This window comes from Platichthys flesus, chromosome 3 (assembly GCF_949316205.1).
Source record: "Platichthys flesus chromosome 3, fPlaFle2.1, whole genome shotgun sequence".
Lineage (NCBI taxonomy): Eukaryota > Metazoa > Chordata > Actinopteri > Pleuronectiformes > Pleuronectidae > Platichthys > Platichthys flesus.
The window spans coordinates 20744695-20866089 of NC_084947.1; the positions used below are offsets into that span (position 1 = coordinate 20744695).

At 41.2% G+C, this 121395-nt stretch overlaps 1 protein-coding gene across 1 annotated transcript; it reads right to left on the reverse strand.

Moving 5' to 3' along the window:
- Positions 1–24069: 24069 nt before the first annotated feature.
- galnt9 (polypeptide N-acetylgalactosaminyltransferase 9) lies at positions 24070–115622 on the reverse strand. The gene is made up of 11 exons (XM_062380115.1): positions 114617–115622; positions 101368–101548; positions 88271–88437; positions 77638–77812; positions 65380–65577; positions 56412–56529; positions 38782–38967; positions 34686–34823; positions 32988–33083; positions 25256–25423; positions 24070–25050 (listed from the first exon to the last, which is right to left on the reverse strand). The coding sequence occupies exons 1-11, from the start codon at positions 114855–114857 to the stop codon at positions 24904–24906; spliced, it is 1815 nt and encodes a 604-aa protein (XP_062236099.1). The 5' UTR covers positions 114858–115622; the 3' UTR covers positions 24070–24903.
- Positions 115623–121395: the final 5773 nt, after the last annotated feature.

The window sequence follows — 121395 nt, forward strand, 5'->3', positions numbered from 1 at the left end:
TGGTATAAATCTTCTTTCTCCTAAAATGCCAAAAATGTTCCTATAAATAAATGCTGTAAATTAAAAAGAAAACTATTTTACAACAGAGGCCCTGGAGACATTTCATCCGTATCATTTGTCATTCAGTGCCACTTTGAAACCATTTCTCACTTCTAACTTTTTATGGAATACCTCATATCAATCTATCATCAAAATTCATAAACGAAACCAAATTGAACAGCGAGAGCAACTCAGTTTTTCCTCGTCGAGGACAAAGAAGCTCTTATTTTCGTTATGAGCTGAGCCTCCTCAGCCGTGGCGTATCATTCTCTGAGTGACACCTTCATCATAAATTACACACAGGCAGCGTGATGGCACCCATCTTTAGCCTGGGGTAAGCAGTGGGTGGTTTCAGGGAGTCTTATGTTGCCTGGCTGCACAGGGAGCCATATTGATTACCACTCATGTTTCTTTTGAATTGGTCTCCATCACCCAATGGCCATTTTCTCCATTATATTTCATTTGGGAAGACCGATGACAGAGATGGCCGGCTGCATGTATGGAGCCAATCTGAGCCACTGTGGAGATTCCATCAGGAGATTTGGCATTGTCTCCGTCGCACCGGGATTGGCTAATGGAGGGAAGCACATCACTGTCAATGCCTGCAAACACCAACCCCCCCCTCCAGCCTCCCCACATCCTCCCTCCGTGCACCCCCTGGGGGGATCCACAGACAGCATTTACTTTGGCTGATTAAAACTGCTGCCAAATAACACCTTGGGATCAGGTGAGACGCCGTCGGTGACAGGTGACGTATGGCTTTGTCTCTATAGATTGATATAGAAGCACACATGTACAGTATAATTGCATTGAAAGAGGGATTTCTCATTTGACGTCGCCGTCTCTGCGAGTCATAAATAAGAAGCCTGGTATTGATGCTTTCCTCCTCATTTGTTATTCAATGCATCAAGTCTTTCCGGAGGCAGGTCTGAAATAATAAAACATTTTCAACGTCAATCAAAGTCCAAAATATAATGAATATATTTCCATATTTATGTTCTTTTGCTTTGACGGGAAATTATATCAGAAGCTATTTTTTACCCCCACCCCCTCAATGAAATCCATTCCTCACTGTGGCAATGACGACACGCAACATATTTAACCTCAAATGCATCGAACTTGATTATTCCTCGATAAGCCAGAGTCTCTGGATGGAGGCTCGGTGTGGAGCCGTTCTCACTCGCCCGGTGTCAGACAGATTTATTTTTTCTGGAGCTGGGTTAGCGCTCCGCTCGGCCCAAACCCCCTGGCGCCCTCACCAATCTATCAAGTTCATCAGTGTTTCATGTAGCCTGGGGGACACTGGCTGGCAGCCCGAATGAGCTGGTGCTTCCTCCTCCTCTCCCTGTGCAACATGTCTGAGCCACAGAGGCCTGCTGATGTATGCTGGCTGTGTGGATTTCTCTCCTCAGGTAGATCACGCATTGTTTTTTCAAACAAAGTTAACCACTAAACTACCCACCTTAGAGCCTTTTTAAAAAGAAAAAATCTAAAATGGAATACAAAAAGTAAAGAGCTGACATCCTCACTTCGTTCTGTGGTGACGACGTGTCTCATGGTTCCTGCCTCCCTGATGCAATTTCAGCCAGTTGAATATAATAGCCGTTTCTCATTTCGCTCAGCATGTTTCCTGCTGCTTCTCATCCTCCAAGGATTGTTAATGTTGCTCATAACCTGTTAACATAAAATGGAGCACAGCATATTTTTACCTTATTATCATTGAGATCATCAGAGTTAAGATGTGTGGTGCAATAACAGTAGCCCACAAAGATAGACAGCTTTAAAGCAATACTGTTTATACTGTATTAGTGCCGTATTGTACCCTTCCAGTTTCTGTGCTGTAAACCTCCAGGTGCTGCACGATCACTAAGCCCTGTTTCCACTGGTAAAAAAAACACTAACCTCTGGCATTTGACTGCAGTGGGAATGAATGGGATCTGCTTTCATTCCCCGGTCAATCGACTCTGCAGTAGATCTGTTTTTAATGGATTTGATTGGCAAAAATCGAAAAGTGACGCCCAGGTAAACCTGATAATTTTTTCTTCTTCTTGTTCCTTATTTTGGCTGATGCAGCACTTTTCCCCGGCACACATTATATTATACTAAAGGTGCGTATATCTGTGATCGATTGTTTACATCTTTTGTGTACATTTTGGAACAATGTGCAACATCAATGTTGTGCAACTAGCAACACTGGCATACCAATGATCAGATGCAAAGGCTACAACTTCTATGGAACAGGCTTCATTGCAGGAGCCACCATACCCCATTACCACATGACTAAGTTATGGTTACGGCCTCCCCTGGCTATGGTCATAAACACTCTGCCGATATGACACTATCTAATCCCTGGCTATGCAACTAGTATGGGAGCCCTCTAATGGTCCTCTACTGTAATAACATACCAAGAGTTGCCTCATGTCACCTTACTGGCAATGGTGAAGTAATCTAATTTTGTAAAAGATGAATTAGTTGCACTTTATCTGCAAGCTGTGGTTGCTGGTAGCTTCTGTTGCAACATTTTCGGACCAAATAGTAATATGGGATTTTTGTTGTTAGTCTCAGTGCCCTTTCTTTTGAACAGTGACTTATTTTCAAACGTTCACGATCTTTGGCCAGCTCCCCTGCCCTAATGAAATAAATTCACCCAGCAATTATGCTCTCAAAAGGTCTCTCAGCTATCAAAAAGGTCACCACGTGCTTGTAATCACGTATCTTGTCTAAAATCAGCGAGAAGTGGATTAGGACTCCTGATCCCCCCCCCCCCCCCCCCCCCGGCTTGTTGCTTAGTGACAGGGATTGTGGTGGAGTATACAGTCCATGGGAGGAGTTATTGTAGGAAAGTGTAACACTCCCACTGCAAGGCCAAACACTTAATTTATTGTATCGGTCCCCTCGGAGGGCATTTAAGAAACATTTTGGTTGACGATTAAATTGTTCTGCTTTGTGCCGTAGATGTGACAGCCACGGTAGCCACAGTAAAGATACATTTATATTAGCTCAATCCCACAAGTGAAACTATCTATGAATTGAATGTAGCTCACTAGACAAATACATGAATGAACAATAGGCTAGCTGAATAATTCCACACACAAACAGACACCATTTTGGAAGCAGCACTGGAATTTCAAGGCGATCCAACTACTTCACCACTCTGCCGGCTGGAGCACATCCTCAAGCCAAAACCACCAAGGACTTTTTTTTAACAGCAGAAGTGCTGAGATGCTTAAGCAGAATGTACTTTGTAAAAGAAAGTTTCACCATTAAACCAACTCAAAAAGATGTACCATATTAGTTAGATTCTGGGATACAAAAAGACATAATTGTTTTTTCATATTTATTTAATGATTCGCCTTTGTCTCAAACACACAATTCATTACATCATTAAAAATAATAAAACTCCATAAGTTAGGAAGTAAATTGTTCTCGCCATTTTTCCTAATATCCATTCTTCCTTTGAGTTAAACAAGTATTAATCTCATATAAATACTGCAGCTACAGAAACAAAAGATGTTTGTGGTACCTTGATATCTGAGAGAAAGACTGTCTGAGGAGTGCTGGCCAGCAGAATACAAACCTAAAAGAGTTCTCAAGGGAAAATATAGGAGTAAGAAGTCAGTAACTCTAAATATAGTTTATTTAGCAATGCTAAGGCCAGCGGACTCAAGGACTGTGGAATAAAGCCCAATGTGGTTTTAGCTGAAGAGCACATAAATTAATACATATTTTAAGACAAGCACCAGGCAATAAATCTTGTGCAGCCATGCACCTAAGTTTAAGATTTTTTGGACCACCTGATCATCGATGATGAGTCTTCACTCTCCTTTTAGCTCTGTTTTGTTCTCCACCAGCTGGAAAAGAAATCCAAGCAGTAAAGCCTGAGGACAAAGGTCAGACTCCAAAGGTAACATCGACAGGATCAACGCCTTCCTGAATGGATGCCTGAGGAAAACATGAATGAAGAACTTTACAAAAAGGCTTTAAGAGAGCCAAAGTGTGGCATGGAAAGGTCAGATGTCAGAGCTTACAATGGCCTGCGCATGTCCAAAGAATGGACAAGAACCACATGCCAAGGATTGACACCACCTGGAAAACGCAAACAAGGCAGGCCCAAAACAACATGGTGGAGAAATGTGAGTGCTGAGCTGAAAGAGATGGGTCTGACATATAGGGAGAGGTCCAACACACAGCCCGGGACAGACCCAGATAGAAGCAGATCGTCTATACCCCTCAAGAGACGAGGAGGACTAACCAACTGCTTCTCAAAATCATGATGAAAGTACAGAATCTGTGTCTGCGGCTGCTGAAGGCTTCACTATGTTCACCTGCCACTTTCAATGTATTCTGTCTCCTGTTTGGTGCTGTGCAGTGAGCAGTGGGATTGTTGCTGCTTTTTTACTGAAATAGTTGCCTGGAAATATCTGATTGCGCTCCGTATGTCAGAAAAGCACTGTTGTGTATCTGACGTACCACATTCATGCTCATGTCACCAGAGTCAGAAGATGATCTGGGTTTAATGAATCTGAAAGATGGGACGGTAGCAGGAAATGGCACAAGCTTTCCTCTCATCTGGAGGTTCTTCTCCAAGCAGCAGCAGCAGCAGCAGCAGCAGCATGTTTCGCTTTCTCCCTCTAAGCAATGAGTGTTCACTCCATCATACAACATCTTCTTTTAAGAACCAACTAGTTTACAGTCACAACACCAGGCAGAAATGCATGCAACACCCATAAAGCTATGTCATGGCCATCATCGGTTATTGTTCTATTTACACACATGAGCATGGGAGGTAAAGCTACAGTGTGATAGTGAGGGAAGCTGGCTGGATGCTGAACATGTTTTCTAACCTTGTAATTATATGTTACTGTGCAAAGCAAAAATCACAAGTGTTACATTTGATAATGAATTTCTGGACGCTCTAACAGTTAGGAATGAAAGAATCAAGGATCCCGAGCTCTGTTTTGAACAAACGACTCCAGATTTGACCTCCTCTGTCCACTGTATGCAAACATGCAGCTGAATATATGTCCTGCTGTAACAACACCTCCTCTCTGACATCCCTCATCTCTATTAATTAACTTCATATCTCACATGGATCTGGGAGCAGTTATACCCATCAGTTATTCCAAAGCTGGTAGGAGAAGCTGAATGTTGATCATCAATGTTCCACAACGTTTATCTCCAAAATGTGAATTAAGTGTTTTTGCCAACAACCCACTTTAATGATTATCTGTTTCCACTAATGCATTGGACATATGCAGGCTGTTACTGACTGAGCTAATCAGCTTTGTATCCATGTTTCATCCACGCCACTATTTTAAACTGCTGGACATCTTAAACAAATCAAATAAATATTCATTGGGACTCGATGGATGAATAGGCTTAATTCCACATTGCAGATGAAAAATTAATTGGTTATTTAAAAATGTCACAATTCACATTTATTTTATTATTTCAAAACCAATAACTTGCCTTGCTTTCGGTAGATCGTGTATCTGCAGGACTTGATTTATCACCTTCAGTTTAACGTTTTGCAGTTTTTCACCTCCACAAAGAAAAGCCGAGGAGCGAATTCAGTTTGTGCTAATTAAACAGTAAGTGGAGTCTGCTATTCTCTGGCTCTGAAGAGGATTCTCTCATGCCAACTGTATTCGACCTGTGAAACCAAGAAGAAGGACAAAGTGCACTGTGAGCATCAAAGACTGCTCCTTTTGCAATGCTGGCTCAACCCCCTGTTTTTTTTTTCTTCCTCCATTCAAGATCCCACACTTGAAGGCAGCCCTAGTTCCAGCTTGGAAACTGTCCCATACTGTAGAATTTATTGTTCAGTTGCATGTAACACATATTTCTGCCTCTGGAGCTGTAGAGACTGGATTTGTGATGGCAAGACAATAACTGTGTCTGTGGTCCGGCTCGACAACCTCTACTATAAATTTCATGTTTTTTTTATAGCTTTTACTATTCTGAACATCAGTTTTATTAGTAGTAATGAATAAGGATTAGTAGTATCTCTGTGAAATGTGGATTTTTTTACATTATTTTCTCCATATGTTATGTGCACAGCCATGATGAAATATTTTTTTATGCGAGTTAAATGTTTTTTTTAATTATTAGTGAATTACTACAGTCCTGTAAAAGCACCTATTCATAAGTTAGGAGTGCCATATGGAAGGCTGTTGTTTTCACATCTGGACAGAACAAATGGACGGCAACAAAACCTTTCAGACACCTGGATTACAATATGACAGGCCAACGCTGTGGCAGTCACTCCTGACGAGAACACTGTGGCACAATTATTCTGCAGTAAAAGCTGAAGAAAAGCTTAACTTCACTTCGGAAATGCAGCCGCAGTATTATTCTGTCACTTGGATGTTTGAGTTTCGCTGCTCAGAATGATGTATGTGCAGAGAATGACGGCAAACCTCTCTTTCCATATTCATCTGCTGAACAGTGAAACGTCTCTGTCCTCACCTATATGTGACATCACAATGATTGGGATCAATTCGATTGTAATTCAATATACAAAAGATGAAACATTGAGGCCTCAACTGCACACACTGAAAATGAACATTTCAGTCTATAGGACACAACCAGCAGTTAAACTTCTGAAAAAAAAACACATTACATATTAATAGCCTCATTTCACAATGAGGGAGAAGGGATCCATTTTACAGTTTTTAACAGAACAATTTTTGGAAATTTCAACAAAGGGCAGAATACAAATCAAAGACTATGTGAAAGTTCAAGTGGTTATTTATTTAGATTATAATAATATTGCAGAGTGATGAAGGGTGGTGAAGGTGTCTAATCGAAAGACGCCAGCTGATCTAATTGGTGGAACCAAAGTAAAGCTGGAGAAATCAATAGTTGCTGAGACACATCATCTGGGAACCATGAATGCTTGTACCAAATCTGTTTAATAGATATTGTGAAACTTAACTTGATGACTGAAACCGACCTTCTGGGACAAGGTTTCATCCTCAGGGGAAAACCTACTTAACAGATATTGAGATATTTGATTCAGTCAGGACCCAAGAGGGGACAGATTGATGAGGATATTACTGAAGCCATCTTTACTATGGCCAAAAATGTAACCATTAACTTTGACAAACATAAATTCTAGTTCAAATTTGGCAGAAAATAATTTGAAAGTTTAAAGTTTATTTATTGTTAAGGAACACCCTCTTAAACGGCACATCAGTATCCAAGGAGGAATTATCATTTGAATTAAACCTTATTATTTTTCTGTGTAGTAACATTTTAAACAGCCAAATAATGTTTATAACAATAATAATGTTTATATAGCATCAATAAAACCTTGATTTCATGCTGAAAGGATGTGCTTTATGGGAATTGTTGTACCAAGGTAACACTGACAACTAGAACAGAAAAAGTGAATGAAACCCAAAAGTAGATCTTAATTTCCAATGAAACAACTGCAGAAAGAGAATACCAGAGAGCCTGAGAGCCTTGGCCTTGTCTTCAACGATTAGAATGAATCGAGGCCACACGGGAAGTGCAGGGAAATGCTCTTGTTCCTCCCTGACAGCGCATGCAGCCCTGCACGTTGTGTCTGTTGGCTTGTAGGTCTGGGGAATGTTTCCCCCTGTTGGAAGGGGAAAATGCTCAGTTCACATCTGAGAGCAGTGGCTGATGCTCGGTCCCTTGGGCACCGCAGCACCGTTGCTGTCAAACCCTGGGGCCTGAGCTCCCTCTCTTGGAACCTCACGGATCAAACATTTAGCACAGGGCTGTCAAAACCCCTCTCATCATAGGGGGGAAGAGCAGAGTGAGAGGCAGCCCCACAGTTTACCAGCTGGATTCAGGGACAAAAAGGCACTTTGCTCTGATCGGTTCGCTCAGCATTTTCATGTGTCTTCCTTGCATGTTTATGAATGTGTCCTACTTACTGACCATGCACGAACAGCACTGAGCGAGGGAGGCTTGTTACAAAACAACACATTTAATGTTACGACATGCTCACAGCGGTGGGGAGAGTGTTACTTGTACATAATGTCTTGAAATCAAAGAGCAAAAACATGAAGCTGTGGAGACAAAGCATGACAACAACGCAGAGCGATACAGGAAAGAATAAACAGAAAACAACATGGCCCAGGGCACGGAGCAGTCTCTCTGAAAGATTAATGAGTGTACCACAGGACCCCACGTTAATATAGCAGCACTTTACATATCAGCCTGACAAGAGGTAATTAATTACCAGCATGCATACAATTGTTTTCAGGAACATTGGGATTACTGTACATGTGCAAAAAGATAATGGCTTCCATTAATTGTATTCACTATTCACTTTTCAATGTCCTGATTGGTGGGGAAGAGGCGGCTCAAGAGATCATGGAATCCAGAGAACCGCTGGCTCTGTTACATGATCTTCAAACTGGAATGTGGAAAAGAGTGAATTGTTGAGATATTTTAGAGGTAGAACGGCACCGAGCAGGAGACAATACATTAAAGAATGCAACAAGGACAGTACTGTAGCCGCTCAAGTCATGAGGACTTTTAGGACAGCACAGTATCTTTAGAGCAACATGAATAAATTATGGTGTGTCTCACACGAGAGACAGAGCTTGCTAAAGAAGAGGATAGAGCGTGCTTGTTTCACCTCCTCATCAATCAAGCATGGAAAGCAATCTAAAGGCTGTCAATACAGGACGGCGAACAACATTCAGAGGACTTTGGTGAGTGGGAAGGGAAGCTATATGTGGGCACGGAGCCAACACGTAGGCTGAGATCAGAGTTAGATCTTAGAGACTCTAAATCTTGCTTTACCTCTTCGTAGGATCTCTTTGACATCTGAGGAGGGAAACAGGGCCACTTTCAGGTAGGTTTTTCAGCATTTGCCACAATAAATATAGAATTTGTGCAATTCTCTTAAAACTATAATTCATAATTTGAAAAACATCTGTCATCTTCTCAAACAGCTTTAAAAAGCTTGAGGTTATATCCAGAAGTAGTTAATTGTGCTTTGGTATCAGACATTGGTACCAAAGACCAGCATGTGTATCCTACCTCTTATCAACCTATAAGCAACAGATTGTTTCTGTGTGCTTGCATCGTATGCTTTTCACATGCTCTAATTTTGAGACAAAATTAACACAATGCTTTTTCCCACAATGACATACACCCAGCGGAGATGCTGGCTTGGAAACAGGAAGTGCTCGGTGAAACGTTCACAAGTCATGGTAAACCACAAGCTGGACTGTTTCTGTGTATTGTTTTTCTTTTTAAGTACTACAAATTGTGTGCTGAACAGTGGGACTCCTATATCACTCATGAAACTTGACTATATACAGCAGTGTGTTTTGTGGTGGGTAGGATGTGGAAAAAGGTGAAAAGCATGAGCCATTGTGTACTCTCTAACATGCTGCTCATGACTGTCATTAGCCATCTATTGCCATGTTTAAATAATTGTCCAGAACCACTGTGTGCTGACATTATCCATAGGTTGCTCCCAAAAATAAACGTAGTGAAAATCAGACCACTCATACTTTTCAAATCTTTGTCTCCAGTGCTAAATGTACCGGGCATTTCTAAAATGTCAGTGCTGCCAAGAGGCAAAGGTTAAAATCACAGCAGGTTTCACAAATAGTTGAATCAGCAAGAGTTGGTTGAGTGTGAGCGTCTTACCCTGCCAGCGATCCATGACATGTGTTTCACCTTTGCTGGAACAAATATATTCATGTTTGGAAAAGGTTGAAATGACTGTGTTAAATGAACAGTGAGACAGTCAGTGCTGCACTGATGCTGTCATCTGTGTGTTAGTGTGTATGCATGGTGGAAATTGAGCTTTTCCAAAGCACCAATCTGAGGTTAAACGACATGTTATATCCACAGGAATTGTTTTAAATCTCTCGGCCATGTTGTGCAGAGTTTGTTTGCAAAAGTCTAACATTAAGTTGCACCGATAAGAAAGATATGGAAAAGGCCAATATATTGGATATATGATTCAGGAACACTCTGTAGTGACCGTAATTATGTATTTCATCCACAAGCTTTATTTTCTTGCCATTTCTGTCTTAAGACCAGACGACTGAAAAGCAATTGATCTTTGAGGTTGAGCGAGTGCATTTTCCAAAGCAGATACAGATGAGAATCAATTTGAAGCAAAAAGCACCTGGCGCCACAATCGTTTGTGTGTAACAAAGGCTAGCCTTTTCTCTCTCATGAAACAAACAAACCATAAATCACTACTGATTGGACAGTGTAGCCAACACTGGCTTCACCGCAGCCGGTACAAGAAAACAAAGATTCCTATTAGTGAGGTGAATATGAAAGTAAATAAAGGTTTGAATGTAAATTCCAAGAATGTGGTTGCTTTCTATCATATTCAGCCGTTAAGTTATTACTCGCCAGATTTAAAAACATTTATGAATAAGCCGTACTGCACTGTTAAATCTGACAAGTTGATTTAAGTTAAGATTAATTTATATCTTCTTGTTAAATTCACTTGTGCTTCAGAATGTAGGTAACCGCCTTAGATAAAGAGTGAGGACAACAAATAAACTTTCATTCCCAGAATTTAAGATTATTTTAACACATTTGCATCTTACTAACCATGACCATAGCTTTACTTGTGGTACTAATCCTACCAGTACATGCCAAATAACATTGTGTGTTAGAACTTATGTGAAACTCTACTCCCAACACACTACAATGCAATGCTGGATGGCTCCTGTACTGGTTGACTGTATAGTATGGATCTGGACAAAAATGTTGAAGTTATACTGGGGATCGACTCGAATATCGACTTAATTTTTTCACAATATATACAAAATGTCAGGCTTGGGTTTGGTTTTGGGGAAAAATACAGAATGCCTGTTGGCTTGGGCTTGGTTGGTTCTCTCTTTGTTGGGTTCGGAAAGAAAATTGCTAAATAAATATTTGCATAGTCCTGTCTACAATAGAATCCCCCCCAAAAAATAGCATTTTAGATTTATAAATTTCACCAGAGGAGAGTTTTGATGTTTACATGACGAAATCCTTCCCACTGATGATAATCATACCTGGCAGAGCATGGCAATGGTGATTAATTTTAGATTTTCAATCGCAGGAGGTAGCGAGTGATGTATTTTACCTCACTGTTCCCGATTACAACTATTCACAGACTGATTGGAAAGGTTATCAAGTGAGTAGAATCAAAGCTCTCCTTTGTTCTGAGAGCAACCTTGGACAGATTGCCCTTCCATTTGCTAGACGACTCTTTGAAATTTCTCTGGATAGTCTGAAGTTGTTTTTTATAGGGACTGCAAATTGAATGCCCTTCTCTGCCCAGGTAAGCATTGTCACGTAAGTTTGTTGTGCAAATGTCCCCTTTAGTAAGTACAGCAAGGGCATCAGCGGCTCCCTACATTTGAGCAGATACAGCTGATTATTTAGACAGATAAAAAAAGGCTCATTTGTATTCAGAGATGTGCAGAGAGAGAAGTGAGTACACTGCACTGGGGCGGGACCGAAACTTGCAAATGAAAGCAGCCCACAGGTCAAATCAATACCTTGTCTAGGATAATACTGCAAAGTGCCAAACCAAGGCCACTTCTATCTTTCATAACACTTATCCCCTCAACAATGCTGCGAAGGACCACAATGCAAAAAGAAAACACCAACCCATCACTTAGCCCATCTATCTTGCGCTCCCTTATAAAAGGAAAAAATTATTCAAAAGGGAATCTGGAAGGAGGAATATTTGAATAAATATTCTAAATTCACATCTGAGATGAGTCACATCTGTTGAGAATTATTCTCTGAGCTTTCATTTCCATTTCCTCCTCAGCCAATCTCTGATTGGCATTTAAACAAAGCTTCAAGTATCCTGGAGAGGATTGACATTTACGTTGCTATTTTCTTCTTCCCTGCTCCTCTTGCATATTTGAATTGATAAACCATACTTAGCACCACTTCTTGTCTTTTTTCATAAAATGAAAATGAGAGCAGCAATACAATTTGAAAAGGGTTCAATTCCTTGTATAGACTATGGGATGTGTGACATGTTGTGTGTCTGTTTGCTTTGTGATATTGATGCTTTCAATACCTGGACCCAATACATGCTCATATTGACACAAGCTTGGCCTCCAGGTTCAGCTGGTAGTCTCAGCTGGTGGAATATTAAGCATAGTGTCTGCTATGTAATATTAACAACACAAGTGACTCACAAATCTCTTCCTCTTATGATTTTCCTGCAGAAAATATCTACAACAACTTCTACTGTCACATGTATAACTTCCTGTGATAATAATTCAACAAAATGGATTTTTAACAGAAATAGAAGAAAACAAGACAGACAAAGATAATACTAAATAAAATGAGGTAAAGCTTCACAGAAAAGAGAAGATGGCGTACAGAAGAAGAGTTTGAAATAAAAAAAATTCATAATAAGTATTCATCAGATGAACAATCCAGGAAGACTTTAACAATTAGGATGTGATTACTATGTTTATTCAGGGAGAACAAAGATCAATAACAAGACCTAAGAGTTCATGTTGGTGTAGTAACTTTAATTCATCACATTCAATTAGCCACAAATTACTTTCAATTCTAAAGTCCAAAGCCCTGTTGAGTCTTAAACTTGATGATGACAAAACATGAAGTACCTTGGGTTTAGCTCTCTGTCTTTATAAACTTCACTGACCTATTTGTGGCCGATTATGTAAGGTTTCAGGACCAAGGCAGGTAAGTGCAGTGAAGGATATTTAATGTTGAATGTACAGACACTTACAGACACTTACAGACACTCCAGTTGTCAGATGGGCAAGCAAACACGGTCCATACCCAACAAACACAAAGGAGCTGAGCTGAAACACAATGTCACACCCAGAAGATAAGCAGAAGCTCAAGATAAAACCACTGGGACAAAGACGAGTAAATACACGAAACCAAGCAAGATGTTTTTTCAAACGTAAACAGTGGTGCATTGGAGACTGTTGTGATACACAAGCATTGAACTACCGGCAGCTGAGAAGGTCCTTCTTTGCGTTCTTGTGGAAGAAATCTGGGAGGTAGATGTATTTATTTTACAATAGCAATAAATATGTAATTATTAATCACAAATACACTTGATGCATCAGTCTCTGCTTTTGGCGTCTCGAAAAGCAGCTTCTTATCCATCATCAACTCCTGTGAACACCAAGCTGCATCTCCTGCATTTCAAGGAGACTTGAGAGTCCATTGTGTGCACTGCCTTTTTAATATTGTGGGGTTCCCTGAATCCCCCACATCAAACAGGGGAAGACGTACCTTGAAGGCTGTTGCAAACCGTTTGGAGCAAATATGCCATTCAACCCGCAAACTGTAGCAAAACTATGTGAAATTGAACACAACTGTTTAGTCCTTGGCAAGTTGAATACAGTGTATTTCTTTCTAGCTTTGTGTTGCTGATGGGAACAGCACTGATGAAAGCTGCGAGACCGAACCAAAGTATTGAAGATTTGAGTTAAATCCTGATGCATTGATGCATATAGGAGGCAAATATACGCACTCCAAACACACTCCGAAGCAATTACTAACTGTCAAACAGACAAAAACTGAAAAACTGCAATGAAAACACAACCCCCTTGGCTGAGGTAACCCTTTTTTGATGTGTGCGAAATAATTAAAAAAACACAAAGCAAAAAAAAACAAACAGGAACAACAGAATATCCTCCAAAATATGCACATGAATATGGGAAAATACCTAGCGGAGAGGATATTGTGTGTTTTCTCAAGCAATTGTGTGCATCTTACGCCTCCTCTTAATGCTCCCTTGTGCATCCCACATCAGGAGAGTCATCAGAGAACATCAGGGGTTATGAACCTGCACTGAATCAGGCACAGAGCATTGCTTTGATGAGGTGGAGCTTTTTTTTTTCTGTGACAAGCACGGGAGAAATAAGAAAACAAAATTTTCCACCATATTTCCAAGCGTCTCCCAATGGAAGGAACAGCCCGTGAAAAGGTGTCGTTCAGGTTATCATGGTTTCATCTTTGTCTGTGTGGGCTGAAATGCAAACTTGAGTGTGTCCAGGGAGTGCCTCACTAGGGATCTACAGAAGAATTGAGTGAGTGCGGGGCGAGAATACACAGTTTGGAGAACTGAAGCTTCTCCATTCAGGAAGAAGTGCATTATCTGACAGATCACCTGATCACTTGCCTCAGCTTCATTGGCCGGCTTTTAACTCCTCTCAGCCTATCGCACACCCAGTTGCATGAATGTCTGAATGTCCCATTACCACAACACTGTGCTGTGAGATTGATTCCATTCATCCGTGTTATTAGAGGCCTGGAGGGCGGCCAATGACAAAGCAGTACAGTATGGCACGGCAGAGGCACGGTGACAATTCAATTAGCCGCCTCCATCTTTGCACCACCTCCAAACGACCTGCATCAGTAGTTTTTGCTGACGGTCAACCTATGTAAAACAACGGCATCCGTGACTTGTGCCTTGAATGCAAGCAACATGCTGATTGGCTGGAGAGGGCTTCTGGGTTAAGGGGATGGGCGGAGGGGGCTTCTGCTGCTATTCACAGCTCAGAGATGGTTTCAGTGTACTCACTGGAGACAATCAGCGATGGCTCCGTTTCAAACTGCACAAAAGCACATTCAAATTACAGCTCTCGCTGCTATTCTCTCCAAAATGACTGGTGAGCCATCAGTGAATATAATCATTTTTCTTGCAGCTGCGGCGCTTTGCTCATAACCTGTAATTTTATTTCTGGATTTGTGCGTTACAAGATTAGTGAGCTCATTTCTGCTGGATGCTGTGCAGTTTACTGTGTGCTGTGTTCAGGTGGGCTGACTGACCTTGTCTCATGAATGCACATACAGTGCATTAATCCACATTTACTCTGTCACTTATCATATTTATGTGAAACCAATTTACATCACATTACATGTCTTTTTAGCTGACACTTTTATCGGAGCAGCATACAATTACAATTAGTGTATTCAACATCTGCTGTATGAAAGGGCCATTTTTGAGGTTCAGCATCTTGCCTAGGACACTCCAGCATGGGCTGGGATTCGAGCCGCCGACTTTCTTGTTAACAGTTTTAGGTAGAACATGAGCAAACCAAACATTTGTCAGTGCTGTGAACTGCTTACGTTAAACTAATTAAAATCTCAAAAATGTTGAATATGTAATTATTCACCAACTGCTACCATTTACATAAAATACAAACATAATTTTGTTGCTAATATTCATTCAATCATCAATCACATTTTATTAGTGTAAACCCATCACAAATCATAATTTGTCTCATAGTGCTTAACAAGTTGCGACATCCTCTGTCTTTAACCCTCAAGAAGAGTGAGGAAATATATAAATAACAAAACTATTAGCAGTGTGAAAAACGTAGAAATCACATGTGAGGGATCTCTCTCTCTCTCCCAGGACGGACAGACGTGCAATAGATGACGAGTGTAAGTGAACACATCAACACAAATACAGTATATACAACATTGATTACAGTTTTAACATAATCGAAAGTTGTGTCAATGTGTAAAATATTTATATATACATTTCTGAAAGTACATAAGAACAAGTCTCATAGATCTATATTGATGTACCATTTGAACAATTGAAGTCAATACAACAACAGTACACTGCAATTTTAGTTGCTTATCACTGGTAAGCAACTAAAAGTTACTCATCTGAGTATCATGGACACGTATCTGACAGAAGAGTATTTTAAAGTGCAAATGTGAACAACGTTCAAATTTACCCTACATACTTTGGCATAAAGATGACTACAGCAGCTATCTGAACAAACCAGTCTTTTAAACTATTAACCTGTAAATGGACAAACACGAGCACTTTAATGCCACCTGCTTACAAAACACTGATGGTTCATATTTCATTCAGTTTCCTCATTGTATAACATCTTCATTATATAAGCACACAGCGCTTTTAGAAGTGTTTAGTGGATCTGATACCAAAGCTTTACCCTGAAGGAAGTGGATGGGTAAAACCAACAGGAGTTAATATGGCAGCATGAAATTAGCTTGGCAGGAGATGATCTCGCCGGGTAGTGACTTCAGTGATATTGAAGTCACACAAGTGAACGATGGGAACAGTTTTCTTACAGGGGGGAGCAGGTCTCTAGTATAAGATGTGGCTGCCTCACACACCCACATAAACAGTCACGTGCTTATACTGTAGAACCACACGTGGGCTCTCTTGTCTGCTTGAGGGAATTATATCAAAGTCAAACTGGACAACTTTCACAGCGTGGTTCGCTAAGCCCTGGGATCTGTTCATGTGCACACTGCCTAGTCAAACCACAGATACAGCACAGAGCAGCACTCCCACCTCACTGCTTCACTCCATGGACCCTTTGACAAGGTTTTAGGCAAGTTATATAAACACCAACCCCAATAATCCTCGGCACTGAAATCAGTCGGCGTTTCTTGATAAGTACTGACTCTGGCTGTGCGTCTTCTCCCACGTCAGTGGATCCTACCCTCAACAAGAACTTATTGCACACTATAAAACTTAAATCTGTCTGAGCCATGAACAGGGTTTCGACTCTCATCACCCTTCAGCTGACTTTAACTTTAACTCACTTTCTGATTGTAGAATTTAGCAGAATAGTACCATGAGTTCCTTGCCTGTAAAAAACCTCTGTAATTCATCAATGAGCATCATAATTCACCAAGAAGTTTTGCTTTGCGACTATGTTAAAGGTAAGATTGGTATATAGCTTGGTTTATACTGGAAAAAATATTTATCTTATTTGATAAAAATCTTTTCACATCCAGCCATCAATAGCCTCCCCCCCCCCCCCCCCCCAAAAAAAAAAAAAGCCAGTTTGTTCCTCGCAGGACTGTAACAAACACAATCAGTCATTTAATTTGGACAGAAATCATTGGTTGGCGTACCTGTCTGTCACTCACTGACCTGCCTGTCGGCCTTCACCCTACCTGCTCTCACTGCGCATGACCGGAGTCTTCAGTGGAAGCAGAGACGATAGTGAGAATGTTAGCGAGTCACGGGAAAGTCGGCTTCTAGCAATTGTCAGGTTTTGGGGGCATAGCTTCAACGTGAGGGCCGATTGAAGGGGGTAGAATTTTCTAGCCTGCTGTTGCTGTCTTATCCAGGATTACCAACCCTAGCTTTAATAAATAAGATCTGTAATGTGAGAAACCAGACCATGAAACACACTGGGGGAGAATTCTGGTGGGATGAAATTGCAGAAACAGTTCAGAGCATGAGGAAACCTTGCTGTGGCAAATAACCTCAAATGCTGCTGTGGGGTAATGCGTGCCCCCTCAAGTCACTGTGCTGTTTTGGGAAATAGCACCATTAAAGTCATCACTGTCTAGGGCGTGGAAAGAACACAGGGATGTGGGAGCAGTGAAAAGACTGGCTGACCTTGATGGAGCTTATTAGCATAAAGCAGCCCTTGGGCCAAGCACTGGGTGGTTGTTTAATGCAGTCAGCTCTGCAAGCTGTTTCCCTTAACCTTGTATTATACAAACCTAAAGAATAAAGAGATGATTAGGCTGTAGTGCTGTCATGTTCACTGCTTACTGTATCTACTGTCCTGAGCTGTAGAGTATCAACTTATGTACAATACCATTGTTATATCTAATGACAAAATTAAAGAAGAAAATCTTCTTTTATGATATGAATCCAATTTTAATTTCTTATTTAAAAATATTAGATAGAAACGACTCAAGTAAAACATACTATTTCAAATTCTGTTGGGTTTCGTTAATCACATTTCAAGGCAAAGAAATTGATTTGTAAATTTGGAATTTAAAGCTACATTGACTGCAAAACTGGTAAATATTAATGTCCAGAATTCAATTTTTCTTATGCTTTCATTTTACCAACGGCAGAGAAAAACAGTTCTGACTCTATAGCTCCTACAAGACTCTATGTTCCCTAGCTTGGTGCGCAGTTATATGCTTGCTGCTGCGACTGGAAAACATTGTGTACCAAGTGCAGGAATAAAAAAGAAAAACAACAGTGACCTATAAGACAGTAAAATATCTGCAGGGCCCAGGCTGAGGGGAACATACTGGTGATAGTATTCATCCATAACTTGTAAGAATGATATACGAGTACGAGCATTAGGGCCACATTGAAAAAAAGAAAATCCTAGATTTCAAGAATAAAGTCGTAAATTTAAAAAAAATTAAATAATGCAATTTTACCAGAAAAGGCTATGTGTTATGTTGGAAGGGGAATAAGGTATATATTCTAGGTCTCACATATAACATAATATGTAAACGTGTGGCTCATCAGCACTAGATCATCATAAATATCAGTACTTATTCAGCAAAATCTCAATTTATTTTAAAAGACGATCCATTCTTTTAACCAAAACAATTTATTTAATTCCAATAATTATCTAAGGTTTTTTAAGAACACAGCAGGAGATTGTCCATGTCAGAATTTTTGTTAACAGCACATCGACATCGACATTGCAGCTCATCACCAAAAGCTCTGGAATTTCACCATCTTTCTTTGTTCACGTCTTTGTCTTCTATGTGCATGGCTCCTCTTTTTAATCCTAGATCTATTTTTATTATTTTTGTATTTTAGTTTTGTGTCTGTCGCACAGTGGAAGAATCGTCAGTGCGCCCACTCGCTCGTGGCGAATCCTGTTTGGACATTTGCTTTCTCACACGCAGCCCCTCAGGATGATTTCAGGAGATTATGTTTGGGAGTTCAGTGCATGATCGCTTCATTAACAGCCTAGAATAACTGCTGCCATTCCATTCTATCTTGTGAACAGTGTATTCTCATGATTTATGGAGCCGCTTTACACCATCCAACAGCGCTGAGGATTTTGGGACTGGCTCGCTTTTAAATGTTTAAAGCTGTGGGTATATTTGTGTTGATGTTGGAATCAGAGAAGAGTTGCCCATCATAACAGCAGAGACTTATTATTTATTTGGCCAGATGCTTTCGACTATGCATCTTGAATCAAAACTCCTCACACATCAGACTTGCATGACAGGCACCTGTACATAAGCTCTATCAGTGATGATGTATCTTCTGGTCTTATACACTGTAGGTTATATATTATTCAACGGGGATCTGACGCCAGTGAATGCAACTTATGCTGTCTTTATGATCCTATAAAAAAGCTGGAACACTTCATAATAACAGCTATTCTATGAGCTCCTCCACTTTTACTGCCTATCATAATAAATGAAGCCCACTAAACAGGTCAAACCTGTTTTCTATTCACTTGCCAAAATCAAGGCCTGAGGGCATCTTCAGAAGTTTTTGGTTTACAGCAGTTATTTTGAACCCTGGAGCTATTTCTCAGTCTGGTTTGTTTGAGCATCACGGACAGCTGCAGTCCAAACCAGCAGGGAGACTCCAAAGGATTTCCAAACCAGCCTGGAACAGAGAGAGGAAAGAGATACGATTTTGTACAGAAAGCACAGATATCGATATATACATTTGTAACTACACAAATGTAAAAGTTTGAAATTTGAAAAATAAGGAAATCACTTCAAAGGGTCCTTTCAGATGAAACAGGTCAACGTGTGTGGATGCTGTAGTTCAGCCGTGAAAAGTGGTCAGCTATTTATCACTTTGCTAAAATTCTCAAACATGCCATATGTGCAAACACACACAAGTACACACACACGTACACACTTCCTCCCACATGCACACCTCCCTGTGCTGCATATATACCTCTATCTTGGAGGCAGAGGAACGTTGAGCCTAATTGTGTCTTGGAGCTACTGTGCTGCTCATCTCTGGAGATCTCATTATAAGATCCACAAGCTGTTCAGGCACGTACCCGTTTCTGCTCACTCTCTCATCCCATCAGCTTGTTCGGCATAACTGTCGAAAATCTCATCGCCCCTGTGCAGTATTGACAGAATAAAGCAATTATTGTTGATTAGGAACATGCACTATGTACCTAAAGAGAGACGCACAGAGACAAAGAGATAAACTGCTCAGCGAGGTGTTTGATCTCACGGCCAGCCGTCAATAGCGGGTGTCTAGTTAGTGCGTCTGATCCGAGCCTTGAGAGCATTTCAAAGTCTTAGGAAAGTTTTGTCCATCTGACAGCACATGTGGCCAGAGCATTTAGTTCTGGTTCCCTCTGTGTTCTCCTTTCCATCCACCAGTTCAGCATCTTCAGAAGTTGCATTCTTCGTAATCATTTGTGGACGTACTCAGTTGCTTCTCGTTCTGCACTCACCGACCCAAGTATGTTCAACTTCTCACAACTTGCAGAGTGAACAAATTGATTCTGGTGGATTAGACATGCTCGGGTTGATAATGGAAGGAACTACGTGAGGAATAAATTATGTTAAAAGAAAAACGCAATTACCAGTAAGAATGATGAGAGGCGAACAAGTCGTCTCGCCCAGACAGGTACTGAAGAATTAACAGGATAGAGGAGCTGCTGTCAAAGAGTCAAATCTGTCCACGGCCACACTATCCACAGAAGAGGTCTAATAAGAAAACATTAGGGTGGATGGACGATGCTTCAAAACAGGACAGTTTCACTCTCTGATAAGTTTTCCTTTCTCTCCGTTTCATTAGCTGTATCACTAAGCCACACAGGAGCTGAAGCTGACAGATGACCCGGACAGGTTGACAGTAAACAAAAGGCAACCATTCATGCTCCCTCAGACCTAAGGGCAAGTAATGATGCTTTCAGATATGTGCTCTTGACATTTTCCCTGAAATCCTCCACAGGCCCTCTGGGGCATCGAGGGCGTGGTGATGATGTTGGAAACACACAATGGATGTGAAACAGCAAAAAACAAAGAAGAGTACAAACGAAAAATTCTGATAAGGGCTGTAGCTGAGTTCATCATGTGTAAACGGCAAAGTCCAGAGAATGTCCAGACCAAATTATCCAGACATTTTCTAGTCCATGTCTGAAAATTGCTTTAGTGTTGCCAATTAACCTTGTGTTAGGACTGTGGGAGGAAGCTGGAGTCGCTGGAAGCACGAGGAGAACATGCATGTGACCCCCTATCTGAACAGATTTACCAGTTTTCAATTCATATCCAAACTGTGAAATATGAAGGATCATATGGGGTTTAGGCTTAAAAGGTTTTCAGTGAAAAATAAATATCGTATATATGATTTCATCACAGGCTGGTTAGTGATAGGGAAATATATTGAGTATCTTTTAATTTGCCAATCCTCTGTGGATGAAGCTTTTATACTTTGCTCACGTACTCAAGTTTATTTGAGTGATCTTTAATATTTTGTGTCTTTACAAATGGCACACTGTTAAACAAATTTCCTGTTATGTGAGCCTCAGATGGAGACAATACAAAAGAGGTGAAATATGGTCTGGAGAAATGATCACTTTATCGCAAGAAGTGCTCATAAAATGTGTGACATTAATTTGTGCAGGAGTGACCCAGTCAGTCCCCATAAAGGCTGGCTGTCATCCAGACCACACGAAAATATGTGTTTTTTAAAAAGCCCTATATGATCCCTATTACCAAAGGGTTATTCGGATTTTGTTAAAGCGAAAAAATAAGCTATTTGTCCTTTTCATCGAGCATTAAAGAACCTGTTTTTCATGTATATTGTTGATCCCAAACCTCTGAAGATAACTTTCACGTATAGCTTTCTTTATGGTGAATTGGATTTCTATACATCGTGTGTGTGTGTGTGTGTGTGTGTGTTTCAAACTTTGCTCATTAAAACGTGTGAACTTTTTCGCTTATTGAGCTGCCTACCTGTTCAGATCTCTGTGCTTTCCAAACTGACAGTAATTGCTGTCAGCTTCTCTGCAGATAAATAAACCTGCGATTGCTCTCCTGGCTCCCTCACGGTTATGAATATGTGCAAACAGTATCCGTCTGTGGTGGTCTGGGGAATTAGCATTGGTTTGGTCTCCAAATGGAAATGTTGCCTTTTGCAACAATTCTATGAGATGCTGTTGAAAGCACCCCCCCCCCCCCCGCCCACAATCTCCTCCACAGCCCCAGCCCCTCTGCCCGCAGCTGTCTGAATAATGAAGTCACCTCTCCCTCTTGGCCGCGGCCCAGGCGTAAAAACAGTATTGTCAGCATCACAATGAGAAAGAGAGAGGGGTCCCTGCTTGGGAGACAGATGCGGTGTCCTTGTCCATCTAACACCTCCAACCGCCCAAGCCGCCTCCCCCCCGCCTTCCCCATGTGACACACACTTTACCGCCAGCCTCCCATCACTCAGTATCACCCTGTCATCCACTCTGAGGAAGAAAAAAAACAACTCTAATGCTGGTTAACCTTCCCTTTCACCTCAGGCGATGAGGTCAGTGGGGATTGTCTGACGCTCAGGCATCCAGTGCTAATTCACACATGCTGACACCAACACAGGGCAAGACCCACCATCCTTAATCTCTTAGTGCTAATTCACAGCCGTACCCTCAAATAATAATCCACCCAAAACACATTTGGTTTATACTCATGTTGTGCGTCTTCAAACAGAATGGAGGCTTAGATTAGAAGAGTGACTTTGAGATAACAGCATCTACAATGTTCAATTTGAAAATGCTTAATTATAAATCTACAGAGTGATTTTTCAGACCCAACTAATTCGATTTTAAGTTAAATACAACAACTCTACAACTTGAACTCGTGCATTCATAGAAACCACTCAATGTTAATACAGTTAAAGCACATACAGTACATGCTGTAGCTCTCTGTCTGCACCACACTTCCCTGGAGGCCACTGTAAAGCGACTCAGCAGGTGAGGCTCCGCGGCACAGAGCTGCAGCACACTGAATCCATTCATTCTATCAGGCGGGGGCAACATTATTCTGCAGGTGTTCAGTCCGAGGAAACCCATATTGCTACAATGATAATTTCCCAGCTCAGCCTATTTCCTGACACGGGGCCGTGAGACATTGCACTCTGCTTGGCACTGTGTTAGTAAACCTTGTAGGAGACCAGAATAAGATATTACTTCGGGAGGACTGGAGAGGTCATCGTTTGGAGGATACAGATGATGCATTGCTTATATGAAATGATTAGAGGCAAAGGAGCATGACGCGGTGGCGAGAGCAGGCAATCTCTCAGGGTAAACCAGCTGGAAACCAAATTAAAATGGGCTTTTGGAACATGCAGGTCGGACAGCATGGCTAACCCCAGTCAAGAAAAGAACTTTTCAATTTCCATGGCATCCTAAAATGCACAGTATATCTGGACCTGAGGATGGTGGAAAATAAGATTGGACACAGGGAAACCGCCTGTGAACACAACAAATGGGTTCAGTGCTTTCAGGATGGGTAGGACTTTTTTATCCTCTATCCTGCTTCAGTGTGATGTCTATGAAAAGCCATTTTTTAAATTATTTTATTTTCACAACAAATAAGGAAACTTGCAGTTGCTATTACACGTATGTTTTGGCGTTGAAAACATAAAAAATGACAGCACTCCATTTTAGTGAGCTTGTTGTCGTGCACACTGGTTCACTGTCATGCTTTACTGGGACAATGATGGAGCTGAGACATCTTTAACAATATTGTTGTTGTGCTTTTCAAGCTATAAACTCTCTCTAAATACATTTTAATTATCTGGCTCACGTTCTGATGCTCATTTAATATTACTTAAAAACACTAAAGTTCCTTTAAAACGGTAATTTTTATTGGGCTGCTTATCAAACATCCATGACTTACAAAAGACTGCGCGTGTCTCTATAACGTGATTCGATATTCAAGTCAACAACATCAAGAAATCAATCGGTCTTCCAGAACCGTCATATTTCAACTGGACATGAGAAAAATTGAGTGAAACAAAAATCCGAACATAACGAAGTATATGAAAAAAAGTTTCTTTGTGAGTGTAATAACTGGAGAGCTTTCTGAAGGCCAGTTATCAAGTGGGCGTTTGAAGCAATTACAGTGCACAGGGCCTTTAAGTGTCTGCACAACAAAAGACAGGCAATTGTACTGGTGTTGTTAGCAACTGGCTTTACAAGAGTAAAAATAATAGCATTTATGTAACACAGCAAAGTCTATTCAGAGACAAAAAATTGAATTGTATTCCTTGAATTGATGACGGAAGTAAAAGACGTAGAGAGTTGGTTCATCATAAAAATGATTTTATTACCCTAATTGTTATCAGAGAACGGATATCAATATTTCACTTTTTACAATATATTACTGTAATTAGACTATTTTATACATTATATTTTATATATTAATAACTTCTCAAATAATTTTGTACATGCTTTTTTGGGGACTGACATTCCCTTGTCAGATGAAGCAGAAAGATGAGGAAAAAGGCACATGATTGCTCCGGTCCGCAGTGAGCAACACAGTCCAAAGAAAGAAACACTTGTGATTTGTCGTGATTTGTGTGAGAGACGGTGAAACGCCTCCAGATCAGATGATGGGCAGCCCCTCTGGTCACATGACTTGCCAAGGCAGCACAATATGTCCAAAGCAATTTTCCAAATCACAGCCCAAAATAATAACTGTGATGTGGCGATAGACGGCAATTACATCTTTTGATTTGCTCAGATGCACTCAGAAAAAAAGACACACACACACACACGCAAACGCACACACTCTCTCTCTCTCCCATCAGTAGATTTACATTAAAAACCAAAGTATCCCGAGGACTTTGAACCACCTTCAGGGGCGGCACTCAGGTGTTTCCTTACTCTGTTCTATACATGTGGCTGAATGTCAGGATCCTGGGCCGTCTCGAACTGTGCAGCTCGCCGTAAGGTCTCTGAGAACACACAGCTTCCGTGGAACACAAGAATTGATCATATTCTTCTTTCCTTGGCCTGAGGGAAGCTCAGTGTGTGCGGTGCAGTCCGTGATGTGGAATACTACAGACTAGCACCGGCAGTCCCTGCTCCTCTCCTCTCAGTCCACAGTTTGAGCTCCAAATGCAACTTGAAACAGTGCCCAAGCTGTCTCAGAGGTTCTGCTCTGGCTTCAGTGCCTGGGATGCTTAATCCAGTTTCGTATCATCCACTTCTGACCAGAGCATCTCTGGACCACCAGGCGAAGGCCAAAGTTGGCATCTTTGGACATTTCTACCTCCAAGCACCGACCAGTGTCCCTGCTGATGATTGGCCCATTCTGAAACAAGACAAACATGCAATTATGGCCAGCTTTAACCCAGAAACCTTGAGAACAAACAGATGGCGCATTCACATTTTAATTCCAAAATTGCAATGTGCGTTGCTCTAGCAGTTATTGAAGTTAACAGACATTCACCAACGTGCCACATTTGGTGTTGCAGTATTTATGACCAAAGAGAAAAGGTGTCTATTTGCTTCTTTACCTGTGTGAAGTCCCACAGCCTCTGGGAAACTCTTGAAACTACATCACATTTTTTCAGACTGGGAGAGCGTCCTCTGCTGTCATCAACCAGGCATTTCGTGTCAGGCAAGAAGGTGGTCGACCCCAGGGGTCCAAGCTGGAGAAGCCCCTCAGTCGAGTAGCGGGCCAGCTGCAACACAGAGATAACCAAAGTGTTTCCACTGTTGGAATCAAGCACTGCAGCAGAAATCACAGTTTCCAAAACACCTACATGACTTTTTCTTTCAAGAGCACCGCGATATCTGTGGGAAACATGAGCTGTATAGGTGACTCTGTGAAAACTGAATGTGGTGCACAGCAATGACGCTCAGCTGCTCTGCCTCACAGACACAACAACTTAAGAAGCAGAGGAAAAAAAAGATTTTAGGCTGATTGGAAAACTGCAAAACGGACAGAAAAGTTTAATGCTGTTATACTTCCTGTTTAGGCTAATTATTTTAAACAACAACGTAATCGACATTGGATCTATAGGATAGTACAAAGAAAGTGCGGGTACCAAAGTGGAAAATGCTGTATCTTCCTGTATCATCAGCTTCACTGACCATTGGAATTAGTTTGTTAATGAAAATAAAGTTCAGGTTGATAATTTACTTCTTCTATACATCACTTACAATGAAATCCATTTGAAACACTATTTATAATACATTTGAATCTGCTTTTTTATGGTGGATAAGTTGGAGAATATTGAATAATTCCACAAAAGTCAAAAGTTAAGACTGCAGCAACTGATCTGCTTAACAAGCTAAACAAGTTATCTAATCATCCATAGGACACCCGTCCATTAAAAATGTACAAGAATGGAAAACCAATAAGGTAATTCAGTTGTAGCCATGGCTTGTTGTAGCTATCTTTAACTTAGACTAGACATTGATGTTTGCAATTTGTAGAGCAGTCCAGTGCAGAGCAGCAGTTGTATGGTTATATTGGAGGTAGAGGCAAATGCTTCGGACTCCATTCATCCAAAGGGAAGAAAAACATATCTAAATGATTTACGTTTATTACTTTACATTTATGTCTAAAACTAGCAGAAAACCCCCACAACTACACAACCACATAAGCTATTCTAGGAAATCTTTGGTGGGTTTTCTGCATGATCACACTAGATTAATGTTTAATTAGAATTGCACACCTAGTGCCATCAAAGTGGCTGCTGATGAAAGGAGCTTCTCTAAGCTTGAACTCATTAGAACCTACTGAGATCTGCTATGGATAAAGAACGTCTGAGACTTAACATCATGTGGTCTCACAACTGTCATCTACATTGTGCTTCAACTATACCTTTTGGTGCAATGCTGTCATTGGTATTATAATTAAAAATCACTTGTTGTGTACACAGGTTTCTTTGATATTATTTTTTGTGCAACACCCGACTAACATTGTTTTTATATTTAGCTTTATGTAATTTTTTCTTACTGTTTATATTTTTTGAATGTATGATAAGACATTACGTTATTTAGAGTCAGACAGGATTGGTATTCAAAGGTAAGTGTCTATAGTTGAATGTGCATCAGCTAAAATCTCGCCTAGGGCACCAAACTGGTGAGGACCGGCTCTGCATGGGAACCACAGTGTAGATCTCATTAATGCCACAATGTTTACCCAAACCCAAACCTGATCCCTCACTGTTTAATCCTCCACATAAAGGCTCTGCAACGATAGGGATCTATTACGTAAGGATACGGTAGAGATAACATTTAATATTTATAGACATGATCCTCTGTGAAAAACGAGAGGCCAAAGATAAAGACAGATAGAGACAATATGACAGCAGCTGCTTTGAGGGGGGGGGGGGGGGCACACACACACACACACACACACGACCCAGGAGGAATCAATGTCACAGAGCGAACAATGTCTCTTTCAGTGCTTATTGATGTGAAAATATGTTGTAACATCTTCTGTCTCAGTCTGATGCTCCTCAGTCTTTACAAACAGACTTTCTGAGGGTTTGAAAAAGAAAGTGACGAATACAAGGACATTTTCAACCCCACTCAAAAGAAGGACCTTGTGACGATCCTGTCTACAAACCTGTAAAATTAAGATTTCACCTGCAATACTGTGAAAACAATTTATTGTGGGATGCTTTTGTACTAACAGTTTGTGTTCAGGTTTATAAATCAAACATAACAAAGGTTTTTGAGGCATGTAAAACTATGTGGGTGTTGCTCTTTGTGAGAACAGAGAATTCATGCTGCGAGTTATAATCGAATGTTTTGCTCGAGAAATCCACTCTGAAAAAATAAGAAACCAATGACGCGCCACTTTGTGTGTCTCTCAAGGTTCACTGGAGCTGGTCGGGCTGTGCATGGCGATGCTGGTAAGAATATCTCTTTAAACTGAGGAATGGCAAAGATTTATCTGAACATAATTCAAAATCTCAAGCTAATGCAAGACAGACCATTGTGATATTCAATTTTATCACAAGATGGAGGCCTAAAGGGCCTCATAGATTAAGGAACTGTGATTTATCCATGGAGTAAACTATGGCTTAACTAAACTGGACACAAGGAAACCCCATATAATCTCCATAAATCCTGTTTACAGGTCAGTCGGGGAGCCCCTTTATACGCTAATACATTTCAAATGGGACCACAACAAATAATTACGGCGAGGAAATTATTCTGCCAAGCCAATTAACCTGTGCCATTAGACGCTCCATTGATTTCCTGCCATCGTAAAAGTTATCGTAAAAGCCACTTTGGAGGTCGAGCTAATCACAAGTTTCTTAATTAGCTCATTAATGGTGCAACACTGTGACAATATAAATATAAGATGCAGTCGTTGTACATTGTATTGGGGTTCTAACATGTTCATAATCTTGGAGATTTTGCCTCTAGGGGTCTCTCACTAAAAGAAGACAGTGTTGAATTAGGGAAGTTGTTCCCCTCTCCCTCACTTCTGTACCTGCAGTCCAGCTTCTCCCAGTAAGAGATCCCTTCAGTGTTAATCATTCAGGAGGTTTCTACCAGGAGCCAAATTATCCACAGAGGTCTCCTCCTCTCCAAAACAAACAGATCAGGTGATTAAACCTGGTAATAACACTGAATAAAGCAGTTTCACATTAACACTCATCCTGGGGGGGCTTCTCACTGAGCTGCTGCTAATGTTTGCCCTGCTTGTTTCTCTGATAACGTATGATCTGCACAATCAGAGGATTTTCACCAGGAGTCAGAACATCTGCAGAAGTGTTTGCTCAGCTAGAGTCTCTTATGACTAAGACGTCCAATGACTAAATTCCTTTCGGTTAAAATATAAAAACCTGCTGGTGTCTTGGTGCATAAATTTGCCTCTTACAGGCAAAAAATGTGGCAGAATATATATATATTATTATATCATATCAAGATGGATAAATCTATTTGTCTGTGCTTTGTCTATACTGGGGATAAAATGTGACCTGGAGAATTGTGTAAAGAGATCATTTTTTTTAGAAATTCTTTAAATCTCTTGTGAAAATAAAATGTTATTGATATGGATGATTTGTTTTGATGCCTGAAATAGCTTCACGGAAGTAGGGGAATAAATGTTTGAAATAATTGATGAATGGGAAATAATTGTCAACATTTTTGTAAAGAAGTTGCCTACCACTAACCGTTAGAGGGACTGGGATGAAGATGACTGAATAATGACTTAAAACTACATTTCAAGCTTCATTTTTTCCTCACATTCTGTCAATCCAGTGACAACAGATGTGTTTTCATGGCAAGGGTATTTCCTGAGTATCAATTGGTTGGTCTAGCACAAAGACAGGTGAGCAAACCAATCCCCTAATTGTGCGAAGGTAGCAACAGATGACGCATGTGCCACTCGCTCCTCATTGGCTCCGAACTCCTGTTGAGTGATGCAAGATCTTTCAGAAAGATGCCAATGACAGCTGAGACAGCTGCGTTTGTGGGCTGTATTATGGTTGAGATATTAATACAGATTTATAAATATTGATGTTTACACACAGCTGCATCCTTATACCCCAGAGTGGTTATTCTAATCCACACAGATCTAAAATGTGTTGTAACCAAGTGGCGTAAAACTGGATAAATTCCGTTTGGATCACTTCAAAAACACAGTGCTGTGACATGACGCCACTGTAACCCAATGAAATGAGCCTTGATCAAAATTATGCATTTTTCTAGGACTTAAAATTGAATGAAAGTAAACAACTCAACAAAAATAACAAGAAAGCTCTAGTTTTTGTTTTTTTTGGAATGTAATATTAAATGCAATTAAATGCAATATTGTAAGCACATAGCATACCTTTATACCTTAGCATAAGTGTTGCAGGAGCTGTCCATCAGCATCATGCACACCTGAGTACACCACACCTAGCAAGGAGCGGACTCAATAAAGAGAACACTTCACATTGCACTGCTGCACATACATGAACCAACAAAGAAGACGCATCATTAATTTTAAAAGCCAGCTTCTTAGTGTGCATGTGTATGCAAGCAGAGAATTAATCCAGACTTTGTAACTGCTACACCAAAATGTATTCACTTCATTATACTATTGAACAAAGGTGAGACATTAGCCATGATTTGGATTTCTACTGCCGGCAGAGAGAGCCTCATTCCTCAGAGGCACAATGAAGATTTATTCTGGCCAATTATATTTCTCGATAAGTAAAAAGAGCACTGGTAAAGAGGAATGCAAAATCACAATGCCACATGAAATTGAATTTGTCCTGCTCACAGTAATGCCGGTCATCATTGTAATCTAATGATACAAGGGCACAAAATTCATCTCCATTTGTTTATTTTTCCTGCGGATGAGGACTAAAGGAGTCAGTGAAGCTGGACGCCCATAGACTTTCACTGGAGGAGAACGGAGGAGAGGCTGGGGACCACTGGCGTCCTCGAAACACTCCTTCATATGACAGATGAGTGAAGAACGCACTCAGCAGCAGGAGAAGCAGGAAGAGAAGGTGACTAATGTAAGAAAATAATGAGGCATGAACAGTTTTTGAATGAGTCGTCTTCAGGATTGACTTTTGTTTCACCGCACAAAAAGGAGAATAAGAACAAAACAGGACATCAAGCTCCCGCCCACAACGCCTTGCGTCCTGGTATCTATTCAAGTAAAGGTTATACTGAGTGCACGGCCGTTTCTTTCAGCTTTATCCAGAATGGATACGGAATGTTATTATTAGTAATTTTATTAAGCAAGTAAAAACATTTAAATGCTTTTAAAATTAAACTAAACAAGAAGCAGTGGGAAGATATGTTTCATTGTTATACCGAACTGCCAAGATCAATTATGTCACTGTCGTTGTGGAAAACATCAAGCCCACACCCTGTTGTGAGAAGTCAGGATACATGAAACAAGACTTGACATTAACAAAATAACGTACTTTCACAATCATATCAAAAGATTTGTTTTGTTTTTTTCCTGCTAGAATCAATGTGTTCACGGATCTTCACAATTAAGCGGCTGAGCCTTGACTCGAAGCGTTACATCATTGCCAGTGAAACCACTCAAAACAATGTGGTTAGTTGATTTCATATTTAGTGACAAGTGCTAACATCCATCTGCAGTTTAACGAGTGCATATTAACAACAGTCGTCAATCTTAATAGTTGATATCACAGTCACTTCAATTTTATAAAGCCAGGCTTTGGAGAATCAAAGAGGATTTTAAATAAGTTTTTGTTGGATGAACTGACTGAACCAGTTTTATGCACAGCTGTAATAATCTGTGTCATTGTTTTTGGTGTTGAATTGTTCCTTTATACAGTGCTCCAAAAAAGTAAGGGAACACTTTAAGATCAAATCAAATCACACACCAGATCTTGTTGAACGAATTATTCAAGATGAAAATCTTTACTGATGTACACTGATTCAATCATATAAACCCATTGAGGTCTGGATTCAAAACCACACTGCAAATCGATGTAAATATTTGAAATTGAAATTACTGAGCGTTTGGTCAGAAACATGCACACCAGTAGCCTGCTGGAGGTCATTTTGAAGGTTCTCTGGCAGTGCTCCTCCATTTCCTCCTCGCACAAAGGAGCAGATACCGAACCTCCTGCTGGGTTGATGCTCTTCTAAGGACCTGTCCAGCTCTCATTATGTAACTGCCGGTCTCCTGGTATCTCCTCCATGCTCTTGAGATAGTGCTGGGAGACACAGCAAACCTTCTTGCAACTGCATGTATGGATGTGCCATCCTGGAGGACCTGGACTAAATGCAACCTGATTGGGCTGCAGGTACCGACTCGTGCTACCATGCATGTTGACTTTGTACACATTTTAAACAAGTGCTAATGTATTATCACTGTGTATTAACGATCTGATCTCGTATTCTCCAGCTTTAAAACCCTGAATCTGGTTTGAATGTTTAGTGACTCCGGGAGGATTAAGTGCTTATTAAATGAGACAGTACATTGGCAATTACGGGGCAGCTCTGTCGTTCTCTATGAATGAAAAAACATTCTCTCATCTATTTTTTCTAATTTCAAAACCTCGACCCAAAAATGATCCTTGAGTATTGAGCACTAGATCTGCTGCTATTCTTAACGGCTTTTTTTATCATCCTGGGGATGTAGAATACTTTCCATGAAGTATTTTGTACTTCTCAATCCATTCCGGTTTGCACTACTCACCTCACTGTGTGACTTTTGACTGCATACAATGTTGGGTTCTTTTTCTTTCGGAGTACTTAACATGTTGTGCACTTGTGTATGTTCTGTCTACTTACTCCAGGGATGTTTACACAAGGGATCAGAGAAACATTCACATCCTGTATTTGTCCTGTACATATGGCAGAATAGACAGTAAAGATGACTTTGACCATATGTTCAGGTTCTCTGAGTCCCTTTACATTTTGCACATGTGATGCACATTGATTGCATAATGTGATATGGAATATATCTGTTTATATCTATTTCTTTCGTTCATTGATTTTCAATAGTTAATCTCCTCACACACGGGTTTAGAGGATGTATCCTGCTGAAGTGTGTTAAGTCAAGGTTTGGTAATTATGCACCTGAAAGAACTGTATATTTGTTCAATTTGTTGCTGTAAGCTGTAACTAAAGTACTGTTGGTGAACTGAGCAGCATATTGCCAGTGATAGCAACATGCAAGTTAGCTTCAGATGAGGTCTGCTGATTGTTGGCTGATGATAGGAGTTACCGACAAAGTAAAACATATCTCCATGAATTGATGGATGAATGGATGGGACACTTTTGAATGTGTAAGTCTGCCTTAGGCCATTATTGGATTCTTTACTCATCCATGATTACATTGATGTACATTTCTGGATATTTAGCTCTTTTTTAAATAGATTATTCATCCTCACTGAATCCAGACACAATTCTATTATAATTTAAATAGCTCCTAAATATATATACTGTAGTTATACAAGAATAAATTTCACAATGGTCAAAATTAATTAGAACCTCTTCACGGGTCATTTTCAGCACCCTACTGTTTCTTGACTGATTCTTTCGCAAAATTTTTGGAAACATGCCAACGGCACAAAGAAATAAATCAACTGGTGTGTAACGTATGTGAGTAATTAAGCCTGATCGGTTGAGATCCATCAAAGGTTAAAGCGCAGAATAAGTTGATTCATGAATACATCTGTAATAAGGGCATCGGCAGGAAACCTGTGATGTTATTTTGAAAGAATCAACTCCACTTGATTGACTGAGTGTGATGAACACTGAACATGAACACACAGTCTGTGGGTGTGGTCTTACCTGGGAGGACATGCCGTGGCAGGGGTAGAGGATAGCTTTGTCGTCGTCCTCAGAGCCCTGGTCCAGGCAGTATCCACTGGCCTTGCTGTTCCTCACCTGAAAGACAACACACAGATACTGTCACTAGAAATGTGAGAGACACAAACTCTGCAGACATCACACAGCCATGAGGATGTTGCGAGAGGTTGCTATCAAAAGAGGCACTTCGATTTCAATGTCAATTACTTGATCAAAGAGTGACTTCACCACATGAAACAATGAGTTGGCATGGTTTTTAAAAGAAAGATAATATCTCCGGTGATCAATCCAATCAGAGAAAACTCTGGGGAAAGATCTGAATTTTTGCAATTACAGTATTTCTACATGAAAGGTGTCAAATCAAAGAATCCTGTACTGGGCTGATTTACTTCCACTTAGAAATGTTAGCTTGTGTCAGTCAAACCTTTGTGTAGATAAACATTTGGTTGGAACAGTTTTCTACCTCTACTTGAAGTTCTTCCTTGTGAGTGGCTGCTTGCCACAGAATTCAAAATGAAACTAAATCAATTGCCAATCTCTTTTTGTAGCTTTTCTAGTTCTTTCAATCTCACCATATTATTCCTCTGTGCATGTTACATCCCGCTCCTGTCCTGTGTCCTGTCAGTTTTGGTTCTATTGGGCTCTGTTCACGCAGAGGAGTCTTAAATCATCACAGAGCGACGGATGGGCCATGATAGGATATTATTATGCAGTGGCCAGTCCCAGTTCTACCCCTCCCTCTCCTCCAGGCCTCCAGATGGTGGTGTGCATTGAGCATGAGCTTTCGGCTCTGTGTGATTTGAATGCTTACGGCTTAATTTCCAGGCAAAGATATATCTATCATGCGCTGTTGTCAGGGAGGGTTCTACTCGGCTGCTCTGGTCAGCGTGGCCTAGCGCGGCGCTGATGCTCAGTGACGGATGAGACTCACTTCTGCTGCGGCAACACAAGGTAAGTGTTTCCCTGCCTGTTGACAGGCCTGAAATAGTGCCACTTAAGTGGCTGCCGCTGCAAGGAACCCATTAGCTGACTTCGAGAGCCAAAGCTGACGGCAGGTGCAACGGGGGGGGGGTAGATTCACATTGCTCTGATGAATGTAGAGGTTAATTTTCGGTGTATTCTGACATTGCACTTGCAGATCATATAGATTTTGCTTGTGTCATCTTCCTCCTGTCGCCCTCCACTGTGTTGAGAGCAAAGCCAAGCCCAAAGCAATCAAGTTGTAAAGGAAAACTAATAAGTGATTTTCTAAAGAAAACTAATTTTTAGGAAATTATGTTTAACCCTGTGATGATGCTGCATTGCCATAACGGTGAGACTGTTTACAGTGAATTCATGTTTTTCACTTGTGTGGAGCGTGTGAGCCTGTGTGACTCTGTGCCCGATGCAGAGAGTTTAGTGCAAAATAAAATAGACCACAACAAGCTGCTGACATTTGTGTCAACGTCAAACATTTATCAATAAAGACAAGTCACAGAAACACCCTGATAACTCACAGCTCACAAATTATTGAGTTACCACCAACTCATTTTGTGCATTTATCATCTACGGAATCAAATTAGCTCTCTCACTGGATGCATCCTGTCTATCACAGCTCTGTAACAGAATAACAGATGAGAACATGGGAAAATGAACATGCAGAATATCGGCCATAATCCTGTTACAAAGCATCTTACTCACCTCTCCATATGTGATGGTGTTGTTATAGATACGCATCTCCGGGTAGACGTGTTCAAGGTACCAGCGGAAACTCCGACACTGCAGCCTCTTCCTTAAGGCCAAGCGCTCCGACACGTCTCCGAAATCCACCCCCGGGTTCTGTTAGCGAGTCATGGGGAAACAAAGACAAATCAAATCTAAAGACTTAGCCAGATGCTAATTTACTTAAGAAGCAAGTGAGAGTCCTGGTGGAGAAAGGGAAGACGCAACTGTGGTGAGGTGCTGAGAGAATGCAACAAGCATTTAGTTAAGAGATGGATAGATGAGCCAGTCGTGGGGGACCCTCATTGTTCTTTCATTAGACATGATCTGTGCTGAACAAATTCGAATCAACTGCTTAATTATGAGCCCTCACGGCCCGTCTGCATTATGGAGGTGGCTTCCTAGATTGATTGGGGGAATGTCTAATGGCTGCACAGAGGGCTGATCCTCATTCACACATACATTGTATAGCCAAATTGTGAAAGGATAATGGCGGTCTCATAGAAATTGATGCAAAGGCAGATGCACATGCACGTACAAACTTCACATATGACCCCTAGCTGGACAGCACTGCTCTGTCAAATCTATATTCATCTCCGCTGTAGAGTCTCACAGTTTTACTGATGCAGTACATGAGCAGCACAGAGTTAAAGTGGAGTGTGGGCTTGTTATTGAAAGCTGAAACCTGTGATAGGCAGTTTACAGAGACAGTGGACAGGGGGAGATGGTGTCAGTGATCATTTCTAATTCAAATGGATTAAAAATAAAGAATTGGCCTACATAATAAATAATAAATACCCAATTCAAAACAATGAGGAGGAGAAAGTATTCTCTTTCAAAATGAGTTAACTTTCGTTTCTACTGTCCAACCAACACTGAACCACATTTCAGGGAGCGTTTTTAGGTTTACATCATGGTGACACGTTTGCATCATTCATAAACAATTCTTTTCAGATTTTTATTGTGGGATGTATAGAATACTTTAACCTTTCATATGAAAGCACGAACAAACAAATATATAGGTAGAAATTGCTGTTCCCAAAGAGGATTGTTAGTGTTGATGGTGGATGCATGATCCATGAATCTTGAACATAGATGCAGCCTTTTACAATAACCCACATAAAACAACATGAAACTGTGAAATATAGGCACACACCCACGGGCAGGAAGCCTAGAAACACTTACAAAAAAAGGAAATAATAACAAAGATCAAGGGATAACTGCATCAGTGGGATAACAAAAAAGAAGCTATTCATTTTTTAATGTATCTGATTCTGAGGGGGGGTGAAATGAATGTCGAACCACTCGCAGTCATCACTAAACTAAACTCCATAAGACAAGCTTATTGAACCTGAGAAAGTGGCAGCAGCTGACAGACTTCACTAGAAAACCCACCGTCTCTCCAACCCACACACTGCTAAGTACCTGTACTCAGCCTATATGAAAAACCTCATGAGGTGAGGTAAGATACTGTGTTACATTCATTCAGGACGTTACAATAGTTTGCATGACATGAGGGTTTGTGGATATTACACAGCTGCTGTTCTGTTTAGGGGACTTTCGTATTGAGAGAGTGTATTTAAGATAAATGCAGCAACCATATTTAATTGAACACTAAATGTGATTTAATTGTTAAAGTTTCATAATTAATAAAAAGTAGTTTGACAGTCCTAAAAGGCAGATAAACGAGCAGTGTGAATCCGTATAAAGGAGACGGATCTGTCCTCTTGTTTCTATCAAGAGTCAGGATGGAATTGTGTTTTACCTGTTGTATATTTGTGTCTTTCGGTCAGTTGCACATCATGTGAAATCGCAAAGCAAGAGAGAAGAGTTAATCTGGGAAAAATTTAAGAATAAAAGTTGAAGAACATGCTGAGTCAACAGAAAACTTGTCTGAAGGCCAGCAAAGAAAGCACCTGGAACCAGGAGAAAAAACACATGCAGGATGTGACAGACTGCTTGCAAGCTAAGAAAGATGTTCAGAGCAAAGGAGCAAGAAATGAAATCCGTGACTGCTCGACTCCAAAACAAGCAGGGTGAGACCCAGGGGCTCAAGAAGGAACTGAGGCAAAGGTGTGACCATGTGACGAGTTGGAGCTTTTATTCAAGCACAAGTCAAAGCACATCACCTTTTCAAGGATGGACGATCAACAGTGTCACAGCAGCAAATATGCCGCTGGCGAATACGAACCAAGCAGGAGCTTGTGGAAAAATAGGAATCCATCCAGACAGAGGTCCCCCAGAGAGAGAGCGACTGGTAGATGAAGGTCAACGCTCTGGAGGACAGTTTGAGAGTTGAGTAGAAGAGGAGGCCCGCTTGGAGGAAATAAAAGAGCTAGCAGACGGATCAAGGTCACAGAGGAGAAGTGGCGCCCAAAGCAGCTCAACAAGGACATCAAGAGGCCTTCATTTACGCCACATCAGCTCAGTTGGATTTGAATAAAAAGATTTGAAGTTGGTTTCCGATTTGGACTTTGAAAGAGAAAAACACTTAGACATGTCAGCTCTGTCGTGCTAAGGGTAAAAAAAAAGAGGAAAGAAAGCAAAGGATGAGACTGAAAGAATCAAGAGTCTGAAGAAGGAGTGGAAAGAAATGAAAAAGAAACATAAGGAAAAGGTCTTCTTAAAAAAGCACGATGTTCATCTAGTTAACTATGGTTCCATATACATTAAATGATAGATAGACAGATAAGGCCACTGAACGGGTGTAGTTCGCAGGTATAGGTGGATGTATATTTATGTATATCTTTTAACTCTCTAAGTCTAGTATTAGTTGTAGTAAGACTACAATTAATACTAATAAATATAATATGATTACTTTTGATATAAAAAATTTGATATAAAAAATTCAAGATGGCCCTGGAGAATAGAGCCTTCAAAATGGCAGCTCAAACCAAGCCATCCTCGTTCCATCGCTCTAATGCTTCATCATTAGACGTCAGATTTGTCAGATATGTTGATATGAAACATTGAAATGTTTTATGAATTAGTTTTCACTTTTAAATCAGTGTTGAAAACAGTTACGTCATAAGACTCCCCTGACCAGCCACGAAGCGCCAGTGACAGATGCAATTCAATTTTTTTGGTGAGATGTTGTAAAGCATTTGGACTTGGTGCCGGCCAACGTGGTGCATCATCAAGCCTCCCCCCAACGACGTAATTTCGCGCTCCGCGGGTACTTCAATAACAGGAATCCGTGATCGTGTGCATGGGCGGATCGGGAGGGGAGGGCAGGGGAGGGCGGGGAAGGGAGCGGGAGCTAGATAGAATCCTCGTGGTGCTACATCTTGGTACAGTGTGCACAAAATAACTCTGCACTGTCGGACAGCTCGGGTAATAACATGCCATGCTACTGTGTTTGTAATTACACAGGAGAAGGGATGTGGCTAGATTGGCCAGTTTGTCATGGCCGCCCCCTCAACACACACGGGGACACACACACACACACAGACACACAAAGAGACCTTCCTCAATTGGCACCTTCGACGTGCACTTAGTGGGTTGATGTAATGATGTTTGTGCCAACTTTGACAACACGCAGGCAGCAGCAGCAGCATTTCAAATCAGTGTGTGACTGCTGCAAAGCTGGTTTTCAGTTTGGTATGAGCAGCAGCACGTTGTTTTGGACTGGGCTGTGAGGTCTCCACTGACGTCCTTCACTGACAATCATCTCATTCTGCATGGCTGAGGAGGCAATTAGGAATCAACATTAAACTATTTATTAGTGAAAGTAGCTGCATTATTTTGCGGCCCAACTCGAAAGGCCCTTGAAAGCAATTACGCTTAACTGATGTGTATGAAATCAGACTAATTAGACATGAGGCTCCGATCCCTCAGTTGGCGCACCTCTCTCATCTGCCGGGAGTGAGACTGCACCGCTTCCTCACTCTGCCTTGGCTCCTCCGCCAGTGTGAAGGTCAAGTGGGATGAAATCTGAATTCTGAATTTCTATTGACCAGTGTCTCCGGAGAGCTGGGCTGCATGTCTGAATGAGAAAGTAAGACAGGAAGAGAGAGGGGGCAAAGGGAGCTCGAGGACTGAGAGAGGGCGCGACCTGAGACTGAGGAAAACTTACATTCATGGGAATGTTCCAGGCCATGTAGACGTGGGATTTGTATTCATCCATCCACACCTCGGCGGCGCGCAGGGCATTGCGCTTGGCGTAGTAATCGATGTCATTGTTGTAGGGCTTCTTGGTGCGCTCGATGTGGGCCACTCGGGCACACGGCAGGACCTCCATACTCCCTCCGCACTGCCACACCTAGACAGCAGCAAGAAACAGATTCAATTAAATGTGAATTTGTACAGGAGGTTGATCACAGAGCCTTTTCTTTATTACAGACAAATATAAAAGGAATGCTGGCGGGTGCTCGATTTCCACTGTGTCGCTATTGTTTACTAAAAGAATGGGCCCTTTCACATCATCAAACAAAAGAGTCTTTCCAAATCTTCAGCCACACTATTTTTGAGTGAAAATGAATCCTCCCCAGGCCCGATATAAAAAAACACCGCCTTCGAAAATATAAATATAAGAGGTTTTCATGGACAAATATGCTGCGACTATACACATACTTTTACACAATTTAACCCCAATAACCTCTCCTAAATAGTGAGTCTTTAACATGACCAAAGGCTTAATGATGCAGGCATTACCATCTATCGTTTCCTACTGAAGAAAGAGAAAGAGTGGGTAATCATTTTTTCTGTGAGCCATACACAATAAATACAAAAAAAGTCCCCGGAGAGTTGACAACCAGAAATCTCTGATACCATGGGTGTCGCACATATGGCATGAGGACTGATATATAAAGCCAGGCAGTAAATGTATTTCATCTTGAAAAGCATCACGCATTGATTGATTGTCGGGCTGAGGGACGTAGTGACACCCAGCTAAAATACTCGAGTCAAAGAAAAATGGCGGCAGGCAGTCACATGATAGTAAAACTATAATTTCTCAGATTTGAATAAAAAAAACTCTAAAATAACATCCTCTGCTGACATGTAGTGAATCTATGGCACGCTGGGGGAAAGGGGCTCAGCAGTTACATACACCTCAGAATGCCACAGCATATGGTAAAGTCCTTCCAGAGGTGCAAACTGCGGAGCCTCCACCACCCACTGTCTCTTGATGAGGATAGCTACGATGCCTAACAGATGTTCTGATCGAGTAACTTCTCTCTGAACTGAATTGGTGCCCCCCTGCACAGTGTAAAAGGACCAGGCTGCTCCAAAAGCATTCTCTCGATTACTGTATGTTCCAGAGCAGAGGGGAAGCCTGTTCTGAGCTGAATATGGTTATTTAATGACATCTGCATAATCCACAAAGGGCTGTCTGTATCACATATCTCACAAACTGTCCATTTTGTCTTAATGCTTGTATGCCATGTGTCTTGTCAATGGCCTTAGAGAGAAAGTGGAATTAACAGGCGACCAGTGCTCTGTAGCTTCAGTCGGGGTGGGCAGCGTACTATCAGTGAGTCTGGGGACCAAGCTGGACACGTCTTCTTCTATATCCTCTGATAAATTGTTTCTTTGTTAAACAAAGGATATTCACTACCAGCTTTTCTATGTTCTGTGAGATGATTAAAGTGTTTTTATTCTATAATATTAAAGTCATTAGAAGTTAATGAATAGATCAACTTCAACAGATTAATCCTGACCATTTATATTCTCTACTTTAGTGAGAGTGAACAAATCCCACGAACAAAACAAAAACAAAATCTCAGTTCTTTCTGATTTAATAACACTTTCAGTGGCTCTTACTCCAGACTGAGGGTTTAAATCAGCAGAGAAGTATTACAAATAACAGCTCAACAATTTCCTAAACAGCTGCTGTAGAATGTTTACTCAGGAGTAAATAGTCTATCTGTTGAGGATTATTTACGAGTTCATGTCTGAAAACTGAGTTGTTTTTTGATTGCACTAAAATGTATGAAATGCGTCTTCGAATTAAGTGTTATCAAGCAACTAGACTAATATGTGTTTGAATCAATAAACCTTGAGCTACATGCCATGTGTACATTGTTCATGGAACTAATACAGTATCAAACACAGGTCCTATTTATTATAATTACAGAAACTACATGCTCACAGGTGTCAGGGAAATTAGTTTTTAAATTAAACAATAAAAAAGGCTGTTGAGGCATCAGTCCCCTGTTATTTTCTCTTTCTCTGAAACCCTTTACTATCTCATCTATGTCAGTGATGGAGTAGTTGACCAGGGCCTGACCTGATCTTGAATACCTCCGCTGACTGCATGACCCCTCATCTTCTCTGCTCATGATCCACAGTGACCCTGGCCTAGAAAAAAATCCATAACTACTTTGGAGTAGGCTTTACCTGCTTTACTGCTCCTCGTGACTCATTCTGCTTTGTGACAATAGCTGCTATAGTTGTGGCTTTTATGTGGGTGTGGGGAGAATACTGAAAGTAATCATTTCATCATTGTTGGTTGTGTGATTATTCCTTTTATTTCCCATACCATAACGCTTTAAATATAAGTGTTAGGCAGATGTTGTAGTCATGGTTAAGGAGTCTGCAGGAAATGAACACAGCGATGTAATATCCTCTTAAATAATGGTGACATGACTCTGTGTGTAGGTGTGTTTGTGTGTGTGTGTGTGTGTGTGTGTGTGTGTGTTACTATCTATGTGAGTTAAGTGCTTGTGGATATGTGCAAAGAGCACTCATGGATAATTGAAAACGTGGATATGTGTAATTGCAGTTAGCAGTTTGCCCGGCACTAAAAGCAAATTAAAGATCAATATGTTCTAAACCACCATTTCCAGAAGGTCAGAAACCTATTAGCTAACTAAGCTTGTGAAACAGGCTGCGATTCCTCTGCACCCCCATCAGGCCCCATGCAGGGGCAGAAGCTAAACAGGCTTTTTGTCAGTAATGAAAGAAAGACCTTTTATTTCTCATCAGTCACGACAACAAACAAGTAACCCTTACCATAATCCAACCAATTTGTTTTTCTGATCAGTGCACGTCTATGCATTGTTAAAAAAACACAATCATGCTGTACATTAGTTTGATCATTTTTTTTATTATTATTTGGTAACACTGATATATTTCATTGTCACCACTGAACCAGCTGTTACAAGTGGCAGTCGATGGGGCTGCAATCATCTCAATAAGCATAATTTTGTTTTGATCACTTATCCCAACATGGTGTGCTGTAAATCATATGCTAAGTAAACTGCAAGAAACAATTAAGGGAAATATCCAACAGAGAATTATTGCTATATCATCCATCAGTTCTGGTTCCTGTGGGTGCTACAGCACAGGGCGAAAAAAGATAGCATGACTGACTGAACTGAGCTCCTCCAGCTCCTCCAGCTCCTGCAGCTCCTGCAGCTCCTGCAGCTCCTGCAGCTCCTGCAGCTCCTGCAGCTCCTTGCTAACAGTCTAAGCTCTGAATCTGTATGACAGTCTGTAAACAAAATGTGTTTCATCTAAAGCAGTTTATCTGGTTTGTCACTATCTGTCCAGTACAGTGTGACTGATTCTGTGTGTTTGGACAATGTGTAATGCTAAGATTACATCACATCAGAGAAAGTGGATAAATAGGAAGCAATAGGACTGCTGCAGCCTGCTGGACCTCACATGTGTGGAACTTGAACCTCACTCATCACGTCTGAGATGGCAGGTACGTGGTCAATTGTAATGAAGAATTGATGTGTTGACAGTATTGCATATTCTATTAAGATTGCATTTCTCCTCTGACAGATAACAAAGAATAACATCAGTTCGCAGCAGTGTTGAAACATGGAAAAAAGCAGGAACACCACATAACTGAAAAGTCCTTTTCAGATTCCCTTGAACACTTCTTTCACATCATGAATATGAATATATGTACGTTTTTTTATTTAAAGGCTGCAAGCTACATTATCCAACTATTATTCTATAGGGAAACCATTCAGACCTAAAATAATCCAGATATAAAAACAAGACAATACGAGCTGTATTTATAGATTTAATACAACCTTAAAATCCCAAGTTGAATAATCACATATCCAATTGTTTGAAGTGTTATCAATAGCTAAAGCACTAGAAATATTAGTCAATTAGAAAAACTTCTTTGCAGATGATATTTTACCGAGTGTCAGGATCCAGGCTAAAACAATAAATAATTAAAATTAATAAATTAATTTAATTGCATATGTGTAGTGAAATCTAATCCCAAACAACAAACTATATGGCAGAAGACTGTCTTCCATTAAAGTAACAGCAAAACAACCTGTGTGAGGACATCTGTAGAGTCAGCCCTGTCTTTGAGATTCAGTGATGCTGATGTAACCTTCTTCAACCCATTAGAAGCTCATGGTATGAAGCAGAAACAGGTGTGTGTGTGTGTGTGTGTGTGACTGCATAGACATGTGTGTGTGTGTGTGTGTGTGTGTGTGTGTGAGCTACATACTGCTCCTGAGTCTATCCAGGAATTCAGTCGAACCTGCAGTGTTCCCTATGGGAAAAATGATTACTACTGAAAAGATCATTATTTATTTACACAAAAGAGCTTCCAACAAAAGCCGCTGCACACACACAGAAAATAAACATTTGTTTTCCTGGATTGGATGGAAAATTAATCTTTGAAAACATTTTAAATTTAAAAAAGTATTAAAATACAACTGAAAGCAAAATAGGTGCAGAGGATGGAGGGCTTAAAAAAGAGGTTGCTTCTGATTGTGCCTTTAAAAATGTAATTATTATGAAAATATGATCAAATCTAAATACCAAATAAGATGCCCACCTCTTTTGAAAACCCACCCACGCATACTCAGGACTGTATTTTGATGACGTCCATTTGGCACTGACCCTTCATAAAATCTGGGCCTGCATCAATAAGAGGAGGCACTTAACACAGAGCACTGTGATGTAGTGGTAATGTAATTGCTGATTTAATTGAATTGTCTCTGTACATGCAGTAAGTTAATTGCAGCCGGACCATTTGTGTGAGAAGCTCCACGGGGCTGCAGCAAACATCAGCCATAAACAGCATAAAAGCTATTAACAGCACTAAACAGGTTTCCATAAACGCCTTTTACACAATACAATCAATGAAGTGGGAAAATGCAGCATGGCCGAGCTTATGATGGGGACACTCCGAGGCTTTGGATGTATGATATTTGCTAATTTCACCTGATTAAAAATAAACATTCTTTCTTTACCATGGGGTGAGAAACTCCCCATTAAAACTCTGATTAATAATTAAACAATAATAATCAGGCCTCATCAATGTTCCCCCATTAGAATGAAATCAAATTGCATGCACGTACAGAGGCAATTACTTTAAGGGTAACTGAAATGCTATTTAACCAGTCAGAACTGTTAATTAAACAGTGACATTTAAAGTAGAGTCCAGTGCTCCATATTATAGACAACACCTAGAGCCCTCCCTGCTGCTGTCTGTCTTCAGCCTCTCATGATTCTCTGTAGTTGTTCAGACCACACACTCAATGTAAAGATGGACGACGCCTCTCTACTTCCTCCCACCATCCAGCAATGAAGCCCCAAAATTGTGTTACCTCCTTTAGATAAGTGGTATACAAATAAAGTTATTATTATTATTATTATTACTACTGCTACTTTGAATTAATATAGTGATGCCTTTGAAAACAATGCTCAGAATTCTGTGCCTTTTACTAGCGATTCCAGATGGTCCCTATCATTTATCAAAGCACACAAATAACCAGTGACAGAAAAAGATACTGTGTGAGGAATGAAAACCCTGCTCACTCGTTCACCTCTGAACAGCTGGCCAACGCAACAGGAAATGAATGTCAGATTGTTGGTTGGATTTTTGGGTTATGATGTAGTTCGAACTTCTAAAAATCACTTTTGTTGGGAATATAGTTATAAACTTTTAAACCCTCATTTTCAACGCCACTGGTGCAAAGCAAAACTGAAAGACAAATAGTATCAATGAGTGTTTTTGTCATCAGTGGTCAAAATGGGAAAAGGGTCAGTGGGCAACTGAAACCCAGATGAAATGATGAGAGGGTTTGCCGAGGTCATGCAAACATCACATTATGCCTCATCTCGCTCGGCAGCCTGATGCATTTGTTAGACAGGAGGAAAATGATCCTGCAGCATCAAACCAGAGTCCCGGGTTTTTCCAGAAACGAACGCAGCAATAGTCCAGAGTCAACCAGAGTTCATCTGCAGTGTTCACAGCTCGGCCAGAAACAGATGAGTTGTGAAGATGCATTCTGGATCTAATTTAAACATAACTGAAAGAAAGATTATCTGCAGGTTTATAGATTCATGCATTCTGACGCTTTCAGTTACACAAACATACAAAACGGTGTCCGGATGGTTCTGTGCTTTTAATCTTCTACCTTAAAGCTTTCATAGTAATTTATGTGTATCTACATTGTCATATATTTTTCTTAATGACTTTGTAACGATGTCATTATCAAACAACAAGGATCCAATTTTCCTGTATTCTCTTGTCTTGTATTCACACACCTGCATGCACAGTATGTACCATCTGCTGTTCTGCTCTAAAAACAATGCTTTAGTAACAGTTTCTCACTTTCCACAATCACACAGCCAATAATTGACATTTTTTAGAGTCATGGTCTTGGAGACACTGGAGACATCAATGCTACATTGTAGAACTATAGGAGCATCACTTAATTGACTTAACATCTAGCAACACTTTAAAAGTCCTTTACTTATTACTGCATTCATAACATGCAGATTCCAGTCAGAGTGGCCAATGATGCTTTCTTCTTTTAAAAAATGCTAAATATTTAATAAATTGATGCGTACTTTACTAATTCTGGCCCAAGAACAATTAAAAGCTGTTCATAATTTAACAAAAGGTCAAAGCTCTTATAGTAGGTCTTATAATGAAAGGCAAAGCCACAATTGAATGCCACTCAACCAGGTTGTTAGAAATTTCTTCAGAGAACATCATAAAAATCCATTAATTTCCTATCCCATTTATTTCTCTCCATATGGAGAATAAGATAATTAGTTAGTCTGTTGGTGGAATTAACTTTATATAAATCCACACTTTACTTTTAACAGCTACTTTTTTTTAGTATTCCTCTCAGCTTGTGAATATGGAAATTTCAGGCAACTGTTTCTTTCTATTAAGAATATATTATAAGTACTGCAGCTATAAGTATATCAACTTGTGAATTCTTATTTAAATATTGAATAACAGGCTGATATGTTTCAAAACCAGGGCAGGCGATCATCCCGCAGTGTGAACTGATTCTGAACCTGCATTGCAAACATCAGAACTATGATATTAAACTATGACTGCATGTCCTGAATGTGAAAGGAAATGGATATTGTTGCCTCTGAAGGTCAATTACATGATCTTACATCACACGCCTTCTTTAACGATTACACATGATAAAACATTAAATCTTTATTCATCAACATTTAGGGCACTTGAGGGGCGGTGCAATATTCTGTAAACACAACCAAGACATATTGTAATCTTATGAAGTAAATATGGTGAAACGTGTCTGTAAACAGCTGCCATATTAGCATTCCTGTGAAGTTATATTTCTGTTCACCACATGTATGAGCGTCCCACATTCATTCTGCTCTCAACTGGCTCTTAAGCTGCTGAATGCTTAACTATGTTCACTATATTTGCTATATTTCCATTGTTAAGTCTTCTGTTTGGTCCTGAGCACATAGTGAACAATAGGTTGAACATTGTTTTTTTGGAAGCATCTGAAAATGACACTGATTCAAGCTGTGGGACTGAGGCTTTGTCTACAATACTTAGGATACTTAGGATAATATGAATGATTTCCCCTCGACTACAGGGTCGACACCATCTTTTTACAAAAAGGACAAAATATGCTCAAAGAAGTACCCAAGAAGGTGGGGATAAAGTCTACATCAATGATCAATGCCTGTGAATATCATTGATGTGGCGCAGTTGTAATTAGACTTAGCAGTGCAACAAAACATAGTGCAACTGGTATACAGCCATTGTTATTGTTGTTGTTGTTTTGTAGTTCCTGCTCTGTATACAAATCAACAGTGATCATGCCCAAGGTGATTTGTGATGCCATTGTTTCCCAAACATTAACAGTAGGAGGAATCATATTGAAGACCTTTGTGAAGATCTTGTTTTAGTGACACAAAATGCAGTTTCCATGTGAACGATAGGCACAAAAGCAGAGGAGAAACTTGTTTTGCATTAGTGAGTACAGGGCGTGAACCAAAACACTGAGCTGAAAGACGCTTAAATGGAAGAAACTTCAGATTTCCTTCATACTTCGCCACGATTTGTTACCACAAGTGACCTATTTAACATTTCACATGAGATACTGTCTCAGCATAAACAGACTGATGGCAAGAGCTTTATGTTCAAAAGAAAAACTAATGAAGAAGTGTTGTCACCAGGCTCCAGAGGCAGTACTGTGAACACCAACACTTCAAGTATTCAGAGTAAAGTAAGGCTGAGCCACATCCAGTCACGTGACCTCACACTGAAACGCGCACGGTTAACTTGGAAGGTAGCCATCCACACACACTGTATCCTCTTGAGATAATGAGTCTAGTGAGGTTAGCTGCATCTGGGGACTTGCACACGTCCATGTTTTTAATTGAAATGTTCTCTGCTCTGCAATTTCTATACCCAAGGGATGTGTTTCTGCGAGATACTGTCCCAGAAGTTGAACCCATTTCAAAGAAAATGCAACAAAATGCTGATTAAGGGTGCAGGCAAACCACCCCGCATATTGATGTCTTCTTTTATTCCTTTTTTTTACTGTTATGGAGAGAAAGACGTGACGAATTTAAAAAACAAGTGATTTTGTTTGGCACAGTGAACACAGTGTGAAGTGTCTGCGATGCGTTGAATGGTCCTGTGCTGTCAAAACTGTTATTAAACAAAGAGAAGGCAGCATCTATTAAAACATGCATGGACACAGATCTTTTTTCCCCTTATTTAGATTCATCTCTCGTGTCACTATGCAATGTTTATTCACACCAACACTAATTTCCAGATCTGAAAGCTGTGAATATCACTTGGTAGCAAGTCATTTTTTCAAGCTGTTGGGGGTGAGTGTATCAACAGAGAAACACAGAGGCAATGTTATAATGAGGAGGACAAACACTCACACAATTCTCTCCACTACACCGCTGTGACATCAGACAATTTCCGACCCCAATGCAGGTGCAGTTTGTTTTTTCTCATGAATTTTAAGAGGATCTCAGATCCTTTTCCCGAGGTGCAGCTTCCTCTCCACACTGAGGTGTCTGAAGTGTTGAATGCACATTTAGTAATTTACGTTTTTTCGACCTCCATCAGCCAAGGAGGAAATGCCGCATTGACAGGTCTCCGCCACAGTTTACCGTGGCCTTCAATTTACATAAATAATAAATTCAAATTTTTCAAAGGCAGAAGCTAGTCAGCTAATTGGGACAAAGCATTTACAACATAACATCAATGTAGGAGCTGAACAGTGTGGGTTGGAGCAGGATATAACGTGGGTCACTGAGTCATGTGCTAGGAGACACAGAGCAAGACCCTCGACTCTTATTCAATGCAGTTGACTGAATGAGCCTGTGTTTTCCTTTTTAATGTCTGTAATCCACTTTCAAGTACCTCTTTACTGAATAATATGATAATTATTTACGGATTTCCTGCGCTCCAGCTTCAGCCCTTCTCCGCCATTTGGCGGCTTTCTGTTTTCTCTTGAATCTCCTGCTCTCAGATTTCTCCTCTGCTCTTGGATATTTGTGTGCAACAACCCTGTCGTAGTTCCCCAACCAATAGAATGCCAGGTGTAGTGTTGACCAGTGGTCAACCAATGAAATGATCCCTGCCTCGTTGCAGGCGCGTTCGCTTTACCCATGCGGGCGGTTACTCTTTAACCGAGTTTATCCACACCCTCCAAGGCTCTATTATCCAAACTTCCCCTTGCTTTCTGTATGACTTTTGGAATAAAAGACAGTTATTGTATATAATAGCAAACATTCTTCTTATTTTATAATAATAGCTACACAGCCCTTTTTTATTTCTTTTATTTTTATTTATGCTACACCGGCATCCTCGGTGTGCTAGAAGGGAAAAGGTAAGCTTCATGACTGACAAGTCTTTACCTATATAATAAAGCCACGGTGGGCAGGAGTGGATGAACCCAGTTATAGAGTAATCGCCCGCACGGGACGCTCTTAAGTAAAGCGTAGGGCCCAAACGAGGCCGGGATCACAAAGACAACGGCTGAATCTAGAGCACAGGAAATCTGTCTGCCTGTCAAAAGCTAATTCCATGAAGTTGCTGCCCTTCGACTTTGATATGCCTGCTGATTTGCTGGTGCAGCCTTAGTCGGCACGGCTAGTACTCTTCAAATATCCCTGGCCTTGTCAGATCATCTCAAGTTTTCAGCCACAGAGTGTGAGAAGAGAGGCCGATGCAATTACGTGAACAGATTAACTACTGTCACATAATGGAGGGGCGTGGGGCTGATGTATGATGTGTGCTTGTTACTGTATTTCCTGGTGACGCCTCTGCCCACAGACAGCTTTTGATGCTTATCCTTATGATGCGTTTGTTTTGTATGGCAGAAAGAGTTGAAATGCGCATCTGAAGTGCTGTTGAAGTGCTGGAGTATCTGCAGTCACTCCTGAACGAGGTTTATGATGAGGTTTATGATTCACATGGATAATAGGCAAGCTGACAAGGTCTGTCTAATTACTCAACCCTCTGGCCCTCAACACTAACACAGCGTCTCTCTCAGATACATGGATGCTCATGAAGTTGTCTCATCTTCTCTGTAGCATGTCATCATTAAACAGAGTATATATATAAAGCACGCTTGTGCATCCGTCGAGGTGTAAATTGCAGACATAGCCCGTTTTAACAGGACCTGAGCTTACAACAAGACACGGTAAGTCTTGGAATATATATGAGAAGAATGCTCTGATGCATAAATGCAAAACCATTAACATGTTTTATAATGTCGGCTGATTGAATACCAATTCCCCAACAACACGGGGCATATGGAGAGCTGCTCCACCGCACCATATGTCAGCTGTAAGTCCTTCAGTCGCTGCAGTAATTCGTCTGAAACAATACCTGAGTCTTGTACACAGAACATTTTACAGCTGCATCTGTTCTCACTTGTCTCTCCTCCCCGAGACGGATGCAGGCCGGGATGTACAGTAATGAACTGTGGAGTAACTAAACCTGAGTCCATTAAGCCTCAACGGATTGATTCAGCTGCTAAATAATGCAGGCATTGAAAAAGACAAATGCCCAATCAATATCCGATGCCACTGTAACCCGTACGCCCGCTCCAGTGATGGAAAGCAGGGGGCTCCTCCCATGTTGGAGCTTGACAGTGTTGTGAGAGGATGAATAAGTCATGCACTGGGGATGGGTAGAGCAAACAGATAGGAGCTGTAGTTAAGTCTACGTTAGGAGAGCAAGTACAGTTAAGAGACGAGTACGACTGGGATCAATGAAGCTCTGAATCATGTCAGGATCTTGAATGCCAAAGAATCCTCCCCCAAGAACAAACTGGAACAAGAATTTACCCAGCAGCTTTTAATTTGTGTTCCTTATTTTGTAAACATGTTCAAATTACATTTACATTGAGCCAAGGCTGAGCTCTCTACAACTAATGGAGTCCTGTTCTTAAAAATATACTGATATGAACTTGGATTCAAATGTTATAAACGTGGGTGGGCAGTGGGTGTGAACCAAAGCGTCTTTCTTTCTGGAAAATTAGCAATTGAAATGATTGTGCTGTATATTTAATGTCTGGTCATATGAGGATGAATGGCTTCACCCACAGCGAACTTGCTTTATGAAGACAGAAATAGGCAGTGGTAAATACTTTCTCAATGAGGGTTGCAGCTGCGGCAAAAATGAAGATACTTTTTCTAAGAACACCACTCGATCACCAAAACAAGAAGACATGGAGGACATGACCTATTAGATGAGTGTGATGGGTCACGTCGCAGGTCATCTGTTAACGGATCTGTGCAGGTCCGGATTTGACTTGGACACAACTGCAGGTGACTGGTCCGTTTTGCAGCTGCAGGCTTGAAAAAAAAATGACCCCTGCAGGACTACAGCTCTCTAAAAGATTACATTTCCACAGTTGTTATTTATGCAAAAGTCAATAAATAGCTCTAAACCATGCTATTGTTGTATATTGGTTATGTGAATGATGCCTGGTCCTTGGACTGCAACAGCATTCCTTATTGTGGCATTTAACCAACAATTCTCTATGCTTTTCTGTCTCCATTTGCTAAAAAGTGTAATATCAGAGGTCCTCTGAGGTCTAAGATTAGTTCTCATCTTTGGAATGACTCAGCGTGTAGGAGAGGACTCACATATGGTGAGCGCCCACTGTCATTTGCTGCTTGATGGACATGGGCACGCTGCTGATTCTGAGGCTGCCAGAATGGCTGGTGTCCACAGATGGCTGGGGCTTAATGCGGCCACATAATGACGTCCCTGCCCTTTTCAAGGTGACTGCTCGAACAGCGGAAGAGCTAGGAGGTTCGGAGGTTCGGTCGCGTGTCGTGATTGGTCTGTAAAACTGGACGACATAATCTGAATGCTCCTGTATGGTGAATATTATTCCCTGTTTGATCCTGTTAAAGGGACAGAGTGCAGCCCTGCTGGACTGTCACGAAGCTGCAATCTGAAGAATCTAACAATCTTGCGCTCGCGACACATGAACCCCACTTATTTCTTGGTTAAGAATTATTTAGCAATGAAAAAGATCAAAATATAATTGTTTTAGGGTTTGCATTTCCCTGCAGCCGAGTCACTGTCATCATGCACTGATTATCAAAAGATCTAAACACAACCTTGAATGAAGGGGAATAATTCCCAAAATTTCAGACCACACTTTCAGAGCGTGCACTTGAGCTTTCATACGACTTTGAACGAACATTTTCATTTCAGCACAAAATCTTTTTCTTATTTCTCATATTGTATACATTTACTATACTAGCTGTATTAGAAATATTATAATAGTACAAATCCAAATTGGCTTGTGTGGTTAAACAGTTGTTCTAAACGTATCCAAGTTTGTATCCATGGGACAGATGTTCCCGGAACAAACTGGGAAACATCAAACAAAGAAACATCAGACTCTTTCTACCAGCTGCTTTGAAGCAGCACCTGTTATTGTGCTTCCTGAAATAAAGCAGACTGGCTTTGTTGTCTGCTTGACTGGTAACTGTCAAGCAGACAACAACCGATAGTTGTTCAATTTTGGAATATTGGCACCATTAGAACTAAGCCGATTAAGATTTTTATTTTTATATTATTTTATATTTCCAGTGTCCCCATGGATATACAGATAATACCACTGGATTTGCTTTATACTGAAAAACACTTAAAACCATAATGTTTCTCAGGCAGGTTCTGGATGAACACGTTTATGACTTCAAAGCAGTTTTTTATAGACACTATTTAGAAAGGACATTTAAAATAACATCGCTTCTGCCCCTTTCACCTGACGCTACATGCTTCCCTCACGGACACATTTTTACCAGAAACTGCAGATATACTGAACTCTTGTGCTGTAAAATGCCATTATACCACAATAACTGTGCTTGGAATACAAAGGAGACAGCGTGAAGTGTAATTATGTCCCACCACTGTCTCGCTGCTGGTATTGCTGGGGTTTAATTAGCTCAATTCTCCTCAGAACAGAGAGATCACGACCAGATGCCTCGCGGCCAAACCCAGGTGGTTATTGAGACACGACTTCAAAGGGAAAAATAAGAGAATCATTATTTGGTTCATTACTTGTGACGGGAGTTCTGAGTGAGCTTGATAAATGTCATCGAGACAAGCCGGCCACCCTGTGAGATCACAGAGTTTCTGTGACTGAGTGATTGAAGTGTTACGGCAAGGAGACAGGTTTCATAAAGCAGTTTGGATAATTTCCGGATGCTTGAGTGAGCACATATTGTGTGGGTGACACCATGTAGACTCAGATTGGATGTTTTTTTCTCGGCAGAAATGAGGTTACCATCGTGTTTTGGCTCACATCAATGTTTATTAACCTGAATCGGTGCACATCACTGAAAGTTCTGCCAAAGTAAAGTACGTGCTAAAGTAGGATTAAAGGGAACAGACAGGACTTAATGTCATGATTCATGTTTTCATCTGTGATTGTCGACTGTAGGTTATTAGGCTTTTTGTGGATAAAGGGTGAGATAAACATCTTCAGGCCTTTATAAAAAAATCTGTTGCTGCAGTGGCACAAACATCTTTTATATCTTTGTGGGTGCATGATTTACCAGGTCTGTACTCTGTATGTGCTTCCAGGGAAGAATCACAGCCTCCCACTCTGACTCTGTCTCACCATCATCCACCTCAGAACGGTAACATCCCGACTTTAAACAGCATTACAAACTGGCCCCACTACTGTGTGACGACGTTAAGCTTGCTCATACTGTGCAGGTGCTGACTGACTGATATATGTTTTTCCCTCATAGGCTCACTGCCGCTGAGGCCGTCGAGTACCACAACCACAGCTGCAGAGTTTGGCCAGACCACATGCTGCAGTTTGTTGATTGGTTACTTATAGAGTGTGTCAGATTAAAACTGGTTTTGCATTTTTTATTTGAATACTTTAATTTGGTCCAATTAATGTTTTATTTCCGCCACAGTCATGATGCAACATACAAATGAGTGGGTCGATTTTTGTTTACCTACTGGAAAAATAAAGCATACCGGGAATCAACACAATTATCATGCTGAAGTCAAACCTTCAAGTAAGACACAAGATTGTTTCAATAATTATAAGTTTTCTGATGAAAGAGTTGAAAGAACGAGTTTGTTTGTTGCATAGTATAACTAATTTAAATCTGGAACAATATTTGTATTTACTTTTGTATTTACTTTTTTTACTGCATCCTACTTTTAAACTCAACTTTTACGTAAATAAAATGGTTCAAATCGATGATCATTCATGTTTTTCTGGCATTTGGCCCTGCATAGGCAAACAATATATATATATATAGTATAAAAATAGCCTTTGATAACCTCAAGAAAAATGTATATTATAATATATTGTAAAAGTAAAATCAGGCAAACTAGTTTATATTACACACCAATGCACAGACATCAGAGATTCAAAGAATTTTACCCTGATCCATACAGACTGATCAGGTTTCAACAGTATTGCATTGTATGTACAGAAAGGTCTCTCTCCTCATCAGGTCTCAGTGGAAGGAGCAGCAGCTGCAGGGATGACCCCTGATAGATTTGATGTAGTATTATATTTGCGGAGTGAGTCTTCACAGTATAATAGCAGTGCCCACAGGAACATTGGAATGAAAGCTAATGTCTCGGTCTCCTGAGATGCTATATCAGCAAAGACTCAGCAAAGCAGGAGGGGTTGGAGACACATTACGAGGTAAACTCACAATGACACTTCTAGCAGAATTGATCATTTCTGTCTCCAACCATTTTTCCATGTTTGCACACAGACCTTGCAAGTAAGTCAGATGTTCTTGCTCAGATATGACATTTACAATCATTTACCAAGGTGAGGATATTACAAATGATTCTGTTCCTGCGTGTGGCAGAAGGAGATGCAATAAGAGTGAGAACACATCCACTTGGGTGTACTTTATCTTGCAATGGTATTGATGTTCACACTATGCAGATGTCAAACCAAGAATTCATGAGTCATCTACCCTTCACTGCATGATGCTGGGAGCATCTTTTACATATCCATTGCCTTTGTCTCTGCAGCTTTCTCCCCTATCTGTTCATTTCTTTTCATTTACAAGTCCTACCTTGTAAATCATTTCACACCTGAACAAACGGGAAACTGCGGCGAGTTCTATGATTTATTATTTTCCCATCCCCTGGTTCCATTCTGTTCCTTTCCTCTCAGAAACAACACCACACGCAGCCCTCTGCACCGAATAATCAGCCCTGCACATCCGCGCCTTCTTTCTGCTCATAAAAAGGGGGCCAGTTCTTTGTGTCCCAGCCGGCTTTCTAGCCAGAGAAAGCTATAGAAGTCACATCTCTCAGCAAATAATAAATATGCCATAACCTTTCTGTGTGAACCCAGCCTTTCATCAGCCCCCTGTAGTCAGATGGAAGCGGGCTGGCTCAGCTATTGTGAGCAGCCCCGGCTAATTGTTAAACATGTTCTTGTCAATCAAGCTTATCCATAATGGCAACTCCTCAGCCGGCACCACAATGAGCTGCCTGAGCCACGGTAGCCTTAGAGGAGTCATTTGCGTCCACTCAACGGCAACCTATCTCCATTCCATTAGCGGCCGTGCTATATGAATGGTGGAAGCTGGTGTTGAATGCGGACCTATTCAAGCTTGTACATGTGCTGAATGGCCACCTCTCCATGGCATGTGTTTCATTTCCACACAGGCAGGTCGGACAGGTGGAGAGGTAATTGTGTTTGTGACGGCACTGGGTTCGCAGACGGAGAGGCAGATTCACTTCACTTCAAAAAGCTACAGTAAATATTCACAAGAGTCGATGAGGAGCATGTTTGATTGGGAACCAAAACAAATAGAGTTGTTCAAACTTTATTTAGGTGCTGCAGCTGAATTGATCTCCTCCCACAATCCTCGTCTAACTCAGTTGCATGGTTTGTTAGCTCTATAAAAACAGCTCTACTGAATGACAAAGCGCTGTAACCTTGGGGGAGGCCACTGGGGGCTGGCACAAAACACATAATGCTGAGTTATCACTCTTTGATAATGGCAAAACAAGCATCAGATAAAAAACATGAGACTCGACTAGATGAGTGTCATTATTGTTATTGATTGCACAAGAAAAGCCCGTGTTATTGGTGCAGGGGAAGCAGCCACTCCATGTGGAATAATAGGAGGCTCTGAAATGGTCATCAACAACTATAAATGTCTCTGGCTTCAATAAAGCACCGCAGCCATCTGTAAACTAAGATCCATTTCTCCGGCCTTCGCTCAAGTGGCTTTTTCAAAGGCGGCCGACACTCCAGAGGTGTCGTTGAAACCATCCTGAGATTCTGAAATGGATGTGGGGGATGTCGTTAAATGAAGGAGTGGAATCTCTCAAGCATTTCTCATTCCAATAAGCCCAAGGAGTGCGTTTAGACTCACAATGGTTCCACTCGGTTAGAGAGAAACATTTTCTGAATTTAAACGCTAACCAGTTCTGCAGCGAGCCCCTTCGCTCACATGAAGCGTTAAATTCAACTCAAAGCAGCAGCAAGAGAGATTTACATTTTCTGTATACAGGCTTTAGAGCCTTTGGGTTAGCAGAAGAAGATTTTACATTAAGGAGATTTTTTATTTTTCTCTCCCCAAATCCCATCTATGAAATTTTGAAAAGTTTAATCATGGTTCTGTTTACGCCTCTGGGTTTTGTCTGTTAAGCTGTTGCCATCCAGCTGGGAGACATAAGAACATTCCATCATAAGCTGTTCCAAAGTCTGATTACAGATTTCACGAATCATCCCAACCAGGACTGTTCATCTAAATGTTACTCCCTGAAATATGGGACTTGTTATTATGGGGTTTGTATGTGTGGCCTTCCTGGTGTACACCGGCAACACAGAACCTTCCAGCTTTGAAAGAATGCCTCATTAAAAAACTTTTTCTGACAGCAATTCTCTGAGCAATTCCCCCGCTGTGTGTTTTAATTCAGGTTCTAAAAAGGAGAGAAACATTTCAGGATATCTATCAAAGTCCCCTTTTGGTTTAAATCCTTTCTGTGGTCCTTACCCGCATGCCCAGCTCGATGTTCTCTCCTCCGTAGACCTCCATTCCCGGATCCAGCAGACCGATCTCACCGAAGTACTCCCGATCCACCACGAAGGAGCAGCCAATCATAGCTGGAGTTCTGCAGGAGCAGAGAGAGAAAGTATATTGTGAATATTATTATTCAGCCACTAAACATGTATAAACCCTCAGAGAACGTTAAAAAAAACAGATGCAATCAAAGCATCTCGGTTTTATGGGTTTTTCTGAATCAGAATGAGAAAACACATCAAAGATTAGTTGCAGCCTTTCATGTGTCACAGCACAGTCTTACGATTTATCAGTTCAATCAACTCAATGTAAATATCCAGATATGCTGCTGTTTTAATATAAAAAGTTGCAAGGGTTTATCCAAGCACTGAGTTGTAAAGTATGTGGGTTTTTATTACCACTTATCAAGACTGAAAATCTTAATGGAGATCAGATTTGATTTGGCTGAAACTGTGGTTGATGTGCAACATTGAGGGACTTGTCTGTTTCAGTTGCTTTGGAATGGCCTGTACAGCATATACAAGGTTCAATGTACAGCTGCTCTGCTGAAGAGATGATGAGGCAACACTGTGCTGTCGTTATTAACTTCTAAGTATTCTTTCATGCTTTCTATTGAGAGCAGAGTTGCTGCAGTGTGAGTGACAAATGTTGAAATGTTAGAAGGATGCATGAATGAAAACAATCTGACGTTGTCATCAGCCCAGTTAATTTAAAATGAAGCAACTGTAGTTGAGACAAAACTGCCTTTCATTCAAAGACAATGCACCGGGAGGAGCTGGATTTCTATGTATCTATCTCCTGCTTCCATTACAGCATGTCAAGTTGTAGCTCAGCGATAAAGTAGAATATTTTTGTCTTATAACCCAGCCAGACTGGTGCACCGATGCATGTTTAATTCATGTTGGGGATCTACAATATCTGAATGGGTCAACTAACCCTCCTTCATGATCGTTTACTCTAAGCAGATAGGGGCGACTCTCTAGCGTTGCTTCCAATGGAAATTATTTAAATTACTTGCACAATTAAATGCCATTTAACTAACAAACAAAAAAGACATAAGAGAAGCAGCGAGTGATAAACAATGCACGCGTGGGCAATCACTCATGCAGACAGACCGACTAAAACTGAGACTTTTAACTGGTAAATCATTTGTTATTCTGTAATTACATATCTGGTTTATGAATAAAGCGTCTGAAACTACACTGCATCCTGCAGTCTGTGACTGCCGTATCCACCACACATCAAATAGGTCATGTACGCAGGTCTGCTGCTTGAAAACTGTGTTAGGAATTTGTTACAAAGGTTTCAGCAGACAGTCAATCACTTACCCATCCAGCAGTAATTGATCAATATTAACATCATTTTAAAATATAGGACATAAGGCAAATGTCCCTTGTACATTTGAAGGTCTTCTGCTTAACTTAAGTTACCAACTACCAGTAGAAGTTAGCAGGTGTTAGTGGCCACAAGGCTGAGCCTGAGACAACACTGAGGCTAAAGGTAAATCTGTATTTGTATGGCAGCACTGAAAGCCATGTGTCCCGCTCAGTAGATCAGACATTATTACCTCTATGCCTTTTTAACTAAACACTGTTCCTATGTTGTAATATGTTGGTTATCTAATGATCTGCCTGCTGTATGGTGCAGTTCATGTACTGTAAAGTAGGTTTATCAGAGCTTGTTTTTGCTGAAAACAGCTGTTGGAGATTTGAAGTGAAAGACAACAAAGTAAAGTTAAGTTTTGGGTAATAAAAGCAAAACAATTTGCTGCAAGTAGGGTTCGCAGGTTATTTGTGTGTTCATCATCAAGAGCATCACTTCCCCCCACCCCCCAAAAAAACACTCAGGACTCTGCAACAAACCGTCTCTTGTACTTTTTGCACTTTTATCACTTTAATCACTATGTTTATACTTTAGACAACCTTATTGTGCTGTACAAAAATAAATGTATGTTCACTTAATATTATAAATCACTGTCGGAGAGTGGGAACCGTTGTATTGATTCCTTGTATGTCTTGAACATGTAAAGAAATTGACAATAAAGCTACTTTATCTTTATCTTTATCTTTTCGTATTAGTTTAGCTTGTGGAAATGTCAGATTTCTTAACCAATGTTTTAGCAGAAAAACCTAAAAATTACAAAAATATTTTACTAGAAATGACAAATCAAGTCTATCTGATAGAGCAAGAGAGTATATTCTTTTCTTTTTTTGACAAAAGCCAGTGCTTACTTTCCACCTTTACTAAAAGAAATGGTCCCACTTTAGCTGCTGTCTCCCCAGGGCTGCGTCTCAGTTCTATTATCTGTCAGGTCCTAAGTGCTCTGGGACAAAGCCCCTCAAAAAGCATTACATCCATACAGAGGACTTAGCTCTGTGGGTTTTTTTGCTTTAAAGTGACCAATGAGTGGTTTTATTCTTCGTTCTAGAAGGACACTCACCATATACCATCACACACACACACACACACTAACACACAGACACAAACACAAAGGAGAGGCACATGTGCATCTTCCACTTCAGTTTGAGAGACAAGGCAGCGGGAAGCACTTCAGTGGGAGCTGCATTACGATCCACTGACTGTACTAAAAGGGTGCACTGAGCCACACAGGGTGAGAAACAACAAGAAAAGTGCTTTTTAGGTTAAGAACCCATGAAAGACCCTGAGAGTTATTATTGAAAATCCTGGATCTTCACCAAACTAATAGAGATGCAGGGTGAAGTGAACCCACTTAAAAAATAACGTCAGGACATTTTAAAGATACAGCGAGAACGCTTGTGTAACCTTATTACTGATTCCATGGGGGGTGGGGGGGGGGTGAACTGTCCCCTTTAAACCAAAATACACAAAACACCTGATAAACTGTAATTCTGCGTCCCCTCTCAGCCACCCCCCATCCCCTACGAGATGGCACAGGTAGAGAATGTGTCAGATAATCATAATCCAATTGAATCTTGGATCCTAACACTCCTTGAGGTAATTGTGTAGTGCTCTCTCGTTCTCATTTCTCTGACGTCCAACAATTTGTGGTGTTGTAGCTAATTCCTCTATGGCTTTTGTTCCACACCGAAAGTATCTTGCATTTATCCGAGCTTGCTCTCTTATACACTCGTCCTACCTGACGTAACCTCGAACAGTCTTGTTTAAATTATAAGCTGTTGTCGGGGAGCCTTTCAAGCACCATTATTCGCACTGGCTGTGCAGATAAAAAAGACAGACACAGCACATACTCAGCCCCGCTCGCCTCATCCTTTCTCCTCTCCTGACAAGTGACCTACCTCGCTCGTCTGCAAACTTTGTGCAGCTCTTTTTGAACGTTCCCCTTTGGTTAGAAGAAGAAGAAGAAAAACGCTTCCTGGCAACAAAATACACTGAAGCACAGACTCAGCGCCTCGAGACAGATGCATGTGATGATGAAGATAAAAGCCTTTGGCTGACCACATTGAGTTATGTAACTATGCTTTTCAACACAGGATGAGCTATTATGCTTCAGAAGTAACACCGTCACACCAGTTGGAGTAATAGCGTTTCAATGGGTGATGTATTGGTGATGTTTGGTGGAGGAAAAAAAGTCAATTGCGGCACTAAGGCATGAAAAAGCAATTACCCCACTGGAGCCAATTAAATGAGGCCAATTACATGAATAATTGCAGCCAGATGTTCCTTCAAGAATTTTACAAATAGAGACACTAAATACGACACCGGTCTACTTTTGGTTTCAATAATCCAATAGCAATGATTTCATTTCTGATTTGCTGTATCACAGCGGTGTTCAAATATACACAGAGAGAAATCAGAAGAGACAGACATACCAATTTCCCAAACAAGAACTTTCAGCAGCTTTTGATGCAATGCAGTTCATTTCCTACTCGGTGTGACCCTGCCATCAGTTGTGGATGAAACATGACACAGTCTCCAGAGGCTTCTTTGTAATATTTTGTAAGTGGAAATGACAAACTGATCCATTGTTCTCTCTCCGTCACTTTCCTCTCCTCACCTGCACCGTTGTTCTGGCCTTTTGTGCAGAAAACAACACCCACACCCAAACAACAAGAGGAAATGATAACCGTTTGTCACAAATAACGTCTGGCTTGCATTAGAGACCACAGACTGATGCTGGAAATCTTCCGGTGGACTTGTCCTCTGATGCCAGTAGGTTTGGTTATTCCTAGTGTACAGATGGTTGCACCCTTTAACTTTGCCCCAGCAGGATCATTTACTTTCAGTATGCAGTATGAACCTCTGATACATGGATGCAATTTGGCAAGATTAAGACTTTCATTTAGCTTTGCTTATTTTTCCTCCCAGATGAGGACACCACTGTAGAAACTTTGAAACACACATCTGGTTTTTCTGTGACCTCTGTGCGACAGTCCAGATGTTGGTATAAGAGAAAGTTTCAGACATATTAATGGCATTTTACCTGTAAGAATTTATTATTTAAGGCATTTGACTAATTCCACAATATCTTGTGGGTTGATTATCAAATTAAACTATTTATTTATTCTTTCAGCTTCATCAGCTGCAATTTAAAGTGCGGTAAAAACCTTTAGTTGTGTTAGATTCCTCAAGGTCTTTTCCTCTGAGGGGGAATATCACACTCATTTATGGTCTCCTTGGACCATGACCTGTTCTCAAATGCAGTCTCAATTGTGACATCTTCAAGTATCTGCCAAGGAAAGATGTTTACATTGAAGTATTTCCCTCAAGGATACCCAACCATAACTGAGTAGAGTACTGGACAAAAAGATTCTGATACTCAGATTTGTCTGAAGGTGCTTTATATGCCATCATTTTATCCATTAACAGAGCAAATAGATTTTGAATTTCGTCCATCTATATCACCCATTTCCTCGTAAGAATTATATCATTTTGTATGGAAATTTCAGGCTTCCTGTTCTGTCCCTCCTCCAATCTCTGCAGCTGGTCCAGAAAACCTCTTTTTTTTTTCAATCTCATTTGGCAAACAATGCTCTGCAGTGTCAGAATGTGAGTTTTGTGCAGCCTTGTGCCCTTTCACCGTCTTTGTAGTGGAATATCTGCAAGCAGCCAGAAGAGGCTTTAAGACTGAGACACCGACAGGCCACAGAGCTTCTGCGGTTGATGCACAGCAACCTTGAGGAAATAAGTGGGAGAATGATTTCCAGTAGAAATCCGCACAGCCGACACACTTCAGCTGGCCCTTGAGGCGATCTGTCCATTTGCAGTGAACTGTCAACAGGGAAACAGAAAGCAGTTGTGCCGTGTCTGAGGCTCTCCTCTGGTCTTTTATCTCAAGTGGAGCAGTTGATGATCAATAATACATCAATTTCCTGGGGTATTTAGTTCCATAATATAAACTGTCACCGCATTATTGTTCTGTATGAGACGTCCTGTATGAAATGAAAGCGTTGTTATGCAGGACCAAGCAAGGTATTGAAACTGGGCTTTGGAATTTCAGTATTTGCTGTTGCCCTCGGCCAAAACACAGCAGTTTACGTGAATGTTTTAGCTTATAGTGGTTTTGGAATATTACAAGACATTCTGGCAGTAAGCGTCAGTATGTTTCATGTTTGCAGCTTGGCAACAATGCATCAGCCGAGGCTTTACGTGAAACAAATCTCCCCTATTCTGACTGCAGCATCTGTTCAGTTTGCCAGTGGGGTTAGGACTAACAGACAGAGTTTCTACGTATTCCAAAGATTCAACTTGAAATGACTGCAGAGCTTTGAAAACCCATCAGCCGGTGTTCGGCCTCGGCTCCTCAGGCAGACGCTTCCAAAGCGATCGGGCTTTCAGCTGCAGATCCACCTGTCAGAGGAGCGACACTGGCTACTTCATGAATATGATTGCTCTCACTTTGACTCTACTTTAGCTTTATCTTTTCTTATTTTGTATGCTTTGTCCTTGATGTTGTTGTCTGTTTTCTGCCCTTGTTTTGAGTTTATCAAGTTGCTTTTATTCAAAGCTATGAAACCTTTAAGAGACCTTCGGCTGATATTGAGATGCAGCTCCGTTGGCAGGTTTCACGTCTCGTTTATCTCAAAACTTATGCTTCCCCTAACTCAACCACGTCTAGCATAGCAGATAGACGGTCTTTTCCTTTTACTATTTCCGTGCAGTGGCTGCCCTAAACCTGCCTGTATGGAATGGACTGTGTGTTTGGCCTGTGGTTGTTCGGGTTGCGGTTTTCTTTCTGAACTGTAAATGTGACCTGCAGTAATTGAGTCAGGGCTCAGCCCACAGAACCCTGGAGCTGCACAACCACTGCTGCACAAAGAGCTGTCCCCCCAAAGTTTAGTGAAACTCAACTATACAAGGCAGATCCCAGAACGAGCTGTTGTTCCGAAACGTCACATGTGTTTATGAGGCCCAGCTCCTTCTATAGCACTAAGCTTTATTAATATTGAACATAAGGTTTAAAATCGCATCAATTCAACATTGCACTTTCTTGGGACCTATACAATACATATAGCAGGTGAGAATCCAATAAGGTTCCTCAGATGTGCGCTCCACATATATACGGACAGAGATTTGTGGAGTTATTAGATAGATAAGTCATGGTCACTACACATCTCTGCTGCTCCACTGATATATGTCCATGCTGTCGTTGACCTCTGACCCCTCTGAGAAAGACTGATAATGTTTAGCAATATTTTTTTTATTAGCCGTGAACCCTAGACACACTCTGAATGGCCTCTGATTGCCATCATCCAGCCTCTGTATGGCACATTCAAAAAGTTTAGGTTGGGTTATAATTTCTTTTAGAATCGAAAAATATTCTAGCTAGAAAAGTTTCCAAGGATGAATCATCTTCAGGTATAAAGATTTTATACCATTTGAATTGCAGTGGCAAAGCACACAGCAGCATTTGTAATCCAGCAGCACCATGAATATGGAAAAGATGATAACCAGTAGACTTTCCGGCATTAAAACGTGCAGCTCGACAGTGACACTTCCTCCATCCAAAGAAATATGTGAAATGTTTGCTCGTTGTCCTTCAAATGTTTCTAAATGGCCGTACTTCAACACAGGTCAGTCACCACTGCTTATACATTTTCCCAGTGCTGTTTGTTTCCTTGCACGTCCCACTGAGACGGATGCATTAATGCATCTCATCAGAGGGATCAGAGCTCAGGGACAGCTCGCAGAGTTAACCCTGCACCTGGCATACGGCTACAAAGTGTTGCTGAAGGACATTTTGATAGGCATGAACACATTTGCTGCGTGCATACTGTGAAACTTATCTTTATCTGTTATTTATTCCAGACTGCAGCCCAGACAGAGATATTGAATGTGGAGAAATATCAATAAGAGACAGCACACCCATTTTTGCAGCTACCCCTCTCTTAAAAATTTTTCTGTAGATGTTTTTTCAGTTACTGTTTTCTCTTTGTGTCTCTCCTTCATGTTCGAGCAGGCTCGGCCTGGCTGCCTTGGCAACAAAATCATTGTAATCTTCTCTATCAAATGACGTAAGATTTTTCCTATTGTTACAGCAGGACTGAGCGTTTCTGATTTGAGCATTCAGAAAGGAGATGCCGGGGGCAGCACGCTTCAAAATCTCTTAATGTACCACATGTTGAAAATATAGCTCCCAGACTTTTAATATTCACTCTGATTAGAAAAGTTGGACAAAGCAAAAGTCTGAAAGGTTCAGCTATTGCAGGTAATTATCCATTCATTCTTTTAGAAGGAAATAGTGGGTGGTCTCTCTTTCTCTCTCGCTCTCTCTGACAATGCTTAACTGTTATTATTAGTGCTATAATTATCATAACGACCGATCATGATTCTGATAATAACACCACTGCTGTTAACTGGGGCTGCTTTCATTAATAATAACAACCAGTCCGACAGCTGACGATTACACAACTGTTCCTGGTCTCTCTCTCTCTCTCTCTCTCTCTCTCTCTCTCTCTCTCTCTCTCTCCTATATCCCTTCGTTTCTCTTGTCAATTCTCAATGTTTTAATTGACTGTTAAATCTGTTGTCTTCATAAATTCAGTATAAATGATGTCCACTCAGTTTTTTTTTTACACTGTTAAGCTTCTGTCAAAAGACTCAAACCCTTCTGCACATATTTCAAAAAAACTACAGGGGCTCAAGGGAAATAATCCCTTCTTCACTTTCTGGACGGGTTTTGATATGAAACATCACGTGGCTTAGCAGTGACTTAAAAAGTAGTGGTGATGGGAATTAACAGAAGAAGCAGAGAAAAGTATTTCTGCTAACAAATGTTTACTGCTTAAAAAAGTTTAGGTTTAAAGGCTTTGGTTTTGGAGTTTTTTGGACCGAAGATACTTTTCCTTTATAATATTCTTCAGTCAGTTTCATGTAGGTAGATATGATATTGCAGATAAACGGTAAAGGGTCTAACCACATTTCCAGAGTGGATCTATTGTTATCAGTCACAGGAGAACAGTTAGAGGTGAAGTGAAATGCTTTAACAGTGGGTTTAATGATCGCAGATAATACTTAAAACCTCACTACATGGATTCTGTAGTTAGTTCAGTAGCGTATCCTGACCAAACAGATTGAAATAGAGGACAATTTCCAGGCAGCACATTTACTCCCCTGCTCTTCTCACACTATCAAAATCCAATATGATTTTACCAAGGACAAAACCAATTCAATAATTATACGGAAACATGATACAAGCCCAAGCTCTCCAACCAACAGCGGCGGTGTAATGGAACGCTCTGCTCATATTCGACACACAATTACACGCGCATGACTGTGGCCTCGTGATCCTGCATCAAAATGAAGATAGTCATCACAGTCATGGTAATTAGACAGCGCTCTGTGGGGAGGCTTTATTTGTGTGTTTGGGTGGCAACCTGGACTACAGAGCACCTCAGTTTGATGGCTCCACACATGAATAAGTCATATCCCGGGGCCTATCCATATTTCATCAAACATCCTCATCCATAATGAACGCCGTTCACCAGGCCGAGGCCCTCACCTGATAGGGGCTGTCTCATCGCCCTTGTCCAGCCACTCCTGCGGCGGGATGATGTACATGCACCACAGTCCCCAGTTGTAGCCGTGGGCGGCGTTGGCGTACTGCTGCACCTCAAACGTGTTGTACTTGATGTTGTCTATGGCGGGCAGGATGATGCGGGTTTGATCCTCCTTCATCCGGGTCAGAATAGGTTCGGCCCTATGGATTTAGAAAAGAGAAAGGAGTTAAGAGAAGTTAAGTGCAGACTCTTCAACTTAAGTACGCAGGAGCTTCAGAGCACGGCTGCAAAAGGTGAAACGGGAACGAGAGAGGAGAATAAAGCTGCCAATACTTTGACTCTGAGGTTTGAAATACTTATATTACAACAAGAACAATTGGTTATGAGTGACTCAAGAGGTATTGAAACTGAATATAAATGTAAAATCAAATAAAGCTGTGAAAGTGCTTTCACAAAAAGTATGGTGCAGGAAATCCACCTAGGAAAAAATAAAATAAAAGACACTAAAAAGAAAAGTATTCACTGTTGATCCAGTTCCACGATGTCAAGAGCAGCTCTGGATGACATGCATAACATTTCTCGAGTTTTACTCTGCTGCAACATTTACACAGGTTTTGCCGCTATGATGCAGTCTGTCAAATCAGCATTTATTCAACCCTGAAAACGATTGCCGGCAGGATCCGATCCCTTTTTGCGAAAATGAATTTTTCCTACAACAACAAATTACATCATATCATATTTTATCTCTCCTATTCATGAAAACGAAATGTCAAAATGTGACACTTTTCCAGCCGAGAGACGCGATAACAGGTAGAACCTGATAAAGCGAAACACATCAGGTGCAGGGAGAAGCTTTCTTTATCCTCGTTCTCTCTCTTCTTTCCATCCTCTGTGTGAAAGGTGGCATGTTAGTTTTTGAAACAGCCTTCCCCTGCACAGACTTTATCTCCTGGCTTTTGCTCAGGGGCTGCTTGGCCAGCACATATTCTATTAGAGCGCATCAAATCGAGAGCAGGGGCCATATTCACAAAACACCCTGGGGCAGAGCGTGGCGAGGAACAGAATTAGTAAAACAGTTATATTCGAATGGAACTTGTTTCTTAGCTTTAGTACAATAATCATTTAGCACGAGCTCTGGGGGTAGTTGAGAAGGATCATCGCTAATTACTGAGAGCAGTCAATCTATTAACCAGGTCAGTGGTGTCAAAGGATTAAAAGACGTTAACCTTTTAAAATAAATGTCTAAAACCCGTTTGAGCATGTTGATGAGTGTGCGGTGTTCTGGCTGTTACAGAGAATTTGACTTTACTTCAGACAGCACGTTTACTTCACAGCCCAGCAGTTCATTTCCTATAGATTTACTCCAGCTATAAATAAGGTAGCATTGTGGATGATGATAAATATGTTGACAGCAGTGGATGCAGTTGATTTCCAGTCTCCTTTCAACAGTCAACACTGATTTACTTCAAACAAATAGTGCAACATTTTGGGATGTGTGCTTATTGCATCTTGTGGATTTAAACCATACACACACAGAAATTTAAAAGGAAAACAATGTGGTTTTATAGGGAGTTACTTCCTGCCACAGAGTCTCAGTCACTGTGTCTGGCTTCAAACCTAAAGACATGAATTAAGTGGGTCAATCATTTTCTGAAGAAGATACGACACAATACGATAATCCTTTATCAGTGCACTACAGGCTTATTGGCTGAGTTAGAGTAGGACAGGGGATTGTACAAAATGAAATCAGTAAAACTAATTAATAGATAAATATACAATATAAACGCAAATTATAGGAAAAAATGAAAATAAGATAAAAACAATTACATGTACATTTAAATTAGAATATAATGTAACAGGAGTGCAAGACATTGAATTGCATCGATAGAAAATGTGTGTTGCACAGTTAAATGATGCTAAACCTTACTGAGTTTAAAATGTACATAAAGCAGAAAAAAACAAATTCCTTATCCAAAGTTCAACTTTAAGCTGTAAATAATATGTAATATGTTTAAACAATTCCCTACAGCAAACAATGAACATGACTTCAGATATATAAACTTCAGCAAAGGCAGCTAAAACCTGATATCTTATTTATCTGTGCCACAAATATTAAAAAACACATCAGTGAGCTAAATTAATGCAACATCGACCTGTCACTTTGTAACAATGAACATGGGAGTGACTGCACTGTGATACTGTAAACACAGCATTAGATGGTGAAAGTAGACCAACGACAAAGGCAGCTCTTACGCTTGCTTTGGAAAACTATTAAAAAATTTAATTGTATGAAGAATGTGTGACTCGTTTTTTAAGGATTTAAGTTGAGTTAAGTTGCAAATTACAGAGAGACCTTTTTATGAGGTTTGTTGAGATTACAAACATTTGGAGCATCATGCTAATTCTGTAACCAAGCAACGGAAACGATGCACTAAATGGAGAAAAAAAAAATGCCTGCTGTGTGTGTCTCTATATTGCCAATGGGATCATCAGCACAGTAGGAGCAGTGTGAAACATTTTGTGTTCCAGCCTAGCTTTTTTCTGTCCTCTGACCTTAAATCGACACAACTATAACAAACTGAATTTCCCCTTTTCATCAAACATGCAAGGTCGATAAATGTTTTCCACCGTGCACCTTGTGGGAACTACATTTTCCACAACCAATGCCAAACCCCAACACCAATCATAATGTGAACTATCCACCAGCCCTATCTCTCATTTCTGACAGTATCAGCTGCTCTCACCAGTTTCCTTACTATGTCTGAAGAGGCACATGCTACAGCGCCAAGCAGCATCTTATTACAGATAAGTCAAAACACTCCAGGTTTTTGGTTCTAGTGTCTTTATGTCACTGGAATGGTTCCCTGGCAATGCCACATACTGGGAGCTACCTCTGCTATTTGAAGCCTTGGAGACATAGTGCTACGGTCCATATGGTAGAGCACAGAGCTGAAGCACTGCAGGCTCTGGCTACATTTGTATAATCTTCATCATGCTGAGAGATGATCTCCAACACATCATCAAAGCGAACCTCAACATGTTCATTTCTTGAGGTGATATACTTCTAAATTTAAAAAGGAGGCTGCAATTATAAAATGATAAATGTTTCTCTGCAGAATACTCCCACACTCTCTTAACTTTCTCTCTATCGCCCGACCCACTGACTCTCTCGCTCACCCCTGATTTCTTCCTTCTACTTCTCTTGATGAAGTGAAACCCATTTATCTTCCAAAAGCAAAATTACTACTTATCACATGAAGGTGGGGAGCAGAGAGTACAGAGGAAACTGATAACATTTGATCTATATGGGATGATGTCACTAAAATATGAGGTAGTATCTAAAGAAAGGCATAATTTATAACATAACAATGGCTGGTTAAAATTCTATAAAGAACTAAAGCTGCAATTCTGAGACGCAGGGAATGAGTGCTTTCCCTCTTTACTCCAAAGCCATTATTACTGTTGAAGAAACAGTTTTGAGCGTTTTCTTCTTTGATTTGTGACATTGTTGATGGAAGCTGTGGATGAAAACAGTGGGTAAATATGACTTCCAGTTAAAAGCATGCAAACACCTCATATCATATAAATAAAGATTGACAACATGTTTCCACTTCTCTCACTGTCCAGAAATTAATAAGCCAAAATTTTCCGGATACAAGCCGTGCCATCTTGCAAATTTGGAACCAGAGTCTCAGGGGGTGGAGCCACAGCAGTGAGGTCCCACCCATACACATCCTCGAGTAATTCTCAGTCAGTCTCAGCTGTCAATCATAACGTTTTACTTGATTTTAGAATCAAATAACCAATTAAAACCAAACTTACTGAAAATAGGAGCACTTGAACAAAGATGTTGTCTTGTTTCAGCTTTATATTTATTGTATATTTATTTACTTTGACCCTCTTTTGTTAACAAGTATGATGTTGAATCTATACCAAAGTAAAAATGATACTCAAAAATACAGTTAGATGTCTGTTAAGTAGACCTGTATATTTTAATGCGATTAAATAGAGTTGATCTGCGATACATTGTACCCTCTTTCTCTCTCTCACTCTCTGTCTCTCTCTCTATATATATAGGTTTTGTAAATTGTTGAGGTTAACGTTGGACTATAGTATAATAAGAATGTTTATGTATCATGTTTCCTATCTACATACATGATTGAAAAATATTAGAAAGGCTTTTGAATATCATACAGTCCAGTGCAACTTAGTCATTGTGTCATTATTATTCATCTTATTACTACCACATATTTTATTATCTTTACTTTCTTTCATTGTTGTCTTTTATTTCAATTTTTTATACAATTAATTTTCCTATTAGTTGCCTATCACCTGTGAAGTACCTTCAATTGATTTGTTTGAAAGCTGATATGTAAATAAAGCTGAATTGATTGATCGATTGATTGATAACTACAACATCTGATGATGAAATATATGTCTGAAACTACATCAAGCAAAATATGTTTGAAATACTGTCTGTAACTGTGTTAACCTTGAAAAACCTATTGCAAATGTCATCAAACTAGACTAGAGCATATATATTGAATTGCCTTAGAGTGTAGAGCTGTACCTAATAAAGTCACCACTGAGTGTTTAATAATCAAATCTCCATGGGTATTGGCTAAATGTCTTCACCTGCAAAATTGAAACAACCAGGGATCACTCCAGATGAAAAAGCAGCTTGAAGTGTGCAGCTGGTCTCATGCTGGCTGTGTTTGGTTCCCACTGCATGTTCCTGAATTAATTATGTGTTTAAGATTTTAATTAAATTACTTATTTGCACTGGAGTGAAAAAACGTGAAAAGCAAGCGTGGCAGTTTATAATCATAAGCTGGTGAGTAATGATGCCTATAGGGTCACAAGGGAAAAGTCTTTACAGTTGGTGAACATTCATATTCATGTTGAAAGCAGCCACCAAAACAACGTTTTCAGACCAGGCCACCTGTGCAAGACTATAAGAATTAGAAACATCCTATCTCAAAGGGAAGCTAGCAATCTAGTCCATGCATTTGTTACCTCCAGTCTGGACTACTGTAATTCTTTATTGTCAGTATGTCCCAAATACCCCAAATACTATAGCGTATATAAAAAGAGTTTATATTTCTACCACATTAACTCTTCTGCACCGATGTGATCCTGCAAAATCCCGCTCCTTATGTATAAAGCTCTTGAAGACAGAGATTCATGGTAACATATAGGTCTCCCCTGTAAACATGGGTTCACTCTCAGAATGCAGGCTTCCTAGTGATGATGCTCTGCTCTCTCTCTCTAGTTCTCTGTGTATTTATATCACACGACAGGTCCTCTATCAAACTTTGTGTCCTCTCTCTCCTCTACTGTTCCTGTCTGTCCTCATTCTGCAGAATTCTGAGCTGCACGATCCAGATCTAACACCACTGCTCAGTTATTATTATTATTATTGTTATTTTTACGAGTAGGATTAGTATAAAGTATAAATAATTGGTGCTGTTTTCATGCTGCTGTTATTACACCTTTGGGTCTGTCATTAAAACTGTGCTCGACCACAACAGTTACAGCAGTGTCTCTCCTCTCTCCTCTTTTATTCTTCTTTAATTAAAACCAGCCTGTAACAACAGACGCCCGCCCAACCTGACTCCAATTCTGTCGGAGGTTTCACGCTGTGAGACAAAAGATTTTTTCCTTCTGCTGTGGTTAAGTGTTTGCTCATTGTCGAAGTTGGGCTCTCCATATAATGTTAAGGTCTCAACCTTATTCTGTGAAGAGCCTTGAAAGTGACTTGGACACCAACTAAAATATTCCAAGAATCTGATATATCAAAAATATACACACATTCATTTCAATCAATAGTGCTTCGCAGAGTGCATAGGACTAAAAGTGTTTCCACTTCCTGGTTAGCTTAGCACCTGTGTGGCTACTGCGTCTTATTGTTTACAACCTTACAGCTCCCCAAAAGGGAAGTTAAAGCGTCTTGATCACTCCCATGTAGCTGTCTATAGAATAGAAAAAACCTACTGAAAACGGTTGGGAGAAGGAACAATAAATAACAATGAATGTTTTTTCCAGAATAACAGGGTTAAACGTCATGATTGACAGTTGAGACAGACCGATGATTGGCCGGGTGCATTAATGGACAGGGTCTTATCTCCAGAGCGCTCCTGTGCAAACTCTGGCTAAAAATGCGAAAGATGGCAGCGTTTATATCCTGGGACCAGAGAAGTGGAGATGAGTCATCGTTCTTTACGTACACTCTATGTTTATCTGATCACAGGTTTTTTGTTTGTTGCTGCAGTACAATGCATGACCAGTAGAGTATAAGTCCCGAATCTTGGGGCTTTATGCAGCTCTGCTAATACCTCTATGTTTACACAGCTCTTTCACATCCCACCTTTACCGATAGCCTGTGAGAAATTCCACACTAGGGTTTTGAGTGTTGATAACTTCCACATTCCCTGAGTACCTTCATCTGTCTAGAGTGGGGATGTGTGACTGTTAAAATCAAATCATTCATACTCTCTGTGCTGGAATAAAGACTTTGCTTTAACCTCCCACATGGTTGTTATCGTAGCAGTGTTACCCAGCATGGTTAGTTGGACGTGGTTAGCTGAGGTTGTGCTGTCTCTGAATCTCCCTCCTCACTATGGCTAACCTTGAGAAGCTTTCTCTGCCTCCACCCCTGCACATCCTCCATCCATTTCCCTGCGCCCTTGGGATCCCACTGACACCCCTGAGCCAGCCAGCAGCGCCCGCACCGCCGGGATTCATGAGGCTGATAAGACAGAGACGCTCTGGAAATTAGGACACATCTGGTCTCGAATGTCTCTCTGTGTCATTCCTCTTCATATACCTGCCATTTCATCTGCATAACATTCAGAGGGCTATTCATCCGCATCAATCTGAATCATACTGGCTCCATACTATGATAGGATTTTCCCCCTTTCCAGTGATGACTCATCCAATATTGTGAATATGTGTTGACAACCTCAATTGGTGTTGGCTTCACTGCTTCATTTCTTGTAGTGTCTCATAATGAAGCAGTTGCTCTTCCGATTTATTCACTGTCTTTCATAACATCAAGCACCTTTGTCTACTTTCATATTAGCCTGTGAGCACATTTCACAGAATTATATAAAAAGAAAGGTCTACCACAAACCAGGATAAGAATCACTGTACTATCTCAGTTTATATCAACTTCAGAACATAGCAACGTTTCACACATAGATATAAAACCCTGCAGCTCTCTTCTTTGAGATTATTTTTTTTATATTTTAAAATCCCAGATTAATGGATCTAGAATTGTGAATGATTCTGAAGCAGAGAAATATCAGATAATGGGATTTAATGGCACTCAGAGATATGCCCCAAGGGCGCCAGGGCCCTCAGTGCCAAAAATAAGACCTGCTTTAATTCTCCATCAGACTTAAAGCAGCAGAACGTGTGGGTGACAAAATGTAAATCTGGTACTGAAGCATTCGCTGGTGATTAACATGTTGAATGTGAGAAAAAACAAAGGCACAGAGAAGCACATTGAGTAGAGCAACATGTTTTTGGCAGAAGGAAATTAGCAGAATCGGAGATATCATCTTTTATTTTTCCTCCACGTAAAAACATGGGGCCTGCGTTGCCCCCAGAGTTAGGTGTGTTAGAATATAAGCTATGAATATATCCTTGAGCTCCTCGCCTCAAGCGGCAATGACTGGCAGCCTACAGTGGTCGGAAGAGTTCCCATCTAATGCAACATCCCCGGTCTTCAGACCCAACAGAAGCTGACTCGAGACATCTCTTGACACAATATTTTGCAGCTTAAATGGCTTTGCACACATTTTGCAGCACTCCCAAGGCCTGTGAAGAGGTTTCTTCTTTAATTGTTTAACTAACGATAAAAAATCTGTCTTTATGTTTCATTTTTCTTTCAACCATTATTGCAAATCTTGCTTGGAGCCATTTAAAGCTAGTATCTGCTGTCTTTTCACACAGTTCTTCCTCTAGCTCTGTGAAACTGGATATTTTTTAACTCTACATTTTGTAACATGACAGCAAAAGTTCATCCTTGAATCTTTTGAATGAGTTACCATAAAATAGGAAGGCTCACGTAACACTCTGGACTCTCTTAGGCTTCATCAGAACTTCAGTAGAAACAAGAGGTTGGACTTAAGGCTGAGAAAACATCTTGATTACGTGTTTCATTATAATTTTTGTCTGTGGCTGTTTTCTACTGCATTAAACACCGACACATTGTAATACTGTTTAAAATATGAAATCTCATGATATCAAATATTAAAGTTAAATAATGTATGAATGCTGTATGTTTAAATGAAATGTCTTATAAAGCAAAAGGTATAGATTGTCGTATTGGATGTGATTTTTTTCTAGATATGTGTAAGTGATCATATTGACAGTATTCAGTCTTGATGTGGGTGTTGCATATGTATAGATAATAGTTATTAAGGTGATTATATAATATTAATAATAATAATGATAGCTGAATTCATATTGTGCCTTTTAAGAGACCCTTTACTTGTGTCCGTGGGGATGATACAATAATGGAACTTATAGCAATGCATTCTTGTGGTGAGAAAAGCTTTTACTGGTTAGTTTTGAGGAGTGTTGAGCTTTTACCACACAGAGAAGTCAATAGTTTAGCCTCATGTGTTAATTCAATAACAATGATTCCAAAAGCGCTCAAATAACACTATGGGATTTAATCCATTTACATAGCAAAGTGTTACTATAACTGTGATAGTGTTAATTTGTGTTTGCTCTGTGTGCATGAAGCAGAATCTAAGCCGCCACTGCCTCCAACCATTAAGCAGATTAAATCTCTGACTGTGGGGTCGTCCACAGTCCTCCCGCCTGGCTGTTCAGCAGAGCAGCTCCAACATGTGTGTGTGTGTGGGTGGGTGTGCGTGTGTGTGTGTGTGTGTGTGTGTGTGCGTGCGTGTGTGTGTGTGTGTGTGTGTGTGTGTGTGTGCGTGCGTGCGTGTGTGTGTGTGGACATATTCATGTTGAATATTAATTATGGTGTCAGGATTTTTTTTGAAGTAGAAAGTGATGCAGAGGCATGAACTGGAAAATGATAGATCTAACAGCATTTCTACATGCAATGCTCAGGACTAGGTTGATGTGCTGCAAATGTCGAGGCTGCATTAATCTCTGTCTTCTCTCTGTGGTTGCAGAGATCTGCCTGAACTGTGCACTGTGGAACCGTCAGTGTGGCTGCAGCCAAAACCACAGCCCGACACACTGAGCAGCATTACAAGACAACATTTACTTTTGTTGAAGGAAAATATCTCCTCCAGCTTCAATAACGCTGAAAGCTAATGCAATATAGAACCACTGCACCTGCAAGGCGTAACGAGCAGAGAGAACTCCAGGATATTAACAAAGGAACTGATATCAAATATAAATGTGACAAATATTGCATATTTCATTATGATAGGGTTGGAGGTTGGTTTTATCTGTTTATGACTTGTATAATTTCCACAGTTTGTCTTATACGGAAAGATTAACTCACCAGGTCACATCGCGTTCAACATTTATCAGAGTGCTGCTTTCGGAGGCATGCATTTCATTACAGCCTCCCAGCAATGACAATCTTATCTCCTGCACACACTCAGCAAGGAGCGGCCGCTACACGGCTAATCATTAATCGTTATTAGAACCTGAGATTGCAACTGTGTAGGGGCTTCAAAACCAAATAAATATCAATTTCCCAGCGCCTCCCTTCTGCAGCCGCGTGGCTGAAGCCAGGCGTAGAGCGGGTCCCAATTACAACACGCTCCCAGTTCCTGCCATTAATCCTGTTTATTTACAGAGCATTTAGACGGAAACGGGTCCGTGCTGAATGGACATCCTCTGTCTCAGGGATGGATGGATATAAAGCCATAGAGGGAGAATGGATCGCTCACATTTGCCTGATGCAATACCACATTAATGATAGGCAACAATTTCATATACTCATATTCAAGGAAAGCTTAGCTGTGAAAATCAGTTTCTGCTACTCCTCTGGTGGACCCCGCTCGCTTCTGAACTCCTCGTAAGCCAACATGGTGTGAAGGGGGGGGGGGGGGGGACAGCTGTCAGGTGCACTGTACAGTACGATACAATTATCTATGCTTTAACGGTGATGCGAACCAGCAATACATTTCAGCTGCAAATGCACAGGGCCCCTGTGCTGCCAGCATTGTCTCTGCTTCAGTATGCACAGGCAGGCGGCGTGTACAAGGTCAGTGAGGGAGACTCACCACAACATCTACAGGAAGCATCCATCTCACTTATCACTGTATGTGGCACGCTGCATAATCATATTATGATAGATAGGGAGCTGCTTCCACTCTAACGAATATACTGTAGATACCAAAAGTGAATCTATCTGAATAAAGGTGCAGCTCAGAATGTTTGCACACATACAGTAGATAATGAATCCATGCACTGCTTCACACACACAAAGAAATCCAAGCAAGACAAACAAAGCATCTTGAAGGCGCCTGTCATCTCCTCTATCGCTGCATCCCCATCTTCTACTTGGAGAGGAATCCCAGGGACACTGCTTCTCTTTTCTCTTTGCCTCGTGGAAATTAAGCGTGTGTGAAAGTAAATCTACGAAGGTAGCAGGTCATCGGGAGATAGAAGCAGGGATGTGGGTGAGAGTTTATGTTGGTATGTGTAGGTGGAGGGAACAGTGGAGGAAGAAGTGTGACATTTTCACGATGGCAGAAGGTGAACTAACGAAAAGGAAATTTGTCAGCAAGGCCTCGACTGGTACAGCAGGAGCAAGAGTGAGGGGCTAAAACAAGAACTGACCCAGAGCATAGAGGTGGATGTGTGACTTAGAAATGTGCATCTATTTTTACAGCATGCAGTGAAACATGAGGAGAGGCTCTAGTTGCTGTTTACACTGGCAGGATGCAACAATCAAGGTACATGCAATGAGCTCTTTGCAAAAGTCACAGTGTGGGGTCGCTGAACCATCCACGAGAGTGTGTGTATGATTTTTACACTCTAAGAAGGATGACACACACACAGAGACTGGCAAGTATACATCATTGGCCAGAGTTAGGACCATAATAGAGGGAGATTCAAGATTGTTCTAATTTTCGAATGGGCTACAATTTAAACAGCGGGGTTTAACTTTAACTCAACTCAAATGTTAGGTCTGATTCTGATTTGGATTCTGAAATGTGCACCATTCCTGATTCAGAAGGGTGCACATTTAGGTAAAGTTTACTTTTAGCTCTATAGTTTAGAGCAAAGCCACACTGGGTGTATTTTGAAGACTGTGTACTTTAAAAACTCAAATTGACAAATTGTCATATTTCTTGTTAGTAAGTGACTAGCTAATTAAGGGGGGTGGATCCAGGGGCCCATGCCCCTGGATCCACCCCGACCATAAGAAGAAGTGTGGTAATATTTAGTAAAATATGTGGTCTAAATCATTAGAATAGTTTTGTTTGCATTCCCTTTAGTCTGTAGTTGGCCCAAAAAATGCAGAAAGCTGTAAGCAATCTGAAACCAAAATGATTCTCTCCATCCCTCCTCTGTTTCCTTCATCCTGCCCTGCTCCCCCTCCTGTCTCCTCAGTCGCCGCCCAGGAGACAAAAGATACACTTCATCCGCAGAACACCGACGGCAAGAAAAAGGCTTGAATTAGTTGCCAATTACATCAATTTGAATGACTTGTTTACTGGTTCAGGTTCAGACATTTGACTGAGACCCCCACAAGTAATTTCATATCGCTAAATAAGCCCTGAGCCCAGAAGTAAATAATGTTCAAATGCTCCAAATGGCATCTCCTTTTTTAATTAAACTCCTGCTTTTCAGTCTCTCTCTCTTTCTCTCGCGCTCTCTCTCCCTCTCTCTCTCGTCATAAGTGTGTGTGTGTGTGTATGTGTGTGTGTGTGTGTGTGTGTGTATGTGTGTGTGTGTGTGTGTGTGTGTTGGGCTGGTAGTATCATTTAAATTGGAATTTTGTTTTTTTCAGCTCGAACCAAAGCTCATTACTCACTGTTTAAAATTAAGTGCAGGAGGGGAAAAAAAGCTTATTAAGGACAAAGCCTGACTTATAATGAGGGTCAGATTGCTGAGAAGCGCTGTGTAGTTAGAATTGGCCTGGCAGTATATCAAAAATGCTCAGGGCAGACTACACTTCATATCTCCACGATAATAATAATACATGACATCCCTCTGTACCGAAAACATAAAAAGCAAAGCACAAAGGCAAAGGGAAGAGAGGACAGGGAAACAGCGGAGACCTTCCCGTGTTAAACATGACCTTCTCTTACCAGCCTGTGTTGAACTCGACATGGGCATCAAAGAAGCCGACCACAGGAGCCGTGGCGGCGTTCCAGCCGTGTATTCTGGCTCGGATTAGGCCCTCCCGCTTGCTGTTCCTCACAATCTTCACCAGGCCCGGATAGCGTTTGTTCACATACTGGTCCAAGTTGAATTTCAGCTCCACTGAAAGAGGAAAGATAAGAGAGAACGCTCTTTTAAATAACTTCCAAATGTCTGTGCAAGATCATTAACCAGGCAGCTGTAGTAAATGATAGCCCTGAAACCCCTGGCTCGTGCTGGATGGTTTTGGCCTTGCAGTTTGTGATTCAGGGGTGTCATGAAAACAAATGTTCATTTTGATGCTCTTTGATTACTTTCACCCTTTTAAATCAAGCATCGCACATTTAACCAAAGTTGGCCTTATAACAAATATCTCCTTGCCTTTCGTATAAAAACAACGAAAGCAAAAAGTCATTAAATACATCGCAGAGAAAACAGTAAAATACATATTAAACTATATTAAAAAAATATTTAACAGTAGGTCCACGATAGTATCTTCCTCCCATTGAAGCTGCAGAGCTTACACACTCTACAATTTTGAATGTATTGAATTAGTACATTAGCAAGCCTGCTACATGACACAACAAGTTATTTGTTTGTTTGTTTATTTGCAGGATTACGAAAAAACTGCTGAATTAATTTGTATGACATTTTGTGGGGAAATGGGACATGGCTGAGGGAAGAACCCACTAAGGTGCATTTAGGTGCAGATCTGAATACATTGGCGAATCCAGGACTCTACTTTCCTTTCTATGCAGTGCTTCACACAGAGTTAATTCACTTTATGGCGATAGCCATGGTGAAGAAACACAAAGGTGACTCTCTATCACCACAGATTCTGAGTGACAGGTACAGAGACTCAAAATGTTACAGCAGCAATACAACAAGTTAGGGATCCTTATGTTGTTTTAAGAAGTGTAAAAAAAATTATGAAACAGTGGCAGGGCAAATTATATATGGCAGTCCACCAAAGTCTAGATAATTAATGGGAAACACTGCTTTGACATGGATAGGATATTCCCCAAGGATCCTTCTAGTCCCATTATTAATAATATCCTCGCCCTGTGCGATGTTGAACTGCAGGAATATCAGACGAGTCTGAAGCAAACTGATGTCAGCCAGCCAACAAATCTCCCATATGACACCCAACAAGCTGGCCCACACATTAAGCAAATGGGTGTTATAACTTCCATTAGCAACACCTTACTGTTCCTTGCAACTGGTATGGCAAGGAAGTGATGAAGGTAAGGGTTAAAGTCCAGCTGGTTGCTGCGCAGTGTCACCATCTGAGTTTATGCTTCCTCTGCTGATGTGTTCATCGCAGCTGTAACATCGCTCCTCTGCTCTCACATATGATGTCATTCGTCACCACTGGAAAAAAAGTTGTAACAGCTAGTTGCACAAATGGCTGTGTGCGTTTCCTTGGAGGATAGATGGCTGCTTGAGCGTCTCCTCTGGGTTTCTGCTGAGCGCTCCACTTTCTGAGGGAGAAATTATAAGGATGCTTGCGGCACATTGAACAGCATCCACGTCTGACTTTGGCTCGCAACGTAAATCAGGAAGTGAAAGTGGAAAAAAATAAAGGCAATCGAGTCCCCCGTGGACGTGACAGAGGGGACTCGGGGAGTGGAGGGATTGTCACGATTGTCTCGAGGAAGTGGCTGCGTGTGGAAGCAGCGACCCCCAATCCAAATGGGTGTACACTTTTGACACTAGATAAAAGATTGATTTTTTCTTTTTCTCTCTGTAGACGATTTTTTCCAATTAAAGTTTAAAACTACATGTATTTAAATGTACTTTCCAGCTGGATACATTATTTCGGTGTGCGCTGTGCATGTTCTGCTCTTGTCTATGTGATTTTCCTTCTATTCGTCAAAGGCAAAGTGTGGTTTATTTGAATGGTGGAAAGAACGTTGACTAAGTTACTTTCCTTAGAAAAGTACATTTGTTTAGGTAGGCTACTTGTACTTGTATTTCTGTTTTAATTTCTATGAATCCCTTCCATGACTTTTTTGGGTATCTGTAAACCAAATAAGCTTAAAAAGTTCTCTGCATTGCTAATGATTGATACAGTCTTATAGACAGTGCTTAGGCGTCTCATTTTAAATGTGATTTAGCAGATCCACCTCAGAGTAATTTCCCACATGGATGAGGTCGAAAGGTTTTTTTCTTCTTCACTCCTGCCACAACGATAATTTCATGACCCTCGTGTTTATCTTATGACTCTGGATCTGACCATCCCCCATAATAGGCCACTTGGAATTGAATTTATCAGAGTATATATGTATGTAGATACAGTGAAGGGTGGCCGATTTTGTAAGTTTGCCCACCAACTAAGAAATGAACAGTCAATAATTGTAATGGTAGGTTTATTGTAATAGTGAGTGACAGAATACAAAAAAAAATATCCAGAAAATCACATCATATAAAAGTTATAAATTGATATGCATTTGATTGTGTGAAATAAGTATTTGATCCCCTAGCAAAGGCACTTGATGGAGAAACCATTGTTGGCGAGCACAGAGGTCAAACGTTTCTTGTAGTTGCTCAGCAGGTTTGCGCTCATCTCAGGAGGGATTTTGGTCCACTCCTCTTTGAAGATCCTCTCCAAATCCTTAAGGTTTTGAGGCTTCAGCTCCCTCCAAAGATTTTCTATGGGATTAAGGTCCAGAGAATGGCTAGGCCACTCCATGACCTTAATGTGCTTCTTCTTGAGCCACTCCTTTGTTCCCATGGCCATAGGTTGTGGGTCATTGTTGTACTGGAAGACACATCCACGACCATTTTCAATGTCCTGGCTGAGGAAAAAAGGTTGTCACCCAAGATTTCCTGGTACATGGCCCCGTAGATCCTCCTCTCGATGCGGTGAAGTCATCCTGTCCCCATAGCAGAGAAACACCCCCAAAGCCATTGTTTCCACCTCCATGCTTGACTTCAGGGATGGTGTTCTTGGGGTTATAGTCATCATTTCTCTTTCTCCAAACATATTGGTTTCATCTGACCACATCCCCTTCTCCCAAGCTTTCTCTGAATCATTCAGGTGTTCATTGGCAACCTTCAGACGGGCCTGTACGTGTGCCTTCTTGAGCAGGGGGATCTTGCGGGCGCTACAGGATTTTAATCCATAATGTCTGTGTGTTACCATTGGTTTTCTTGGTGACTATGGTCCCAGCTGTCTTGAGATCATTAACAAGTTCCTCCCGTGTAGTTCTGGGCTGATCCCTCACCTTTCTCATGATCATCGATACCCAACGAGGTGAGATCTTGCGTGGAGCCCCAGACCGAGGGCGATTGATGGTAATTTTGTGTTTCCTCCATTTCCGAATAATCACACCAACATGTGTCTACTTCTCACCAAGCTGCTTGCCGATGGTCTTGTAGCCCATTCCAGCCTTGTGCAGGTCTCAAATCTTGTGCCTGACGTTCTAAGACAGCTCCTTGGTCTTGCCCATTGTTGAGAGGTTGGTATCTGACTGATTGATTCTGTGGACAGGTGTCTTTTGATTCTATGGACAGGTGTCTTTTATACAGATAACGAATTGCAATTCTGAGTCCTTTCTTATAGTGAGAGGACTAATATAACTGGTCCCCATAGCAGAGAAACACCCCCAAAGCCATTGTTTCCACCTCCATGCTTGACTTCAGGGATGGTGTTCTTGGGGTTATAGTCATCATTTCTCTTTCTCCAAACATATTGGTTTCATCTGACCACATCCCCTTCTCCCAAGCTTTCTCTGAATCATTCAGGTGTTCATTGGCAACCTTCAGACGGGCCTGTACGTGTGCCTTCTTGAGCAGGGGGATCTTGCGGGCGCTACAGGATTTTAATCCATAATGTCTGTGTGTTACCATTGGTTTTCTTGGTGACTATGGTCCCAGCTGTCTTGAGATCATTAACAAGTTCCTCCCGTGTAGTTCTGGGCTGATCCCTCACCTTTCTCATGATCATCGATACCCAACGAGGTGAGATCTTGCGTGGAGCCCCAGACCGAGGGCGATTGATGGTAATTTTGTGTTTCCTCCATTTCCGAATAATCGCACCAACATGTGTCTACTTCTCACCAAGCTGCTTGCCGATGGTCTTGTAGCCCATTCCAGCCTTGTGCAGGTCTCAAATCTTGTGCCTGACGTTCTAAGACAGCTCCTTGGTCTTGCCCATTGTTGAGAGGTTGGTATCTGACTGATTGATTCTGTGGACAGGTGTCTTTTGATTCTATGGACAGGTGTCTTTTATACAGATAACGAATTGCAATTCTGAGTCCTTTCTTATAGTGAGAGGACTAATATAACTGGTCTATGGAATCCAGAATTATTGCTGGTTGGTAGGGGATCAAATATTATCTTATTACCCTCAATCAAATGCCAATCAATTTATAACTTATATTTTTTGCGATTTTCTAAATTTTTTATTTAAATTCTGTGTGTAAATTACATTTCTTTTTTTTCTTTTTTTAAACAACCATGACAGAAATATCTGAGGTCTGGCAAATATGATTCAAATCTTGCCAAACAACTAAAACAAAAAATATAGAAATAAAAAACACAATAATAAATATAAATAATTATAAATAAATATAAATAATAATAAAACAATTTCTAACATTTTTAGGACTGCAAAGCAGCATTGAGCGGGCCCGAGCACATGCATTTTGAAGTGCTGCATCGTTTTGCCTGATTTGTTAATAACTTTTTATATCCATCTTGTTGTGATGACGCTGATCTCAATTTGAAGTTGATCTGATGAAAGCCCTGATACAAGTATCAAAGTATCAAAGTAAAAATGTAGAATATGCAAAAAAACAGGCTTCCTGTTGCGTTTTTCCAATTGCACCTAGGGACTTTTTCGTTTGTCTGGTCATGATACACCTGTGTATCGTTTTTGTGAAGATCGGTCAATGTGAACTAGTTCCGGGGGTTCTCGGAGGGGACCATTGAGACATTTTGCGACGCCCATTGAAAATTCCTCCAGAAATCGTACATTTTCACCACTTTCTAACTTTCTGCATATTTTGGTAAGAGTTTGAGCATGTTAAGGCCCTCAAAAAGCCAAGTAATTTGCCTGAATAATAATAATAATAATAATAGTAATCATTACAATTTCATGAGGGCCTCCCACACAGCTTTTTAAACCAAAAAGTTTAAAATACCGAATGTCTAATAAAAGGCAGTTAGTTATCCGTCCACAGAGAGCTGAACTCATCAAAGCTGGACCTTGCCTCTTTCATCCCTTTGGTTAAAAGCATTTCAGAGCAGTGGGTACAAATGAGCATGCTGTTAGCATTTAGCAGTAATGTCCCATAAAATAGTTAATAAATATATCAAGGTTCACGTTTTGTTGTTGTTGTTGTTTTCACAAAAACCCTGTTTGGTTCAGTCACTGTAAGAAGCAACATTGAGCTTCTTTGAGGGACCAAAGAGCTTTGCAGCTCGGTTCTATTTGCACTGTTGAAGGTTTGAAACCAGTGCGCTGGGGTCCTTCATAATCGGCCTCCCCTGCAGTGACAATATGATAAAAGCTATTAGAGTGTGATAATTACTAGGCTTTGCTAGGAAGCAAAAATGTGAGGGGTCTCTCTCTAATCCCAGCAAATAAAAGGTTGGACTTATTCCATGGGAGGAGAGTTATGGAGCAGGGAATACAATTTAAAGTGTGGCAGTGCAACACAGCAGAGGATAAATAACTGCCATGAATTTAAAATGAATACAGAGTGAACCACATGTGACGAGCACCGTGAATTCCTCTGGTGACATGGAAAATTATGCGTTTTGCTGTGTTAAGGTCAGATGGTGGAGTGATATCGAACATGCTTTCAATTATTTAAACCTGGATAAAGCTTTGAGTTCATCTACAAAGCTCAAATGTAAGGATATATTTTCGTATCCAAAATAACCTGCAGGATTGGCAGGATTGGCATCACAATACCTGTCAGTTGTGCTGTGTTCTGTCTTAGGGGAAGAAAACATGTTTTACTTCTGCTTCACAAACCACAGGCTGCATTCTTCTAGAAGTGGATTTATAGACCTGTCTCCGACACTGATTCAGGACCAGATCTGAAATTGATCGTTCTGATCAATCACAAGCAGAGTAGAGGAGTTACCTTACGCGTAAAGTGGCTCACCATGAGTAATGGGATGTTCATTAAATATTGAGAAAAACTGCCGCCAAATGTAAAATGATACTCCCTCGTCCTGGCAAAACAGTTTCTCAGAAATAACAAGCCATTGGTTTGGCAGTGGACCTGAGCTCTGCAGAAATAATCTGTGCAGCGGCGTGTCGGCACTATGAAGGGTAAATTGGTTCATGTTTTTCTGGCTCCTCAACCCTTAACCCACTCTTAACACTGTTACATCCACTCCATTTCAAATTCTGCTCTGGCATCACACGCAGGCTTTTTTCTCTGAATCACTGGAATATACATTATGAAAACAAGCATCAGGGATACACTCTCTAACCTGAATTAAAATCCTTTCTCGCTGTGTATTCATGGCTCATCTTCACTGCTTTTAATGTAATCATCTACTGGACGTTGATTTCATTACCTTATTAAGTGATATTTATAAGTGAAGCCAAAGTGTCTTGATCGTCTGGTGGCTGGCTGCAGTATAGGTCATAAACCTTACCTACTCCATGTTAATGGGTGGGACATGCGGACCAAACTAAGTACTCATCATATAAATATTTCTCAAAGATGGTTTCTGTCATATTAGATTCTTCTTATCACAATGACGTTCATGCAAGCGCTCATTGTCTGCTAAGTGTTGCTTTAATTACATTCTTTGATAAGAGATTGTTAACTTTTTCAGAATATATATAAATGTTATGATGTATCCCAAACGGTTAAGTCTGTGTAGGTATTGATGTTGATAAACACTAGGTGAAGTTATGAGCCACGTTAAACCCATGTGTGTCTCTAGAAAAGCCTACTGGAGGGAATGAATGCTGAGTGTGAAGTTTCATTTCTCAACTTGACTGTAACTAAGAAAAACTCGTACTTACCTTTTTTTTTGTATTAGAACAGTAAGTCCCTAATTTTCTAGACCAAGCTCATTTAAGCTCATTGCAAAGTATAGGCAAAGTGTCACTGTGAGTCAGGCCCATTTCCTGCACTGTTCTGCTGAGCACACCCTCTTTAATCAGATTTAATGTATGCAATGTTTAAAGAGATTCAGCTCCACTTGAAATGAATATTACAAGCTCCAGTCAGCTGGCCCTCAGTTTATATCCTGTTTTCATTATATGAATCATTAAGTTATCAATTTGGTGGCGGTATTTGCTGGAATTGAATCCTGTAGGGCTCATTAAACCTTTTGCCGTGCTGCTTACACGGCGAACAACAGTGAGCCGGAGTCGTCACACATCTAAAGCTCATCGATGGGAATGGGAATTTAGTTCAGACTCCTGGAGCCAGTGCTGTGAATAAACCTCTCAGCCACCAATAAATGTCAGCAGCTGTCCCGGTGAAGGAAATGTGTGGCAGTGACGGAGCAAACGTGCTCCCTGTGAGCTATTCATCATGCCAGGAGTGAGTGTGGCTGTACCTGCGCTCATCTCACTGAGCCTTGTTCAAATGAGGCGGGACAGAATGTGCCATCCAGAAAAGGTCAAGCTGTCCAGCATGCATGTTAATTGTCTAATGTCAGAGCCAAGACACAGCTCACACATCTGCACAAATCATCCTCACTGCGGCTAAACACGGAGTAAGAGCTGCTGACGGATGTGTCTGTGCAGACCGTGACCTGAAACTGACCTTTCATTAAAGACGCACAAGGCGAGCGGACACGCAACATCAACACTTAGTTGTCATGTGGCGGGATGTCAGTGAGCTGCACACGGAACATTAATGTTCACTGCCGGTGTGCCACGCTTTACAGCAGAGTGCCAGAAGCTGTAACATAGGTTCAGCTTTGTGTTCATGACACGTCCTCTACATCACGTTCAATTTGTCACGTTGCTGCACTGAGGCAACTTTATTCATTCTAACAACTCTGATGACGATGAGTTTCTAAGCCTCAGGTGTTATTATGGAAAATTGGCTGAACCTCCAGGGCTTCATTAGTAGGAATGGGTTGCCAGATATGTGATTTACATCTCAGGATATCAGTGAGTCGGGAGTTGATAAAGATGGTTATTCATTGTCAAAACATTCAAACAGTAAACACACAGCGACGCCTTTAGGAAGTTTATATGATGAATGTGGTAAAAGACAGTTGCCTATATGTACTAATCTGGCAGACACGGAGACACATTAGCTTATTGATTCTGTTTCAGACATCAATCGAAATCATATCGGAAAATGTTTGGGTCCCGACAGAGTTTTCCTTTCACATATGAATAACACAGTGGGAAATTGTCTGGATCAACAACAAAATGTCAAGAGTTAAGAGATCATGTATTAAATTCCATTGCAGAAATCATGTGCGTTTTGTTTCCAGCACATCAACACCCTGGTATGTTCTCATTACCAAAAGCTCTTGAATCTCGTTGTCTTTCCTAGTTGACATCTAGTCTGTGTCTTCTACCTGTTCGGCTCCACTTTTTGATCCTGAGATATTTGTATACCTGTTTTTTGTCAGTTTTGCGTCTGTCACACTCGCTCGCTCTTTAATTCCTTCTATATTATCACCTGAACTCATACACGAAAGTTCCAGAAAATATCCAGACTTAAGTGCATGTCTGAAAATAGCTAAATAGTCATCTTCCGTTTATCTCTGTTTTGGTCTCCACAAAATTCTGCGCGCAGTATTCAAATGGCACAGTTCTTTTATCCGCTGTGCCTGCTAAGCTTGTCTGTGGCAACAAGACTGATGTGTTCTGTAAACTTGCAGGCTGGAAAACCAAAACTGAAAGATTTTAAAATATTCTAAAGAGCTGAGGGGAGCTGCAAATAGCATTGTAAATCTAACGAAGAGGAACGTCTTTGTCTGTTTTTTGGTTGATAAAATTTTTTTTAAAAGCTACTTTCACTGAGAGCTGTTGTTAAACCTCCTTGCAATATGATTTATGGGAAAGATGGTGTAAAGAGTTAAAACAATACTTTCAGAAAATATTACCTCAGTAAAAACTTGTGTGGCAGACTGACTTAAGAAATCACACCAGCGACTCTTCTTCCTGAGGAGACTGAAGAAGGCCCATCTGTCTCCTCAGACTCAGAGCATCCTCACCAACTGCATCTCAGTGTGGTATGGCAGCTGGTGGTGAAAACTGCCCAACGCATCACCGGTTCCTCACTCCCCACCATTGCAGCTGTCCAGAGCAAGAGAGGTCTGCGTAGCGAGCAGCATTGTCAAGGACAGCTCACACCCCAGCCACGGACTGTTTGCCCTCCTCCCTTCTGGGAGGCGCTACAGGGTCCTCCATTCCCGGACCAGCAGGTCCAGGAACAGTTTTATCCCTGCTGCTGTCACCCTGCTGAACTCTGCCCCACAGTGATAGCAGCAGCTAACCCCCCACACACACCCTGGCTTGGGTGGAGGGGGGGAAGTACTCCTTCACCCACTGAACATTTGAACATTTGCACTACACTGTTACTTTTTTTAAGTACTGTATTATTCTGTACACATCCTGTATACTGTATATTTTTTTGCACTTCTGGTTAGATGCTAAACTGCATTTCGTTGTATAAGTACTTGTACTGCGCAATGACAATAAAGTTGAATCTAATCTAATTAATGACATAATGAGAGGAGGGGTTGTCTTCCATGTTTGCATGCTCACAGGCTTTTAACAGGTCCCTGTCTAATAGGCAGTTAGAGCCTCAGCAGGGAATGTGTGCCAGTGGTGAGTCCTTCCCGGCCTTCCCTCAGTATGTTATTTATGCACCCTCTTCCTCTGCCAGCCTGAGGGAGGCAGACCCATTATTCAGTGCCAAGTAAAGGAGGGCCATGTGTCGTCTGAAATCTAGTCCACTGTCCCTCCCTCTCCGAACAGGGGAGGCTGGGATGCGGAGCCGGGCACCTTCAGGAGCTGTGGGCGTCGCCGTGTGCCAACATCGCCATGGAGACCGTAGTACACAGCAGTTTTAGATAGGGATGAGACAAATCCCCTCCCTTCTCATCCCTCCTTTGTTAAAGCTATTTTAAAACCTGGTCTTCAAAAGTCCACCCTAAGGGGTTCTCAATCCCTTCAGCTGTTACTCACAAGCCAAACACACACACACACAAAATATGCAAAAGCTATAATATAAAAAGACGGATGACTGTGGCAGGAGTCCAAAAATATCACACTCGCTCATCTATGCATGACGCCTTCATTCAGGTTCCACCAGGGAGGGCAAACATGATAAATGGAGAGACTGTCTGAGCTGTTAAAGCAAACGTTCAGCATTAGACAATGATAACCTGCAGGCTCGCTTGGAGATTTACTCTGAGAGAAGAGACACAATTAAGCATGGGAGAAACAGGAAAAGATCAGATACTGGGTCAAACCTCCACAGAGGCGTGAAAGATCCTACTCACTACTGTAAAGTAATGTCCAGCAGAGCATATCCAGCAAGAGACCAGGGGTTAGAGAGTGGTGGAGTGGTGAGTCTCTTATCCCCCCCCCCCCCCCGATTAGAATGAAAAGGCTGTAAAATGTCTCACCACTGTCGCTGTTGTCGTCCACCAGGATGATCTCCTTGAGCATGTGTGCTGGTGTGTGGTTGACCACGCTGTGGACAGATCGCAGAATCACCGACAGCGCCTCGTTCACGAAGATGAAGACCACAGAGATCTGAGGAAGGTCCTCTGAGTATGTCAGCTGCTTGCACCTGTCAAGATACATGAAAGATGCTCAGACAGTGCAGCAATATACCAGGACTTCATCATTAGCATATCATCCCATGAGAAAAACACAGAAACAGATTGATCATGTGATCAAGACCTGACACATGTTAGATCAAGCTGTTTGCTTCTGACCACCTTCATGTCTGTCAGTACAGTCATGATGCAGCAGCTTAGCTTTGCAACAATACTGGAAAACCACAGAAAACATGGAGCCTTACTCTCTTCTCTTGGCTGTTTATATCTACATACATTAACAGACATGCTTAAGTCCAACATGTAAATATGCCAGATTTATCCATGGAGGCTAGTTTTCATCTGCATGTCCCTGCACAAGTTGACAGTAAAAAACATAAGCCGCTCAGACATGCAGTGAACTCCACTGGATTCACCGGGAGCAAGCGGGCTGGTTGATGACGTTTTTAACATGTGAAAGACCACAATAATGAAAAAGGAAAAATAAAACAAATAACTCAGGATGAAAAAGTGATGCTGAACCTATATAAGGAGCCCCCACAGATGAAAAGAGAGTTTTTGGTGATAACAGCCGCCACTTGCTGATGCGTACATATTTAATAAACTAATAACAACATTGTAAGACATGTGAAAACACAAAGCAAATGGAACCGCACAAAATTTCAAATGAATAGTATGAAAAGTGTATGAAGACAGAGGTGTATCAAGTAAAAGCACATAAATGATTAAACACAACCACAACAATAAATGAGCAGGGAAAAAAAGAAATTTGTAAAACAACGACACAGCCTAAACCACTGCAGCTTCCCTCTTGTCTCAAAGAAAGGAGAATTGTATTGATCCTCGTATCTAACTCTAAACAAGGAGCTATATAATGCTATTTTCCAACATGTAGAGCCAAAAAGAGCCCCTATACAAAACGATGACTGTATATTGATTTCAGCATTACATGTAGCGGGTGAACAGATGGGAGACCTGAAGAACTGAAAACATAGTCAAATGAAGACATTCACAGTGTTGCTGCAGTGCTCCATTCATTGCAAGCCTCTTTACAGACCCCAGGATCCCCTTCAACCACAGCATTCTGATATCTCCACACGCACCTCAGCGTCACCCTCTGCCCACTTTTGACAGCAACGGCCTAAACTTTTCTCCCTGCAGACATTTTGACTCATCTTCACAGGAAAAACACAAGCGTAGCTAATAACATTAACGATGGCTCCGTCCGCATCAAAGCGGCACCACTGAGCATGTGTGGTAGCAGAGCTCTGAGACTGGCTCAGTAAACTGGATGCAGAGCTAATCTCTGGGATTGGTTACACCTTTTTGAAAAACCCTGAATATTCCCATCGGAAGGATTATCAGGTGGATGTGTGGAGTTTAAGATGCTTTAACCTGTTAAAATCTGCGTGTTGTTTCCAGTGTGTTCTCATAAAACAAAGATATGTATCCCTCGATTTCTCCCCCCATCCCCCCGCGACCTCAGCATATCAAGCCAGTATGGCAAAAAATAGCACTCTTCTAGATTTATTTTCAGTTCAGGTCCATTTGATGGTGCAGCAGCGGCTCTCAGACAGAGTGTTCTGTACCACACTGTGACTGGTGTCAGTGCTGCTGCTGAGAAGCTGCACTACTGGAACCATTTGTTGAGCAAAAAGCACATTCCTCCAAGAGTTAGGGGGAGAATGTGGAGTTTGACAGGTTAATGACTGAGTCACCCCCAGTCGCATCTATTATGTATTTTGTTATCATGTTATATAAGTCAGTGGTGATACACTGACTTTTTCAATAACCAAAACCAAGATAATTTAATAACCTTTAGGTTATAAATAGTATGTGGCTGTATTTATATATTCTTATCCACCTCTTTAGGTGCTTTACAGTTGCATTCACGCACACATTCATACAGAAAATGTTGTCATCAGAAACAATGTGGAGGTAAAAATCAGTACATGTTTGAAAGCAGCCACACACTGTAACACATCTGTCTCATGAACATGTACGACCATCTTCTTTACCTCCTTTCCTGTCTCGTCCTGCTTGGATCAAGTCTCTGGAGTGGTGATGTCTTTAAATGTGAACATTTAAAAAACATGATCCTGAATACCAGGATCAAGTGTGATCCTGGTATTCAATCAATCAACCAAATTTCATTTGTTGATCCCATAATCATAATTTACCTCATAGGGCTCAACGATCTATACAAGGTGCAACATCCTCTGTACGTAACCCCTTGATGTGGGTGAGGAAAAGAGTACCAAAACATTTCCTTTTAAAGAAGTGAAAAAACTTTGAAACCTCAGGGAAAGTCACAAGTTAGGGATCCCTCTCCCAGGACAGATAATGGTAGATGTTGTGAGGGACTGAGCACACAAATAAAAATAACAATTCTTAAATGAAAAAAGTTAATTAAAGAGAAAAGAAAGTGTCTAACAGTGAGAAAGCTGAGTATATAGCTGTTGTACTCTGGCAAAAACCTGGATTGTGTGGCCTGTAAGGTCTCTGAACTCTGACTGTTAAATGCACAACTACAGTTATATAGCTATCGCAGTAGGCTGAAATGAAAGGCTCTTGACTCCACTGTTGCAGAGGACAGACCGAAGCCAAGTGTCAAGCATGTGTTCTGTTATATCCTTCATTCCATTACAGATGCTCAGGTGGAGGCAGAGCACTAAAACACAGAAGGCAGCCACAAGTCAAACTGAGTTCATCACAGTGTGTCTGTCTGTCAGGCCTGCACCGACACAGGAACCCGGCTATTATTAGAATCATACACAGGGATATGAACAACCCCCCCCCCCCCCCTTCCATTGGTTCCATGTGAACATGAGGACACACACGCATCTCCTTCTCCATCTCTTCCACCTGTTCAGTCTCTCACGACCTTTCTCCGTCTCAGTCTCAGTCTCTGCCTCCCTCTCTCGCCCTCACACATGGACTCCACGGTACCCCCCCCCCCCCCCCCATCTTGCTTGTCTGTGACTGGAATCCTCCTTCATGTTCCCCCACTTACACTGACCCAATTATTACCACGGACTGTGATCAAAACCATGCAGATGATAATACGCTTGTGTGCATCTGCGGATTCTCTTGACTCAATCTCTGCCACTGATCGTCTCAATACCTGTCCCTTCCTGTAGAACTCTGCATTTTAAGTGAGAAATAGGCGCGGACTGGACAAACGCACACTTAGCTGATTCCTATGGCAACTGCAAGCGCGCACACACACACACACACACACACACACACACACACACACAGCCAGCATCTTATAAATCTCTCCGCGCTGCTCCAATTAGGAGTCGAACGCAGCAGCTGACAAACACATTTCACTCGCTGCTGCCTTTGTTTCCCCGTGTTTTCACATCTCTTATTCAGCCGTGCTGAGTCAAATGCGTGTGGATAATGAGGTGGTTAGGATAACTGTTGTGGCTGAATTATTAACAAGAGATTTTGACTGTGATGAAATACTTGTAATCTCACTCTGTATTAGCATATCAAATCAACATAAATCAGCGATAGTGTAAACAAATTTTCACTTCACTGAATCATGTTAACCTCTTATAGACGTCTGCGGAACATCGAGGCAGAGCGGAGGTAAAGACGCTGAAATGACTTGTTGCATTCGGGTGAAATGTCCATTACATTACATGTCATTTAGCTGACGCTTTTATCCAAAGCGACCTACATTTTTAGAACACTCATCACTTTTTTATGAGGGGCCATCTAGGGGTTCAGTATCTTGCCAAAGACACTTAGGCATGCAGATGGGATAGAGTGGGATTCGAACCGGCAACTTTCTTGTTGCAGAGCACCCGCTCTATCCCCTAGGCCACGCTCTCTCCCAACTCTATATCCTTCACGATATAGAGCTAATTGGTGGGAATATATATGTATTTGTCCCAATGTATGAGTCTCAAATGCCATCACAGATTATTAGACATGACAGAGTCAACAAGAAGCTGATATTCAGTCTAGAAAATCTGATTCAAGAAGAGTCTCATTTTCTTGAATAACAAATAATGGCTGCTACAGAAAAGGCCTCAAACTTACCTATTCAACAAAATGAAGAAAACTACAGGTTAATAGTCCATTTTGCTTTAGAAGGCTCCGAGCTGAGTGAAATGACCCAGAAGTATTTAAGTGGCTGTCCTAATAAGAGCTCTTTGAATTCAACGTAGAAAGGAGCTTCCATGGTTCCTATCTAATAATTTGAATAGGAGCAACTTGACCACAATGTAATAAAGTGGGGAGAATGCTGTCCCACAATTCATAAGGGCAGTGATATTTAAAGCCACAGAACCTTGTAGTTGCACCTGGACAGACCAACGCAAATATAAATAAGAGAACAGCTGTTTTATTCTAATGACACGATCCAGAACTGATGAAATCCTCCCATGATTATCTGAGCTCTTTTTTCTTCTCTGTCCTGTGAACAAAAAGCACATTGAACGTTTTTGTCCACAATATCACCATCAGATCTAAATACAAACCTAAATATGATCAGAGCTAAATACAAAGTAATTGCCCTTATAATATTTTTTCCACTTTAATTTTGAATGTTTTAGTTTTTGTTTATTTCCTATGGGTTACTACTAATAGTCAGATTTGACCTCTGTACAAACTGAAAACATCCTTTTTTAGGAGGTGTGATTGTGTGAGACTCTTTTTGAATTGTAGTCATAGATCTGAGTTAGTCTCTGTACCGTACTGTCTGTACTGTACACGGTTCTCCTTTCCTAACTCCTTACAGATTCTCCATCACTTCATCTTTCCTTGACCTCATGACATCTCACATCGGGGGCAAGGAATAGTGGTCAGTAAAAGACATTATTATGACAGATAGCAGCCAACATTTCCAAATGAAAATGTGGCATCACATACACGCACTGCTCACGGGAGGTAGAGACGGAATGTAAACTGTAATATCATAATGTGTTGTTTCTGCTTGTTGAAGCAAAGAAAATGATAACTTTAGATTTTCACAAATCAAAGGCTTGGTATGAAACGGCTGATTTGTCACGACACTTATGTAACACTGCAAAGTCATAGTTTCAGACGTAGGAATAAGTAGTGCTTTTATCAAAGTCAAAAGGTTTATCTGCAAGTGCTACCTTCAACATGTTTAGTTCAAAGACTGCATGTTAAGCTGCTCTTCCAGCCGTGCTGCGAGCCATCTGAACTCTACTGGTGCTTGATGGTCCGATGCCCCTGTGAACTGCCATGTCAGCTTGAGTCATCAACATCTAGGGGGTCGGGCGCAGGGGGACGGCCACACAGCAGATGGATCCCAGTGTGGTGCTAAAGTTACATTATCCTCTCTTCCCCCATTGGAAACCCGCCTGATACTCATATCGGTCGTGTGTATGTGTGAGCGTGTGGACGTCTGTGTATGTGTATGTGTATGTGTATGTGTATGTGTATGTGTATGTGTATGTGTATGTGTATGTGTATGTGTATGTGTATGTGTATGTGTATGTGTATGTGTATGTGTATGTGTATTTGTACGTGTGTGTGTGTGTGTGTGTGTTCGTGTGTGTGTGTGTGTGTGTGCATGCGCAGTGGGCATGTGTTTGCAGGTTCTCACCTTTCAACGATGAGAATTGGCAAGAGAGTGACGAGCAATTATGTTGGACGTCACAAAAGATGGCATCTTATTTACTTTACTTTATACATTAAGTGCGTTGCCTCTCACAACGACATGAGCAGACCTTTGAGTTGAAAAATCTGCTTTCATATATAGACTTTACCTTCCATTTATTTTATACTTTGCATATTCATCTCATGCACTACAACAACAAGATTTTTCCTCACTTTAAAAAAAGAGTTATATTTATATTTGTGATTATTTTGTGTGAAGTAAAGTATTTTATATGTTTAAAGTAACGTTTCTATTTTAAAATTATGTCTTTTTCTACAGACAATAAACTCAGTTCATCCCACTTTTAAATATTGGCAGAATAACTATTCAATACTATTCAGTGTATGTATTTGAAATATATTCACAGAAGGTTAGTTAGCCAGCTATAGTGACAATAATAAACCTAATGTAATTGCTGTATCTGAGAATTATAATGATAAAGGTTATGATGTGTAACTGAGAGGAAGTAGGTTGTTTACAATTAATAGGGTCAATAAAAAAAACAATGTAGGTTGTTACAGCTTTAAGATCCAGTGTTGATAAATATAGAGTATAGGTAAAACACAATAGAAAATATTGGTGCCGCACAGACAATGCTATCATTCAAATAATGATAATAGAAATTTGCTCTAAATATGCGGTTGTCATTAGAAATCCAGGTCTACACATCCTCACTTTTCATCAGCAAACTTAAGAGCATGTAGGCACACACAGTTCAGCCTCGGGTGATGACACAGCGCTGCATTTTAAAGTGGCAGCTATACTGTAGGTACAGGTTACATACTGAGAAGCATTCAACTATATTTATATCGTTTTTTTTACATGCACTTAAACTATAAAGTGGCCACTATTCATGCAAAGGAGGAACGTTCTGCTGCTTAATGTTGCATTATCATGTATGACAGTGCTTGCTCTTCTAGACTGGTGAGGCTTATTACGTGGACGGTTATCAATCACTTTCATTAGCACAGCCCACATGCATTTGACGGCAGAGACAACTAAAGGCAAACCAAATCAGAGAGAGAGAGAGAGAGAGAGAGAGAGAGAGAGAGAGAGAGAGAGAGAGAAAGAGAGAGAGCTGCATACATCTGTCTACAGTGCTCTCTAAGCCGAGCTCCTGCACTCTCTTCTGAAGAGTAAATGCACAAGCGTTTTGATTGATAACCCCTCCTGTATCATTCCGGTCCATCCTTGTGCATTTATGCTCTCCCTCCGCAGCTCCTTTGTTCCCTCTCACAGCTTTCTCCATTGCTTCTCTCAATCAGCCCTGCCAGGTCTATAAATACAAATCTGGCAGTGAGTTTGAGAGGGGAATTTTTGTCATGCTCTTTTGCAGGAGACACAGCCACAAAATGGCAACTCCGCAAAACAAAGCAAGGTATATTTCAGTCTCGTTGGGTTATACGACGAGTGAAGAGGCTGTATTTAATGAATGCTACCTGAGTGATATCTTGAAAATGTCAGGAGGGGGCAAGGCAGCTTCATCACTTCTAGTTGAAATGTGATGGGAGTCTGGATTTCAGTGTCGAGATCGTAAAGTGGAATTGTAGTTCCATTGCCCTAGTTACTCCATCCAATTTAGGGCATAGCTCAACCTTAAATTTGTACCTGTCTGCCGTGGCGGGGAAGCCTTGTAAAGCTGTAACAGGATGAGCGATCGACTCATCTGTTTGTAATGGGACTGAGCTCACTGGCCAGTGCTCATAATTTGACCCGGAACAAGCTCTGACAGAAACAGAGTGGCAGATTAAGATATATTTCAACTACTCCTCCCCCTTTTCCCTCTTCCACTAGTCTGCTGCCCGGTAGCTGCCTCCACCCTCCCTCCTTTCCCCGCTTGCCTGTCTTATTCGCTGTGAAATTTCCCATTAACCTCACGTGACCCGCGTGGGCCAGGCAACACCAAAGCAAATTTCCAGTCCTTAAGCACACCCCTCTCAGAAAAGATAATTGTTTGCCTTGTCATTTCTCCGACCGTCCAGGAGATAAACTCCAGCGCTGGAAAAAGAGCAACAATCTGCAGCAGGAGCTCCTGGACCGTGGAGACCTTACGAACCCATTCTGCTCTATCAGACGCTCCGGAGATGAGCTAAGGCTGCTTCTTCAGCCTCCCTCTCTGGTTATCACCCTCCCACAGGCAGACAGACACAAGACCAAGGGTCCTCCGGGAAGCACAGTGTTCCATATAGTTTTGGGTCTAACAACTATTTTGACAAAATATAAATCAAATCTCCTGCAAAGTGACAATGGTGATGGAGGGGAGATTAGCGGTAATTGAATAAGAATCCTCTCGCCGGAGGAGAAGTGGAGAGTGAAGAAGCCGGTTTGATGCCTTGAATTGCATTTTTTTTTTCTATTTATGTACCCGTTGCATTTTAAAATCTTTTTCTGCCTTTATCGTTTTTGTCCCTCCACAGCCCAATGGACTGTTATCATACCTGAGGCGCCCAAGGACAGCGATGGCGGCTTCAGGTGTCACCGTAATGTATTGTAGAGCCTATACTTACGGCTGTCGGTATCTTAGCCTAGAATGTCACTTGCAGAAGTGAAGGGCAGGAAAAAAAGAGACTCGCCAGCGGTGAACGGGGATTACAGGTTTGTGTGTGAGAGACAATTGCAGCTGTGATTATTATGAATTGGTTTTGCAGCAGGAAGGGGACAGACTTGATGGCTCAGTGGAGACTATGCGGACATTGCTGCCCTGTAGTCATCAGCGTCCTCTCTGCACAGACTCCAGCTCAGTGAAAAGGCCACTGGACAGGAGTTGTCTTACATTTAGCCTCACTCCAGCAGTTCTGCACACACCTCTTTCCCACAGGACACAATTACAGGATCAGGATTAGAAATGATTAATGTAAGTGTCTTTTATACTGTGTGAGGCTGACAACAGCACATAGACACTTGCCACTTGGACTCGTGAAAGAATATTTTCATATCCTTTAACCTCTATCTCGTGTGTCTAAATCAGATTCACAAAACTCTCTTTGCCGCACATGACGACGTATGTAAATGGCTGGTGGTTTCAGCCTGTTCATCAGGAGGAGCACGTTCATGAGACTTCAACATTAGCATAGTCAACACCCCGGAAAGTGCCTCGTAAGGCGGCCTGTTCCACTCGGTTTGTGAGCAAATATCATTCTCGGAACAGACGACTAACAACCTGAGAGCTGAACAGAGGCCTGCAGAAAGACCCTGATGATGAAGGAGTGAGAGAACTGCATTTACTACTGAAATTTACACATTTCTGACAAAATAAGGCAATAAAGATCAGGGCGGTGGTGATGGGGTAAATAATCGAACCTTCACCCAGGAGGTTATGTTTTAATTTGGTCTGTTAGCAGGATCACCATGAAACTTGGTGGAAGGATGCAGTACGTGTGAAAAAACTCATGCACTTTTGCTATGAATCCATCGTTTCCCACAAAAAGAATTCAAACTATGGTGATAGCAGGGGTTGCACATACACACACACCCAAAAAGACATGCACAACAGGTTGTGAGTGACAGGTACACAGACTAAAGACTGACAGACAAATTCCTGTGTGAGAGATAACTGCATTGTAGGCCACCTGTCAGTCAGAGCTGAAACTAGGAAGTCTGACTGTCTGCATGGACTGTAACAACGTTACGGATGATAGCATGCCGCTAATAAATCTGCACGCAGCTATGCAATGCTGCAGCCGAGCAAAACACCAAGTTACAATGGTTATTATGAAACTGTGAAAGGAGAAGATTAGAATATGGCGGGCCAACACAGTCAAGGCTGCATTTCACAGGGAGATAGGGCATTAGCCTTGGTGGCAGTATGTGCCCTCAGAGCGCCCTTCAAGTTTTATATATAGTTTGTCTTTGTTATTGATTTATTAGAGTTAATTTTGGTTTCATATTTAAACTAATCCATTCAGATCCTGTGTAGACAGTCAGACATTCTGATCTGCTTCAAGTTTTACAAACTGTACGACAGCTGTTATCATGTAGTCATGTGGATGAATGGGCTGTTGATACCTGTGATGCCAGACTTCACTGCAACATTCAGTATGTGTGGATTTAAGTTAAATAACTGATTGTGAGAGAGTGCAACTCAAACCTTTGTTTATGAATAACAATGAGCAGGAAGAAACAGGATACAAAAGGGAAGTTTTTACTCTTGCAACTCATTACTGAGTTTGTTTTATAAAGGCATCTGTTAACATGTTCTTTGGTAGACTCTGAAGGGGAACTGGCATGTTCAGGTCTTATCCCTGCACTCACACGCTGACACATATATGTTGCCTCAGCTATATATATGTTACCTTTTCAGACTGTTTATGTGATTCTTTCTTTGACTGTTGATGATCAGATTTCATATAGAAATATAGCATTTTTAATTCATGCTAAATTCACATGTCTATTATCATAAAACCGTTCTGATTGCACAGGGATTCTCTTTGAAGGCAATACACTTTTACATGGCTATTCTTGGTCCAGTTTTTCTGTCAGTGGTAGAGTCTGATTAACACTTCCACACAAGCACACTGGGCAAATACAGCAGGGTTCGTACGAGCCTAACAACATTTTGAAGGAACCTATAAGCCCCCACCAGTGCCACAAAAATACTTTATGTTGTGTTGGTTGTAAACACATCCATTTTCCATCTGTGGACAATTCTCTTTGCTAAAAGCACATTTAATGCCTCTCCTGTTCTTAAAAATGCTGCTTCGCTGCTGAAAACAGAAATAAAGCAAAGAAAACCATGTTTGAGCTTTGCATTGTATTGATTTCCATTGAGCAACACAACAAATGGTCTTTATCACACTGTGTACCTATTGGATATCTGTCATGGATTCAAGATTTACCTTGTTTGACAAAACATGTTTTGTTTGTAGTCAATGTTTGTGCTCGTTTGTATGGACACAGAAAACATTGTGTTTTTCTGAAATTGACCCAGGAAAGATTAATGCCACATAGACACAAATCAACAAGAAGGAGCTGAATCCATCTGTTTGACATATGTAGTCTGCAGTATCTAGTCCCAACCTGTGTCACTGTAGGTAACTTAACACATAGTCTGCACTATTAATAACCAGAAACAATCTCCCTTCCCTTGTCTGGCGTCCCATTTTTTCTCGACTGTATTCGATTAAAAAAATGAATTTCCTGAAACCCTTCCATTCCAGAGGCGCTCTCTCCACTGACTTTATCTATTACCAAGCTCCTTCCGAATCATGTCAAATGTTTCTGGGCCTGAAAAATAACATTGCAAAAAAGCAGATTGCGTGAAATGAATTGTTATCCCAGCTAAAGCCTTCAGAAACCTCTCTGGGCCGTTGACAGAGGAGAGGAGACAGGATTAAGTGGAGTTAGGCTGTAAGACTGACGAAGAAGATGAAGAGTATCGAGCAGGATGAGCAAGGGCATGTTTGTGAGGATGCGACTGTTGAAGGAACCGTCATAACACTACTTCTACACAGAGGGCAAATTTAACACACTGGTAAGGGATATGGCAATGTTTAGATGACGAAGAAGAGTACGGCGATGTTTATCTAGATACTTCTTTGAATAAATAGCATCCTGGTATCATCCTCTTCCACCCAGATCCTCTAACATCCTCACCGACACCCTCATATTTGACCAGAGGGGGCGTGGTAGAGTTGCAAACCCTGAATGATGTGGTGAAGCTCTCTTTCCTTTTCATTGTATTTTATCATGGGAGACAGTGAAGGACAAGATGGATGATTATCAGTGTCATAAACCAACTTGAGATTGATTTCTGTTGCGCTGGTTGGGTTCTGACCTGGATGTCCTCTCTCTCCCCCTTTTATAAAAATGTTTACGTGCCATTGTGTAGATGTGAGTGTAAATTGGTCCAGTTGGAAAGTAACGTATACAACAGGTTTAGTGGAGTCTGCCATGAGCATAACTGACTATTTGAAAAAACATTATAAGCGCCTTAGAAGCCACATAACAAAGTAACTACATAAAACTACGCAGCAAGAAATAAGGGTTACACACACCTTAAAAAGTTATTGATCATTGTTTTCATCCACATTAAGGATGCCCTCAATATTAGCTACACCGACAGTTACAGAATTTCCTAACTGGAGACGTATGAGATAACAAAGAGGGCGGCCTATTGTGATAGTAGTAAAAAGGTAAAAACATCAAATCAAATGATTAAGTCCGAAAGTATATCTATTGGATTATTTAGATCATTTCCCATTTAATTTAACATAACATTCGTCCCAGATCACGTGACCCCCTACCCGCAGGTCTCCGCGGCCCCCTGAGAGTCTCCCTAATGAGGAGGCGCAGAGGTGGAGCAATATCTGAGAAACAGAAATATTGACTAATTTGAATATTTCACATTTGCACATTTCATCAGGGATGCTGGGTTACAAATTGGCTCCAATCACACCAGTGGGGTCACAAAATGTTAATGTTTACATAATAAGCAAACCATTGCAAAACAATGTCCAGCATGACAGGAATGCACTCATTTAAAATGTGTTATTAAGCAGGACACAAAAGATATTCACCGTGCACTTCTCTCCCATTCATGTCATCAGGGTTTGAGACACTTCAATACATGCCATGTGCCTCTGGAAAACTGAGGGCGGCCGCTGCAAATTGAATGTCATAAAGCTCCAGGTGTACAGGAATGTGCACCACTGGCAGCCATTAAATTTACAAGGGTGACATTTGCATTTTGGTGTTCCATATGGAAACCAGTGTCAGGCCGTGTTTGATCCATGTGACGTTCTATACTGTACGTCCCATCATCTGGCTACTGGCTTCATTGTTTAGCGTAAGAGTACTTGAATAGAAATGAAGCCATATATTAAATATGCAGCGCCTTAAATTAAAATTAATGAGGAAAGCATTGTACTTAAAAGATCCAGTGTAGAACACGTCTCATTAGGAGCATACCTATACCATACTCTTTTTATTTTCAACCATTTCCAACACTGCTTCTGGGTTGGGTGTCTTTCGAGGGGGAAGAACCGATTTTTCTTTAAAGAAAATTCTGGTTTGTGCAAAGTAAATGATCTGGAGAGTCACCAAAACGCCTGCAAAAACCAAGAAAGACAATGATGAGGATAAAGAAAATGATGAAAATGCCAATTCTCTGGCAAAATGTCCTCCCACACAATTTGTGCCATCAAGTAAATGAGGTGCATCAACTGCTGCAGGGATTAAACTGGCAAACCTTGCAGGAGCAAGTCTCTCGAACATTATCGACCCTGCCAGAGGGGGAGACAGGTGCAGAGCTGTAGGTAGAAGTGCATGAGAAGATGGAAGAAGAAAGAGGAGGTGGACGTACTTTTTGGGCCTGTAGTCTGGGATGCTTCTGTCCAGGGAGATGCGGTCACTGAGCTGAGCGTTGTAGCCGTACTCCTCGTACTTCCCCTCTGCGTCGTGGCTGTCCTCTCCCAGAGTGGCGGCGGCTCCCCCCTGGCCGAGGCCCCCGGGCCCCTCCACCAGCCCCATGGGCTTTGCCAAACCTGCCGTGAAAACAACACAAGAGAGAGAAAGTCACGCAGGTGTACGCGGCCATAAGCAGAGGCAGACACGCCGACACAGAGAACAGGCAGGCAGGTGGGGAGAGAGGTCGTGCAGAGGGGAGGCTGATTGACATTTTGAAGTGGTGTGAGGAGACTGGTGTATGGCAGCTTAGAGAGCCGCCGGGCTCATCCACGGGGCATCATTACACTGTCTGTCAATGGAAACGCTGCAAAACACCCACATGGACACAGACGTCACACTGATAAGCAGGGCAGAGCAGAAGCTGGGAGGCTCAGTGGCACACCGACCAACAATGGAGACCAGAGAGAATTTATAGTGCACAGCTGTGAGTCACGTCCAGTAGAGCAGGCCTGAAACAGTCAGTGGGTGATCAGATGTGAGGGACAATCTCCAAAATCCACTGTGAGCGGATTAGGATTGTGATCACACCTGGAGTTGCATTGCATTTTGCTTTTCATATTTATTAATGTAATAATATATATATATTTTCAAAATGGGTGTAAGTAATCGTAACAGCTTTGCAGATTACAAAAGTGTAGTTGTGACAAAAAAAATTATAATGACAGTAACATGAATAACCAAAATTGGGTTTTTCAGTACAAATATAAAATAGGATGACTATATTGAATAAATAAAACTTAATAGAACAAACTAGGAAACCTGCATGATAATGCACAACACATACAAACAGACCCAACAGGTTCGAAGAAGGCAAATCCATAAATCGAAAACAATCATACATGTGAATACAGATACATGCTGATATTATTCACAGGGAAAATGGAATAAAACATTACAACTGATTATGAAAGGCGGCCATGTACAAAATCATTTCTTCCCTGAGCCTCTCAGTGAATCTTTTATCTTCTCAAGTTTAAGAAACGTTTAGACGCTTATCTGCAAATCACAGCTCCATTTTCAGTTTCTTTTACACATGAACTATTGGATGAGAGCATAGAGGCAGAAGATTGCGCTGTGTGTGCACGTGAATGCAGCTCCGGGTATGAACATGTTTTAAATGAAGCCATTTTGAGTGAAATTTGAATGGCAGGGCCTATAGACACCTGGACACAACACAGGAGCCGCATGGAGGCATCTGGGTTTCTTCTGTCGTACTTTAGTTCTGAAGATGTGGTACCATTTACTTCAATTGTATTGGAGTTGGCTCCAACACTGTCTACCCCTGAGACTCCTAAAGTGTTTTGTGGACCATCGGCACAGTGGTGAGTAGATTATGAGTGAATTTTCATTTTCAGATGGACTATCCCTTTAATGATGCATTATACTGTGAATGGAGCTGTTAATGGGAGGATTATAATCATTTTACAGAGTTGATTGGGTTGCAACAATCAAATTATGTCTTTCATCGTTAAAATCGGTTTCAGTTGGATTGACAATTAAAAATACTTCCTTTCTCAGTTTCAGATGGATGAGTCTGTAATGATCCAGCATGAAAATATTAGAGTTTAACTTTGTACACTATGCTGCGTATCTACTAAACTACTTAGATACAACAACACTTTACTCATAACTACAATGTTGTTAACTAGCAAGTGGATCTCAGTGGGTTTAAAAAGTAGGTTCATTTCATTGCAATCATAGAGGGATGAGGCACAGTAGGAGTTCTACAGGTGCTATAACACCTCGAGGTGCCGGAAGTGTCTGTCATATTGTTACAAGTCTTTTCCTCCCAAGGTGTCACCTTCAACATCAAGGGTTAGCAGCATGAGCTTTCGTGATGGTCTCCTCTGATTACCCATTTGAAATGGTATTTTGTTTCACCAGTTTAAAAACACCAATGTTCAAATGCTGTGTTCAGCCTCGACAGTGTCACATTGTCAGTGATAGACACTGCTGAATTACAATCCATAAGCCTGCGGTTTTCTTAAAGGCTGACACGTTATATTTTCATAAGCTGTCAAAATGTCGTTAACGGTGTGAAAAGAGCTCACACCGCACCGTGCTCCAGCAGGCACTAATGTAATGGCAGCTTCTGTTTCCCAGAACTGCACATTAAAGTAATGTTATGTGAAACAGCTATAAAATCAGTCGTATAATTCTGAGTGAGTTATAATAACATGTACAATTATATTTTACTTGTTTAAATATAGAATTATCTTGTACTATATAACCGAGGTGATGCTTGGGACGGTTGAAATCTGGTCCTGATAAATACACCTGATCCTATCAAATTTCTAATTGATAATTAACTGGGATAATACACAAATATTTATAAGAGGAGGAACAATAATAAAATAACTGAAAAAGGGAAAATTAACTAAATTAATAAAGACTACCTGAAATGTTTCATCAAAAATTACAGAAACTAAACAAACGTTATCATTGAACTACTCCAGCATAAAAAAAAAAATCTGACCTGGCATCTTTATATGACACAGACAGACACAGATGCTTTAAAGCCTCACTGCCATATAAGTTCAGTTGATTGGGTTTAGTTGTTTTACGAATCACTGATGTTTACAGACACATTTATTCCTATAAGGATCCAGCAGGTGCCACACTGAGCTCCTCAGGGCTCTGTAAGTCTAATTACAGAGGCATCATACAAGCAGTGAGTGGCACCACTGCAACCCTGAAGAGGATATTCATACAGTGTGTGTCCCGGTCAGCCCCGTCATATTTCATCATTCAACACAGGATTTAATGTGTCAGACTTAAAGAACGACACTGCTCTCGTCAAAGAGTCTCACATCTGGGACTCTCAGTACGTCACTTTGCGTCAGCGACAGAGACCAGCTTCAGAACGAAAAAGGAGAAAAACGGGTCGCAGTGTCAAAAAGGAAAACGCCAAATAGTTTCTTATAGCATACCTGATTTAAAACTTCATATTGGATAATTCGACATTTCATAGTGTATAGTGGTTATAATGATGCCAAAAGACACTTAATATATGTAAAAAGCAGAAAAGAGCAAATAAAAATAAATATAAAATACACATCATTAATCACACATTAAAAGCAAATGGTGCAGTTTGTTTATCGAGCTCAGTTTATTTTAGAACCGAGAGGTACTACATAAATATTCAGTTGTTTTTCGAAACTGCTGTTAATAAATAAAAGAATTGGTCAAAATGCTGGGAGCCTTCTAATAAGTTAAAAGGGTAAGGTTGTAGTAAAAAGGCTATTATATAACATTACAGGTCAATGGAAGTGTCTATATGAAAGTGTACATTTAACCGTATAGTGGTTTTCCTGTGGTGATGCAGAATAAAAGAAAAAGCATCTGTTGGCTAAAGAAAGGGAGAGATATGTTGAATTCCTGCAAAAATATTGAGACATTAGTCATTAAACAAACCAAACTACTGTTGCTTATTTTTGCAGAAAATCCAACAATAAAACAAATGAAATGGAATATAAATTGGAGCATTGAATTAAAGACTAGAATATACTATTTACTATGAATGACCCTGTCTGACTCTGTTAGACTGTATTATTGTTTGACAATCTAAACTTCCACAAAACTGCAGGATAACATCAGATAATTGCCGTTTGAGCCCAGCATCCAGTGTGGCCTCTACAGAAGAATCAAGCTGCGTCTGTTCACCGCATCAACAGATGGACACAAAGACAGTAAGTGAACAGCGTGCACCGATGAAGGGCTCAGCTTCAGCCCCTCCAGGAACTGCAGAGTAATCACCATATTTGGATGGCCTCAAATCTTCGGGTGCCACGGAAGATTTGTAATCGGAGCTGAACGGTGGCAAACTGGCTTCTTCCTGCGAGTGGGATTTGCCGTGGCCCACACCAGCCCGTGTGGTGGCATTTTGACAAGTATGGGTGGGGTTCACGTCACGGATGCGCCATCTGGCATAGCAGCCCATGTCACACACACACACACACACACACACAAATACCCTCCAGAGCCGGAGACTCAAGTCTGGAGGACCTCTCTGTCGCTGCATGAATCTTGGAAGCAGGACAATGGCTGTCAGCTTTCTGTTATGGTCACTGTGTTATTTTTCTTTCGTCAGGCTGCCACTTCCTCTGCCTGATTGAAATTCCATTATGGGATGAGCAACGAAGGACACTCACAGAATAATAGCTGAAAGTTGGTCATGAATCAGCTGTCTGTACATTAAAATATTCTAAAAAGCTAACTTAATGCTGAGGAGTTAAAACAGTTCTGCTGCACATTGATGCTGTTTCTCACTTTAAATGTAAAGTCTTAGGGATCTTTGGTAGAGATCTCTTATAGCGTAGGTCTTGTTAAATCCTATTTTTGAAAATACCTGGTCGATCTTTTGAGTGGTTTAATTATTCTGTCGGATATTTTATGTTTTTCCACTTCTTGCAAAAAGAAGACAGAAAAGTGAATATGCATGAATCAATCTGCAGATGCATTTTTACAGATCAGCTTCTTTTTAATCCAAAACCGAACTGTGCACAAAAACAAAAATAGAAGCTTTTACCACATTTCTTGAGAGGGAATAATTGGACCGTGTACATCTGAGCATTATTCTATAAGAACAAAGAGCTCAGTTCCTCTAACTGCGTGAGTTAAAAATGTATGTACACATGATCCTGAGGGGCACTTTGTATAAAAGCATCCAGTAAACGGCCTGTTCTGTGCTAGTAAAAAAAAAAAAATGATGGCAATGACTGAAAGCCCACATTGCTTTTGTATTTGTCGACACAATTTTCCAAACTTCCGTGAATTCCCTGCGAAGTGTTCTTCCGTGTGCTATTTCCGATCGAGCTCGCCTTCTGAACACCACCGTAACATGATCCCACTGCAAAGCAATTACAGCCCAACATCTGCTTCGTCCACTCAGGCTGCATTCCCAAGCAAAGCCTCAAACCGTCAGGCGACAATTTAAATCTCATTGTGTCTAGGGATACATCTGTCCTCGCAATCCGTTTGTCACAATCACCCGGACATGACACATTTAAGTCGCAACATCTCTGCATTATACAGTAACCTTCAGAATGTGTCCGATTTGGCCTTTATAAGATAGAGCGTCAAATTCAAAGATGACCCCCTACACCTCCCTACCCTCATTTTAATGAATGATTTAAGAGCAGGAGTGGATTTATGTGTGTCCAAACTGATGCAGCGCAGCTCTAAATATTGATGGTGAGAGGAGTACGGGGGGGATTGAGAGATCTGTTCAAGACGAGAAAAACTACTCGTTCTGGAGAGGCTCCGAACCTTCAAAGGCGAAAACAAATCTATGAAATATGGGGAGCCGCTGGATGAGCTTCATTACAGCCAGGAGCACCACTCGGAGCGACAGCAGGCATGTCAGGAGGACAACAGCTCTGATTTGGAAATCGGTTGCAAAGGACTTTTTAATTATCTAAAAACAACGGGGTGCTGTCCTTTTAGGTCACAGGCCGAAGCTTGCTTGAAAATGCCAGAACAGCATTGTGGATACACAGTGCACAAAGAGCAGAGGCGGGACATTCATCTATTACCAGTTATCAAGGGTTATTCTTTAGTTTTGTAAACATCAACTAGCCTGTGGTGTCCCAGTAAGACTTTTCAAGAAGCTCTGTTTAACGTGTTTTCAGGATTCACAGCTAAAAACTTTTGATGCTGTTGTTTCTTCCTGAAACCGGACTCAGCCTCATCTCTTTAACTAAATACTGCATTAGTGGAGGGCCACATTAAAATCCTGGTTAGTCAATATTGCTATTGTTGAATCCAAAGCATCTAAGGTCTAATAAGTGTAATTACAAAGGGTGCTACTCACTCCGTTTGATAAGTTAATACAAACTGTTCAAATGAAATATTAAGAATCATCAACACCTGTCCTATGTCCACCTGTTTCCAACTGCACTTTAAACTCTTCGTATGTTTAGCTGTTCACACAGTATAACATCATATTCTAATAACACACATCAATTAAGAAAACAGTGATGTGCTATTGACAATTAATGTGCCACATTTCATTCATCTTCTTTGCTCATATGGCTTAGCTTATGTGATGGAAATCTGGAGATACGAGAGGCTGGAAACAACAAAGTTCTCTACGTGTATTTAATAAGGGGCTTTCTGCAGAAAGGATCAACACAGGGAAACCACAAGGATCTCAGAGTGAAGATGGAGAACAGTCTAATACACAGATCCTATATAGGAGGACTTAGGGCTTTCTCTCTGAAACCAATCCAGACTGGTTCTGTAGGGTACTTTAAGACAGGAACTAAAGCACAGGAATAAATGATTTGCATACATTTCCATTGGGTTCTTTGGACAGTCAGTAAGTAATGGAAAGGTCAAACAAGTATATGGAAAGGTCATACAGGTTTCAGGTCATAAACATTTCAGGTCATGGAGTCTTAGACAGGTATGCAAAAAGTTACTCTTAAAACTATCAAATAGGTTTCAACCACACTTTGCTATTTTCCACTACACCAAGTCATTTTTCCAATACACTAAAAAAATCGGTTATCCATGGAAATAGAAGAGGTCATTACAAACTTAGGCTACATTATATATATTTAAATATATATATTTTATTTTCTATTTGAAATGATTGATATTCTATTTTATTCTATTTTATACTATTTCTATTTAATTTTATTTTTTTGGTTGTAATTACTTGAGCATTGCTAGAAGAGAGCCTGTGACTCAAGCATTTCAGCCAGCGACTGCTTGATGTTATTGCTGTGCATTTGAAAATCAAAATCTTGAATCTTGAATGTTGAATCTTGAATCTTGAATCTTGAATCTTGAATCTTGAATCTTGAATCTTAAACTGTGATATCCAACTCAAACGATTCTTGTCCACACCAGTGTTTTGGCTCCAGATCAGTGTCAATCCCTGTTCATACCAACCCACCTGAAAACACACATCACCTGAGCACTCACATACGCTAGGCACACGTGTCTATTGCCATGACAAGTAGTTTTTCTCCTCCATGTGTAAAAAGTTGTTCTGGAGGGGGGATCTCGTGAAAGGAGGCTGACAAGTCAGTGAAGGCCTTGCATGAATGAAAAGACCCCATCAGCAATTGGTTGTGAGTGTCTATCATCATTTCCAAACATCTTTCCGCCCGTCCAGACAAAATGTTGCACCAGGGGGTTTCAATCCAAGTTAGCCTTAAATTGGATTGAAATTACTGAGATGAAATCCAACTGCTACTATTAGTGAAACTGTTCACAACAGCTGAGGCGATGCTTTAGTCGTTTACATACACTCTGTGGCTACAGCTGGTTCTTTTACATTCTTGCAAAGTCATGAATCATTCTCCAGCGTTGATCCAGCCGACTTCACTGTTCAAGTGAAGGAGATTGGAGCTGTAGATAACAAACTTATTTCCCAATATTTCTTTACATTTACAACAGTACCGTGGAATTTTAGGCAGCATTGACTGTTACTAGTTCCTCTTTCACTGTAACTTTAATATCACAGAAGTCTGAAACTGATAACTCTCTCTCTCTGTTAACTCTGTGGTAAGAGTCCCTTATGAGGAAGATATGGTTTTCTATTTCTTGTGTCGATCCAACTGACTGATCAAACCTGACTGTATAATATCAATATCAAACATTTTCATCTGTTAAAGATGCATCATCTGCTCATTTCTTAACGAAGTGTTTGTATCTGCTTATATCCCAGTTATGTAAAAACGCAATCTGGATAAACAATCACTGCCAGAAACACAATAAAAAAACCATTTACATCATTAGATGTTGGGCCTGAGAAGCTGACCTCTACGCCCTCCTTCATCGGATGTCATCTTTTAATGGTGGCATTGTAATCACTGCATGACTCCAGGCCGGTGGTGTGAATAAGACGAGCGCTCGCTCCATCTGTGGCTGATTGTCAGGTGAGCCGCTGAATTAATTATCATCCTTCCTAAAGGCTGAGAAGAATTGATTCTTATCCCTTTCTGAACCTCCTCCGTGGACAACAGCCTCATCTGCATATCATTATCGGAATATATTTCATTTCATCAGGCCTCGCCGTCCTGCGATGTGGTGTCCCTGCAGCCGGCGTGAATACACACTGCACAATAGCATATAGTCACATGCCGATGTGTATCATTAAGATACAGTCTAAGCATCAAGTGTCTATGGAGGAGAGCGAGGGAGGGAGTGTGACATTTCTCATCGAGTCTCTGCCCCGGCAGGTTTAGCATATAAACAGCGTTGGATTCTTTGCCATAATTGGGCATTACAGATAAGAAGCCTATCTGGCACCGCAGCTGGGCCTGTGAGGCTGCCATCCCATCAGCACCTACGCGCTGGGAAACGGCCGGGAGTGACATGCATGGCTGATGACAAGCACCTCGGTGTGACCGCGAGCTGTGGGACAGCGGCGGATCTCCAGCAATGACACATCCAGCAGCGGGCAGAGGGGTGTAACCCGAAGAGCGGCACATCCTCTCGCTAATAGCAATATCTGTTGAGATATTATTATAAGACCATTATTTCAGGAGCAGTCCTCATTGTGCCAGGGAAGCCCGGAGGCGACAGGTGTCATTTCTGTCGGCAAAATCGAGGGTTGTCAGCCTGAAATAATAAGCCGGCTCATGTCTACCTGTCTGAAATCAAAGACCCACTGTTTCAATAATGACTGAGAAATTCCGAGTGGGAAGTCTGCCACTGTTATTACTGCGCTGTGCATAAAGAGAAAGCCTGAGAGACGTAGCAACAGTGACGGAGGTTGTCAAGATTTAGCAGGCAGTGAACTAATTCTCTTATCGTGTTTTCTCTGCACTGACTGAACATCAGCCCATTTAGTTGGATTTTAAAATGAGCATATCAGCATCGACCTACAAAATCCCAATGAGTCAAGCTCCAATGTTAAAAAATGCATTTCGCTCTCTCCCTGGATAATGGAAGCAGATCTTATTTGTGCAGACTGTTCATTTAGACAGGTCACTCACGAAAGCTGCAGCAGGTGAGACCCAGGTGAGGAGCTATTTGCTATCTAATGCAGTACGTAGGGTCTCAACGCTGCTTCATAAGCTTGTTAACAAGCTTAAAACCCCCTCATCTGATTTCCAAGAGACAATGGTGTCCCCGGCAAAGCGGCACCACTGATAACCTTCATGTTGCCTGTTTATTCGTCGAATGAGCAACTGATAAAGCTTCACTGTTGTTTTCTCAATGGGAGCCCAGCCACTATCCATCACACCACGATAAAAGACAAATTCTCACGCTTCTTTATGTCATTCAGATCTAATTGGACGTTACTTTAGCTCTCATTGCTCGCCATTGGTCGGCAATAAACAACAAAGGGAATGGGCAATTACTTCATATCACTGCCGGACATGGTAATAGTTATTGGTGCAGCGAGTCCTCCTCTCGCCATTGCTGTCCCCAGTGGCCATAGAACACAATTTGTGGTCCGTGCGTGATTTAGGAAAAGGGGCCACTGACCTGGGATATGAGGAAATGATTAAGGATCCCATTAAAGAGCTCAAGACAAATCATGGAGGGATTGCGACCGCAAGCAAATGTTTCCAGCCTGTGTGTGTGCACTTCTGGATACTCATTGCCACAGTCAAAGAAATTATGTAACCAAAATTACACGGACAATTGTACCTGTGGTTATTGTTTGTAAATGGTGGATATCAATTATCTTTCTTAGAATGACACTGAATGTAGCATCTGTCATGATATATTCCTCCACAAGCTTCTGTTGTCTTGTACACATATGTTGACTGGAAGGCAGGAGATGGGGCCAGGCAGTCTCCCAGCTACATGGACTTATAAAGTTTTCATTATGACAACGAATATCTCTTTTTCCTCCAGTCTATTTATCTTGGGTGACCCCGCTGAATTATTTAACTTAAATCTACCACTGGCAAACTCTTCTCATAAGCTGCTTGCAGACTTGCACTGAACTCCAGGGATCGAGTGGGAGCCTCCTGACTTTCTGCAGACTTTCTCCGTCCGTCTTTCTGACCTAATTTTACCGTCATCCTCGGGGGAAAACGGCTTGATAGGAAGGATGCTTTTGGTAAAAGCTTGGAAAGCCTCTTCGGCATTGTCAGCTTCATGTGGCACACGTCTCTTGGTCACCTGGCTGCCTTTCAGAACGATTATCTAATAGGTTCGGTGATAAGGTCAAGGACCGTGACTTGAAATGGGGGCTGTACCACACTTACAGTTTGGGCACCTCTGGCTTTCCGGCACATAAAGTAACCTTTAATTATTACATATCAAGTAATTAGCTTATATGCATCTATACTCAAAATATATATTTTGTCAGATCTCTGGTTGTCTCACTTCTAAACATTTGATACAACCCTGTGTTTTTTGTATACATAAAATGCATACATGGGCATACAAATGTACTTTATAATTTTGTTTATTTTTGTCTTTCTATCGACGTGTAGGTACATGTCTTTATGTACTTCTCAAAACGCATTATATTAAAGAGTTTTCTTTTTTATCACTTTTCCAGGTAAATTTTGCATAACCAATGTGACTAAACTAATCATCATTAAAATACACAGACACAATAAGTTCTGTTCTCCCCCTCAAAGAGATGCATGCGTTCCAGTTTACACTCAAGGGGAACATTTCAATTAGGAGTTTCTGCAAATGCATGTTTTACAGTGCAGCCACTCAAACATTGCCTGAGACAAACTGATGGAACTCAAAGACATTTCAGCTCTCCCAAGTACATGTTAAGAACGTTCTGTGTACTTTCATTCCTATATGAATCCTGCACAAACGCACGCACTGTTTCTGTCCCACAGCAGAACCACTGTATGGGCTCGACTGACTCTATTGGATTGTCTCTGTATAAAGAAAAGTGACTGAAAGGATGAATTGTGCTTTTTGAGAGGAAATGCCTGCTGGGTGGATGCCAGATGCCAAGCATAACTCAAAGTGACAGAGTGACCCTCAATAGCTGCTGAAGCTCGGGCATAGTATCATGAGCACGCAGGGCGAAAAAATACGAATCTGCAGCCGCACGGTTTTTGGTCCAAAAAGCAGTGAAACGTCCTTTACCGCTGAAGGCTGGGAAAAGAGTCAAATGGACTGTCGATCATCTTGCTTCTCACATTACACTCAGTCTGAGCGAGATACTGTCGCTTCCACTGAAAATAAAATGATTTTAGAGCGATTTTTTAAGTACTTTTTGGGCTGTGGAGGTTAAACTGTGGATCAAGACCTTTAATGAGGACCAGCATACAATTCCAGCACACCAGAAAAAATGGCCTCCTCTTCCACTGCCCCATCCCTCACAGTCCCCCTTCATCCTGAGCTAGTGAAGCCTGCAATTTACACCAAATGACAAGCTCACTATTTCCCAGGAGAGAATGGTGAGCCAGTAAATAGAAACCAACTTTACTGAAAGAATTTAAAATCAATCAGCAACACTTTGCACAGCGGCAACATTTCACCACGGAGCACAATGGAGAAACAGGGCTGAGTCCTCGTTACTCGGCTGGAGGAGAAGACGGTATGGCTCTAACTGAAGGATGTGAGGGGTTGGCCATTTGGAATTGAAATGCCAGTGGGTGAGGAGTTTGACTCCATTAGGATGTGTTTGTGCTGTAATGTAGTAAAGCCTTTCTCTGGTATTCTCATATAACACCGCTGACACTGTCTTGAAGCTTGTCACCAAAGCAGCCGGTCACGACAGTGGGAGAAAATTATGCCACTTAGCCTCAATATCCTGTCAGCTCTGCGCAGTCCACAAACCACGACCAATTTAAAAAAGCCTCTTTGACAAAAACAATGACCTCAGCAGGAATAACAGAGAGTTTATCCATGTTCTCTTCTGTCAGCTATAGATTAGTATTTTTAAGTTGCATGTTATTTGCCCTTTAAACTCACATCCATGAACATAAATGAAGTAGTAGTAGAAGGCAGTGGTACATGGTAAAGACCTGTTTTTAAAATGTTTATACATATACAAGACGGAAAAAATATTTTTCAGTGGATCTACTGAAATGTAAAAAAAACATTCTCTCTGTAATTTTTTAAATAATTGAAGCTTTACCATTAGCTGATTCATTGACATAAGGATTCAAATATACGAAAAGAAACAGCATGTGTTTAGGTTTTGGAGTATTGGTGTTCAATAGCATGAAATGAAAACCACCTCTTGGGCTTTTTTTTCAAATTTAGGTGATGGTAATCTTAAAGTAAATGTACTTAAATATAGTAAATATTATTGTAATGCATGGTAGAATGATGCTTGATGTGATTCTTACAATTCTTATGCATGTTGAAGGTTTGTTTGCATCACTGATGTAATTAAACCTTGATTGAAATAATGTCTTTATGTTCCTAATAGTGAATAAACATTGGGTATTTCAAGCACTGCATCCTTTTCAGTGTTTTCCTACATCTGTGTGGGTCAATGCCAAACAAACACCAGTTTGCATCTTTGACAGTTGGATTTGCGTGGATTTCCCCCAGGAGAATACCACCGTGCAGGAACACAGAGTCGTACTGGATGTGACTTGATTTCAAATATTGCTGCTCTGCCGAGGAGACCAGAAAAAAAAATCTGCCTCACAGACTAATGGCCATGTAATGAAATACAAGGCTTTCATTCCGTTATGGAGCCATTACATTAGGCTCTCCTTCAAAACTCAGACGGCTTGTTAAATCTGATATGTTTCAGGAGCAGCAGTGCCTTCAAAGAAAAGACAGGAACGGACACAGAGAGGGAGAGACTTGCTCTGTGGGATGCAGAACTAACACGCATCAATACTTAAAGCTTAAAGTTTATGTTAAGTTTAAAACAAGTCAATTATGGGTTAAGGGTGACACAGTCTGATAGGCTATTAAAGTAACAGCCCAGTAAAGTCTATCAATACAAAGGGTCGAGGCACATATATGTATTGCACTCTTATCCATCACCCTGCTTCATTTGCTCCTTAACAAGACAGGTCCGAGCTTCAGGGGCACAGTGCTCCATGTGCAAAGATAAGCTGATTTTAAAAACATAAAAGTTCATATACTACTGGTTTATGGGAAACTGACCAGACTGAATATATGCACCTTTGGGATTTCTCAAGCCATCACAAAGTGTCTGTACGGGGGTATATAATACTTCTTCGCTGACTTCATCACCAGCAGGTTATAGTTTGTTTCAAGTCACATCCTACCGTTTAACTGGTTGTAGACCACATCCTCCAGCCTCTCCAGCCTCTGCAGAATAGACTGCCTGTCCACCAAGTTGGAAACTTTGCCATTCCTGGCTCGCAGCCTCTGGTCAGAGATGCGCCCCAGCTGGATGAGCTCGTCGGATCGGTCCTGGATCCTGCAGTACACCGAGAACAGGATAATCCCCACGAACACCAAGATGTTGACGGTCAGCAAAGTTTTGATTTTGCGTGCCACAGCCATGAAAGAGAATCGGCGGTCGTGGCTGACCCAGTCAAGCCCAGCAGCTGTCCATGTGCGGGGTGGCCTGCTTTCTTGCACCTCGCTGCGGGATGGTGCAGGAGGCTGGTTTGCCTGCTCGGTGGAAGGGAAGGTCAACTCGCGCAGACCCGGTGCGGGTGGAGGGACGCGTTCAGCACCGCGGACAGCTCGGGAGGCTGCGCTCCCGCATCACGCTCCGGAGCAGGAAAGTTCAAGGTGGGGAAGGTTTCTGGCGGCACAACGCGCTCTGCGGACGCGTCTGCTGGGGCTTCAGTGGCCGAGAAACAGCTGCGCACTCTCTGCCGTCCCTCCAGCTACATGTTACAAGCGAGACACGACGCCGCGGGAGGCATGCATCCTCTTTGAACAGCCTATGGCAGTTGCACAAACATCTCCTCCCTCTCTGCAACGTGAGAAGTCGCCAGATCCTATCAGCCCCAGAATGCCTCGTCCTTCTTACAGGAGATGCACTGAAACAACCGAAGCATCCTGCTTCTATCACTGCTCTGCTGTGGCATCCCTTTTCTCGGAAGCGTTGTGGTCACTCGATCCGTGCAGTGCGCTCTTGCACATATGATCAAGAGGAGCGTATGTCCACACAATATGTGCATGCTCCAAAAACAAGGCGGCGTTTCTCTCGCTCTGTCTCTCTCTGGTTGCCCTCCGTCAGTCCATGGTCTCTGCCCTGATCGGTTGCGCAGAGGAGCAGGACGAGTTGCCGAGAGCAGATTTGCCCTCGGACGCTGTCAGACGATACCGATGCTCGGTGGCGCTGGGAGAGATGTGGCCGGGCTCTGGCATGCTGTCTCTCCTCCTCCTCCTCCTCCTCCTCCTCCTCCTCCTCCTCCCCAGCCCCTGTGCGCGCTCTGCGAGGGAGGAAGAGCCGCCGCTGCGTCCTGACGTTCAGAGGCACAAACCATGAATATTCAGGAGCCGTCTTTGGGCCCGCTTTGATAAGATATACAGCGTAGTCAGTGAACTGTGAAAAATGTGAGCGGAGATGTGTCCCCACGTGTTTTTGTTGTTTTTTTTTTGCTCTCTGATCCGTAAAGCATGTAAGTTATCAGTCTCCACCTCACCTCTGATGCCGCTGCAGGAGGCAACTTAATGCTTAAGTGATTTACGTCCATGTTGCACATTGTAGTCTTCTTAATGTGCACCGCTATGTAACAGCCCCCTGCATATACACATGTGTGGTCAACCTCAGGAGGAGAAGCACCATTTCCCCCATCACATGCTTGGCTAGAGTTTAAACGTCATCAGATGTGAGCTACATCAATTATAAATCACACATTTGAGTCAAACCAACTGGGGAAAGAGGTAGAATGCATTTGCATGTACAACAGTGCAGTGCCCCATCTCAGAATGTATGTTTGCTTGTCCTGTGTTAATGCTCCAGAGATATAGTTATTCCTGGTCCTCCTCAAACGGTTTTATTGTTTGTGAACTGGATGTTGTGTGCAGAGCTTTTTATAAACAGTATGGTGCAAAGTGAAGTTGGAAACCTTTTTGTTCATGCTTCCCGGTTTATCTTTTTTTTTTTTTAAATAGAACAGAATTTACCAAATCACATGTGTGGTTTATATTGAATGATTTATTGAACTGCTGTTGTCTTTTCCGAAATTGCATGTCAGCTATTTGAAATGTCTGTTCGGTAATCCATACACTCTTCCCACTCAAATGAACATCTTTTCAAAATAAATGCGTTGTAATTCCAATCAGTAATGAGCATTGCATCAAAATGAATGTTGTGCTTTTAGTTTGAAGACAAAACGAGCTGGTGTTGATTCTGACCAGAGGTTGCTGACCACTGCTGAAGTTTATCAGAGGATGAGAAAACATGTTTGACCTGGTTCACATATTGACTGTTAGCACTGCCACGCCTCTATACTTCTAAAAAGCTTTAGTCACCTGTTTATTCAGTTTTTATTCAGTATCCAGCTCCCACTGCAACCCACACTGTTGACTGACCTCTTCCCCTAAGTGCAATGAACCCACCCCCTCTTAAAAACCATGGCTAGTGCAGACCAAAGGATTGTAGCCATCAGCAGACATGTTCAAACAGCTGGCTCAAATACTTCAAACTCTCCTCTGCTCCTCATCTCCAGCTCCAAATGAATTATGACTCAAATAAATCACGAACAAGGAGATTCAGTCTCAGTGTGTACTTTCACTTGATTAAGCAAACCCCAGACATGGCACAGGCGGCCCAAAGCACTTTGATCCCACTTCACACCAACCAGAGCATCTCAGATTTATACCCCTCAGTTAGTTTGCCTTTTCACTATAGACAGATGGCGGCAGTTAATTGTAAAGAAATAATAATAATAAAAAAAAAAATTGTTAGATAAATTGACAGCAGAGTTCTTTGTCAGAGGACATCTGGTGTAAGAGTGTGGTCCTCTAGGTTTTCTCAGTACTTTTGATGGTTTGCTTTACGTTTAATCCCCTTGGAGACCAGTGTCAGAGTTGGAGAATAGTGGTGCACTCCGGTGTTGGGTGTTCCCTTTAAAGCGAGGGGCCTCATCATTTCTATCAAGACACAAATAAAGCATGCACTAGAGCGCTGGGAGGCTCAGTGATCCATCTATCCCACAGTCCAACCCAAAACATGGTCATCTGTGATAATATGAATAATATCTTATATTTATATAGGGCCTTTCAAGACCTGCAGGGTTTATGTTCCAATCCATTAGCACTCAATACTCATTATAACTAATTCATATATGAGTATTGCTATTCATACATTTTTACACAAGTACTCAATCTCCATCATGATATATACATTCAGTAGTCCTGACAACTAAATTACACAAATACTTGGTAATTGTTACTAGTTTTTGACACAAATACTCAATAGTTCACCGTTTTGTTACAGAATAGGCTATTCAGTATCAATGCTACATGAGTAATCATCGGATGGACCTTGAAACTGTATGGTTGTGTGACTATTGTTGTATTCTGTCCACAGAATGACATTTTAACACCTTAACTCCGAACCAGCTTTGTGGTACTTCCTCCCACAGTAGGTGTCTCCAATACCACATTTTTCCGGGATAACAAACACACCCACAGACTCACTGGTTTTTACATGAAATCATAGACACAATCACAGGGATCGTTCTCCTTTCTGTGTTGTGATGGTACAATGCATTTCCTGTTATCACCCCTTTGTGTTTTAATGAGAGTAGGTCATTTGCTTCCCCAACAGCCCTGCAGGCCGGTTGGTCCTCAGCTCAGTATGACAAGTACATTTCAGGTATTTGGCTTTGCATGCGTTTTTTAATTAGAGTTCCCGCTGCACGAGTCCCATTACAAAATGTGCTGATTTGATTCAAGCTCTGCAGAAATCGACAGACTGTGGGGAAATCACGGTTACAGCCACCTCAGCCACCGTGCAGACCTCAGCACACCTGCTAACAGTATCACAGGCCCATACACTCCTCTGTTGGACTCTGTGCAGGACTCTCTGAAGACTTCGGTGCTGTTTTCTGCATTCAGCACCCTGCGTGCCTCTGTGATGGCAGACACCGGCACTAAAGGGTTTTAACCATATTAACTTGGGTCACTGCCAGCTGCACCTTAGTCAACCCACTCAGTGTTTCTGCTCAAGCCACTTGGACATATTCAGTAGGAGTGTGCAGGTTGCATAAAACTGTGCATCCAGCACTGCTGCAAGACGGCCAAAAATATCTATAGACATGTAATCATCAGATCTGCGTTCAAAGGAATTATAAAGCAGGAGCTCCCACAGTATCTCAGCTGTAAAAACAGTTGAACAAATTATGTATGAGAATCAATCTGCTATGTGTTTATCACAAATATCTGTTAGGTATGTGATAAGGTTTGGACCCCAAAGCAGACACGAACGAGTTGTTGGAGATAAATGAACAGAGTTTATTGGTAGGAGAGGTAGATGCAGGCTGGAGCGGCCGGGTGCTGGCTGGCTGGGAGATCCAGGAGAGACGAGGAAGAGGATCCGAGCGGTAAGGCACACCAAGGTTCTGGGTGGATGGAAAGCACAAGGGTTAGTGGAAATCCAAAAGACACGAGGGTCAAGAGTACTGCAGCGAAACAACGGAGTAGACAGAATAATCTGGCGTTGAAGTGGTGAGATGACCAGGCTTTTATGGAGGGGATGATGAGATGAATTGGGAGCAGGTGTGGCTCGTCTGCTGCAGACAGGAGCCAGCCACGCCCCCTGCCACACACATTCTGCACAGGGAGAAACAAGAAGGGCAGGAGGAGAGACAGAACACTAACAGAATCCTCACAATATCAGTGTGATGATGACTGTTGACCTTTAGGTATATGTCCAACAATTAAATCAACCCTTTTGAATAACATGTAGTAAGTAGAAAAAAAACTCCTTTTATTATTGCACATCCATTGGATATGGAGAACATTGAGAGCAACACTTCAAGACACCTGATAGCTGTAGGTCTGACATTCCCTCTTCTTCTACAATTTGTTGTCCAATACTGACTGACTTGAAATCAGGTTGATGAGAAAAATCAGACAAAAAGAAATAACAGTAAAGGTGCAGGTCACCAAAACAAAGAGCAGGCAGATGCCAAACACTGAGAACCTGCAGATGATGATACTCTAAATGTAGAGATGGACAACATGACAAAAGAAAAGTGAGGCCAAAGCATCTTGATCGCCACCTGGTGGCTGTGGGCAATACAAGTCATAACTCTAGCCTCCTCCTCCTCAATCATTTTCAGTATTTGTTATTTAACTGATGTGTGTTAATTTGTCTGGTGTGTTTGGTTATTTGATGTCATGAAATGGGATGAAACATTATGACTGAGAGCTGAGACTGAGTCATGATTGGTCGAATGCCTGTATCAGGAGGACCTCACAATTGCGGATCCATCCCCTGATTACTACTATGAAAACTCTGGATCCAAATGCGCAAGATGGCAGCGTAGGTAACTAAAATATCTTGAAGTTGTCCGTCTATACAGAACAGTCTTAAGTAGGTTCATCAATATGACTGACACCTTTCAAGCACTGCCTCATATGGTTAGCACGTTAACAGACCGATGCAGTAAATACAGGTAGGTACGAGCCTAAGAGGTCTTGGCTGCAAAGAGGATAGAAACCATTGTAAAACACAGTGTAGTAAGTGCTTTGTTGGGCACCATTTACTTTGCTACGCTCCAGTGATTTTAGTGCACTGGGCATTCTCGTCATTCGAAGCTGCTCTTCGCTGGCCGTCGACGTGGCTGAACAGAGGGGATATGTTCTGACAAGACGCTATTAAGCAACGGCAGCAAGAGGTCAGCAGATCACACACATCTTCTACACTGAAGGACTAAATCTAACAGCAGAGTAAGAGATCAAAATAAACTTTTGCCAGTTTTTCTGTCTCCGGTAAGTTTTTCTTCAACATTTGATCCAGGATTCAACACGCCACATGGTAACTCTCTCTTTAAATCTCAGAGAATATAAAAGTTACTGTTGGGCGTTTGTAGGTTGATTAAAATTAAAACCAAGATCTTGTGATTTATTTTACAGTAGTTTGTATTCAGTTAAATCCAAACTAATACTAGAAAGTGTGAACCGGATGTGGTCTTTAAAAAGAAAACCATTAAAGCATGTCTTTTACCGGCTGCAACTTTCATTTGCTTGTATCCGAGAGTTAAAAATGTTTCCTTCAACTGTGTTCACGTTTTAGCAAAAGCAAAAATGATGTAAAACGCCACAAGCTACATAAAGGACAGTGTGGCTGTTGTGGAAATATGGAGCCAAAAAAAAGTCACAAACTAACTGATGAACAGGGAGTAGATGAGTATTTACGCCGGGTTGGTCCCCGGATCAGATGACACGCAGACTTGGTGCGTCGCCTTCGGAATAAAGAGCCAACTCAAAGACACTCGTTGGTCACTAATGTAAAGCTGTCCCTCTGCCTGTCAGAGCTAAGTTAATGCATTATCACTTGACCCTGAGGCTAACAGCTAAGCCCCAGTTCTGTCTGCCTTAACTTCACTCATTCACATTCCACCTCCCTCCACTTCCCCCCACTGACCTGCTGCGGGGCCTGTTGATTTGCCTAATGCCTGAACTAAATCAGAATAATAACCCTGCAGACTAGAGTCTGTGGTGTTCTGCTCCGGGCAGGTTTTTACATGTTTTTTTTTCTTCTTTTACAACATGTTGATGAGCCAACAGTGGAGGCCATGCAGCTGAATGCTTATCAGAGCTGAGGTCTCATTAAGACTGAATGCGCTCCTCGACCTTGGCAGACAACTTTGGCTGCACCAGTAATGCATCACCGTGGCATCCCAATCACAAATGCAAAGTGCCCCCCCCCCGCCCCTCAAGTGGGGACAAGGCGTTTCTTGACCCTGTTAATGAGATGGAGACAGAGGCAGACATCGGCTCTGTACACGAGCTGTCAGACAAACCTGTGACAGGGCCTATCTGTGTAAGAACTCCCAAAACATTCAGCTGGAGACCGAGCCCATCACATATCAAACTGTCCAAATTAATGATTGGATTTATCAATATGAAC

Excerpts from the sequence above, each read along its gene's own strand:
- galnt9 (XM_062380115.1), bottom strand. The coding sequence starts at position 114,857 with ATGGCTGTGGCACGCAAAATCAAAACTTTGCTGACCGTCAACATCTTG. Across the intron at positions 77,813-88,270 it reads GGACGACAACAGCGACAGTG|TGGAGCTGAAATTCAACTTG; the intron begins GTGAGACATTTT and ends TTCCTCTTTCAG. Across the intron at positions 56,530-65,379 it reads GATGAGACAGCCCCTATCAG|AACTCCAGCTATGATTGGCT; the intron begins GTGAGGGCCTCG and ends CTGCTCCTGCAG.